The 115764-nt window shown below is 50.0% G+C and overlaps 5 protein-coding genes and 1 long non-coding RNA gene across 33 annotated transcripts; 3 read left to right on the top strand and 3 right to left on the bottom strand.

Moving 5' to 3' along the window:
- Nucleotides 1-10288: 10288 nt before the first annotated feature.
- Nucleotides 10289-14311, bottom strand: PTMS (parathymosin). The gene is made up of 5 exons (XM_074810262.1): nt 13700-14311; nt 12901-12972; nt 12068-12149; nt 11856-11920; nt 10289-11262 (listed from the first exon to the last, which is right to left on the bottom strand). The coding sequence occupies exons 1-5, from the start codon at nt 13745-13747 to the stop codon at nt 11212-11214; spliced, it is 318 nt and encodes a 105-aa protein (XP_074666363.1). The 5' UTR covers nt 13748-14311; the 3' UTR covers nt 10289-11211.
- Nucleotides 14312-18613: 4302 nt separating this feature from the next.
- Nucleotides 18614-28353, top strand: MLF2 (myeloid leukemia factor 2). 2 transcript variants are annotated; one of them, XM_074810249.1, is made up of 9 exons: nt 18614-18676; nt 21443-21516; nt 23500-23626; nt 24092-24127; nt 25595-25648; nt 26060-26185; nt 26709-26868; nt 26956-27196; nt 27754-28353. In XM_074810249.1, exons 1-8 carry the CDS (start codon nt 18653-18655, stop codon nt 27132-27134), a joined length of 780 nt encoding a protein of 259 aa, XP_074666350.1. In that variant the 5' UTR covers nt 18614-18652; the 3' UTR covers nt 27135-27196; nt 27754-28353. The 2 variants fall into 2 exon arrangements, with proteins under 2 accessions (XP_074666350.1, XP_074666356.1); XM_074810255.1 differs by lacking the exon at nt 18614-18676 and adding an exon at nt 21050-21199.
- Nucleotides 28354-41527: 13174 nt separating this feature from the next.
- Nucleotides 41528-44771, bottom strand: COPS7A (COP9 signalosome subunit 7A). Its single transcript, XM_074810241.1, has 7 exons — nt 44520-44771; nt 44320-44395; nt 43709-43797; nt 43431-43633; nt 42964-43069; nt 42473-42624; nt 41528-42145 (listed from the first exon to the last, which is right to left on the bottom strand). The coding sequence occupies exons 1-7, from the start codon at nt 44679-44681 to the stop codon at nt 42106-42108; spliced, it is 828 nt and encodes a 275-aa protein (XP_074666342.1). The 5' UTR covers nt 44682-44771; the 3' UTR covers nt 41528-42105.
- Nucleotides 44772-53349: 8578 nt separating this feature from the next.
- On the top strand, nt 53350-65825 carry PIANP (PILR alpha associated neural protein). Its single transcript, XM_074810228.1, has 6 exons — nt 53350-53511; nt 59861-59929; nt 60079-60644; nt 60819-60900; nt 61155-61382; nt 61536-65825. Exons 2-6 carry the CDS (start codon nt 59913-59915, stop codon nt 61555-61557), a joined length of 915 nt encoding a protein of 304 aa, XP_074666329.1. The 5' UTR covers nt 53350-53511; nt 59861-59912; the 3' UTR covers nt 61558-65825.
- Nucleotides 64585-67144, bottom strand: LOC141917143 (uncharacterized). The gene is made up of 3 exons (XR_012621257.1): nt 67041-67144; nt 65986-66198; nt 64585-64673 (listed from the first exon to the last, which is right to left on the bottom strand). It is a non-coding gene; the product is annotated as an uncharacterized LOC141917143 (long non-coding RNA).
- An 18247-nt stretch (nt 67145-85391) lies between these two features.
- ZNF384 (zinc finger protein 384) lies at nt 85392-114483 on the top strand. Of its 27 annotated transcripts, none has more exons than XM_074810042.1 (13): nt 85800-85836; nt 86626-86674; nt 87365-87518; nt 87604-87793; nt 90476-90542; nt 90696-90936; nt 91271-91601; nt 96472-96552; nt 103677-103901; nt 104553-104735; nt 105566-105644; nt 106863-107021; nt 107180-114483. In XM_074810042.1, the coding sequence occupies exons 4-13, from the start codon at nt 87741-87743 to the stop codon at nt 107453-107455; spliced, it is 1695 nt and encodes a 564-aa protein (XP_074666143.1). In that variant the 5' UTR covers nt 85800-85836; nt 86626-86674; nt 87365-87518; nt 87604-87740; the 3' UTR covers nt 107456-114483. The 27 variants fall into 27 exon arrangements, with proteins under 27 accessions (XP_074666110.1, XP_074666081.1, XP_074666095.1 ...); XM_074810077.1 differs by lacking the exon at nt 85800-85836 and adding an exon at nt 85843-86082 and having other exon boundaries at nt 96475-96552; XM_074810017.1 differs by lacking the exon at nt 85800-85836 and adding an exon at nt 85843-86082.
- Nucleotides 114484-115764: the final 1281 nt, after the last annotated feature.

The following is a 115764-nucleotide window of genomic DNA, read 5'->3' as shown; positions in this document are numbered from 1 at the left end:
GAGAGGCAGCAGGAGAGATGAAAGGGAAGACGGGATTGCCCCTTTCTGCAACACTATGCATTTGTGATGGATTAGTATCATTGTGTGACAGACTACAATTCAGAGTGTGGTGGCAGCTGAGCTGTTTTTTAAATTTTCTCTCCATTTGGCACCTCATGGCAGGTAGCAGCCTGCATCGTTTTGTAAGATAGCTTCTACTGCCCCACTAAGTAAAAATGCAAAACCAAACCAACCTACTTGTTAGTCACAGCATCACAGGAAGGTTCATGTGGGAAGGGTGACTCTCAAACTAGACTGGGTTGCTCAGGGCCTGACCCAGGCAAATTCTGAACACCTCCAACTGTGGAGATTCTTCAGCCTCTCTGAAAACCTGTTCCACCGTTGAAACACCCTCACAGGAGAGACTTTTCCTTGTGTCCCATTTGTTGCAACCTGTGTGCCTTGCCTTGTACCCTTTCTCTGTGCCCCTGTGAGAGGGGGGATCTTCTCTCTAACCCACTTTGGGCAGTAGCAGGCAGCAGTTAGCTGCCCCCTCTTCTTCAGGCTGAACAAATGCCCCGTCATGCGTCATGTCCTCCACCCCACAACCATCTTACGGATTCCTGCTGGACTTGCTCCAGTGTGTCAACATCCCACAGTATTGCAGATGTGGCTTTTCATGTGCCATGAAGATGGGATTAATCACTGCTCACTGTGTTCTTGCTAATGAAGCCTGACATTTGGCTAGCCTTCAGCACTGCAAAGAGACCCTGCTGGCTCTGGAAGTACTGCCATTCTCACCACACTGAAAGACGACCGGCTATCACAGCACATACAACAGGCTGTGTTGGTGTAAGCGCTGGCTCTTATTTACTCCCAAAGGGGACTGGGACCAAAGAAATGGAACTACACTTCTGTGTAAAGGGGCTTTAAAATTCCCAAGAAAGGGTGAGACCTCCCGTGTCACAATGAGGGCTGGGAGAGATCTGGGTTCCCAAGATGGAGATCCAACAAACTAAATGCTAGCAGGTTCTGCCAGGAGTCAGTCACTCGAGTTCAATTAAGGCCACATGGGCAAAACATGGGTTTAAGCTCAATTTCTTTGGTTTGGTGCCGTTTATAATTTTTCCTGGTTCTAAGAAGTTTCTGTTTGCAGATGTCAGGTCCCGTTCTCCAGGCGGTGAACAGCCACGCTGAGCAGCGCTCTCTCCACTGTAACAGGTTTCTCTGCCAGGTGTTTCTTAGAAAAGCCACAAAAGACCAAAGCACCCTCTCTAGCTGTACAGTGTGTGTGACACCAGAAGATAAAGCAGTTAATGCTTTTGTGTCCTGTGTAAATACTTCAGAGTCTTTGCTGATGACATGAAAGCATCCTAGAAATTCAGACTCTGAATTTCTTCCAGTGCTAGACTACCACATGATTTGTTCAACATCCAACTGCTTTCTGATGTCCATGGCTGTCTTATGCTGCCAAAATGTGGTTAGGAGGGCTTCACAGCTCTGCAGGTGTGTCTGTCTCTCCTGGCATGGTGCACACTTTGTATTTGGCAAGGTTAATGGGAAGCAAATGCCTCCTAAGACCCCTGGTAAAATCACACTTAGAATTAAAACATAAGGTTATATCTTGAGGAACAAAGTATGTGGATCACACTTCCAGAACAGAATACAGTATCCTGGGAAGACAAGACTCCAGGGAGGGAGGTACATGATAACATGCTGTATAAAATGGGATCTCAAAGAGCGAACAGATTGTGTTACCTCTGTTTACAGCACAAGTTACTGGAATGTGTCCATGATTCAAAAGAGGATGTGGAAAAATGGAAAAGGATTTAGAAGAGTGGTACAAAAAAACCTAACTTGGGGCCTGGAGATTTTGCTTTCAAATGTACAGAACTTGAGGTGTTTGATGTGTTTTGCCTAATCCAAAGGAAACAGTGGTGAGCTCAGGCAGCAATTTTTACAGCAAACAAAGGGAAATTCATTTTACGTGTCATAAAGATGGTAAAACTATTGTTAGAGGATGTTGTGGAGACCAGGAGTATAAATTAGTTCAAATAGGGATTGGGTAATTTGTGGAGGATCAATTCCTCACTGGCTTTTCAATATGACAGCCTGGGTATGACTGCCAGCTCAGGATGTCCTTACTCTTGTTTACAGGAAGCTTCTATATGATGCCTTGACTCTCAGTGCCTTTCCTTAGGGATCTTGTATTGGCCATAGCAGAGCACTAGGCTAGGGAGACCATCGGTACAACCATTTTTACATTCACAATCTATCTTTGATATTTTCTCCCCATGAGGAGAAGATGTGAAAAAGAGGCAGGTTCTCTACTCCAGCAGAGTGATAAGGATGACCAGTGGCTCGACACTAAAACCAAAATCTGGCTGGAAATGTGGTACATGTTTTTCACAGCAAGGCTCTGACACAGGAAGAACTCTTGTGGTGGCCTCTTCACCACCTGCCAACTGTTGATGTGAAAAATGGTCGATGGCATGCTCTTGCTCAGCCCTAGGATAGGGGAGCCAAGGCAGCTGATCACCATCATGAGAATAAAACATTGTCTATTCATATTTCCCCAGGCTTTTCCCTCACTCACAGCCCTGACTGGAGGGCTTCCCTAAGAGTGCATGTGGGCCCTTTTTAAGACTTAGGAAAAAAGCCAGCTGGTCTTGCTCTGCAAGGAAACTCCAGCACAGGGCTGGGAAACAGCAGAGAAGCATGGCTGCCGAGCTGAGGCACATAACCCACAGGGAAAAGGAAGGAAAAGAGTTCTGGACTCAAGCTGAGGTGGTGGTGGCATGTGGGTGTGGGGACTTTCCCCAGGGTTTAGCAGGGACCTGCTGTTTTTTCCCTAGCTACAGGTGGTCAGAAGGCTCACTTGTTCCAGACTTGAAGGAGATACAGGGGTTTATCTTTTTTTTCTTTTTTTTTTTTTTTTAATTACTATCATTGTCTTCTGTGTGTTGCTTATAAGGTCAAAATAAAAGTCACTCTGAAAGACTGGTAGCCTCCAAGGTTCTGTGTGCCTCCTGTCTGAACTGTAAGACCAGACCAGCTTGTGCAGAGGAGGAAATAAAGACAAAATGGTCCAGCCATGAGCCAAGGTAAAGTTCAGAAACCTTAATAATGGAAAATGAGGCTACAGGCAAAATACTGGCTCAAAAGTAGTTACTTAAAAGAAAAAAAAAACAAACCACCCAAGACTTACAGCGTTTCCTGCCTTGGTCTGTGAAAAACAAATGTTTGGTGTGAATATAAAAAACAGGGAACTCCTCAAAGTGAAGGGGCATGCTCATTGAAGGGTCGGAAGATCACCTGGAAACCTTCCCAGGTGCTTAAGGGTGGGATTCCACCTTACAGCTGCTCTCATGAGGAAACTGATCCAAGAGACTTTCCCAAGTTTGCCTTCCTGTCTCAATGCCACTGGGAATGCCTCTGGCTTCATACTCACCTCCTCATGCATAATTTGTGATAATATGGCCCTTCATGGGACTGTAAGCCAGACCAATGTAAACATTAGGTTTAAAAGTAGGAGGACAAAAAAAGGTGAGTGTGTAATTAGAATGGGGAATAACTCAAATTACTTCCATGGCAGGTTTCTACAGCAGTTGTTCTAGCACAACTGAGTGGACGAGAAACTGTGCTGAGAAGTGGAAAGGACAGAAAACTTTTAAAATGCCATTGCTGTCATGTAGAATTACATTCTGGATGACTAGCTGATATCTGTAAATGGCTCTGGGAGAAGTGGACTATCCAAGCGATGTCCTAAACCCACTGGCAGATTTTAAGATACTTGGGGCAGTTGGTGTGTTTGCTTGGGGCCTTGTGGACCTGCCAGCTAAACCCAGAAGTTTGTTTCTGCAAGAAAATTCTGCAACTGACAACTCTAAAACAGGTTCTTGAGAAAGTTGCAGTGATCTCAGGTACTGGCGCTGCTGTTGGTTCTTGACAACCAACTGGATTTGTAGACAAGGAGGAAAACGGGCCCTTAACTTCATAAGGGGGAACAGTCAAACTCCAAGACTCTACCTAGGGGATCCAATAAGGGAGGGAATGCTCCTGGGAAAGGGTTCAGAATCAGCTACAGCTGAGAAGACTGTAAGTAAGTGGTGTGAATGTGCCTTTCTAGTGGAGGTCCCCTAGACCTGCCTTGGACTCTCTAGGCAAAGGACCGTTTCTCCTGGAAGCCAAAGAGACACCTGTGTGTGTGCAAATCAACCTGTGGACACCAACCATGACAAATCTGATGTTGATTGACCACACAGGCACTTCTCAGTTCTCCAGGTTTGAGTTAGGCCTCTAATAATGCTGGCGGTGTGATCAGAGCCATTCCTGGTTCCTCTGAGAGACAGCTCACAGCATGCTCCGTGCCCGGCATTTTGGGTACAGACACTCAGATGGAGATTGCTCACAATATTTCAGCCGAGTATTTACAGACATTGTAATTTCGGTTGCCACCAGGGGGCCCTTGAGGCAGGAAAGCTGTGGAGCCTGGCTTAAAGAACTCCAGTAATTCCTCTCCCAGTAATAAATCTGTTTGAGAGGATCGGGAAAAGCAATATAAGGTGCACCCACCAAGCTGAAAGAGGTATCAGTTTGAGCTACATTTGGTTGTGCTGCCTATTCCCCCAGAGAGGTGCTCTTTTTCAGCACAAGCAGAGATCTTGAAAGAAGAGATTGGGGCTTAGCCTTTGTGTTCCAGGTAACGCAGAAGGACTGGGTCCTGATGGAGTCTTCAGCTATGAGAGCACGTACAGCGCTGAGATGTTCTGCTGTATAGCAATTAGAACACCGCAGGTGTCACCACTGTATCCCAGTTCCACAACTGCAGTCCTCCTGCTTGTCCGCAGTCTGCTATCCCATCAGCTATTTGTAAGCTTTTCACCCTTGGTAGTAAAAGCAAAAGCAGCACTGGGGAATACTGGGCCACCTATAGGAATGCTGCCACAGATGGAAGCCCTTAAGTAAGGATTTGATCTGGAAACCCTTTAAAACACAGAGAAACTGAGGTGGAACGAGATCCACTCGCAGCAAGAAACTACAGTCAACACAGCACTGATAGCAGTGCTCTGCAAGAACACTTATTTCTACAGCTGTGAAAAGGGATTCACAGACCCTGAAGAGGTTTGTATTTTCTTTAGTTACGAGCAAAACCTCATGACTCATTTGAATTACAAGGTTGGCTTTCCCAAACTTCTCTACTGAATCTTCTGTGAAATTTACCTTGTGGAAAATGGGCAAATTCCCAGCTCAGATCTGGGCCCGTATCTACCATGCTGGAAGCACAGGAGGTTTGTTGGAGCCATATACGACAGCATGAGCTCTTTTCAAGGCTGGATCTGACATAGGCAAAAAATTAGAAGTACCATTTAAGGAACTGTCCTTCACACAGGAAAACAGCAACTAGCTCTAAGTTGAGATTTCTGGTGGGCTTATGGACAAGCCTAAGAGAGCACTACCTGTGTTCACGCTTGTGGAAGTGCTGTCCAGCAAAGACCCTTTTGTGGAGTCATTTGGATGTGCCACAACAGGAAAGCTGCTGAAGGATGCTTCAGGTAAGGGCCTTTGAAAATTTTCATTACAAATTATGCAGCCTAATAAATGCATCCTAAAATGATGGGCGAATTGCTGTAAGACCTGGGAAAGTCTCTACCTGAGCTGTCAGAGAGGTATTGGCAGACATAGGTAATCATAGAGCTCTGGAAGCTGACTATTTTTGCTACATGTTGCAGTCTTTACTGGTTTTAGGATCTTCCATCCTGGATGCATGGAATCCCAGTAACATTTCGGACTTAAGGACAAGATTCTTCATCGCAGGACATGTGGCCAAACACCCTGCTGACATTATGACACCACTTCATGGATTAAACGATTAAATTGAGAATAAAGCGTCTTGAACCCCACTAGGACATTGGAAAATTTCAGCTAGACTTGTTGAGAGAAAGTGTTTAAGATACACAGTAGAGAATGGGAACAATAAATGTCACTATAAAAAACGCTGGAGATCTGTAGAACGCGCAGCTCCTACAGCCCCTCGATGACAAACAGCATCAGCCAGATATTACCTGCAGCACATACACAGGTCACATGCTCTTCTGTTCTCTTCAGTGGGTGATTTGCAGCAAGTCATACCGTCATCTGCCATAGCCTGCCTGCACAGGTACACCTGACAAGGTGAAGCTGTCTGCTCTGATATCCCAGTCCTCCGAAGCTTAGCTAAGCTTAGATCTACTGTCGTGCACAGATACTTCCAGCTGGGATTCAGGCTTCCTGAACAGCCTGAGATGGGAAAGCATCCTCTTCTGTGTCTGACAGAAAATGCCTCCCACAAGAGCGAAGCTGTACCTGATGGCACCACACTTGTCCCATAAGCCATCTTGTGTGGCTGAGACCCTTGAATACTAACACCTTAGATCTCTCCTCACCCCTGTGACTGTCCGTGTTTTGCTAAACCATAAGAGCTCACCAGGAAACAAACCCCAAACTCACCCACTGATAGCAGCACTCCAGTCCTGTCCATCTGCGGTATGTCCCCAGTCTGAGCCCACACATGTAAACACAGACTTCTTCCCTGAGAAAACACACAGACTGGATCAGCCATGAGCGTGTCTGACTTTGACTCCACTCTTGAAATAAGGGAGAGAGGTGGGAGGGAAAAGTACATGGGCTTCTTAAGGATCTGGGAAGGCAAGTTGTTTCAGTTTCCCATATGGCATATGGGAAGTGGCTGCGCAATGCGTCTCCTAACCAGGGGGCCTAAAGAAGCCCCTCATCTCAGAGGAAGGGGTGGAGGAGAGAGGTAATTCATCTTCACTTTTTTTTTAAAGCTAATACGACAGGGTGATTGTGGACTTTCCTGAATCAAGAAGGGTTTTCCTCCCAGACCAGCAGTGGCTGGAGGGCTCCCTTTTTCCAGGTCTGAAGGAGGGTTCACAATTTTGCCAGTGTGATGGTTTTGATTATGCTGGTCTTGTTTCATTTATTGGCTTAAAACTGGTGTGAAAGACCAAAGAGGCTTGGCAGAGGGGATCATTTGCCTAAGGGGGGAAATGAGGAGGTGACAGCTGTAAGACGCAGAGAACATTCATTCCTGGGCTCAACAGTTCAAACTATCTTCAGACTCAGCTCAAACTTTCCATGGCAGGCCTCTATTTTTTCAAGTATTGCAGAAAGATGTAGATGGGAAGGGACCTCTGGAGATCTCTAACCCAACCCCCTTGGTTGCAGCAGAGCTGACTCCAAAGCTAGGTCAGGTCGCTCTGCTTAGCCAGAAGCGTTAACTGGTTTTATTTAATTAACATGGAGTTCAGCTGCCTCCTCTCGTGCTTGCTGCTCGCAGCTCACCACTGCAGCCAGAGCTGTCCTCCTCAGGAGGCTGTGCCTGCACTGGCACCCAACAAGGAACAGCTCGCACCCCACCAGCGCTGCCCTGGCAGACTCTGCACCCCCCACAACAGCCACGGCCTTCAGGCGGAGAGCTTGCCACCCTAGCGGGTCCGGATGCCAGCCGTCCGGTGACCCCCGCCAAGGAGCAAGGGGTCACTCGCTCTTCCAAGCTAGGACAGGGACGCAGCTAAGACCTAGTAGGCTTCTTCTACCTCTTCGCTGCACCGGTGTCTGCATTTGCTTTTCTAAATCACACAAAAGGGCCCTTGGAAGCAGAAATTGTCAGTCTAGAGGGAAGTCTAGCAGAGCGTGCGAGAGCATGACTGCACCACCTCCACAATTCTCTCAAAGCAAGCAGCCCCGGAGGAGGATGAGAGAGAAGGAAATCTCCGGTGCCGCTTGGCTGGCAGGACCAGAGCTGCTAGAAGCTTGGCGAGGGTGCCATCAGAAGCATGGAAGGGACAGTTGAGGGAGTTCTGCCCCCAGCTGATGAAGGTCACAGATGGTCACAGGAATCAAATTAGATGAGTGAAGAATTAGCACAGAGCCAAGAAAGGTGTATAAGGCCCCCTGTCATTACTTCTGAGGAATCACTGGTGAAGATGGACTTTATTCTTACCTTGATGACACCAGCATGACATGATTGATCTCACTGTAGAAGAAGAATTAGACTGAATGACAAAAAGCATCTTCAAGTTTGGATGGAAGTCAAGCACACTGGCAGGCTTGAGATGAAGTGCAGTGCAGAACGCTGTATCCTCCACTTTTTCTGGAAAACTATGCAACTTCTTGCTGTGATCACCTTGTCAGCTAAAATACCACCAGATACAGCATGGATCTTTGCAGATATAACGAAAGGGAAGAAACTGTGCAATTTCACATTATGTTATCTGTAGCCCTCACCTCAAGTCCCGCAGGTCACCAAGATGAAAAAACACCAAAGCAGATATTCTTCCACCTATTCTCCTTCTGTAACGATATCTTCTAACTATCCATAGACGATGACAAAGGTGTTCAAAAAAACTGAATAAGATGGAAGAACTAGTAGAAGCTGTGGAGTCAAGGGGTCCATAAAGACATGAGGAACCTGTCTGGCAGCCCTTTGTCACTTCCCTCTGTCCGACAGTGTTTCCCTCAGAGGAAATGAGGGATGGCTGCTCACCATTGCTAGTACTGGCCTAACAACGAGGTGCTGCCTCACTTCCTTCTGGGTGACTGGCTGGATAGAGCCAGAAGCACTGGTGTTGCATCCACATAGAAAGCAGAGATGGAGTTCTCTCTCCACAACTTCTCATTGGCAAGTACATTCTTCAATACTCATAGTGAGGCACTGCTGCCGTGGTGGGGAAGAAGCATGAAAGCTGTAATCAGCCTCTGCAGAGATTGTATCATCCACTGATCCATCTTAGTACCGAACAGTAAAAGGTGACTGGTCAGCAGAAAGTTCGGGGGAGTCCTGAGGACTTGCTCCAATGTGAAAGCATCTTGAACAGAGACTAGAATCCATAATTTTTCAAAATGGAGCAACAGTAGGAAACCAAAAGCGCAAAAGCGCAGCCAGACGGTACATGAGGGTTGGAGCAGCACACTGATCCCAAGGCAGGCGGGAGCAGGGAGGAGCGTTGCAAAGACAACCCCAGGCAGCAGCTACCTGCTTTAGAAGTGCTGTTCATGGGGGGAAGGCACCCTAACCAGCTGTGGCTCCTGCTGCTGAGGGAGCTCTGCGGGGTGGGACGGGGCTGCAATGAACGCAGCCGAGGCTGATCCTGGGCAGCAGAGAGAGGCCATGGTGGCAACGGCCGTGCTGCAAAGGCCCCTGAAGGCAGAGCCCAGCACAGGGCTCCAGCTGGAGACCGGGATGTCCCGGGACCAGAGGGGCTTGTTTGAACCAGCCCCATCCCTGCCGGAGGAGAAGGGCCCAAATCCCCTCCCTGACACCGAGCTGGGAAGGAGTGAAGGGGCCGGGGCCGGAGCACCAGGGCTGTGGTGGCCCTTGGGCTCAGATGGGTCCAGACCCAGCAGAGGCTCCACCACCTCATGGGTGGAGGAGCTCCATGGGTGCTGGGGGAGCAGTGCACCCACACGCTGCAGCGCAGAGATCCCACTGGGCAAGCACAGCCCCCCAGAGACGTTCGTAGGTGGGAAGGGGCTTGACAGCAGCTGTGCCCTTCGCACCACGATTGTGTCCCCCCACGCCCCAGGGCCAGGCCAGCACCCAAACACAGACATTTGGAGAAAATGACAGCTGACGCTTTGCCCCTCTGGAGACAAGCAACTGTTTGCACTCCCGGTATCTGATCTGTTGCTGCAGTTGGACAAGCACAAAGCCACTGATGCTCAGACAAAAGTTGGTATTATTTACAGCTCCTGGTCTCAGCAGCTCATTGCGCGATTGCCAAAGTACAAGTTTAAAAAGGAAGAGTTGCTAGCAGCAGCTTTAAAGGTCTACAGATAAAAAGACAAATGCTTGACAGATCTCTCCCAGGCAGCTGGTGGGACAAAGAACTGAAACTCTTGCCTCTGAAAACACTCCCCTGTTGCTGCGCCTGGCGCTGGGCGAGTCAAGCCTGAAGCTGGCCAGGGCAGGGAGGCCGTAGGGCAGCGTGGGGTCAGAGCAGCCCGTGGCCACGTCCAGCAGCTGCACTGAGGCCCGGTTGTGGTTTCAAGAGCTTCACGATAGCCCTGGAGCTTTATCTCACGTCTGTGCCGTGCCCTCGCTGTAACGGCCTGGCAGAGGGAGGGAGCAGGGCCCCAGCACGCCGGCTGGGAGCCGTTTGGGTGACTAACACGGGCCTCTTGCCTAACTTAGTCCCGCTGTGTACCGGCTGCTGCTCCGGCCACCCCATCTTTCCACAAGCCACCTCCTACCCATCCAATCAGCACGTAACCCAGGATGTACAGACACAACTATCCACACAAGCTGTTTGAAATATTTTTAAACACTTTTATTTACAGTGCTAGTTGAAAACAATATATATATTTATATCTATCATCCTCGTGATGTCTGTGCCATAGAAAATGCTGTGGCTATATTGCCTTTAATTTACAAAAAATGGTCACAAGAAAATCTGGAGGGAAAAAATGGCAATCAAAGTTTGGTCCCCAATTGTTTCTCTCTTGATTTGTTTTAAAAAAGCCTCCAAATTAAAAAAATAGGCAGTTCAGATGAAATTCATATATAAAACCAACCCTTATCTTCTGAAAAATTCATGAGGGCCAGCTTGTGGTCATGTAAACTTGAAAAAAAAAAAAGAGCTTAAAATAAATTCTGTCTCCATGTGTGGTTTAATGGAACCATTATTTGCTTGTAATATTCTTTGTCTCTCAGGGTTCGGTGGGAAAGCAGATGAGAGGAGGCCTAGGACTGGAAAACGCACCATGAGATCTGTGCCCACAGCCTCCCAGGCTCAGGGCGGACATCTGACAGCGGGTCTGGGGAGAAGAAGCTGTCAAGAATCTCAGTCATACTAGTGACAAAAAAAAAAAAAGAGGGCAAGTGAGAAGGAAAGGAGAGGTGCTTGCCACGTGAGGAGCCTGGCACAAGGGCCCCGCAAGGTTATGTAGGGGGCCCCAGGAAACGATGAGATTCTTGAGGGAAGAGGATCATTTTTAGGTAGGGCACAGCTGAAGGGATGTGGGGGACTGGAATAATTTCAGCTGGGGAATGACACAGATGGGCTAGGTCTTCGGGTGAGAAGGAAACCGCTGTCTTCCCTGTTTGAGAGCATTTCTAATCTTTCCTCATCTGAGACTGTGTGAAGCCAGAGGCTAATGGACAGTGCAAGCACAGGCTGGAATGGAGGAGGAGAAGAGATGGACGGAACAGAGGAGATGGGAGGGGAGGACTCAAGCTGAAGACCCATTTTCTGTCTTCTGTCTCTTTGGATCCACTTCATCCTACATAGGACACAGAGAGGAAAAAAAGGGAGTTGCCATCAGTCACCGCACGGAGGCACATCATTTCTCCACAGAATTCTTCCTGCTGCTCTTTCCTCCACGTGGAAACGTTTGTCCCGCCCTAAAACCACTCCTCTTTAAAGGATCTTTGAGCGTCCTGCACAACCGTTCTGTTGACAGTCACAGTTAAGACGTGAACAGCTCCATTTGGAGAGACACCCGTGCTGTTATTTTGGGGAGGTATAAGCCCAGGCTCACATCGCTTCAGACAGACCCCGAGATCCACCCGTACAAGCCCATCTTCTGGCCTGAAGCCCAGAAGCTGCAGGTGTTGGAGGGGTCATCACTCAGCACAATCGCAAGCACCTTGACTCTCAAGCGCACTGTGACTGCTAGTGGAAGGACCAGGATCCTACAAGGAGTCCACGGGGGTTTATTATCCCACATCAGATTTGTTTACCCATCTGCTGCTGAAGCCGTGAGACCCAAGGACAATTTGAGACACTCCTCAGCAGCATCCACATGGATCTGCTCAGCACACAGCAGGTAACCTGGTTCCTTCTCGCTGCCATTACTCTCACACTGTCACTCACCTCTTCCTCCTCTGCAGATCGTTTTTCTGCATGACCATCCTGCTCTTGCCCATTCTCGTCTCCTTCTAAGCACATGCAAGAGAGGAAATCACGGGTTAACTGAAGTAGCATTTAAGGGAATGTAATCTCACAGTCAGAGAAGGAATTTCCCTCCATGATCTTTTCCTCTGCACACTGATCCCTCCCATCCTCCCTATACCAACTACTCCTACCTTCATCCTCATCACCACCTTCTTCTTCATCCACATCATCAGGATTTTCTTCCTCATCCTCTTCTGCTCCATTTTCCTCATCCTGAATGAAACAAAGTGGTCAGAGCAGAAATTGGTGTCAGGATGACATTTCCACACGCTCTTTGCTGCAAGTGCAAGAACAATCTTCACAGCTCCAGTCACTTCAGACTCCAGCCTCAGACGTGCATCGAGCGAGTGACCTTGGCACTGTTACTCGGACACCACTATTCCCACGTCCCAGCTGAAACCCTCCTCCCAGCCAGCCCTTCTTGATAAAACCAATCCTTCCAGTCCCTCCCCACTGATATGAACCTCCTTGACTTCCACGAGCTTACATCCCAACAAGCTGCTGCCATCCCAACTATCAGAACACCTCTCTGGTTGCAGGCTAATGACTTCGCCTACGCTCGCAGTTACATCTGCTTCCAGATCCCTTCTGACCTTCATCGATCTGCACATTTCCTCACTGTTCCTCCCCCCACCTTTTTCAACTTATACTCCTTATGCACCTCAGGATACTTCAGTGGGCACAGGACCACGTCTCCTGTGCCATCTTAACTCCTACTTGCTCTTGTCTCCATTCCCTTCTTTCATCTTTTACCTTCCCACTGGGCCACGCTGACTATGCTAAGTCCTTCAAGGCTCATTCTCCACAATTATCCTATAGCTCACTCTTCATTTGCCCCTCTCCCTGCCCTCTTTCTTAATCTCACATATTCTCTTCATATTCATTACCCACAGCAAGCCAGGCCAACCACCTCTTAAAAAACCCTCCCCGACGCCACTAAATCTGCCTGTCAGAAGGGCCTCACCTCTACAATCTCCTTCTTCTTTTCTTTGTGGACTGCTTTCTCCTCAAGTTTTTCCTTCTTTTCTTTCATTTCCTATACGAGAGATGAAAAAAACCCCAAACATTCCAGTGGTCAGTGGCAAGAAATAAAAAGATGAGGATGCTTAAACAAAGAGGGTTTTAGAGGAAACGGAGAATAACAGTGAGGAGACAACACGTATTAGGCATTAAATCTGCCCGCTCTGACAACGAAAAAGCAGCGAAAACGCGTCAGAGCTACTTCCAGACCACACACACATGTGGAAACCAGAAATACGGAAGAGTTTAATGGTTTGGTTTTTGTTGGTTTTTTTTCTAAACGAACCGTGTCCGTAGGATCGAGGCGTTTCCGGCCCTCGCCTCCCCCCCCCCGTCACCCGAGGGCCCGCGCTTTGTGTCCACACAACTTTTCTGCTCCCCCCCCCCACCCCCCGTGCCGTTAAACCGTTTCCTTAACGGCGCCGCCGCCTCCCGCCCTGAGGGGAGACCCGCCGGCGCGAAGCGCCCCCCCCCCCCGCCCCCCCCGACCAGCGCGCGCGCCGCCCGGCCAATGGGGGGGCGGGGGCGGGGCGGGGGGCGCGAGGGCCCTCGCGCCCCCCGCCCCGCCCCCGCCCCCCCATTGGCCGGGCGGCGCGAGGGGCCCGCGCGCGCCCCCCGCCGGGCGGGCCCCGGGGTGAGCGAACAGGGCCGGTGTGTTCCCCCCCCCCCCCCCCCCCCCCGCCATTCCCCTCCGGTCGGGAGCGGGCCCGTTTGCGAGGAGGAAGGGGGGGGCGGTGTCTCACCTTAGCGCTGAGCTCCGCCGGCGCCTCCTCGACGCGTTTTTCCGACATTCTGGCCCGGGTAGCGAAGGGAAGAGGCCGGTGGGAGCCGTGTGAGGGAGCCCCGCGGGGAGAGGAGGAGGAGGAGAGGGGGGAAGGAGGTCAGCGGCGGGAGCGCAAAGTCCCAGCGGTGCGGAGGCGGCGGGTTCCCGGCCCGGGGGCCAAAGTACCAGGGTCTCCCGCGGTGGGGGGATACGCCGAGGAAAGGGGATTTATACACCGCCCGGTGACGAGGGAAGGAGGGACCTGGGGAGGGAGGGGAGAGGGACGGGAGGCGGAGGAGGGAGGGAGGGAGGGGAGAGGGACGGGCCGCGCCGCGGGGAGCGCGGCCGCCAGAACAATGTGCGGCTCAGCAAGGACCAGCGGCCGCCCGGCAGAGGGGGCACAACCGCAGCCCCCCCCCCCCCCCCCCCCGCCAAGGCGCCGCTCTCCTCCTCCGGAGCCGCCCGGCCCGTCGAGGCCAGGCGGGGGCGCGAAGCACGAAAGCCCCGCTCCGCTCTTCCCGCCGAGCCGCTGGGGGCTGCGACACCAGGGGGGAGCCGAACCCTCTGTCCGCCGGGTCGGGGCGTGGGGAGGGGCGGAGGGGGGGGAAGCGGCCGGTACTTTTTGGCCGCCCCTCCGGGAGGACCCGAGGGTGGGCGAGGAGCGGGGCCGTGTGGGAGGGCAGGGCTGGCGACAGCCGGGCTCACGCGGCCTCCTGCCTGGAATTTTCCACTCCAGCTGCCCGCCCGCCTTCCGTCCCTCCCTCCCGCTGGAAGCGCTCCCGGCGGCGGGGCTCCTCCTTCCCGCCCCTCCCCTCCGCTGGGCCCCTGCGCGGGAACCTGCGGGTGGGGGCGGGGCGGGAGCGAGGCTCCTTTTCCCGCGCTCTGTCCGCGGCGGAGGGAGGGGGCGTGGCCCGGCCGGCGCGCGCCAGCTCGGCAGTTAGCGGGGGGGTGGTGGGGGGATTAGCGACCGCATCCCTCTTCCCCATATAAGGAGGGACTAAGGGGTGGGCTCCTGATTGGGCCATTCAAATGAGCCGTCTGCCTGGCAACAGGTTTCCCATTGGCTGCCGGGGGTAGGTTCGCTGTTGGGGTACGGTTGCTGCAGTGAGGGGGGCGGGGCCGCTCGGCACGTGGGGCGGTGGGACGGCGCGCGAGGGACAGAGGGCGCGGGGCGGCTCCAGCGCCCTCCCCGGGGCGGCCTGTGAGGAGAGGGGCCTGTTCTGAAGCAGCGCGGGCGTTGTGTGGCGCTTAAACCGGAGGGAGGGGGAGCCCCTCGGTGTCCGCACGCTGCATGCTACCCACGGTAGCGCGGCGGGTGTTAGGGCCGCCCCCCGCCCCGGGAGCTCCCCGCCCCTGGTGCCCCGCTGCCGTTGTTGGCCAGGGGCAGCCCCCAGCTGCCAGCCCGGCGGCGGGGCGAGGCGGGGCGAGCGGCGGCTGGAGCGGGCAGCATGCGGTGTGCAACACTGTCCCCTGCTGTCTGCCGCAGCGCCCGGCCCGCCGGCCGGGGAAAACGGGCCCGTTCCTGTTCTCCCCGCCGGCAGCGGAGGCGGCGGCGGTGCCTCCAGGCAGGGGGCGGCCCACTGGGGACGGTCGCCACCCAGCTCCGTCTCCTTTCCAGCAAAAGTCCGTTCTGCGGGATGGCAGGTTGTGTCTTGCAGCTGCGGGGATTTGTTGCTAACTTAAACACATGTTCCTGTAGCTACGCTTCAGACCGTCGTTTAGCAGCTTGAGCAGACCAGGATGACTAAATCTCCTTTACCTTCCCCAGAAGATTGATATTGCCCCACTCTTAGTCACAGGCACACAAAAAAATTTGCATACATTTGCAAGCCTACGTACAAAAAACTAAGCACGCACATGAGTGCGTATGGATGTACACGTGCAAACAGCCGTTCTCACAGGTACAAGGCAAGGTTATTAATCCATCTGGTTGGAAAAATGTATTTAGGCACACAAGTCCTTGGCCTTCTGATGTAAACTCAGCCTCAGTGCAAAGCCACAATTTAGAACAGGTGCTCTGTGTTTAATGGAATGTGTTTCAGTTTGAGCATTTAATAGAAAAAGTGATTGTGGAGCAGGGAGGGCGGTAAGTGTGTATCTCCTGAAGGAAAGTATGAAAGAGATTGGATAAATTGTAATCTATGTGATAGGGAGGTAGGAGGCCCCCACCTTGTCATCTCATCTCCTCCACAGCTACAGCTGCTTCTCTCATGATCTGACTAATCTACCTTCTTCCTAGCTACACACCTGGTGCCTGCCCCAAAGAAATTGTCAGGTAACCCAAACAGATCTAGACTAGTTCCAAAATAACAAATCATGAAAATGCATGCACTAACTTTTTTATTTTTTTCTTCTCTTTCACAAAGCTCCTCTGGCCAGCTTCTTAGGTCTAGCTGCTATCAGCATTCAAGCCCTGGCTTGGTTCAAGTACCTCTCTTTCATCCCTCTTTTCTGCAAGAAGAAACTCTTAATTTCTGGAGCTACACCCAAAAATAGGAATCAAAAAAAAATCGAGAAAATGGCCAGATGTTGTTCCTCTCTGCTCTGCTTGTCAGATGTGTGGCTCTGCTGTTCTCCTCACCAATCCAGGTTTTTTATCCTTCACACTCTCAACTACTGAAAATGCAAAATTACACCAACATGCATCCCTTGGCAGAGACATTTTCCCATTAATGCACAAGCAGGCCTTGACATGACATCCTAGAGGGGAGAAAGCAAGGCTTATACTCAGTGATGTCACACTGCCCAAGCGCCTTGTTGACACAGCACACCCACAGACGCCAACAAACACCTGTTTGTGTAAGGGAAGCGTGTTCCCCGTGACCCCTTCCTTCCTTCCACCCCGCACTTGCAGTGTGCAGCCTCACATTTTCCCTTCTATGCCCTCCACTGTATCCTCTCTGCAATTTTTCCTCACCTGTTGCTTCTCAACTTTTGCTTCCTACCTGTATTCTTCGCGGCATTCTTCCCGTGGCCCTCTCCCTGGCTTCTCTTTGAGACATCCTTTACACCCTGTACAAAATTCATCTCGCACCCCCCTCTTTGTTTTCCCTGCGTCCCATTTTGCCCTCTAAGCCTGTATCAACCATGTTTTTCCCCTTAAATCCCATGAGAAACTTCTTTGTGCCTTGTGACATGCCCATTTCTGCATCCCAACTTTTTGCCCTCCAGATCCTGATGGTGAGATTCCCTTGGCTTCTAGTGTGCAGCTGCTTTGCTCAAGCCCCGAGGGCATCCCTTAACTGTCTCACCTAACTCTTCCCTGGGTCTTCTCCTCTCTCTCATTCGTGCCGCTCTGCCTTTCACCTGCCAGCTCGGTTTGCAGCTTTTCCCTGCTCCCCTTCCATCTGTGTTTTTCCCTTTGTTGCAAATGCAAGTATACTCATTGTGCGATCTGCAGATGCAAGTCCCTTTTCAGTATGTTCTGTAATCTTTGCCTCAAGTTGCTTTGCCAACCTGGCAGAATATATTCCATCCTTTTCGGAGTCTTATGTCCTTAGACAAAATGAGGGAGGTGCAGAAGTTCCACGCTCTATCATTGGTGGGGAACACAGACACTGTGCCTGCCTGTCTGCAGCCTGGACGAAAATATGAACGTAATTTTCTCCGTACAAGAAGTTACAATTTTTGTGCTGTGCCCTGTTTGTGCTTTGTGTTTATTCAGGTGTGTGCATGTGTTTAGATGCAGTACGGTGATGATATTTTCTCTCTGTTACATGCATTTACTTTTGTGAGTATAGAAAGAATGCTACTTTTCTACCGAGGAATGTGTTAAGCTTGCGTGTGTGTGTCTTTATACGTGAGCATATGCATCTGGGCTTTCACGCGTGGTATGTTATTTTTCTGCTTCTAGCATATGCAGGGTGCATGCACCTAAAAGCAAATATTTATGCATTTTGGTTTAATACCTTGTTGTCGGGGGGACACACACATGACTTTTTTGTTCATCTTGAAGGCTGAAGTAACTGAGCCATTTTCTGAGCAAAAGCAAAACAATACTGGGTATTATTTCAAGAATTTTGTTTTGTGAACTAGCTCATAAGTGGTTCCAAAGCTCTTCCAAACTGTTTGCGGAACAGCAAAAGAGCAGAAGGTTGTGCATTTGCATTAACTTTTCTTAGATTTACATAAATTCAGACAGAGAGCGTACCTGTCCTCGCACTTACAGTGAAACTAGCAAAAACTCAGTGTGCAGAGGGAATGTGTTTGAATGCATTTACTTATTTAATCCACACCGTTCATCTTTCTGTCCTGCATCCGTTCAAAATCCAGGCAGATAATCAGTTTTGTTCTTCTTTCAGGCTGCTGGACCCTGAAGTCAAGAGGAAATACCCAAGAATTCAACCACTGGCCAACTTTGCATTGGGAAGTGGCTTCCTCAGAGGCAACACATTTAAAGAAGGACTGCGGAGGGCTGGGAAGCAGGGTAGGTAACACGACTAGGGGAAGCAAGAGGAGTGAAAGGGAGTGACGAGGGGTGACACAGCCTGTCAGGAGACTAGAAAGGGGAGGGAGGTTTTCAGCTGTGATTTTTGTGAACCTCTCTCTGCTAACACAGCACAGATGAAGGTCGTGGTTCTCACTCACAGTGTGACAGACACATTCTTAACATGAGCGAAATATTCTGAAAGTAATTGCTGCCGTGCACCACAAACTATAGCCACCACAGGCTGGCTCTAGCATCCCAAACACAAATTGTCACGTTTGGGGATCAAATCAGAGCTGTCCCTCTCTCAGGGTGCCCTTCATCTGAGGTCAGAGTTAGTTGTTGGCTGAGGATTACGCAAGAGGCATCGATGAAGGGAACCAATGAGGAAATGGCTGTGGGTAGCTCTGACTTCTGATAACGAGGATTTCTTTGTATTACAGGTGTCCACAGGGGCCCTGGAACGTTTGGACACATTGAGAAGCAGTTTCTGCCTTCCTGGCCAAAATGATCGGTCCCTGGAAGCAGCAGGTAACAAGGCATGATTTTTCAGCGTACTGTTTGTTTACCTTCAGCACGTGATACTCGGTTTGCTTTCAGAATGTTCCACCGTGGCTGCCCCTTTGGCTGACGGCGGCTAAGGGCAATGGGGATGGTGGGGGGAGGCTGCCTGGCAGCAGCCAGCGGTAGGCAGGAGAAGGAACGGCTGGAAGTGCCATTCATCCCTCTTCCATTTTGCCCTTCACTCACCTCCTGCTGAGCTCCTTCATCCTCCCCTTTCCCCCATCCTCCACTACCTCCAGCACAACCTGGGCAGCTTAAAAAAAAAAAGAAATGGAGAGACATAAAAAAAAAGAAACGGAAATGGAGAGACATAGTTAATGGGTTTTGTTCATGACAAAACCAGAAGCAGCCTAAACAGAGAATGTGACAGGAGCGAGATGGGGAGTCTTGCTTTCTGTTCACACCCCCGTGTGCTTGTCACTCTAACCTAGCAAATGGCCATCCCCTTGGGGCACGTGGGACTTAATGTGGCGAGTACTATACAGAAACCTCTCCTACAAATAGGGCAGTGACACCGCTTCTGCATTCCTCAGAACTATGGCTTGTCCATGTTCTGGAAAAAGGTTGCATTTCCGATTGCTCCTTCCAGGGTTTCACCCAGCATTTGCCACCAGCACAATCTTTTGCAAGCTAGATTCCCTTGAGATTTGCTGAACTGGTAATTCCATTGGTCATGTAGTCTTTGGTAACGTGGGTTCGCCAAGGGTAAGGACTGCCTGTGAGGCTACGAAATATCCAGTAAGACTCACAGCCTCAGCCCCCAGTCTTCATAAACTCAGCCCTTTGGGTCACAGGCCACTTGCAGAGCAGCAGCATTAGGGACAAGAAAAGGATCTGCAAAGCAATATTTGTTCCAAACTCCGTTCTGGTCCTTCCCTATCTCTGTGTTTGGAAGGCAGCGATGCCTGACTCGGTATTTGGAAAGAACTGAGGAAGTCCTGCCATCTCTAGGGCATTCCAGGAGCGGGAGGATCACTGGTATCTGGGGCACAGCAGGTCATTTTAACCCAGATCCAGGGAAAAAAAAAAAAAAAATATATGCTTACATTCTTGCCCAAGAAGCTCTTCACCTGCCTTTGAATCCCACCACTTGAGGTCAACTCCACACAGTAATCAAACACCAGAAGAGCCTCAGAGCAAAAGGAAAACACGCGGGACAGGAAAGTCTCCCAGACTGGAGGCGTCTGAAGGATGATTCAGGGTTGCACAAGCAGTGGCAGAGAGGCTGAGGCAGCATTAGCAGAAGCTCAGTATGAACTTCTGTACTCGCAGATCAGCTCTGAGCTGGGGCGGGAGCGTTTGAGCAGCTCGCCTAAGAGCACTGCCCGAGAGGTTTGTCACTGCCCGTAGGACGTGTCTCCACCTCGCGACCCTGCACCACTGTGCTACCCCCAGCTTCCACGGTGCGGACGTTAGTTTCGGCCTCTGCAGAATGCACTTACTGGATAGAACGGGGGACACCCGAAGAGTCTTCTGCATCCGCATGCACCTCCAGGGAGAGGTCTTCTATTCTTTCCGGACACCAAGCGGTTTTGAGACCTGCCGTGGCACCGAGTATTGCCGAGTCCCCTATGCGTTCCACCACGTAAAGCGTGCTACCAGGTCATTCTCCTCCGTCAGACTCCAAAATCCAAGGACATGGCTCCTGCCATGACCCAGGAGTTTAATTTCTCAACCGCATCTTGCACCCTGCTGTTTCCAGTCCTCTGGCACGGCTGTAGCCTGGCTCCCGCACACAGCCAGCCAAAACGCTGCTAAGGAAGCGCACCCTGCTCTCAGGCGGGAAGGAGTCAGTCCGCTCCGTTCTTTTTCTTCCAGTGGAGCCGGCGGTAGCTGAAGGCAACCAGCACCCTCGGGGAGGGTGACAGCGGCTGTCACCCACTGATGCGTGGAGGTCCCCGCCGCGGCTGTCGGTGTACCGAGTACCCGCGCTCTGGCCGTGGTTCAGTGGCGGCCCGCAGCCGCCTCACAAACTCCCCTCCCCGCTTCTCCTCGGCTCTCCGTGCTGCGCGGGACGCCCGGCCCATCGCCCCCAGTGCCCGCGCTCCCTCTCGCTGTCATCATTCGAGCGCTCGCCTCCCCCCCGCCCCCCGGGGCATGCCAGCCGCCGCTCCCTCCCGGACCCACCGCTCGGTCTCCCGGCCCGATCAGGCGGGCTGGGGAAGCCGCCGCCCCGGTGCTCGGCCTGCGTCCCCGTCCCCCCCCACCCAGCCCTCAGGCGCGGGGCCTCCTCCTGCGGAGCGGGGCGCGGACCGCCAGGGGGCGCTCTGTCCCCTCCGTGCGTGGGGCGGGGCTCTTGGCCACGCCCCCTCCCGCGGGCGCGCATGCGCGGGGCGAGCGGCTGGGGCGGGCGGGGCGTCCAGGGGCGAGCGCGGTCCCGGGCCGCCATGGGAGCGGAGGCGTGAGCGGCCCCGCAGGCGTCCTGCTGCCGCGGAACGGGGGGGGAGAAGGGCTGCGCCCACCGCTCCGCACCCACCGGCGCGCCGGCAGGCAGGGGAAGGGGCGCGGCGCGACGGGCCTGGGGGCGGGGCCTGGGTTTGGGCCTGGGCCTGGGCCGGGAGGGCCGCCGGGTAGGGAGGGGGGGGTCGCGGCCTAAGGGCGCCGCGGGGGGAGCGCTGCCATCGCCTGCCCGGGATGGGGGCGATGCAGGAGGCGCGGGAGGGGCCGGTTCCGCTGTTGTCTCCTCCCCGCCCTCCACCTCGGCTGTGCTCACTCCCCCCCTCCCCTCCGCAGAGGCCGCCCCCGTCCGAGGGAAGCATGTTCCGGCTGATGAGGGATGGCGAGCCGGAGGACCCCATGTTTGCCATGTGAGTCGAGCTGGGCACCCTCCGCGGGGAGGGGGGCAGCGCAGCAGGAAAGGGGGGGCTGCGGCACAGATCGACCTCGCGGGGCTGGGAGGGGAGGGGGCAGGTGTGTGCTACCCCTCCGAAAGGCGGGCAAGGGGCCTCCGGGGCTGCGGGAAATACCGCAGCGCAGCAGCTGTCGGGAGGAAAATACAAACATTCTCTTCAGGGGCAGCACAGGGAATAACCTGGTTCGCGCTGGTCTGATTTCTGTAATAGTAGAGCACGGTCTTGGAGGGAAGCATCATTAAATAAAGTAGGCCAAAAGGTATTGCAACTGTCTGAGGAAGAGAGAGCTAGAATACCTAATCTTTATGTAAGGATTTTTTTTTTCTTCTGCAAAGCAGGATTTCGGTTCAGATAGATAAAATCTACTGTTCCGTCCAGTGTTTGTTGCAGTTGTGAGCAGGAAGTCATTAACAGAGCTGGGGAAGACTGCTAAAGCAGTTGTCAAGTTGTAAGGAACTAAGTAAAGAGAAGACAACAAGTAGTTTTGAAATACAAATCTTAAAATCTAACAAAGGTCCCAAGAACTCTTCCTGGGATTCCTTTTACTGAATGTTTTTGGTTTTGTCCACAGTCCAGAAATTGGATGCTATTGATAAATTTTGGCAGTGAAACTAAGTTGGCAGTCCTTGCCAAAACAGATAAGGAATAGGCTGTAATACAGTAAGAATTTGATTATGTTAAGCATGGCACTACCAGAAATGTGGTGCAATTAATTTATGTAGATTAATAAAGTCCATTTTTTGCTTATGAAATTGATAATAAGCAAGAATTTTATCATCGGGAAACAAATTAGCAGCAGAGGAGACCTTGATGTCCCAGTTAGTCACAGAATGACTGTGTGTTCTCATTGATGTGGCAGGTATGAGTCTGGCTTTTATTATGGGAAGCATTTCCAGTAGAGACGGAAAAGTATTGGTTTGTAGTAGGTGCTTTTGTGATCTCAGGAATACTCTATGCTGTTGAGGTTATTCATGCTCAAGAGGGATAAGTGCAGGCTATAAGACGTGCAGAGAAGTGCTATGGTATTTCCCAGATTTTTTTTACTGTGGTCGCTGTGTTCTGTGACCATTTCTCCTTATTCTCCTTATTCTCTCCCTGCTCCACCAGCATGTGTGAATGCGTACAGCCCTCAAAGTGGAGGCTGCAAAAGAAGGAAAGGAAGGAAAACCAGTTAGGGACCCCAGTTATTGTTCCCTTTCCCTCTCAAGTCTGCAAGAGCTGTATGTGGTCTCAGCCTCTTGACAAGTGAACATGTAACGTTGTAGGAAAACAGCAGAGGGATGTCACACAGTGACAGGCCGTGCAGTCTATTCTGGAGGCTTCAGTCCTGTGTTTGAGTGCGTTTGCGCGTGTGTATGTGAAGGGGTGAGAGGAGAATATCTAGGATTGCCTGCTCTCTGGTCCCATTAAGTGTAGTCCTCTCTCTGCAGCCAGGAGGGTCTTCATGCGCCTCCCTGCAAAATGAATAACGGCTCATCTACAAAGGTTTGATTGTTTCACAGAGCTGTTAACATAAAACGTTTTGATGGCACAATAGGAAATGAGTATGAAATGATGGTGGTATGTGGACTGCAGATCTGAGAAGTGGCTTTTGTCTGTTAGAGCAGTGAGGTTCTGGAATAGCCTTGGCCATGCTTGCTCCTAAAGTGTTGGTGGGAGCCAAACACCAAACTACTTCTGAACAGACATCAGTTAGTGCCTGAGAGGGATTCTGCGGTGTAATACCTTCTATTACAAGAAATAAAATGGGATCCAGAGGTCCCGTCCAGGCCCAAGGATCACCATAAGCAACTCCAAGTTCTTGAGATTCTGGATTTTCAGATTGGAGAGGAATGTTCAGTTACGTAAGAGAAATTCAAAGGCAGAATGGGTGGATTCTGTGGGGCTTTGTCTTCTATCATCCCTTCCTCACCATTGTCCTCTCAACCTTTTCGAAAGGGACCCTTTTGCCATCCACCGGCAGCACATGAACCGCGTGCTTTCTGGAAGTTTCGGCTTCGGCCCGCTCCTTGGCATCACTGATGGAACCACACCTGGGGCTCGCCAGGCTGGCCGTAGAATGCAGGTAAAAGAGGGGCTGAGTACAGGATAGGATTTCTTAAACTGCCTTGTTAGCTTTTATCTTCCACTGTTATTGGCTTGGGCACCCCCCTCACCTTCACACGGATGGTGGGTGCAGAATTAATCTCCATCACGGCGTTCTTGTCCTTTTCTTTACTCCATGTGCATTAATATGTTAAACTCGACTGCGTCCTGTGTTGAATGGGAAGAAGGGAAGAAATACATGGTATTTCTCAAGGACATAAATCAGTATAACTGGGAGAAATTTAGGAGCACCACCTTCTGTCTGGTTTGTTATGGGTAATATGGTTTGAACCACCGTGAATCTGTGGGGGACTTTCTTGATCTATTTGTTGGGCCTGAGCGTTCCCAGTTCTGTTTCTGAGAAGGATGAGGGTGTTCTGAGGAGGATCTAGTGTTTGGCTGTTGCGAGGTCATTCTCTGTTCTGTTTTTCTGTTGTCCTGGCAGGCAGGAGCTGTTTCGCCCTTCGGGATGCTCGGCATGGTAAGTTCTCTGTTTTTCAGGGTCATGTTAGGGGCCTTCCAAGTAGTGACTCTATACTGAGATTCATCAGCACTGTGTGCAACCGGTGCTAAAATGTAGCCATCTGTGAGCAAGACCATCTATCCTAATGGTAGTGAGGGTGGGAAGGTGTGAAGAGACCAGACTGAGCTCTAGATTTATAGTAAACAGAATACGGAAGAGGGTATTGAACTGAAACTGCACTGAGTTGCTGTATGACTTCAGGCCTTTCCCTTGTTTCTCCTCTAATGTTTTAATGTAGTGTGTGAGCTGTTTTAGAGGAGAGATTCTAACTCTGTTTATATGGGGAGGTTGTACTTGCATCTTGACCAAAGAAGAGCCCTAAAGCTGTTATAGCACAATATTTCATAGGAATTGGGACAGTTAATATCCGGGAAGAGCAGATAGTCTCTTAACCTCATATGTCTGAAAAGAAGCCGCAGATCTGTTTGGAGGTAATGGAGGAACCGTGACAAACGTGAGGAAAAGACTTGGCCGTCAGTAGGCAGAGGTGATTATTGAGCGTCCTTTGCCAGTGGTGGCAGATGGAAAAGCCAGCAGAATACTTCAGGTGAACAGGACTGGAATGTGAATGGCTGTGTGTATGTGAGAACACTGTGCTTGGAGTGTGCATCATCTACTAAAATAATACAGTGGAAATAGGTTATTCTAGATCCAGCAACTTTAGCTGCCTTGCTCTGCAGCATTGCCTCAGTGAAAGACTTAAGTGTCCTGGAATTGTAGCTCAGAGAAGGATTAATAATACAAACAGGTAAACTTCAAAGGATAATAACGTTGCGTGTGAGTACTGCTCTGCTGGAAACGAGAACAAGAGGCTACTCGAGGAAACACAAAAATCAGCAAGTTTAAACTGACACAGCAATTTTGTTTACATATTGCACAATTAACCTGTGAGACCTGCTGGCCCAGTATATTACTGCAGCCTTTAGGTTTGCAAGATTAAAAAGTCAGGTGTTTGTAGGGAAAATAAGAAAAGTTGTTATTATGTTAGAAAGAATGCAATCAGTGGAAACTTCCTTGTGGTTTGAATTAAGAGTTGACAGTGATGAGGTGAAAACGTCATTTGAGGATGACTTATGGTTAAGATCACTGTTAGTGCGCATCCTGAGATTTCTTCTCTTAGCTTTGCTGAGTGCCCAGACACTCACAAACCCCAGTGCTTCAGGAGTCAGACCTGAAGTAAAGGAACAACCTTTGCTGTATGGAGAGATCTGGAGAGCCAGAACCCCTGGGCAATGCAACCTGAGAGAATGAAGAGAACAGCAACCTCAAATTCTGGATTTTGTCTGCGCTGCTGAAGGAAAGGGGAAAGAATAAGGGTTTTTTCCTTAGGCAGCAGTTTTTTGTCCCTTGCAGACTGTCTGTTGTTCTTTTCTCCTGTATCTTTCCAAACTAACTATTCTTGTGTTCTCTTTTCCTTTTTATCAGGCAGGTGGCTTCATAGATATGTTTGGGATGATGAATGACATGATTGGAAACATGGTAAGAACCTTCCATAAAGCAGTCTGTATCGAGGGGGGTACTGAGGGTGCTCCTGCCCTCCCCTCTAATGTCTCCCATCTTACCGTGCTGCTTTGGTCGGGGCTGTGCTCATGCTGCTGAGGTGGCAGAGGCTGTAAGCCTTGCTTCATGACCAGGATTCAGTGGTAGAGCGCTTTTTCCTGAGGAGTACCCTCTGAGCGCGGGGAGGAGAGATGGATGGGGGTAGACTTGTTTAGCAAGAAAAGAGAATTAATTTCACAGGAAAATGTATTCTCCAGAAAGATGGACCCATGGGGATTATATTCTTGCTATTGTAATTTCTTCCTACTTCGTTGCATAGAGAGAGAATTAACTGCCATCTCTTCTTCCTTCCCATTCCTTCTTTGTACCATTCCCCATTTCTTCTTGCAGGAGCATATGACAAGCGGTGCAAACTGCCAGACGTTTACCTCCTCAACTGTCATCTCCTATTCCAACCTGGGTGATGGGCCTAAAGTCTATCAAGAGACCTCAGAGATGCGTTCGGCACCTGGCGGGGTAAGGAGGAGGCTGCAGTGCGTCTTCTCAGCGCGAGGCTGCTGGTTTTGCTGTGGGTGGATAGGCTTCATTTGGTGGCTCAGCACTGGCCACCCACAGCGCTTCTGCTTCACAGTCAGTCGCCGTTTGAGGAGCGCGTTGTGACTCACTGAACCATGCTGAGGGCCACTGGGAGGGGATAGGACATGCTGGCCAGGGGGGGAATTCATTTTCCCCTCTTCATTATGTTGCATCGGATACCCTGGGAGTGGTGGCAGTGCAATGTGACTGAAATACTGCAGGCAAGAGTCAGAGTGCCTGATCAGAGAATCAGAGGGCAGTGGTGGAGTCCTCATCCCTGGAGGGGTTTAAGAGTCAGGTTGACCCAGCGCTGAGGGATCTGGTTGGAGTTGAGAACGGTCAGTGTAAGGTTCATGGTTGGACTGGAGGAGCTTCAAGGGCTTTTCCAACTGAGATGATTCTGTGATTCTGGGGCTGGGAGAATGAGTTAAAATGTTGATCCTACGCGGGAATTTGCCCTCAGATCCGTGAGACCAGACGGACCGTAAGGGACTCGGACAGTGGCTTGGAACAAATGTCGATTGGACACCACATCAGGGAGCGGGCCCACATCATGCAGCGGTCCCGGAACCATCGCACGGGTGACCAGGAGGAGAGGCAGGACTACATCAACATGGATGAGAGTGAGTACTGCCCGTGTCCTCCTCCCAGCAAACGCCAGGTGCTGCTTCCCCCCTCCTCCCCATCTGAGCTTGTTCTTCCCTACACAGGTGACGCAGCCGCTTTCGACGATGAGTGGAGGCGAGAGACGTCCCGTTTCCGGCCGCAGCGGGGGCTGGATTACCGACGTCACGAAGGCGGCAGCGGCCGTCGGGCTGAAGGGACTCGTCTTGCGATCCAGGGCCCTGAGGATTCTCCTTCCAGACAGTCCCGTCGGTACGACTGGTGAACCCAGAGCAGGCCTGGTGGGGGGTGCAATGTGGACACCCCCAAATCTACCTACACGCTCTTGTAAGTCTTAACAAGTTTTTTCCCTCGTCTTCCACTGCACGGTTGCCTCTTAGCCCCATGATTATCTTCTTACATTGCCCCAGTCTTACATTGTTTTGAAGCGTTGGTTGGAAACGAATTTTCCCACTTAATCTAGTGAGCAGGGGAAGATGTGACTTCTGAGAAAACAGTGTTCTGAATGGGAAGGTGGAAGCCGCTTAAGTTAGCTCTGTTGTCAACAAAAAAGTGTGGTGTCAGCCTTAACTGATGGTTGAAATGGTATGAAATGATGCAGGATCACAATCTGTAGAGTGTTTATACTGTCATTGTATAGAATTTAGAGACCATTTGCTGTCAATCCAGTTTGAAATACAAGTAAGTGCTGGTGTCTGCTCTCCTGTGATTTGAATAGGATTCACTAGGATGCAATCTAGTGCTCAAAAAGGGACTTTTTTCCTTTTTTTTCTTTTTTTTTTTGCTGTCTAGACATCAGGTTTAAACATGTCTTTATCTGTCTTCTGTGCTGCTTTCTCGTCACCACTTACTCTTTTTATGTTCTCCGTTTCCCTTCCTCCCAGGTACAGACAGTGAAACTCCGAAGCCCCTTCAAAGCACCACTTGGACCCTCCTCAAATTTAGTATTAATCTTCCTCCCACTTAAGAATTGAAACAAAGCAACTAATCTTCTGCATTGCTCTTTTTTTGCCCCATTTGGGTGCTGCAGTGGGGCATGGGGAATCTCACTGATGTGCAAGGAACACATTAATTGCCCATTCCCTTTCTGCTCTCCCTTGGTTCTGTTCTTTCTGCCAGTAGTGGTGGGCATGAGGAGCTGCCACCTTGCCTCTTCCATCCTTCCCACTCTTTCTGTGCTGGGTTGGGCTGGTTCTGAAGTTTGTGTTTAGTCCCCTGTGAAAGAAGTGTGAGGGAATTCTGCTAGAACCCCGTGTTGCTCCCCTCACCGGGACAGAGGCTTTGATTCCCCTCCTGCTCCTTGGTGCAACTATGGAGAAGCAGAAGGATGTGTGTGTTAGAGAAGGGAGGAGCAGAACAAAAGCTGGATCAGCCTGTGGGCCCCCGCCCCTGCCCCGACCCCTCTTCAGTCAGCTCCCCCACTTTTTTAATTTGTGAAACTTGTAACTAGATGTTTACTGAATAAAGAAACAAACTGTAAAGAATTGTTGGATCAGTCTTTACCTTCAGCTGACCTAATTGTGCCTGCTGTGGAATTAAGTAAGCTCTTTCAAATCCTTGGGAAACTGAGGGGAAACTCAGAGTTTAAGGCTTTATTTTCTTATAGAAAATAGCCTTATGACCTTCCCATATAGCTACAAAGTGAAATAATGCTCAATATGGAAATTGTGAGAGAAGACCCAAGCACCCACCGTTGGCAGAAACACCCTTGAATTGCTGTAGTTTTCCTGTGCGCTCAAGGGAGATTGGTTGGTCTTTCTCGCTGCCTGGTCATCTGTGCAGCCCTGAATTGGGCCTCTGGGGTTCCTGCACAGCCAGGGAATATTTGCATTATTTTCTTATTATTTCTCTGCCTCTGAGGCTGATGTTACAAATGACCTTTTCTTAACTTCGTCAGTATTAGGTGAAACTTGAGAGGCATAAGGAATACAGGACTAGGGAAGATCTCCTGTGTTCTCGGGCCAGTTTCCTGCTCTGGCACACGCCCTTACGTAACCCTTTTCATCAACTCTTTTGGAACAGAAGGCAGGAAATTGATGCATGACTTACACTTGGAAGTGGCGTGCTGGGATCTTGCCGTGTATCCCCATGTTGTACAGATGGGCACTAACAAAAAAAGGAAGCAGAATCCAGCCCCTGGAAGCTTAGGGCAGCTCTTGCATGTGTTCCACCCTTCAGGGAGGTGCTGGGGAGGGCTGTAGCTGATGGTGTGCTCTCTCCCCACTTCCCCGTGCTGTTTTGTCCCACAGCAAATCCTGGTGGGAGTCCCGGTCTTCAGGTGCTGGTTCCACATCTGGGTGCAGTTGGGAGAGTGAAGGGAGGGACCTTGGTTGAGACAGTGAGGTAAGTGTTGGAGGGGGGTAAGCCAGCTGCCCTGGGAGCAGAGTGAGTATCTGGAGTTACTGTAGTCCAGGCAGGCCCTGAAAAGAGTGAGGAGGAGCTCTGCAGCAAAAAGTGGGGCTTGGGAGGGGTTTAGTGGAAGACAAGTCATGGTGGGCTTGCCAGACTTTGAAAGACAGAACTGGAACAGCAGCGGCCCTCATCTCAGTGGTGTCTTGAGCTGGTGTGAGGTGTGGGACCTGGTGTTTTGGTCCAGTGAAGAACCAACTGAGCTCAGAAAAGGCGCTTACAGTGTTGAGATAGTGGTGGTAACCAGCCACGAAGTCCTGGCCGTGTCTGAGAGAGAGAACAGGGAGATGGGTGTGGTGCTGGTGGGGATTAATTTGGCCCGTTGAGATGTGAGAATCCATTCCTCTTTGGCCATGGAATTCCTAATCTTGATCAAATCCCTCATCCTTTTATCAGGTTTCAGCCTCTGCACCCTGTTGAGTGCCATCCTGCTTACAGACCTTTGTGTGCTCTTCTGCTCTGTGGTGGGGGCTGTGATTTACCCGACTGCTCCAGCCTCGCTAACTGCTGTGCAGTCATTGCCAAGATCTCAGCAAAATCTTCTCCAGGTGTGACAAGGCTCTGGTGCTCTAGGGAAATGGAAAAGTTAGAGGAAGACCTTCTGTTAAGGCTAGGAAAGAGACAGGAGCCCAGGAGAGAGTTTTAGAGATCCCAAACCAAAGGGTAAGCACGGGAGGTGTATTGGGAGGGTCTCCTCTTCACTAGTCCTGAGGCTGACACGGTGCTGTAACCTCTGACTTCAGGGAGCAGGGTTTTATTTTTCCAAAAGAAGGGAACCCCCCCTTGACTCCTCCAGTCCTGGGAGGCTGTTCTTCACCTGCTGCTCAGCGTTCTGCTTGAAGAAGCCTTCTCAGCTGCTCCAGGCTGGCATTGATCCAGGCACGATGGTGCTTTTTGATCAGTGGCTTGAGAGACTCAAGGAGAGAATGCGAAGGCAAGGAGAAAGAGGGCAGGTCTGTACCCCAGTGGGAGTAAGAAGTGCTGCCATCGGTGCCTTTTGCTGAGTGATTGTGAGTTGTGCTTGGGGCTCTCCCTTTCACTGATACCCTGGTTTGGTGAAAATTCACTTACAGATCACTGACGAAGGTTATTAATCCAATGGAAACGCATGCAGAAAATTGTGTGGAGGCAACAAAAAGCTATGTCTGCGCAGCCAGTGATTTACTCCTCTTCCTCTGTCTTTAGACAAGCTGGAAAGCTGCCAGTCAGAGAGGGACCTGGGGGTGTTGATTGACAGCCGGCTGAACAGGAGCCAGCAGTGTGCCCAGGTGGCCAAGAAGGCCAATGGTATCCTGGCTTGTATCAGCAATAGCGTGGCCAGCAGGGACAGGGAAGGGATCTTACCCCTGGACTCGGCACTGGTGAGGCTGCACCTCGATGACTGGGTTCAGTTTTGGGCCCCTCACTACAAAAGGGACATTGAATGACTCGAGCGTGTCCAGAGAAGGGCAACGGAGCTGGTGCAGGGTCTGGAGCACAGGTCTGATGGGGAGCGGCTGAGGGAACTGGGGGGGTTTAGTCTGGAGAAGAGGAGGCTGAGGGGAGACCTCATCACCCTCTACAACTCCCTGAAAGGAGGGTGCAGAGAGGGGGGATGAGTCTCTTGAACCAAGGAACAAGCGATAGGACAAGAGGGAATGGCCTCAAGCTGCGCCAGGGCAGGGTCAGACTGGCTCTTAGGAAGGATTTCTTTCCAGAAGGGGTTGCTGGGCGTTGGAATGGGCTGCCCAGGGCAGGGGTGGAGTCCCCATCCCTGGAGAGGTTTAAGAGTCGGGTTGACCCAGCACTGAGGGATCTGGTGGAGTTGAGAACGGTCAGTGTGAGGTTCGTGGTTGGACTGGAGGAACTTCAAGGTCTTTTCCAACCGAGATGATTCTGTAAGAAGTTCTAAGTTGTTGTAAGCAGGTGCCCGAGTCGCTGCGTGCGGCACTGCTCAAATTGAGCTGCCTGTAAACAAGAACACCCCCGCAATCAGAAAGCCCACCTCTGTTACATCACCCTGACTTCAGCATTTAGACCACAGCTACGTCTGGTTAATTTTTTCCCATTAGTTATATTTCAAGTGAAATGGTTTCCTCTTAAAAGTAGTCCACTTGCTGTATTGGGGCAAAGGGAAGGGCTGGGATGAGTCTCTTATTCTGAGATGTCTGTGACAGCTTTTCCAGCAGGATGGAGGAAGAGAAAGTTGAATGTTCCCAACATGAAAGTCAGGGAGGGAAGGGAAGGTGGGCAGAATGAGGTGGAGAGAGGCTGAAAACTTCGGTAGAAGGATGATATAACCTCAGAGGAGAGTGCAATAGCTACACACAAATAGAATAGAAACTGAAGGCGTTTTGTTTGTTGTATATTCAGTTTTACATATTTGAAAAGTTATCATGAAAATAAGAGCCATTAGAGCTAGTGGGAACTTTGTCCTTAAATGTTTTTGTTGGAGGCCCTGAAGCACTGTGCACCTTTCACTGTACTTTTTTAAAGCATTGTAGAATACTGGCAAAATACAATGAACCCAGGAAAGTTAACCTTGTGCCACTATTTGTAAACAGCAAATGAGACATCCACAGCTGTAAACCGGGTAAACTGACAAGTCAAGATAAGAGATGGAAAATGCATTCAATTTAAAAATAAAAATAGATGTATCAGTTTTTATAAGGCTCTCGATCTCACTTTCTTGAAATTGTTTCTGTCCAACAGCTGTAATATTTTCTGATTAAGTCAGGTTGGGTTGACAAAGGCACTGCAGCAACCTAAAGTTAAAGGTTACACCAGCATGAGGTATCTTACTTAGCCACACAAGACTGTGCTCTGATTTAAAAGAAATAATTAAGACAACAAAAGGGCCGATACTACAAATTTTAGTTCACTGGTAGATTTCAAGTAATGAGGGGGAAAAAGAGACCCCAGAATATGAAATTATTTCTAGTAAGATGCTGTTCTGAAACTAATGCTCATTAGTAACTTGATTAATGATCTGAAAGAAGATATTAAACCAGTGCTGATGAAGCTTTCAGAGGACCCAAGGAACGATGAAAGTGATAAATGATGGAAAAAGATGAGATGTGTAGAGCAGTCTGTAACTATTGGTGTGGTGTTTATTTATCCATGGTATTTCTGACTGCACTGAAAGCAGCAAGACATCCATCTAGGAACATAAGTGTAGTCTGTGCTTTTTTCAAGATGGAGGACAGTTTTCTGGAAACTCTGGAGGGCGTCTGAAAAGAATTTAGAGGAATTAGAGAGCTGGGAGATACCCGACTAAATGAATGGTACTTGTGTAATTCTTCATCTGTGGACATGGGTTACGCTTGCCTGTGTTCACCAAGAAGGCAGGTAGAGTTTCTCCCCTGTATCACAGTAGTGAACCCATTATGTGAAATCTGAGTATACGACACTAAAAAGGACACCAAAGATTGGAAGGACTTGAGAAGGGAGCAACAAGGATGACCTGAAGCCTGGAAATGCTGGCTGGCACCGCGAGATAACGTGAACTCAAGACTCGTGTCTGGGCTCATTCTGCTCGAGCACAGGCTGGTGTTACCTGGGTGGGAATGAGGCTCTGACAGTAGAGGGCTCCTTAACCCAGCAGAAAACCTGCAGCTGCCTGATGATGGAACTGGAAATGAGAGCAGAGCGTAATCCTTAGAGCATACCTGGGTTTTCCAGCTCTCGCTACTCCAAACCTAGATGGGGTATCTCAAGGAGAAGTTGGAGAGTGGGCCCAGGAATGTGGTGAGGTAGTTCCTGGCCATCTGAGGAGCCAAACAATGTGATGATACCTGTCCCTTCAGGCTTTAAAAATCTATGAATCAGAGAGGAAAGAGGGCTGGCATGGTGCTAGACTGCAGGGGAGGGTGTGCAGGGGAAGAAGAGACCTGGTGACTTGTCTGGGACTTCAAAGGACATGGGACCACGGGGTGAGCTGCAGGAAAGGGCACAATGTTTTGGGAAGCAAATGTGCACTTCCGTGGGCCGGGAGTGTAAGATCCCGCAGGCAAATGCCACTCCCGTGGCACCAACCCCAGTGTTGGAGAGCAATTTATGGATTTAAAATAGACCTCAATACAGGGTCTAGGTTAAAATCGCGTGTTTGAGTTTGCAACATTTTTCTACTTTCCAAAACACTCTTAAAAAAATGACTTTTTATTTTTCAGCCATGTCTTAAATGTAACTATCTTTTTCTTCCTGGGAATTTTCTTTTTTAAAGATAATGCTTCAAAAATGTCCCCATGGGGAAACTCTACTTAGGTTATTATTACTTCCGCTATCTCTTCACATGCGGTGGTTTTGGCTGGCTGGATTTATAAATCCTGAGGGCACTTAATACAAAACACAGAGAGGGTGGGGAAAGGATGTACAAAGGAATAGAATAGACACTACCTATCTCCAACTGCTGGTGCCAGAATGATCAGAGGTAAGCTGGAAGTAGAGATACTAGGCTCATGATATCCATCCCGTACTCATAAGAGAAAAGGAGAACAAAGATTGCAAAGAATAAATACATGAGTAAATAAATAAAACCCAGACACATTGCCAAATTGGATGAGGGTATCACACAGGAGGACACAGGTGGCCTCAAAGGTGTCAGTAACAGCAAAGGGATTAATGTTAGTAGGACAAAGTAAAAGGGAAAAGGTAAGTAGAACCTAAAATCAAGACTTTCTTAGCTGTAAACTGGAGCCTCTTTGGTTATAAGCAGCAGAAAAGAAGAAAGACTCAGGATCACCAGTGAATCATATAATAACTGTAAGCACCTACTGAGGCGTTGAGGAGGAGACACACGCAATCGGGGAGGCGTTTTGGGTAGCTATAGGTATGCGTTACTGTTGCTATGCAAGCCACTGATCAGACTTCACCTGTGGAAGAGAACTGGGCTTGTTTCCAGCCAAGAAAGCTTAATTTGAAGTGCAAGTAAGAGCAAGCTTGTAGGATAGCCTACAAGCTACGGAGAGCTCACAATGTGCGAGGGGGCTGGTTTGGTTAGTCAGGCAAAATGAAGTCTGTTGTGGTTTGAGCCCAGAGGCCAACTGAGCACCACGTAGCCATTCATTCCTCCCTTCCTCCCCAGCACTGGGAAGGAGAAAAATTAATCAAAAGGCTCAGGAATTGGGATAAGGACAGGGAGAGGTCACTCACCTATTATGGTCAGAGGCAAAAGACAGGCTCCTTAGGGGAAGAAAAAACCCATCACTTCAAAACATCAACAACAGCAACACTTAACAGGCAGAATGGGACAGTGAGAAGAATTCTGTGTCTTAAAAACACCTCCCCCCACCCCTCCCTTCTTCCTGGGCTCAGGTTTGGTCCCGATATCTCTATGTCCTCCCCCAGTGGCACAGGGGCAGGGGATGGTGGGTGCAGACAGTCCTGCTGCTTCTTCCTCCAGGGTTGGGGGGCAGCACTCTCCTGCATTCCCCCCTGCTCCACTGGGTGTCCCTCCCATGGCAGACAGCCCTCCACAGACTCTCTCCGTTGTGACTCCTCCCCACAGGATGCATCTTCTCGAGATGCTCTGCAGTGGGTCACCTCCACGTGTTGCTCCTCCCAGCGCACAACTGCAACAGTAGGGGCTGCTTCTTCCCGCAGAGTCCTGGGGGTCCCCCACAGGCAAATCTCTGCTCCTCTGGTGACCTCCATGGTGGCAGGGGCATCCCTGCCATCTCACCATGGGATACAGGGGGGGTCCCTGCTCCAATGCACCTCCTTCCCCCCTTACTCTGCCTTCCTTCCACTGACCTCGGTGTTCACACAAGTGTCCATCCCGTAGCTCCTCCACACACATGCCCCCAACTCCCTCTCAGGTTCCCCTTCTTAGATACAGTATTGTGGTGGCCCAGTCATCATCACTAATTGGCCCAGCTTTGGCCAAAGGCAGGTCCAACTTGGAGCCGGGGGATCTTTGAGAAGCTTCTCACAGGGGGTCACCACTGTATCCCCCTCCCCTGCTACCAAAAACTCTACCACACAAACCCAGCACATCTATACTCAAGGGACCTAAACACCAGGGAGGAAGAACAACTTCAGCTAAAGCCACACTGGCACAGGCACAGGAGAATATAAACTAGCTGTGAATCCATTTACCACTACAGGTTCTGGGGCAGCCTGCCAAGGGGACTAGTGGGGACAGAACAATGAACAAGTTTTTGGTTGACTTTTGAGAAGCTTTCGCAAGGGTTTCTGAGACAGTACTGGTAAGAGATCACACTCGGTCACCAGGAGCTTCCTTCTCACTTCTCTTCCCACTAAACAGATCATCCATCTTCCTGCATCCCAAAGCCAGTGCTAAATGCTTCAGAGGCTGATGGAGGGAAACCTGCAGGAGACAGAGCAAAGCCTCCACAGAAACATTTTCTCCTGATCCAAAGGGGCTGGATCTTCACTTGTGCCTTGAAGCAGGAGGGCGTAGAGTTGCTTTTAACGCATGCACAAGTGCTACAGTCATTCTGGATTCTTGTTACCCGTATAAGGGTCATTGCTCTTGGATCCAGCTGACATTTCAGTATCTATTGAATTCATCACAACATGAATATAATTGCACATTGCACAAAGAAGTTTTGCAAATGAACTCCTTTCCCTGGCAGTGGCAGAGCCTGCCACCAGCAGAGGCGGCAGACAAAAATCCAGCCCAGTTCCACACTGCACCAGCAGGGATGCTCCTGGAAAACTGGAGCAGCCCCAAAGAGGAACACCCAAAAGGTGGGTGGCTGAGGAACCAGTAGAGAAAGCAGGTGGTTTCTGAGTATTGCAGCTAAGCAGTGACTAGTACTAGGAAAAGGGACGAAGAGAGTCCTGCAGGGAGGAACACAGACAGACGCCCATGGAGAGGATGGCAGAGAGGGAAAGGGGTCACAGAAGGAAAAGGAGCAGCTATTCCAGGGCGTGAAAAGGAGACAAGAAGGAGAGATCTGAGAGATGCATTTGCGGCCACTGACATGAACTATGGGGTTCTTCTGACTACTCTACCTTGCTCTGCATCGCAGTCCTGCAGAGCCGGGGCCTCATCCCAGGGGTTCTAGTCCAACCGTAGCAAGAGGCAGACGCAACCCTCAGCAGCTGCTGTTGAGCAGGGAGCCTTTGTGAGAAGGTACAGCCCCACGGGACACAGACTGGGACACCGACCGGCCTGTGTCAGTTCACCCACCAGACCAGACTGTCGGGCAGCCCTTCCACGAAAAGCCTTTGGAGGAGAGGTGAGCAGTTGGAGCAGAGGCGAGGCATTCCCGCATGAAGCTTGGGTGGACCATGCTGCCGCATTTTTTTTTTAAAAAAAAATCACTTTCCGGTAGTCCCAGATCTGTCTCTTGAGTTATACAGGATGTGGTGAGATGGGTTATTGTGTTTAATAAAGTCTTTAAGAAAAATAAATATTTTTGCATAATTTATGTACAAAGATTGGTTGATTTCCTTCATTCATAGGTTCAACAACAGATACAACCACAGCTATTATTTTATTCACCAGCTCGCAATGATTAATGCCACCTTGGTAACTGATCTATGAAGAGTCCAAGAGAACATCGGCCTAGTCTTTGTAATAATGCAACTTTGTAAAGGTGCACTTTGTAATAGTGCAACTTTCATGCACACCAGCCCCTCATCAAAAAACCCCCAACGAACCCCTTAAATGTCTCATTTGGGGGTCAGAGGCAAAGGTGGCCTCAGCAACCCCCATAAACAAAATGTTGGCTCCCTTTGAGGGGAGCCCTGCTGAGGACTGTTAAGCACAAAGACCACCTCTACCCCCGAAGGTCCCTCAGCACAAACCCGATGGGGAGGATGGGGAGAACCTCAGACGAGTCCCACAGGGCGCTTGCCCCACTGCTACACTTCTCCCTGCTCACCAGGCACAGACAGGCACTGCAGCAGGCGCTGGGCTGCTGGCAGCATGGTGTCTGACACCCCCACCACCTTCAAGAAGGGGAGCAGCAAGCTCCCCAGAAGAAATTGTGCTTCCAGTAATGCAATTAGAAGAATTACCATCATTAACACCAATTCCTAATGAGAATCCATGGTTACCTCTTGGCACAGGGGAGCTGGAGACGGCTGGCAAAAGTCAGACATCAATACTAGAGCCATTCGGGGCCTGTCCTACCTCCTCCCTTTTCTGAACCCTAATGTGAAAGCCCCACATGTAATACCTAAGAGGGGTTGCAGTGAATCACTGCACAAGAATCGTTACACTTTCCGTGCTGGGGCTGGCAGATCTCCAGCTCCTCAGACTGGGATGAACACTTCTCCATACCCTCTATTCCGGACACCCTAAACCTCACTCCTTTGCCAGGGCTTAGGGTGTCACGTGTCCAGGTATTTCTGTTCTGCTCTACTCAGGGTCTCTTTTCTCAGTCTTTTCTTTGGGAGAAAACAGGGTTAAAACACAAAGACATTTAAAATGAAAATGAAAACTTATAATAATAATGCTCAGTACTTATCTCAGTCTTGCCATCTTCAAAGCGATTTACAAATGTTAACTAATTAATTAATCTTCACATTCTCTCTGACTGAAAATCAGAGTCAAGACTGAAGTGAGCAGGAAAATAGAAAGTGTGGTTTTCGGGGGAAGGGCAAAGGGAAACCCGCTGTTTGCCATCCGGCCAGGCAATCTGCAACATTATTTTCATTCTGCACTGCACACATCTCATTTGTTTTTCAGTCATATCAAAGGTCTGAAGTAATTTTATGAGCTACCTTCTGCTTCCTTTTTCTTAATGGAGGTCTTAAAAGGTGTCCCCTTTGAAAAGTAAATAAAATGGAAGACTTTCAGAGCTGTGAAGATGCCCCTTGATCACATATTTAATTTCAAACTCTTCTGAAATCCCCAACACAACCAGCCTTGAGAGGGGAAAATAAGAAAATAGGAAGGGGAAGCAAGGCCTATGGCTGCACTCGGCAAATGCCGCTACCAGAGAGTTGAGCTGAGCCTTGGAGAGGGGGGCAAGCTGGGTGCCACAGAAACAAGCTATGGCAGAAGGACACAAGCAGACTTGCGCCAGCTGTGCTTTACCAGCTGTGCTTTACCAGCTGTGAGGGCCCGAGCCTGGGACTTCTGCACAGCCTAGAGCTGGTGTGGCGACCACCAGCCCCCCCATGGTGGTTGCTGTCACCCGTGCGTAGGTTTTTGTGCTCACAAGAGCAATGCCAGCGTGCGTACAGAGCTCAGGTGAACTCCGCCTTGCCGTGTGCTGTGCAGGGCACTCACGCAAGTGCATGTGTGACCGGCGTGGAGCTCTCAGTGCTGGTTCAGGGGTGCTTCCAACTCTGCTCCCAGGATCTGCAGCCTGGATTTAAACTGTGGATTCAGGGTGTTTAAAAAGACCTTTTGTGCCTAATAGCCACAGTGCGGTTAAAGAGAGCAAAGCTCGACAGGTCAGAGAGGAGCTGAGACACCTGGGACAAAGAGCTGTTCGGGCTGCTCTTCCTAAGTGCAGCAAGATTGTTTTGGGGCATAAATATCCTCCTTCATTACTGTTCAGCTGTCCCTGGAGGTGTCACCGTTCCAGCCCAGCTCCCGCTGGACCTCAGCTGGCTCTTAGGACAGGTGTTTTGCTTTTTCTGGCTGCTCAGCTCCTTCCCAAGCCTGTTCTCCTCACTCTTCGCATCACACCCAACGGCTTTACAAGCAGCTCCTGTTTCAAAGAGCGTGAGGTGCCAGACATCTGGCAGGTGCTCAGGGCTTGCAAGGTAGCACCCCCCAGATGGCCCCTTGGTCCCAGACTAGCCCTTCGCAGGGAGCAGGAGAATCCGATGCGCACGGACATTGTTGGTTCTCGCAGACAACTGCAAATGCAGCAAGCACGGTGACTTTCCTCACTGAGGGAGACAGATGAAGGCGATGCGATGCAGAGGGAGGAAGGCTTGAGGTAATTTAAACAAAAACTGAAAGCATTGGCACAACCCCTCCCTGCAAGTTATGGAAAACAGGACTCATCAAGTAGACTCCCCATTGCTGCAGATCAGTCACCCCTCTCTAGGTGGGTTGAGACAACCCTGGCTCAGCTGCCCCCTTATGCGCTCCTTCAGCCAGATTTGCACCTCTCGTCTGGACAACTTCATGTCAAACCTCTCCTGCTTGGCACTTCTGTGCCAGACGACTACAGCTAAGGGGCTTGGTGCCTCAGAGCACAGAATGGATGTGCTGGGTTTGTGTAACGGGGTTTTGGGCAGCAGGGGAGGGGGCTATAGTGGTGGTCCCTGTGAGAAGCTTCTCAAAGCTCCCCTGGCTCCAAGTCAGACCCACCTCTGGCCAGGGCCGGGCCAATTAGTGATGGTGGCTGCGCCTCTGTGATAATATATTTAAGAAGAGGAACCTGGGAGGAGGAGGGGGACTTTGAGAGGAGTTGAAAAGAGGACACCTGTGTGAGCACTGAGGTCAGTGGAAGGAAGGCAGATGAAGGGGATGAGGTTTGCTGGAGCAGGGAGCCCCCCTGTATCCCATGGTGAGATGGCAGGGATGCCCCTGCCACCATGGAGGTCACCAGAGGAGCAGAGATTTGCCTGCGGCCTGTGGGGGACCCCCGGGACTCTGTGGGAAGAAGCAGACCCCACTGTTGTAGTTCAGTGCTGGGAGGAGCAACACGTGGAAGTGATCCACAGTGGAGCATCTCGACAAGATGCATCCCGTGGGGAGGAGTCACAGCGGAGAGAGGCTGCGGATGGCTGTCTGCCATGGGAGGGACGCCCCGTGGAGCAGGAGAGTGCTGCCCCCTCCTTGGAGGAAGAAGCAGCAGCACTGACTGCACCGTGCCCCCATCCCCTGCCCTGTGCCACTGGGGGAGGAGGTGGAGATATCGGGAACAAAGCTGGGCCTGGGAAGAAAGGATGGGTGGGGTGGGGTCTTTTAAGACACGATAACGCTTCTCACTGTCCCATTCTGTCTGTTAAGTGCTGATTTTTCTAGTGTTTGAATTAGTGATGTTCTTGTTTTCTTCCCCTAACGAGCCTGTCTTTCACCTGTGACCATTAAATGGGTGAGTGACCTCTCTCTGTCCTTATCTCCATTCCTGAGCCTTTTGATTCATTTTTATCCCTCCCAGCACTGGACAGGAAGAGTGAACGGCTGCGTGGTGCTCAGCTGCCCTCTGAGCTCAAACCACAGTGGGAGGAGAGGTGTGGGGCTGCCCGAGCTCTTGGAGACCTCAGCCAGCGACCGCTCGGCCCATCCCTGCCCCTGGCACAGCCGGCGGGTGTGCCCTGTCCTGAGACCTTACACACAGGCAAGGAAGCCGCTCAGGAGTTTATGAGTTCATGGGTTCAGGTAGCAGGGGTTTCCCACCGAGAACAGTCCAGAATTAGTAAAACAGCAATACTGCACAAACCAGCACTTTGTGTTTAAGATGGCATGGCACCTTGCTAGCACTAAAACAAGCATGGTCTCACCCCCAGCCCCCTTAACCAGGCTGCTCCCACACACACCGCCACAGCTCCTGTTCTCACTTAACCTGCACAGGGAGCCAACCCCGAGGAAAACTCCCCCAGGCCAGTAAATTGAAAAAGCCTCCACACAGACAAAGATCAGGGCTTCCCCTCGTCGGATTAGTTTTTCGATAGTTTGCTCACGCGCAGAAACCCCGGTTCAGAGAATCAAATTTTAGCACCGGCACAAGGGAAGAGGCAGAAGCAAGCGGGGGTGGGAGTCACGGTGCCAATTTACATTTACATCAGCGTACATCACCGCGGAGCAGCAGTGCGACACTCGCATCCGCCTGACTCGGCTTCCAGCCAGTCTCGAGGAAGCATCCTCTGAAGAATCTGATGTCTTTTTTCTGGGCATTTTACAGGAGTCACTTTCATTAACATTTTTTTTGTTGGTTTTTTTTTCCAACCAGACTCCAGCATCCCCCAAGAACAGCTCACGCTGCATCTACCCCCTGAAACCTCATGCAGGTGGGGACTAACTGGTCCCTTCAACTCTCTGTCAGACAAGTCCCCACATCACTTTCCACTTTGTTCGGGATCACAGGGCACGTAATATTGACAAATACAAACTTTTCCCTCAGTCTCTGCCCATTCCTCTGAGACTACCTGAAAAGCACCTCTTTTGAATGTTCCGATGCAAATCAATCACACAAGAAACTCTTTAAGGTTTATGATTAATTTCTGCTTTATGGACTCTCGTCCCAGTAGAGCTACTGTGGCACTACCCTTTGTAAAGGGAAGTTTTTTGAGGATATTCCATGCAGAAATGGGACAGGAGCTCTGACTTACTTCAGAACATCCAGAATCAGTATACAAGACAAAGAGACACCACCACAGGAGCACAAGTTTGTACAGATATGTCCATAGATCTATATTTTTATTGTTTTATATATATTTATAATATATTTATATATTTTTAAAAGAATCCCTTCAAAAACTACCCTCCCACCTAGCAAAACAAAGGTTAAACAATCAGAGATGGCAGCTGCATCCTGGAGCAAAGTATCCCAGGGGTCTCACAGAGCCAAAATGATTGCTGAGCACCAGCGCACTCTTTCCAAGCTTCTGTGGGTGCAAAGGTGACTGACACGGGTTTATGGCTCTTTAAGTTGACCGGTCAAAAGACAGGGAGAGAGAAAGAAAGAGAAAACACACGGCTGTGGCGATGGAGGGCTCGAGTGGTAGGGGAAACAGCAACGCATACAGCCGGAAGCTTAGAGTGTGAAATGCTGCGATGAAGAGGAGGGGGGCACTGCCCGGGAAGTCAGTAAAGAAGATGGGAAAAGAGAAGAGACATGCAGGACAATTAGTTGGCAAGATGGATCTTGGAGAAGAGCTCAGAAGCATCACACTTAGGACCCTTGCTACCCCTCCATCCCCCAAATCTCTTCCTCTCACCCTCCCAGTCGCGAAGGGAGATCCAACTAGTTTGATTTAGACCAAATCTTCGCGCTGCCCCGGAGCCTGCGGAGAGAGGAAAAAGAAAATTAAAAAATCAGAGCAGACATTCAGGCTCATCCCTGACTTCCTTTTCTAAACGCACGCAAAGAAGAGCGGCTCACGTTCTTCGCAAGAGAAGGCTTGTGAACTCTGCTTCAGATCAAGAGTTGCAGAGATCTTCCCCCAGATTAGCAGGAGGTGAGCTCAGCTGGGATTACATCTCTGACATCCCCCGTCCAGGGAGCAAACCCCTGCAGTCAGTAACCTCCCTGCTCCCAAACAGGGCTCCCCTCAGTTCTCCTCCCGAGCACGCACACAGAGCAGCTCTGTTCGCGTGCCCCCACTCCTCACCCTTTGGCTTTGGAAGTTTTCTTGCTCGCCTGGCGCTGGTTGGTGCCAGGGGCCGGCTCCCTGAGCTCTGTTAGGTGCTGTTCCGGGTCTTGGGATGTGGCTGCCGCAGCAGCTGCTGTCGTCACTTTAATGGTCTTCTTCAGGTTTGCCACCTGCAACAGCAGAAAAGCAAGAACCAAGGAATTTCCCAAGGTTGTTTGTTTGTTTTGCATTTTTTAGTTTGTTTAGTTTCATTTTTTTTTAAAGCGAGCCCCAGAGTTAAGAGCTGCAAGCTCAGGTCAAACAAAAGGGCTACCAGCTGTCCAGACCCCTGCCCTGCAGAGGGGTGTTAAGCTGATTAAGGACCCTTCTTCAGGCACAACCCGCTGCAGGGTCTGGCCTAAGGAAAAGGTAATGCCTTAGTTGAGCAAAGTCCATTAACAACCACAGGGAACTGGTTCTCGTTATTTTAAAGGAAGGGACGCTGGCTGCTCCCCCCTCGGCCCACTCACCTCACTCTCTATCTGCTGCTTCAGTGCCAGCTGCTGCTCTTTGTGCTGGTTGGCCCGGCTAACCTGTTCTTCAATGCCCGACAAGACAACCTCGCAGCCCTGGCACCTGGAGAGAAGATGTAGAACTGAACGGGCCAGGGAAATTACACAGCACAGAAAGGAGAGTGAAAGATGACTGAATTCAACTCGAGAGGCCAAAAAAAGACCTACACCAAGTAGGGAAGACACAGGAGCAGCCAGGACTGTGCAAAGGTTGCTGCAGTCTCATCACCCCTCCAGCATCAAACAGGGGAATTTAGAAAATTATTTTTTGGAAAATTACTTTCTGCTGGAGTATGGGAAAGGGGATCAAGTAGGCCACCTCACAGCACTACCCCCCCCCCCAGCAACACACAGAGGATCTGGGGAAGCCACCGGCCACTCCAGCAACCTTTTTTGGGTGTTAGTATTGGGGGCTTCCTCCTCACCACTCCTGCAATGTGCGGGTGATGGTGCTTAGCTCCTCCCTCCGGATGTCCCTCCCAATGCTGTAATCCACCTCCAGGCGCTGGTTCCGCTGATCCAAGCTCCCTCGCAGCACATCAGCATACACAGCCTCAATCACGAGGTCCTCCAGTTGCCGGACGTTCTTCAGCTGTAACTGCTCCAGCAGCACTGAGTAGGGGATGCACTGTGGAAACATGATGGTAACTAGCATGAGGTAATCCCAGTGCAAGGAGAACTCGGGGAAAAATAGGGCCACTACCTTGATCTTGGCAGCCAGAGTGACGACTGACAGGTGCCTCAGTTTGTTCTTCTGAGCCTCTGTCAAGGGAGGGAGGTTTGCTGCTTCAGCTATTGGCAGGGGAAAGAACAGAGTATAAGAATTTATGCCTCATTTTCCATTTCCCAGCCCTGCACAGAAGCATCTGCACACCAGTGCTTCATCTTGCCAAGCCATCCCCATTAATTCTCAGCTCAAAAGACCTTTTCTGAGCAGCCTTTCCTCCCCTCTGCCTCAAGTCATCCTCTCTAGCTGTCCCCTGCCTTATTTATGCAGGTCTGCGCATCCCAGCGGATACCTAAGTCTTTCCCCTCGCCCCTCGAAAATGTCTTTGTCAAGATGTTCTTGGAAATACCCCACGCCGCTGGCAAACGGGAGCATTAGTTACTGCCAGGTACTCCAGCGATCTGGGGCCCAAACCGCAATCAGGTGTAGTGACAGACGCACGGCTCTTGCTGCAAAGGGGGGGCAGTTTGGGTGAGGGTCTCCAACGGCTCGGGGGCTCTGGCATGTTCTCCGCACCGAGGGACCACCATCACCGGGAGGGGAAAGGGCCCCTGGAACCGCGCTGTGCCCCCGGGGCCCGGCCTCACCCAGGTAGTCCGCGTAGGTGCCGTAGGCGAAGATGGTCAGGAGGCGGAAAACGGGGGCGAACTCGCTGTCGGCCAGCTGCGGGGACACAGGGTCAGGCCCCGCCGCCCCCCGGGCCGGGCCGCGGGCAGGGCCCGTCAGGCCTTGCCGCCCGGGGCGGAGCGCGGGGGTCGGGCCGGGCCTAGGGCCGGGCCGGTCTCACCTCCCGGACGGCGGGCATGTCCAGCAGCTCCCCGAAGACGTAGATGCCCGGGGCCTCCAGCACCTGGTGGATGAGGCTGGCGAGGGCGGCGCCGCGGGCCGCCTTGGCCAGCAGCAGGAACTGCTCCTGGCTCTGCCCCGTCACCTTCCCCTCGGCCGCCATGGCGCCGCCGCCGCCGCCGCCGCCGCCCCCCGCGGGGCTCGGGCCCCGCCGCGCTCAGCCCCCACACAGGCCTCGGCCCCGCCGCCGGGCGCCACCCCGCCCCGCCAGAACCGCTCTATGGCAGCGCCGGCGCTAGAGCGGCGCCTTCCGGGTGCTGACGCCACCGGCGCTCCGCCTCCGACTGGGGGAGGCCCCGGCACGGCCCGCCCCCAGCGCTCTCCCATTGGCCGGCCGCGGGGCAGAGCGGCGGGGCGGGGCTTCCGCCAGGGCGCCCCCTACCGGCCGGGCGGAGCGGCCTGTCGTCGCCTCCCGCGGCGGCCCAGCGTCGCCCCGGGGCGCCGCCCGCCTCGGCCGCGGCCTCTCCGGCCTCTCCCGGCCCCGGGGCCGCGCAGGGCCTGACGGGCACAGCCGGTGCCCGCCGCTGCCCCAATCCCTGCGGCTTCCAAGCGGCGGCCGGGTCTGTCCCGGCTGCCTGGGTTGCCAACCCCCCCAGGCTGACAGTGGCCACCGGTTTCTCACCAGCTCCTGGCCGTGCTGGTCACAGGCACCCGCCTGCCGTCATCCGTTTCCCACCACTTTTTTCGTGCCCGGCCCTGCTCACCGCCAGCACCTACTCACTGTTCTGTTCTTCACCACCCGTCTTCTGTCAAAACCCCCCCTGAGCCACCCAGTCGTACTGAAACGTGGCCAACAGGCTGCAGCCGGCGTAACGGTCACGGGTGCCATGTGGATATTTATGGGCCTTCCCATACATTTTGGTGAACATCTACTCTTTATCCGTACAATATTGATGTTAAAACAACCGTTGAGAAAAGAGACACACTACCATACGGCACAGTATTTTTCATATTTCGATGATACAGTCTATAAGTACCGCACCAGAATTAAAAGAGATGCATAGAATACCTTATGTGTGCCTACACATCGCTCATGTCTTTGCTCTGCTTTCACACCATTAAGATCTCACTATTTCAGGCAGTGTTTTGGGGATATCTAAATGTAAAAACCCTTATGTTGCAAAGCACCGTACTTACATATTTAAACTGCGAGTTTCTTAAATCCCTGCATGCATCCCCTCATCTACTGCATTAATTTTTACGGAAAAAATTGCTTTACTATCTGCTGAATCATTAACCATCGCACTTGTCAAGAAATGCATCCCTGGTGCAGGCAGGGTATGGCCATAAAAAGATAGTTTAAACACTCCACAAGGATAGAAATGTTTATGGTATACTTTAAGTATCTCTTCGTGGGCAAATGAGTTAGTGTAATGTGATCAGGAGGCATCAGTGAGGGCACGCTTCCCAGTGCTAGGTGAAAGAGATGGTTTTACAATGATGGGACTAAAAAGTGAGGGTCATTTTGGAAAAAACCTTCATAGCTCTTCTTGTCTTGTATAAATCATGTGGTAGGCGGAGGTGAGTTGTGAGGGGGACTGGGAGGAGCACAGTCAGCAAACACTCATTTCAATAAGCAGCATTACGCTGTTTGGCCAGGAGTTTCTACACTGGCACCAACTTCCTCATGGCTGGGTCCTTTAGAAATCAGGAGTGTTTTTCCGTGGAAGCAAAGGAGGCGACAAATTGATGTGAGCCCAATGTAGTCTGTGCAGGCAACATGGTTTTAGCATGTTAAAATCTTACTGCTGTCTGGGCAAGTTTGCACTCCAGCACATGATTGCCAGCAAGGGAATCAGTCTTTAGCTTGATCAGTTTAGCGTGTATTAAAGGCATTTGACTTGTGCTTTGCCAGACTTCTGTAAGCGTAACATCTTGAAATAAGCATAACATCTTGAAATCTTCATCTAGGTGAAGTCTAAGTTTCTTAAGGTTTTATTTGCCAGTATCAACAACCCTCTTCTGATCACTTGCTTTGACTCCAGTTCTTCTCATGCAGCTGCTGTGGCTGAGTCGTGGAGAAGGCTCCTCTGGGGCACTGTACTGCTCCAAACACAATTTTTGAGCTAGAAAATCCAACCCATGGCTACCTTGGGGAGTTAGGTCATTGTGTCTCCCAGTGAGAGGTTGCTCCAAGCTCATTTGAACAGCCATATGTATTGTCCCTACCGCTTCTCACGGTCCTTTCCGTCCCTGAGGCTCCTTCAGTGCTTGGTCTCCACTCTGAGGCTACTGACATAGGTGAGCAATGTGGACAGCAATGGTCAGTGTGGAAAACCAAACTTCTAACATTAATGGTCATTCCACTAGTGTTAGGTGGACGTCACTCAAAACTAATTCCAGGCAGAAGGAGCAAAACATCTCAGAGTGCCTGGGCCAGGGAGGCAAACAGGCGCCCTAGCAGGAGAAGGTACCCGGACCCTCAGTCCTGTTCTGGGAGAGCACGTTTTCATTTACATGCTCTGATGTTTCCTTAGCTTTGGGATGTCTCGGTCTCATTTGCCTCAAAAATCTGGAGCTGAACAATGAGGCTTCTCAGGTCAGCTTCCACTGGTACATATGTGTGGGCACAGTCAAGCATGTCTCCCAGAAAAGTGCCCCAAACCTCCTGGTTCGGGGCACTGTCAGAAGCTGTCCTGCCCCAGGTCCTTCAGGAATAAGGTGGCAAGGAGCATTTCCTGCACTCGGTTGGGTAAAATGTGACTGAGACACATGTTACCAACAGACACACCTTCAGGACAGACTGAAGATCACGGTGGCCCAGGGAAGCAGGAAAAGGCTATCAATCTGTGTTCTCAGAGCTAGCAAGGTCTGGACTTCTCCATACAGCAGGATTAAAGGAGGGGCAGGGCTTGTAAGGTTGGACCAGAGCTGTGAAGGCAGCTTGCAGGGCAGTGTTAACAAAAAGACTATCTCCTTCCTACTTTTCCCTCTCTGCTTCTGTATTTGGGTCTGATTCACCATAGCCTTACCCCTGCTGTACTCACTTACACCAGCGCAGAGTGCATTCAAATCAGGTTCAGATGTAACCCTGCTGATTTGTAGTGGATTATTACTCTCTTCCCCACCCCCTCGCCAGCTCCTTCCATCTCAGTTTTATCTCTCTATCGATCTGTTTCTCTCACACTCTCTGACACGCTTGCTGCCTTTCATTATTAGTCAGATAAAGCCAGGCAGCCCGAGCATCCTAGCTACATGATGCTCTCTCTGTCCTCCTTCTCCACTCCGACCCCTAGGTCCTATGTCCTGTGTACTGGGTCTCCACGTTTTTGTCTCCTCCTTCTTTGTCCTGCATAGAGCTATAACAAGGGCAAAGACCAGAATGTCTTTTGAGTGAGTAAGATCCTGAGCTCTCCAGATGAGAAGGTCTTCCTAAAATATGCAAGCTCTTGTGAGAGTGCATGGTAACACCCCCACAATTTAGCAAAGTCTTTGCCTCGTCCCTACATCAGGGTGCCGGGTGTTGAGATTGAATTTCAGACTCCTGGAGTCATTAACTCCCATGCTTTCACTTTGTTCACAAAGCAAACGCCTATCTTTATGGTCACAGGGAAACTGTGAAATGTGATTTTCATGTAACCTAAAGAGTCGAAAGTAGGAGGCGAAGAGTGCAGATGAAAGCAAGTCTTTACAACATTTCATAATTTTAAGATAAATCTTGTGACACGGGGAGGTTCTGCATTGTTATTTCTGAATGTTTGGGATCTCTAACCCTTTAACTACCCCAGCATCACCTCTCCCTTCTGATCTTTCTCTGATCTTTCCAGAAAGAAACCTCCATTCTCTTTGTGCTGTAGATCCACCTTCTTTCCTATGCGCTTGCTGTCCCACTTTAAAGCCTGTAGAGCTGTACTGTCTCATTCTAGGTTGTTTCTCTCTTCACCACCGCAGAATCCAGATAACTTGTCAAAACACTTATGATATTTTTTTCCCCAGTCCTTCTCCAAACGTAGCTAGCGTCACATCTTCTGAGATGATTTTTCACAACTGTGTGTAACACAGGCTCCGAGACAAAAACACCGTAAGGACAAAGGAGGCTGGGGTGAATTGCTTGGATACCAACATGATCCAGAAGGCTTTTGACTGTATAACTTGTACTGGGTTAATGCACACAGGGTCCTAAGACCTGTACCTAGTTACAGTTCAAGGCAGCCCAGTATCAGCTGCTTACAGAGGAGTTTAAAAAGAGGGTAACTGCATGGTAGCTCTTCTTCTGATCCGCTCTCCCAGCCCTCAGGATTTTGCAGACCAGGAACTGTCTTCCAGACAGGCCTCCAGCCGTGATTCAAAGACTCCAGAAGAGAGAGGATCTTGCACTTCCCTTGGTAGTTTGTTTCTGTGATTAATCACTCTCCAGTGACTGTCTCTTGTTATTCACTGCCAGAATACCTGGTAGACTTTTCCCCAGGAAGGAAGTGATACTGCAAGCAAGTCATGTCTCGTTCTGCTTTTTGATACATTAAACAGGTTGACCTCTTTAAATTACTGAGATCTCCAGCCTTCGGATCTCCTTTGATTCAAAGTTATTTTTAAAATATGGAGCATGAAATGGTGTAGAGTTTTCCAGCATGGGACTTACCCAGACACAGAGAGAGGTTTAATCATTTCCTCCCTTCTCTCCCCTACTTCTGTCTTTGCATGGCCAGGGATCACTTCAGATCCATTGCTGCAGCCTGGCCCACTGGCCTTCTGTTGGGTTTTCTGCCTCTTACAATCCCTAAATCCTTTTCAGAGCACCTCTGTTCAGAACTGGAAGTTGTTCTCTGTAGATCCAGACATTCTTTCCTGCTCATGGCTGTACAATTTGCTCTTGACTATCTTATAAGAAGTTTTATGAGAATGACCACCTTACCGAGTGTGGTAGGTCATTCTGTGCTGCTCCCATCCTCATTATTTTTAACACTCTAACAATAATTGTGTCCTCAGTAAATTGTGTCAGAATGAGCTATATCTGCTCACCAAGCACTGAATAAAATGGTGAGTCATACCTGACCCAGGACTCATTCCTGGGCATCCACGTAAGAAACGCTGCCACTCAATGGTGGGCTTCCAGGGAGACCTCCTTTGCATTTGCAGGTTGTTAAATGGTGTTAGCCAGCTCACTTAACCTCCTGCTCTGTTAATACTGCACAATGCTGTTTTTTCTGATCAGCATGCCCTGGGATATTAATGCTTCCAGAAGCCTTGATAGATCTAAAGCATCACCTTTTCCAAACAAACCTGTAGTCACATCAAAGACTGACAAGAACAAAACAAGTTTATGCAGCAAGATCGGTTTCCTCCAAATCAGGCTGATTGGCATTAACTGGAGAATCTCATATCAGCTCTTTGTTGCTTTGCCTAGAAACTTTCAGGTCTTCTGTTTGCTCTTTACAAATACTGGCAGGGCATAGCTGTCTTCCAGTCTTCTGGGATGTCTCTGATATTCCAGAGCTTATTAACCAGTTGTTTGGTGAGCCACAGGGCCGAGGAAATTGCATTCTCCACGGATTGTTTCCTATATTTTCTAGACTTCCCACTACCATGCCTTCAACCGGGGTATCTTGATGACACCCTTTCCACAGTCTGCCACATCTGTGAGTCCTTTCCCCTTGGTCTATAACCTGTGTCACTGGGGTCCTCCTCCACCACTCTCTAACATATGCAGCTTTCCCAGTATTTTCTAGTTAATTCTTTTGGCCTGCTGGCTGGACTGCTCCGACCTGTGGTGTTTTGCCTAGCAGCATGGCTATAGGCTGTCTTCCAGCACAGGCACCGATAACATCTCTCTCCCCTGTCAGGCTGCCAGTTTTCATACAACTTATTGGAGCTTATTTACCTTTTAGACTCTTGTATTTTTGTCAAACCCATGGCAACTAACAGCCAGCCAGCCAGCCAAAGTTCTGCAGATAGCAGGGCAACCACATGGGTCTCTCTGCCCTTAGGAAACAATGCTAAAAACAGCAGCAGTGGGTCGCTTGGCCTCAGGACTCCTGGGTGTAAATGATCTGTATGTGATGATTTAAAAGTGACTCTGTCAGACAGAAATCAGAGCCTCATATTCTTCTCAGGTATGGCCAGGCAGGGAGATACTTAACTGACCTCACATGACATATGCTGATCCTGGTCCAAATCCTGGCCAAACAGAGATAACTTCCACCTTCCTTTCCATCACCACACCACCTTCACTTTAACACCCTCAGAGTAATACTTTAAACTTAGCACCACTCTCATTTCCTCTTTCCACAGCTACCCAGCTGCTCCTCCTTCAGTCCACCTGATTCCATCTCTCCCCTCAAATTTCCCTGTAACTTCATGCTTGCTCTCCTCTGAGTCCACCCCATCCTCAGCTGCCACTCTGCTTGTCTAAACCTGTGCTCCAAATCAAACCAGCCATTTCCTTTATATCACATAAGAATGATGTAAGAGTGACATCAGCCCTTGTGCTCACCATTCCCATCACTTCAATGGCTTTCCTGACTCTCCCCCACATCTCTCAGAGTTTCCTTGGTCCCTACAACATCGTCCCCCTTGCTCTCTCGCCTATCTCTGGGTCCTTTTGCTTCCTTTTCTAGTTTTGCTCTTCGGGGGGATTTTCAGTGTTTGCGTCATTTGGATTTTCGCCCTTTAACTGACCTTTCCCCAGTTGAAATTTCTCGTCTGTTTTCTGCTTCCCAATTATACTAAACACATTCGTCAGGATTTGAAAAGGTCAGAAAGAGCCCATGTGGCTGATGTAGCCCCTTCCAGAGCTTTCTACCCTCTGCTAACCCCCAGGTGAGGAGGCAGGAGGGAGGAAGGCCAGAGAGCACGCCAACCTGAACGTTGGCTCATGCTGCACCGCCACGTCCCCGGCCACGTCTGTACAGCTGGTTTCTTGGGATGGGTGTGCGAGGGCTCGCAGATCATTTGTACACGTCCCGGGAGGGCTAGAGCTGAAAAGGCTGGAGAATGTGACAGAAGCCTGGATAACCTCTGACGTAAAGGCCCGTGTACGTGAGGGGGACAAAAGCCGAGGGGCTCAGACATGTGCACGCCTGTCGATACACAATGGCACTGTGTCTCACACAAACCCAGACCGTGACATCTCCCCTGGCAGCACCATCCTCCCACACCTCGACCTCCCAGTGACCGTAAGCCTCAACACAACCGCATCCCCGTGCTGACACGTCCAAACACACACCGATTTTACTCCCAGACATGTGAAAAAACTGTTGACTCTCCCAAACACACTCACAAAAACACACACAAGACTCAAAATGTCCCGAGGTGGGAAAGCTCGGATGGGCCTGGTTCGTTAGCGCAGGAGCTCGTGGGAGGCCTGATGAAGAACATCATCAGGTCCCTCCCGTGTCTGTCCAAAGTTGGCACGACCTGTTCCAGGCATCCTGCTCTGCTCAGGTTTGGTACTGTGTGTCCATTTGTCTTGTGTCCGTTCCTGGTGCGGTGGCAGGTTGCTGTACAGCTCAGTGCTGTCTCTGCTATTTCTTTCTGTTTCTTCCCGGGGTCAGTCACAGTCACAGTCTTTCCTCATCACTTTATGATGAAAAGTTTGATTGTTTCTGAGGATCTGAGGAGATGACTTTCTTGCTTCCTCGTATTTCAGACCCTGGAGTGGAAGCTGTCTTTCTGTCATTGACTTTCTTCTCTTGCCCGTTGGTTGCTCAGCTGCTCCCTTCCGATTTGAACTGCGCTTTCTGTTTGGTACTTGATGGTGGAGGGAGATTTTCCCCGTAAAGCACCCAGCCCCTCAAAGGCACATCAGCTTCTGTCTTTAATTTCGCTGTCACATCCCTGCCATTTCCAGATGCATGCCATCCATCCCCGGCAAAACCGCGCTTGGGGACACGTTCTAACGACCTGGCTGAGCCCTCAGCGGGGAAAAATCCACCTCGGACAGATTCTCCCCCCCATTGCTCCCACAGCACCCGTGTGTCCCACCCGGCCCACGCGTGAGCGGCTCGGCTCTGCCCGTGAAGCAAGACCGGACCCCGCCGCGCTGCGCCCCACCGGGGGGACCCGCCTGCCGCCCCCCCCCCCCCCCCGCCCCGGTACCACCCGGGGATGATGGATGCGGGGATGCGGGGACGGGGGGGGCGGGACCGGCGCGGCGGCGAGGGGCGGCCGGGGGGGGTGGCATCTCCCCGAGGGGACTGCTGCGGGGCGGAGAGGCGGGGGGCAGCGGTGGCGGGGGTGAGCCGGGGGTGTGTGTGGGGGGGTGCGGCCCGGAGGAAGGGGATCCCGGGGGGCCTCCGCCCCCCAAGGACGGACCCGTCCGGGGGTGGCATTCGCCGGAGCGAGCTGGAGCGACGGGTCCCTTGGAGACACCTCTCTCCATGGCAACCTAATCGCTTCCTGTGAAGATCCCGAAATAACCGACGAGACGGGGGAGCGGAGCGGAGCGGAGAGGAGCGGAGCGGGCAGCGGCGGCGGGGAGGCGGCGGGGAGGCGGCGGGGGGGCAGGTCCGGCGGGCGCGGGGCTGCGGGAGCCCAGCGCGGGCGGGCAGGGAGCGGGCAGGGAGCGGGCAGGGAGCCCTCGCACCCGGCCACCGGGGCCAGGGGGCTCCCGGGCCGGGGGGACGCCGAGGCCCCCGCCCGGCTCCCCCCGGGCGCGCCCCCCCCGGGCTGCAGACGGTGCCGGAGGCGCCCGTGCCAGCAGCCATGGGGTTAACGGGAGGCAGCGAGCGAGAGAGACAGAGACAGAGAGAAAGAGGGGCTGGACCAGTCCTCGGCAGCTGTTTATTTCAAGGCATCTCTCGCTCCCTCTCCCTCAGCCAGGGCTCAGCCTCATCAAACCTTCCTCCTCCTCCTCCTCCTCCTCCTCCTCCTCCTCCTCCTCCTCCTCCTCCTCTCCTTCCTTCGTCCTGGCCATGAGAGGCACCGGCAGCAGCAGCCGTGCTCCCCCAGCCCCCTGCTCGGCCGCCCCGGCTGCGCCCCACTCGTCTCCCCGCAAGGTAAGTTCATCCTCTCAGCCCGGACTTGGGGGACGGGGTGGGGATGGGGCTGCAGGGGCGAGGGGCAGGGAGGGGATGCGTGCCCGTCTCCAAGTCATCTCTCCCCGTCTCCTTCCCCGTGTCCTTTCCCCCCCTTTTTCTTTCCCCTCTCCCCATCTGGGTGCTCTGTCTCCTTCTAGCCGGTTGTTTCCTTCCCCCCCCCCCCCCCCTCCCCGCCCCGCCCTTCTCCTCCTCTTTCAGGCTGGGGCAGGGGATGCCCGAGGGGCTGGAAGGGAGGGGGCACAGCCGAGGCACCGCCGCTTCTTGCCCTCCAGCTCTGGGCTCCATCACAGACCTGTTGTGCTGGAGCACTGGAGCCTGCACTGAGGAAGGCGACTTCGGCCAAATTGGCGCAGCTGGAGAAAGGAAACGGAGGGGTCAGTCCCTCCTCCTGCCTGGCCAAGGGGGGCACCATGCAAGAGAGAGCAATTCAGATGTGGGGACTCAGCACCTGAAGCACTCGGATGCCCGGGAACAGTAGGAAACTGGGAGGCAGAAGATTGGCAGACTCATGACATGTATTGCAGGCAGGCACTAGATGGCAGGGGACCGGCATCCTAGAGTGCTGCTTGGAATGGGGCCACACTCACAGTTCCCAAATGCAGGGAGACTTGAGCTCAGAGAACCACTGATGGGCTCCACAGCCCCATTCCCTAGCTACCGAAATGTCCAGATGCCCCATCGCCCTTCCAACCCCGGCTTCTGCCCCAGCCTAGGATTTCCGTACCCAGCCCGTTAAGTTCGCGCCCCGGTACCTGGCACAGGAATTCCCACCGGCAGTCACCGAACGCTGCAGGACCCGCACTGACACAGGGCGAGTGCTGTCAGCCCCTCCGCGGTCCTGCCGGATCCTCCCGGGCACTGCCACCAGCCCTCTCGGCCTCACACTCAGTCGAGCAGCCTGATGTGAGCCACTGCGTTGAGATTGCCAGCCCCCCAATTCAGCCTGCTCTGCAAGCTGTCACCCCTGGCTCCGTGCACAGCAGGAACTCCTTCCCCAGATGGGCTCGGCATCTCCCACCCCAGGGTACCAGCATTCGGATTGACGCTCCCAGCTGCCAAAACTGCTCCAAGCGCAGCAGAATTACCTCCCTGGGGCAGCTGCCCTCCCTTTCCCGGTCCCCACCCAGCTGAATACAGCAGGACATACGTATAACCCCTTTTCTCCAGCTTCCTACTGCTACCAAACCAGTAATGACTGCATCTCTGCCTCTTGGACCATGAACTCCAGGATGTTCATGGCCAGTGAGAAAAATGTAGGTGTGGGGTGCCTGGGGCACCAGGTGGTGCGTGTGTGGGTCTCACTGCCACTGCCTAAACTCGCTCTGCTTGATGCTTGGAGATAGCTGCTAGGTTCTACGGTCCCAGATCACAGTCTCGTATCGGTAGCTGTCACCATAGTCCTTAATGCTGGCCGGGAGTTAAAAAATGACAGCCAACCTAGCATTCTTTCTCTGCGAAGAGGGCTGGGTCCTCGTCGGGTTTGTTTTGATTTTTTCATCACTATTTCGAGTGGGATCGTTGCCGTGGGGGAGCTGGGTGAAGAAAGGATTTGCATGAAGCTTTCGGTGCTGCGGGGTTGCTAATGGCGAGCATTATTTCAGCCGTCAGTAAGTTTCATAATCTTGGCCCAGCTCCTGTGAATGTTCTGCTCCTCAGGGTCATGAGCTTCTTTCCCCTTCTCCCATCCCTCCCCCCTCTCCCCAAACTGGTTGGCAATTTCATTGTTCCAGTGGAATATATCCGTCATGTGAGGTCATCGCTGCATAAGGAGAGGTGATTGATTGCTTAGGTCACTGGGGCCTGTCCCATGCTGGGCTTTGAATGCTGGCTTGGAGACCTTGAACCGGACTCTGTGCTCAAAGGCGAGGCGGTGTGGGGTGCAGAGGGGCACGGTGATGCATTCCCGGCAGCTTGAGTCGCCGAGCAAACAGACTGCTGCATTCTGAACTAGCTGGAGCGCTCTGAGAGCAGACGGCTTCATTCCTAGAGGCACAGTATCACAGCAGTCAAGCCCGAGATGTTACAAAAATACAGATAGATCATCATCTGCCTGCCGAGCCAGACAGAATCGGGTGCAACTCTTTTGCCATCCCCGGATGGAAGGAGACTCTACCCGCTTCTCACTAACGTGGCTTGTGTGTGCTCGGCTTCATCCAATTGCTCTTCAGTCAGAGCTGATCTCGGCTAGGCATCAAGAAAGCTGTGAGATTCTCAGATTTTAAGGCCAGAGGGACCATTTTGATCATCGAGTCTGACCTACAGCAGAGCACAGGCTCTGAATTTCACCAATTTCATTTCCTGCGTCAAGCCCATAACTTCTGATTGAACTGTGTAGCATCTCTTTTAGAAATATGGCCACGCGAAGGCTCCAGGCAGTAGGGAATACACCACCTGCCTAGGTGAATTGTGCTAGTGTGTGACCCTCTTTATTAATAGTATTGTTCCTCATTTGAATTTGTCAAACTTCAGCATTTTGAAACAGGAGGTTACAGATTGCATTTGATGGGAGGGAGCTACAGCGCGGGTATTGCCTGCACACGGCTGGTACCTCGGCTCCTTTATTCCTGTGATGGCTTTTATGTTTGGATAGGATTTATCTTTGGGACCACAGTATGTAAGAGTCCTGGACATGGAGCAGGAGTTATTGGCAGTGAATCCTAGGGCTTCCCCGGGGCGCGGTAGCATCGGAACTCTGGAGCTCAGGGTGTCACATTCAGGGTTTAGTCTGTGCTCCCTGCTCAGAGCAAGAGCGCAGCAGGCTTTGCTCCTAGCCGTTAGTTAGGATGTAAATTCCCAGCCTCCTCGGTGAATCAGGATACATGCTTTGGGACACGACTACCGAGATCTGCTCTCTCACGTCCCAGCAGCGGTGGGGCCGTGCTGCGGGAGACTTACAAAGAGGGAGGAAGCGCAGCTGGGTCCCTGACACTGAGGAACAGCAGCAGGATTCATGCTTCCATCCTGCAAATGCAATGAGAGCAGCTCCTAATAGATTAGCTGCAGGGATCTCTGGTCTGGACCAGTAGTGGGGTCCATATGCAGTAGCAAAGAGCAGTGTAATTCTTACTTGTGGCATTCAAGCACCAAGATTCACAAACTGAGCTCAATGAAGTGCCCTGGGGAAATAGCTTTGTCATTCACACTCTGTCATCTGTGCATCACAGGACTGGAACACTGCGATGAAGGCTCTGTACCTAGAGTGACAATACACAGGTCCATCTTTGGACCCTGGGAGTAGCCCTGTCCGTTTTTATCACAATTAGACTTGGAAATAGATCTGAAAGGAAGAGACATGCCATGTGGTACTGGTGCAGAATTCCAGTCTCTCTGCTCTGGCATGCAAAGGCCTTTTGAATGGTGTAAGGTGTGTGGATACTGGGATTTATACGTCCAGGTAGTAAAAGCGTTGGCATCCTCTCCTCCCCTCTGAAGATCTACCAGTTTATTGAGCATCCACACCCAGAGCTGCACACAGAGCTGAATGAAGGGCATTTGCTACACTTGCCCTCCAGTGCTGCAGGGTCTGTGCCCAGGACATAATCCCCACTGCCGGCTAACTGCAGAGAGCCCCAGACACACTGCTTTGTCCGTAAGCCACAGGGACATCCATGCTCTGTTTTGGACATGAACGCTCCATGCACAGTGGAGTCCAGCCCTCCCTGACTGGCATTTGCACCCAGAACATTCCTTTGCTTTCCTGGCATTCATGCTATGGGAGACACCTCTGTGCTTCTCCCAGCTCCTCCACAACCATGCATGGGAGTACAGGACACACTCTCAGTCTTCGGCCACGATACGATTAGCAAACCAGAATGTGTTGACTGAGACTGACTGACATTGCCTCATTCCTGCACTCACCTGGAGCCACCTTTGGCGTAGGGACTCCAGGAGTCACCTACTCTTCACCGCTGGCAGCAGGACCTGTGCCCCACAGCGTCTCACACGCCATGTCCAGGCTGTCACTTCCACAGCGTTATGTGTAGTGCTGGGGGTCACTCCTTCCCCTCAGCTCCAGTTACAGCCATTACCTGCTCCGTAGGGCTGAGATTCAGACTACCAGCTGCAAAAGTGATTCAGGATTTGGCTCTGTAGGGTTTAGACTTTGGGAATCCATAGTCTGGGGTGCTGTTGCTGGAGCTCACAATCTCAGCCAAGAAATACAGCGAGGTCTCCATTATAAGACATCCCAAGAAGTGAGAAGAACACAGTGAGCTGGGTGACCCAGCACACTGTGCAGCTACACCTAGGAATGTTTCTACTGGTAGAGCCATCTACATTAGGAGGAATGGTAGCAGTTACATGTGTACCCCTAATGTACCATACTCCCCTGTGGACTGGCACTGAGGTCTACCTGCACCTGGAGAGAAGATCTCCACTCCTGGGGTGGCACTGTCCACATCCACATCTCCTGCTGCCTGATGCAGAACAGCCCGCAGCCCCTGAGGACCAGAGCTGGAACTGAGAATGCCGTGCCACAAGCAGAGCAGGCTCTTCTCCCCAGGGAGCTACTGCCCCTTGGTGAGTCCCAGGCATGGCCCCAGGGACTCCAGGCCACCCTGAAACCACTCAGGAGATTTGTGTGCCCTCTAGCCTGGGGACTCACACGGGGACGTCCCCCCAGTCCTTGGAATTCCCTCCCTTTCCAAAGTCCAAAAGAAATTCTGTCACGGATTTGTGTTGCCAGACATGATCTTCCACGGCATCGTGATCATAATCCAGATGGCCAAGATCTCGCCAGCCTCTAGCTTTGGAAGAAACTTGCTCCGTTCTGTTGTCTCTCTGCAGAGCTGCATTTTAATACTAAGTCTCCTCTGAGGCTTAGAGGTTCAGGAGCAAAGTACAAAGAAATGCTGAGAATAGCTCCTCTTTTCTCCTCATCTTCATCTCAGGATCCCTCCAGAGACTGATCTTGCCCCGGAGGGAAGGGCAGGGCACTAGCCGACAATTCCTTTTTTTCTGTGAACTTTGTTTAAATATTTAACAGAAGGAAACTAAAAATATCCCCAGTTAATGCAGCAGGAACTAGACAGCTACTCATTCGTGGATGCCTTTCCTCCCAGCCCCTCTCCTCAGGTATGAGTCCCCTTTCTACAGCAAGCACCGGGCTCTTCCCTCAGCAAGAAGAAGCCTCCCACTCAGGAGGGGCTGCAGTTTTAGTTCAGGGCATGGACTGAGCAGGAAGGGGATGGCAGTTATCCCTTGGGAGTCGGGAGGTGCAACACAGCTGGCTGGGGGCTGGAGGTGCAGGGTTGGCCTCTGCGTTGACTCCCTCGGCCAAGCAGCCCCATTTCTCCATCCTGGCAGCCAGAGAAGGGCATGACTGTGGGTTGCCAGCATTCATGCTTTCCCCTTCACGATGAAGGAGTGAGTTGAATATCCTGAATGATTTTTTTTTTCGGGGTGTGTGTGTGTGCGTGGTCTTTGTTGCGGAGAGGATCCTGGGTCGGGCACATAATAGCTGCCCAGGGAAGGGCTGGCGCTGCGCTGTGCCCAGCCACGAGAAGGGGCAGACAGCATGAAGGACAGCCATGCTACCGCTGGACTGATGCCAGCGGATGGTGTGTGGCCGGTGCAGAAATCCAGCCCTTACTCCATGTTACTGCTGCTTCCTAGTGCTGCTTGGCCATGGGAGGTGGGAGAGAAAGAGAAGGAATAGGGGAGGAAGGGAGGGATGGGACAGCGCAGAGGACACTAGGACAAGGAGCGTGGGAAGGTAATTCCATGTTAGCTAAGAGGAAAGTAATTACTAAATATTTGATAGGCATATTTTTGCACTTAAATTCTTTAGTAAGGCTGGACTTTTCTCGCTGATTCACTCTCTCTCAGTCTTCTTGGTTTATCACTTTCATGCTTCCCCTCTCACTCCCTCACTCTGGCACACAATGAAGAGGCTCTTTTTTAATAAATGGATTACATGCTCTACACTATAAATAAACACAGGAGTTAAGATTCCAACTTGTTCCAGCGATAAGCAAACAAAGATGCCGAATCCCCTTCTCGGCCCTCAGACAAGAGAGTCCCCGGGGAAGCTGCGCATGTGCCTCTGCACGTGTGCTCCAGAGAACGCTCCTTGCTTCTGTGTGCGTATGCTAATGCGTGTGTTTCTGTGCGGTGTTGGGGTTAGGGCGACAATGCACCTCTGTGCAGGAAAGCACGCAGGCATGGGGGGGACATGAGAACTGCAGTAGGTGCACGTGTGGGTGCTGGGGCCAGGAGCTCGCCTGCAGTGGCTCACGCTGCCTCCGGGGAGAGAAAGCGGTTGCTGCTGGGTGAGGGGACACTGACACCTCTCCCTTTTGGTTCCCAGTGAAGAAGATGAGACAGGATCCTCGCTGAGCAAAGACGCTGTTGCATCCGAGATGGAGCCCAGTGCCTGGTAGGTTCACAGCTTCCCACCTTCGTCGGTGACACGGGAAGATGACGGGAGCACAGGTGGCGGGCTGCTCCCGGCTGCTCCGGGCTTGGCCTTTCGGCAGGAGGGACATTTCAGATAAAGCTCTCTTCTTCCTCCCCCCCGCCCTGCAGCAGGATGCCTCCACTCCTCTCCTGCGTCCACTCCCTGCAGCTGTGGCATCTCCTCCTCCTGGTCTCAGCCATCCCTCCTCCTGGAGTCTGGTCTCTTCGCTCTCGGGGCCCAGCAGCTGCTCGGCCTCTTTGCACCCGTCGGAGCCCCTCGGCCCCGCGGCCCATTTGCATCTGGGACAGGACCTCGCTGCCGGAGAGGGATTCTCGCTTCGCCCTGCCACGCCAGCGGGCCCTGGCACCTCGAGGGGGAGAGCTGCGGCATGTCGTGCGGCTGAGGCGCCAGGCAGCGGGGGCCCGCCCTGCCACCCCCTCCGGGTTTGAGGACGGCATGCCCTCCTCCCAGTACCCCTGGGCCATCGTGTGGGGCCCCACGGTGTCCGATGAGGATGGAGGGGACACCAACTCAGCCAACCCAGGCTTCCCACCGCTGGGATACACCTTTGTCTCGCCACACGGGATGGCAACGGCACAGCCCAATTCCCACTCGCTCCTGCACAACGCAGGGCTCAACCTGCGTGAGACCCCAGCCACCCTGCGGCCCTTCTTGTTTGGGCCCCGGGGGGAAGGTAAATCTGCCCTTTGCTCCTTTCACACACACCCTGCCCTTGCCCCATCCCCGCAGGAGCAAGCTCTGTCTGCAAAACTCACGAGGCCCCCAGCGGGAACCTCCCCTTGCACTGCTGCTCTGCGGGGACCGGTGGCTGTGGCCATCACCCCCCCTCTCCCCCTCTGTCTCGCAGGTGTGGACCCCCAGCTGTATGTCACCATCACCATCTCCATCATCATTGTCCTGGTTGCCACTGGGATCATATTCAAATTCTGGTGAGTGGAGTTTGGGCTAATGGAGGCTGTCACCACACTGCTGTCTGCAGGTGGGTGGGCAGGAGGACTGTGGGCTTGGGTGCCATTTGTCCTAGGGGTGTGGATCTGGTGCTGCAGGCCCTTGCGAGCTTGGCATGTGGCCAAACTGGGCTCTAACGCTGAGCATAGAGGGGTCCCACGAACCTCTCTGTCATCAAGGGCTGGGGCTTGTCTGAGGGAGCACTCTTTACCTCCCCCCTTGTTTCTCTCCAAAGCTGGGACCGTAATCAGAAACGTCGGCGTCACTCGGGGCAGCAGAGCGGTGGGAGGCAGCAGGAGAGCCAGCAGCCCCTCACGGACCTCTCCCCCACCACCGTCAGCATCCTGGGGCCCTACGGCGACTCCCTGACCCCCACACCCGAGGTGGAGGAGTCCAGGCAGGGCCAGGAGGGTGTGGAGAAACTGGGGGGCCACGGGAAGAGCACGGCCTTTCAGCTCAACCGGTGAGTGGCCGGTGAGCTGGGGCAGGAGGTTGTGGCTGGGGACAGGGGGACAGGCATGCTGAGGCAGGGCAAAGGCGCCAGTCGGGTGATGGGGATGGTGGGACAGCGTGAGTGCCTGTTGCTAATTAATTTCCAATTCTTTTTTCCCCCCAGAATCCCACTGGTGAACCTGTGACGCTGACGGGAGAAGCAGAGCTGGCTCCCCCCCACCCTCCTGTCACAGCCGGCGAGTGCAGACTCCCGCCACCTCTGCTACCCCAGGATAAAATGACCTCCTTGTGCCACGGCCCGCCACCACCATTATTAACTAACTCCACCAGGATGTGCCTGGGCAAATGGACGAGCTGGGCCTCCTTAGCCTCCTGCTGGGGGAAGGTTGGGGACCCCCCCCCACCCTGCCCACACCGGACAGGGTGATGAGAGAGCAGGATGGTGGGAGGGAAGACAGCTGGTGATGGTGTGAAATCTTGGCCTCCCCAGCCCCTCTCCTAGCACACACGCAGACACATACACACACACACTTGGATCTCTGTGACTCTCTCACCAGTGCATGCCTGACATCGGGGGTAGGCAAGGTGGAAAGGCATACCCCTGTCCCCGTGGGCCCTAACCCCTCTGTGTGTCCCTTCCCATGTCGTGTGCTTTGAAGTGAACGTCTGGAGTTTAGTGGCTGCAGGATTGCCCGCCGGGGCTTGGTCTCCCTTGAGCCACAACTTGGGTGGTGACAGGTTCTTCTGTTCCCGAGGCCTTGGCCCTCCCAGGGGTGCCAAGGGTGGGTGAAGCTTGGGCAGAAGAGGCCCACATAGCACCTGGGCCCCCTCAGCAACCCATTTCCTTGAAGGAAACATTGCCTCCCCCCTAGATGGAAGATATTCACATCTTTCCATTTTCTTTCTGCCTAACACTCCTCTGTTTTTTCTCTTCAGCTTGTATCTTTCTTCATCTCTCCCCAATTTTTTTCTCTCAGTTCCTCCCCCTGCCACTTCTCTTGCCAGTGGAAAAGGTTCCTTTAGCTTTCCAAACATTTTGATCTCTTGGAAGTCTCCTTGCTGTCCCGCTCCACCCCCTCAGTCTCCTTCAACAAGGTTTTTCTGAAGAACATCAGTTTATGGTAATGTTCTTTAGAAAATCTGAAGCGAAGCCCTCTGCCCATCATCATGTTATTTAGCAAGTGTGTTGTACATTGGGATACTGCCGAAGCAACTAAAGCATGTCGTGCAGATATAGCTGGGCACGAGGAATCTGAGTTTTGCTGGGGCTGAGGTAGGGAATTGCTTTCAGACACTCGTGCCACAGGCAATGAGCAGCAGACATGACTCTGTGTGCCTGGGATGACAAAGAGCGATTGGCCTTGGAAACATCTGGAGGGTTGCCATGTACTGCTGGTAGGTCTCTCCTGGAATACAAGGTGACTGGAGACCCACAAAGCAACGCTCACCACGGGCATGAGAGAGGAGGTATCTGGGGTGCCAACCTTTGTGAGTGTATTGCCCCAGCTGGTTGGGGACCAAAACCCCACAGGCGTCAGCACAAACTGGTTGCCTGAGCACGTACTTTGGAGTTGTGGGGGTCTGTAGGGCAGGCAGCCACACTGTCGGTTACTTGTGTGAGCAAGATCAGTGTGTTTCAACCTCTTCCTACGTGTGGACCCATGGGTGTCACTTTGAGGAAGTGTGAAATGGCAAATTTCAGCTTAATGACAATAGTTGCTCTCCCTTGTTTTTTTGTGGACACCTTCAAAGTAATTCACACACCCCACATTGACAGCCGCTGAGCTGAAATCATGGAGATTTAGGTAAGGTTGTCCCTATACCATACAAATACCTTCAGCTGCTGGACTGATGTGGCCGGAGACAGGAAACTCACACACAATTTGAAGGCCCTAATGCACCATACAAGGTCTCTGACAAAAGTCAGGTTGGGAGAAAAGGAAATGGCTCTTTCATCCTTTATCTCTGCAGTAAAATCCTATTCTTTATAGGACAAAGCACAGGGAAATTTGTAAAAGGTCTGGTTCTGCCCATTTACCCAGCTGAACTATTAGGTGATCTGGGGTCCCATCTGACTCACCATGAAGGACATTTAAATGAGAGTGTAAATTGCAATAAGCTTCACAAAAAACAGTAGAGATTTGGAGAAAATGACAGGTCAAATAAAATTACTGGCTTATTAAAAGCACAGAATGGCTGAAAGATGTAGGTGGAAAAGGACTCTGGAGGTCTCTAGTCTAAGCACAGGTTGAGTCTCTGCTTATAGCAGGGGATATTATTGCTTTACCCTAGATCGATTTTTTACCGAGCCTTTTCCTTATTCAGGATCCATTCAAGGCTTTGGTGGACATCGAAGCTGCGGACAGGGCTGTTCTCCCTCATGCTGACACATCAGCGCTGGGGAAGGACATCTGTGCGCAGCCTGCAAGATGCTGCACTGCTTATTGCTGGCAGTTTACAATAAAATGCCTTGAACTGGTTTAAGTAATCTTCCAGACCAGATTAATTAGATTGCTTTTTGATCAATAGTGCTTGTTGAAACAAGGCCAGAGTTTAGACTCTACCACTTCAAGGGCTGTCCTTGGACTTTCCCTTTCCGCACGCTGAGTGGAGAGAAGGTCTGTCAGAAAGTGGCAGGGCACCGCAGGAGGCGTAGTGAAAACATGTTCCGACACCTGATGCAGGGAAGCCCTGCGCTCTGCTGGCCAGGCTTTTGTAAACTCTACAAACACATCAGATCTTGGTGTTCTGGGGTTTTTTTTCCCCCTTTAACGTGTCTCTGTTTTTGTTAAAAGTATCTCCAGGGAACGAAGCCTTTCACAGATGCTGTGGGAATGGGGAAGGTGGGGAATGCAGTAGAGAAAACTCTTACAATGAAGTTTGGATATGCTGAACATCTTTTTCAAGACCACTTTTTCCAGCCAAATATGTTTTTATGACAGTAATTCACTCTCTCATGCAAAACAGGTTAGATATGGGAAACAACTTCATTGTCTGGCCCAAATTTTCATTGCTACATTTTGTCCCTGGAAAAAAACATTCAAAATGCGTGTGGACACACAAGCTTCTTCCAGTCAATAAATAATCTTACTGGATCTGTTTTCTCCATGGCTGGAGCCTTATAAACCGTTTTCCCCTATGCAGACTGGAGCCAGAGCGTGCCTGCAGTCTCTTCCCTGGCCCGGGCTAATATTCTGTGAGATGTTCACATGGATGGGTTGACAGCACCAACCACCAAGCCAGGGCAGAGGCCAGCACCTTCTCAGTCACAGCCCATCAGGTTCCCCTGTCTTCAAGGTGACTGGAGGAGAAAGAGCTGGATTAATTTTTTTCAGTGGAGATTTTACAGAGAGAAAGGTGTGTGGGGAAAACGACTGAAAATGTTCATAGCGTTGGGTTGAGCTGCCCAACATTTCTGTGTAATTAAAAGGAAATGTCTGGGTGCCTGGGTGAGTTGAAGGCACCGTGTCTGTGCTGAGCTCCTGGAGAGATGTGGCTTTGTTAACACAAGGGTGGTCCCTCTGTGAGTGCAGTGGGAAGGAGGGAAGGACTGGGGGAGAACCTCTCCCCTCCGCCCTGTGTTGCTTCAGGGCAGGAACTGGAGTCTCACTCTGTTTACCCAGCAGAGTGGCATGACCACAAGGCTGAATCCTGCTTGGGCTTTCCCATCTGGTCGATTGTGACTGGTAGGCAGGGGAGCAGACCCCCAGCGTGTGCTTCCACAACGCTCCTCTGGTCCAGTTTACAGGGACTCACATCCAGCCAAGCATCCCACCGCTTCAGAGAGGGCTATCTACCTCTTCCTCAATGGCACCTAAGTGCCCTTGCAAATCTGGTCCTTTCATTCCCCACTCCCTTTCCCGATAAGGAAAAATGCTTGGAAAGGAGCTGTTTGTTCACTCCCCTCAAGTTCTCAAACACGATCACCTTCAGACTGCTCTGAATTAAACTATGGCACAACATTAGAGCCAAGTCCTGCAGCACAAAAGCCCTGGGCCAAACTCCAGCTCCCCGACCCCATCCCTGCTGATGTCTCACGGTAGTCCTGGCCCTACCTTGGCAAGACCATAGAGGGGGGCCCCTTCCTTCACCAACTGCTGGCTCTCTACTCCTTTTTTCCAGTTGTTTTCCCTCTCCCACTGTTTGCCCGCTTCCCACTCCTGTCCTGTACCATGGTCTCCCTCCCAGTAATCTCTCCCTTCCTGCTGTTTTCGCTTTCCCCACTCCTCTCTTGTTCTCCTTTTGCCACTTGGTCTCGTTCTGCCGTGGTTCACATCCTCCCCTCTGTCCTCTCTCCTGCTTCCCTGCTCAGTCTCGCTCTTCCCCCTCCCCTGCCCTTGTGCGCTGTGATATATATTTTTGTAGGATTTCTCTTCTCCTTGTGGTGAAATATTCAATTCTTGTGGGATGTTAGTTTCAACATTTTTAAATAAACCTTTGCAAAATACTGAAAGCAGAGCTCTTGCTACTGTGGAGGAGACGGTAATATCAAAGTGGGATGAGAGGGACTTCACCCTGGGCAGATCCCAGTGGGACAGAGGCTCAGACATCTGGCACCCCACAGTCTCTTCTGGGGGGGTAGACAGGGCAATTTGGCCCTGCAGCTGTCTCACCTTGGTCTCCTTGCTGTCCAAAGAGGCCCTTTGACCCTCCTCACACGTTACCACAGGAGGTGTTCCCTGATGGAGAAGGCCTTGCACACCCACTCCTCCACCCAGAGCGGCCGTTTTGCCTCTGGAGCTGCTGCCTCCCAGCCACGCTTTGGGGCCACTTGTCACACGCTGGTTCGTGCTGGGAGCCAGGGTGGCCGGGAGAGGTGAGAGAAGCTGAAGGGAAGGGAGGGAGACTGAGCGATGCAGGCACAGAAGCCTCCCTCACTCTGTTCCCCGCGGCTGCCTCCGCAATTTCTATTTACAGCCCTGCTGCCTCCCCTCCTGGCCACAGTGCCGCTGCCGTTGCTGGTTTCCAGGGCTGCTCTGTAATTAAGCATCCTTGTCTCCTGCAACTCCCCCACTTCGTGAGCCCTGGCGGCGATCGGTGCTGGGGTGGGCACGGAGGGGGTGCTGGGGACCAGCACCAGGCACAGTGGCCACTCTGAAGGGCCACTCCCCAGCAATGGTAGGAGGATTGCTGGCTGCTGTGGACGGTCCTCGGCCCCTGCTCCCTCTGCCCGCTGGCTGCCTGAGTCCTTTGGGCACTGGAGGTCTCCCTGATCCGCTGCTTTACTGTCAGAGGAAGGAGCAGGCTCCCCAGACCAGACCTGACGTCGAACTCCGTTCTGGGGTCTCTGCCCACTGGAAGGATCCAGGACCACCTCCCACCGCGGGGCCAGATCCCTGCACATGGCACCACTGGATCTCAGTGGGCCCAGACCCGCTGGAGAGCAGACACACACCTGCCATGGCTGTCCCAGGGCATGCACATGTGAGAGGCTGACTAGCACCTCTTCTGCCCCTTTGCTGAGCCGTGGGAGGACAGAGTCCCTCACCCCTGTTGCTTTAGGTGGCTGGTCACCTGCCCCCCCGGCTGATCCTCTCCAGTCAAGTGCATACAGCAGCTCTGGGGCTGGGCAGGCTGGAGAGACTTGACTGAGGAGGCGATAGATTCTCACTGTGCTGAAATTACAGACTCACGTACTCATCGGTGCAGTGAAATGTCTTGCACAAACCTCATCTGCTTCCAGCCAGAGCTTCGGCCCTTCCTGCTGACTTCTCTGTCATCAGATGCTTTTTCTCCAGTGCCCTCTCAGCACAGGCTGAGGCTGCAGGCGTTCAGTCAAACATTCCCTTTCTTCACCAGGACTTGTTCTCTGCCTCACAGGAGAAGCTCCATGAGCTGCCCCTTTTTCTTCCGGCTTCCTGAAACACCGACTAGGTCTAGTCCCCTCCCATCACCACTCCCCACTACATCACTGTTGCCTACCTGCCCATGTTGACTTCCCACCCTTCCAGTCTGCTCCCAGTCCTGCTTCCTTCCCCAGCATCTCCCTTCCTTCCAGGTCTCCAGCCTTGCCTCCTTCCCTAGCATCTCCCCAGCATCCTGTTCTCTGACAGGGAGCTAGAATGGGGAGCTGCATGCTGAACGAAGACAACAGAGATAAGAGGAATGTATGTGATCGTTGAAATCAAAGAAGGACACATAAAAACTGTACAACCACATCAAGACACATGAAAATCACCCCAAAAAGTGGTCAAAAACAAGCACGAGGGATTGTTGACCACTGCTGTTTCCTGGGAAAGAGTACTTCAGAAAAACATTATGAAAACATCTCCCAAAGCTGGGATTCCCTCCAGCTGAGCGCCTTCTATAACCTGCAATAAATTATCCCATTATGAAAAAAACCCCAAAACTCAGGCAACTGTCAGCTGGAAGTGCCTGTCAATGCAGGGATTTGGCAGCAAGCTAGAGCGCTTGCTTGCCTCCCCCCTGCTCAAGGAGCTTCTCCAGAGTTGGGGCTGGAAGTTAGGACTCCATCTCTGCCCTCCTTCCTGGGCCTGTCCTCTTGGTTATCGCCACTTTGTGTGCCTTCGCAGCACGCCCTGTGAGAGAGCCAGCCTGACGTTGTGGGCACGAGGGGAGTGGTGGGAAAGCACCTGTGGAGCTGCGGGCATCACCGTGCTCCTCGGGGCTGTTGTGTGGACTGGGCATGGCAGCATGGACGAGCCGAGCTCACTCAAGTGTAAGCCTTGGTGCAGAGGGAACAAACAGTTAGAGGTATCTCCGCACCCTGCCAAAGGGATGTGACTGCGTAGATGGCCATTTAATTAGGAGCGACGGACAACTTCAAACTGTGATGAAGAATCGCCCTGAAACGAGCAACCACTCATTTCAGCGTCATGTAAAGGAGTTGAGTAGTTCCCTTGGTTCATTCCTGCTTTGATCCTCGGAGGCAGAATTGAATCTTTATTGAGGGCTGCTGTGTCTCCGAATGCACATTGCACTCAGTGAATAATAGACCATTCAGTGACGCATTCCACATTGATCCGAAGCCCAGCTTTCCCTGGGAGTGACCAGAATACAAGCAAAACCATCTTCAACTTCAGATCAATCCCCACAAGGGATATGGCAGGGAAACAAATGCCGGTCTCTGCTCCAGGGACCTGTCCTGCATCTCTGTGGCTCCTACTTAGAGCTCCAGTGGCAGGAGAGCAGATGCTGTAGGGCAGCCAGTCTAGTTTGAAGCCCAGACTTTTGTCGACGGCTGGACATACTGCGAGGGTTCAGCAAACAAGCAAGCAAACAAGCCTGGGGTGACTCATTTTCTGAATGTCAGAGGAACATAGTGTGATGTCCACAGTACACACCGGTCAAATCCACATTACAGCCTGGCCTGGCTGAAGAGATGGTTGGTTTTGCAGCTAGTTTGCCTAAGGAAGGATGCTTGGACAGGCATCATGATTCCCTCGGGTCCCATTCGAGCCTTGGTAAAGTAAGCCAGAAAGTAGGAGCTTTTTGAACCCTTCCTAAATCAAGGGGCCATCAGTGGTGGGTGTCCTCTGCTAGTGTCGGGAATCAATCTAGATTCCAGGCTAGTGCACTCTGAATGCACACAGCTTTGGTTGAATGTGTTCATTAACAACACAGGAGTGCAATTGTTAAACACACCTACAGTGGAGGCTTGTGCCAGCCTCATTGTGTTGATTCAGACCCATTTGGCGACACCAGGATAAGTTATTTAAGCCTGAAATGGTTTCTCTAAAATGTCTTTTTCTGCTTTGCCAACTCCTTTCTTGTGTGACATATTGCATGTGAGTGAACATCACAGAAATGAGGTCCGAGGCTCGGCTTAGCGTTACCCTGCATTGGCTGTATATGCAGCAGGAGTTGTAAGAGGTGGCAGAGGTTTCCCTTATTCCAAGCATCAGGGCACAACTGAAGACCAAAAAAGTCCTGGATAAATGGGGGTTTCTTTAGCTACTCGTGCTGGCCAGCTTAGTTGTAGCTAACACAGTGCAGTAATTCTGAGTGCAGCAAATGAGGAAGAGACAGATTTTCCCCTGGTACCTGCAAGTTAGAGGAGGGTTAGGACGAAATGGTGACTAAGCATAACACTGCCTCTTCCAGGGTTTTGGTGACAGTTCTTTGCTGATGCTCAGGCAGTCCTGCGGCGAGAAACAAATTGCCTAACTAAAATACAAGGAGCTGAAGCTGTCGAGCACAGGCCTTAAAGAAGAGAGTTATGAGGGAGCAGGAACATGAGGAAGGACAGGAGAAGGCAGGGTGAGGAGAGAGTGGACAGAACCAGAAATTGTGTTTAGGATTAAAAGATGGGGCACAAAGGGGGCACGAAGGGGAAGTAGTATCAGAGGAAGGGATCAGGATGGCAATTTAGAGCTAGGGGGTTTAAAAGAGCTGGGTAAATGAAGACAAGATGGGTGTGGCAGGGGTCTGGAAGCTCAAGGTTATCACGGTGCTGCTGACGCTGAAGCCTTTGTTTAGCCTGATCCCTGTGTCCCAGCTCTCCTGATCCTTCCAGCTGTTTCAGGAGCAGCAACAAGATTCCCTCCTGCCTGCCTCCTGGGGAAGGAAGGGGAAGCAGATGTGACTGTACATGCTCATGGCTCAGCTCTCAGAGCTCAGCCTCACTGCTGCAGTGCAAACCTAGCCCACATGTCAGAGAGGCAGGATTGTCATAAAATGTAGGTTAGGGGGTAAAAGTCCTTTTTGCAGGTTTAAAAGTCTCAGCCCTCCTGATGTTCACTCCAAAGGATGATGCATTCCCACTTCAGGGATGTTGTTTCCTCTTCTTGCCAGCTTCCTTTTCTAATGTTAATTCTTCAGTCACCATTTTCCAGGAGCTGAGATGGAGGCCACATCATCTGATCTACAGGGGCACCAAGAACTAAGCCACAGGGATTGCACTCTGAACATGCACAGCACTGAGACCACCAAAAATGAGGCCGTCAGGGCCTGCTCCTGGGCTCCCAGAGCCTCCAGCCTTTACCACTAAAGGGCAAGAACACAACCCTGGAGTGGTGCATGGTGAGAAAGGAGTCCCTCAGACTTGGAGATGAATGCACTAGAAAGCCCAGAAAGAATGACACATGAGAAAAATGTTTTGCAAAGATGAAGCCAAGGATGCAAATGTGAACGAGTGAGTAGTGGCATGATGCAGCGAGCACCATCCTCTGCACCAGAAGGGCCTGGTGGAAAAGTAGCGCATGCTCATGTAATGGTAATGTGAATCCAAGCATCCATCAGGATGGTGGTTGATGGAAGGAAGAGGCTGGTGTTTCGCAATTTCTGAGCTGGCTTTGTGTCCTGGGTGGTTGCTGCCATTTGTTTTCTTCTTCTGTGATAATTGTACGTCGTTTCTCTGCACGGTTTGCTGCACAAATGATTTCACATACCTGCCCAAGCTGTGCTTTATTGTATTTTGTTTAAATATGCAAAATTGTATGCAACTCCATGTGACGTCTTATGCAAATTTCTTCTTGTGTTACTGTGCATATTTGAAATTAATTTGAGTATGATCACAACTCTGACTCTGAAGCCATTGTTTAGACTGAGCACTCACCCAGCTCCCCTGATCCTTCCAGTTATCTCAGGAGCAGCAGCCTGAGCCTCCCCCGCCTGCCTCAGCCTTGATCCAGAGGCAACGTGCGCTGGAGGTGATGCGGCTTAGATGAAGGTCACATTCCAGGCCTCTGCTGAGTTTGCCAGTTAGTGCAGTCAGAGAACGAGTATTTATTGGGGAAGCTGGAACACCAAACTCGTGTCCCAGAAGAGTCTGCAGACATGCACTCACGGGGAACGATTTTTAATCCCTGCAGAGCCAGGCTAGACTCTGGACAGTGACATGCCATCCAGTGGTTCAATAGCTCACTAAAATGTCCAAAGGCATCTAGGCTTAGAAAAAAGCACTGGTGTTACAATGTCAGGAATTAAAATTGCTTTCTGGAGGAACTTGTTTCTTAAAGAGCTGCCCTTTATGGCAGTGGATCTGCAGATACAGGCAAATGCTCTACATGCTGGTACCCCATGGTCTTAAAAAGATAAGACTTCATTAAAAACATCTACTAAACACACCAGCCATAACACAGGCAGCAATACAATATCTACACTAATCTCTGAACACATACAAGCCATTTCAGCAACATTCTTCATGCTAATTTTCCCTTTTCTCTTCTGCCTGGTTATGACTCAGCAGCTAGGCTTGAAACCCCAAACCTTCATCACTGAGGAAGATGTAGACGTCACTCCAGCAATGCCTTAATCTTCTATTAAAAAACAGAAAAGAGACAGTCAACCACCGAGTTTGCTGTAACTCCCATTTTATCCGCGTCTCGTATAATCCACTGTGATCTGGCAGTGAAGTGTTTCATGCAAGGATTTCTGCTTTCGGCAGTTGAGTGCAGGCGGGTGCCTAGAAACAAGGATGGCTGGGAGCTGTGTGCCATGTCCCAGGGCTGCTGGTGTCCAGGGCTGTTGGTGTCCAGGGACAGTGGCAGGAGGGAGCGGGGCAGGAGGTGCTCCAAGGCAGATGCTGCTGGTTCACTGTAGCACCCAGCCTGTGGCTGCCCTGGGAGAGCTGCTTGCCATCTTTCCCCTTGACAGCTGCTCCTGGGGCATCCCCTTCTCTCATCCCATTTTGCTGTCCAGTGCCAAGCGGGTCTTATCCAACTGACTTCCAACTCCAGGAAAGGGGTGAAGGGTGGGCCCTGGCCCAGGCTGGGTACTAAACCTTGGTTAACAAAGATGAGCAAAGGCAGTGGAGGAGCTGGCCTCAGAGCCCCTAAATGCCCAGCTCACAAGGGCGCACACTCCCCTGGGCTACCGTGCAGAGGAGCCTTTTTCTGTCAGAAATCCCTTCAGATCTGCAAGACACCCAGCCGTCACCTGAGGCAATCAGTCCTGGGCCTGCCTGTCACATGCTGTCCCCTCCAATTTCCATGCTAGCTCTTTACCCACTGGAGGTGGCCAGGCTGTGTCCTCCCGGGGTAATTACAGCCCTACAGCACTCTCTGCAGTGTCCCCAGGACACCATCCCCGCAGCCCCAAACAGCCAGCATCATTTCCAGGTGAGCCCTGGGCATCCGGCTTGGCCTGTGCTGCTTTAAGAGCAAAGTCGTTAGGAAAATGTCCTGCAATTGCATAAGAAGAGAGGACTGGCAGAGATCTCCTGGCCTGCGGCAGGCAGGCAGCCCCATTGCATACTCTTGTTCAGAGACTTCCAGTCCCCAAACAAATTCAGTCTCCTGGCCTCACTGCTGCTGTTGAAAGGCTGTTCCAGATCCTTGCACTGGCAGGTAGGAAGCTCCTTATAATTTCCAACCTCAGCGTACCCATGGCCCAGCCTGTGATAATTCATTCCTGTGCCAGCATTGTCCTCAGGCTTAAATTCAATGTCAAAACCCTTTGTTAACACAGAGTTAATGTTGCTTGGTGATAGCTCATTCCTTCCCAGAACATTATGTTCATCAAAACGCAAACTTGTGGAAAAACAGGACATTTAGAGTTAAAGTACATGCCCAGGCAACCTTACTTCTGCTCCTTCTGAGCTGGCAGCTGCCAGAGGGACTGCCAGCTCTCCATCTGCATTCACTGCGTCACGTATAAAGCGTTCTGCGATGACTGGTGGGAGCGTTACCTGGGACATGTTGCTGTTGCAGGACTGTGAGCAGTGGAGGGGGTGAGCAAGGAGAGGAGAGCCAGGCCCTTGGGGGCAGGCAGGGGGGTACGCCTGACTCCCATCTCTGCGATGAAAAGCAACGTGTTTCTGTCCATGGGATACCCAGGCACTTTCAGTGCAGCACTTTCAAGGACAGAAGGAGATGATACATGATTAGGACATCCTGAGGTAAAGATTTCACCAGGCACTCCATTCTGCAACAACACTGAAAGGAAAAACTTTCTGGCAGGCATCAGCTCATAAAAACGCAGCCATGTGGCATCAGTGCTCTGGGAAGAACACCACCAGTGTTTACCGAGAGAGCACGCCCTGACCCACTCACTGCAAAAGCACTGGGGTCAGGAAGAGCCATTTCCAGCAGCAAGTTTAGCCAGCCCAGCAGATTCGGCTCTACCACAGCTGGGGAGAACTCGTGCGATTCCTGGCAGCAGCAAGCTGTTTGCCCTTTCGTGCGGTTGCAGTCATGCTGTTTCTACCATGGAGGCTGCCGCGTCTAAGGTGAAGGATGCTAGGAGATTGCCATGAGCTTCAGCCCCATCCTGGGCTCTCCGTATTAAGAGCAGGGAATTCAGGCCAGGACTGCCAGCAGGGCCACGGAGATGCACAGCGGACAAGAGCCAGGGGTGAAAATTTTGGCAGTTTTAATACATGGTGATTGCAGAAGCTTCAAGCACAGAAGCAAAGAATGGCCAGAGGGACTCCCTCTCTACACCCCTCCCCAATTATCCATGCTGCTGCCATTTCCAGCTCACCTTCCTCACTGCATTAAACCATTAGTGCTTTAGAAACTCCTAATGTTTAAAAAGGTTTCTTACAGTCTTTGCTGCTGGGTATGCATTTCAGTGCCTTACAAAGTGCAGCCACAAATCTGGTCCTGCCCTAGACAGGCTGTTCAGCATCCTTCTGTCCAGCCAGGCTTTGTACAAGACTCTTGATCTCCAGCAGTATTGGGGTGTCAAGCAGCATTTCTTCAATTTATCGCCTACTTTCCATAGTTTTTTACGTGTGGATTGTGTGTAGGACCTGCCCTCTGTCTAGAACGGTCCCCTTGCTGACCCAGAAGGGCAGCTGGCCGTGCCTGCCATGCAGATGATGGGAGGTGATCTGGGGGAAGCTCGGGCTGTCAGCTGGCAGGCCTGAATGGCTCCATTCCAGAAAAAGGAGAGAGGGAATGAGCATGGAGTGATTTCTCAGGTGGCAGCTGCTCCCCAGACAGAGCCAAAGGCTTCTGTGACAGATGCTTGCCCTGCCTGCAAGGCTGGAGGAAACAAAGCCTCAGGTGACCGCGGTGCTGAGGGAGTCCTGGAAAACACAAGTGTCCTTGCTAAAATGAGGCCCGGCAATGATGCAAAAGATTTTCTAGGAACTTGTGAGCATCTAGATGAGACTGAGAACTGCCCTGAGGATGTGGAGATCATCATGCCAGCCTGCCTGGGAAGAGGAGCTCAGCCAGCTGAGTGGGAAGGAAGCCCTTGAACCTGCAGAGTGCTACCTGCTGAAGGTCTGGACTCACCTGCCCTAACCCAGGGACTCGCTGCTTCCAATGAGGGATTGGGCAGGAAACCTCTGCCCCTGGGTCCCACATCCCTCTGGGCAGAATACCTGGCAACTTCTGGATTCCCTAAAGCCATATTTAAAGTTATATGTGCTTCCACCTGGAGAAACAGTAAATAATCCAGGAGCTTAGGTTTTGGGTCTATCAAGAGGCCCCAGGAGTAAGTCCACAACTATTGTGTGCTCAGATTGAATAGTAGAAAACTACCAAAAAACCAGACTGCACTGTGGAGTGTGAGGAACATAAAGATGAAGTGTACAAAATGAAAAAAGGACAGCACTCTGTCAAATAGACAGAACACACCTATAGATACAAGGCAGCTGGACCTGCTTGACTCTGAAACAGAAGAACCACATCAGATCCTGATGGGATGCACCCAGAGGTGCCGAGGGAGCTGACAGATGTCATTGTGAGGCCACTCTCAATAATCTTTGATTGATCATAGCACCTGGGAGAAGTACCTGAAGACTGGAGGAAAGCAAACATCACTCCTATCTTCAAAAAGGGAAAGAAGGAGGACCCAGGGACCTACTGGCCAGTCAGCCTCACCTTGATCCCTGGGAAGGTGATGAAACAGCTAATCCTGGAAACCATCTACAGGCACATGGATGACAAGAAAATCATCAGGAATAGTCAGCATGGATTCACCAAGGGGAAGTCATGCTTGACCAACTCGATAACCTTCTATGATTAAATGGCTGGTCTGCTAGACAAGGGGAGAGCTGGGCTATTGCTTACCTCATCTTCAGTAGGGCCCTTGACACTGTCTCCCATAAGATCCTCACAGACAAGCTGTTGATGTATGGGCTGAATAAGCAGACAGTGAGGTGGGGTGAAACCTGGTTGAATGGCTGGGCCCAGAGGTGTAAAGTCTAGTTGGAGGCCAGTACCTGGTATTGACCCCCTGTAACCCAGGTCTAGTCCTGTTCAACATCTTCATTAATGATGTGGATGATGGGGCAGAGTGTACCCTCTACAAGTTTGATGACAACACCAAACTGGGAGGAGTAGCAGATACACCAGAGAGTCATGCTGCCATCCAGAGGGACCTCAACAGAGGAGAAATTCCTGGAGAAATGAGCTGATGGGAACCTCAAGAAGTTCAACAAGGAAAAATGCAGAGTCCTGCACCTGGGGAGGAACAACCCCATGCACCAGTATATGCTGGGGGCCACCCAGCTGGGAAGCAGCTTGGCAGAAAAGAATCTGGGGGTCCTGGTGGACACCAAGTTGAACAGGAGCCAGCAGTTTGCCCTTGCCACAAAGAAGGCAAATGGTATCCTGGGCTGCATTAGACAAAGTATTGCCAGCAGGTCAAGGGAGATGATCCTTCCTCTCTACTCAGCTCTGGTGAGGCCACATCTGGAGTCCTGTGTCCAGTTCTGGGCTCCCCAGTACAAGAGAATCAACATACTGGAGAGAGTCCAATGAAGAGCTGCTAAGATGATTAAGGTACTGGAGCATCTCACCTATGAGGAAAGGCTGAGAGAGCTGGGACTGTTCAGCCTGGAGCAGAGAGGGCTCAGGGGGATCTTATCCATGCCTATAAACATCTGAAGTGAGGGTGCAAAGAGGAGGGAGTCAGACTCTTTTCAGTGGTGCCCAGTGACAGGACCAGAGACTGTGGGCACAAAACTGAAACACAGGAGGCTCCCTCTGAATACTGGAAAACCCTTTTTTACCGTGAGGGTGACCAAGCACTGGCAGAGGTTGCCCAGAGAGGTTGTGTGGTCTCCCTCCTTGGAGATACTCAAAAGCCACCTGGACACAGTCCAGGGCAACTGGCTTGAGCAGGGGGAGGTTGGACCAGACGACTTCCAGAGGTCCCTTCAACCTCAGTCACTCTGTGATTCTGTGAAACCTCTTACTGGGAATGGTGCCTGAAGCGTGCCACCCCCAGCCATGCCTGGGCTTTGTCTCAGACAGTAGCAGTGGTAGCAGGATTGGGCTAAAACTGCACCAGCGGTGTGACAGAATGGGTGGTTGCAGGTCCCCACTCAGCTCTGTGTCCTGGGGCTGTGTACTCTGTAGCACAAATACAGTCACAGCTTCTGGGAGACCACCTTAGGAGATGGCAGGCTGAGGCTGTCCCCAGATGTCCCTTCTTGCAACAAGGGCGGGGTGACTTCCCCATCCCAGATAGAGGTAGAATGAGGGAAGGATGGAGCCGATACATGGAATGCAACAGTATGGCGGGGAAACTGGCTGAAATTTGCTCTGCTTCTCATTGGGAACTATCCCCTCCTGCCATATGGCTGCACGCCTTGCCTGCTGGGGAGAAGAAGTGTCCAGGTATGTGATACGGGTTGAGAAACAGTGGAAAGCTTGCAAGATGTGCTGTGACTAGGTAACACTACTGCTGCTAAGCTTAGCTTTTTGGGAACTTCAGCATGAGGAGGATGATGAAGTAATCCTGGGAGATAAGCTGTCCATGGTACAATGAGAGGAAGCAAGGCAGCTGGTGTGTTTTCCCTGATGATGTTGTAAACAAATCCAAAAAATTACTTCCCTGAACATTATGTTTACCTGAAACTTGGGAGCCCTGCCCAAAGGGATCTGCTCCAGACACTGGGAAAGCTCTGGGATACAATAAAGGGGAAAGAGCTGCTGAAACCTGAAAAGCCACCCAGAGTGACACAGCCGAAGCCTGTTATTCTGAAAACCTCTCAGTGTCTCCGAGTCAGTAATGAATTCCAGCGGGGTTCACGGTGCACAGACTTGATGCATCCCTGATGTTACAGACTGTTAAAACACTTGTTTTCTGTCCTTCCAGGCTTTTGGTGCTTACCCACGGGGCTCCTGGAAGACCCTGTTATCCCCAGAACCCCAACAGCAGACTACTTGTCCAGCACTGCATTTTATCCTGCCTGGATTTGCCTCCTGCCCCTTCAGCTTGCCACAGCCCCAAGCCCCTCTCCCCAGCCCTTTTCTCATCCCTGTCAGGCAGCAGCTGCGTGTATGAACTAGCTTCCGCTCCAATGTGTACTTCAAACCTGAAAAAAACCCTCCAACATAAATTCATCAGGAAGATCACATCAAGCGCATCTAACTCCGCTGTCTGACAGAGTAACTGCCCTCGCGGACTGGAGGGGGGGTGTAGTAGATGTGATATGTCTTGACTTCAAGGCTTTTGGTACAGCGAAAAGCATGAAGCTCTCATAAACAAACTATGGAAAAAACCCACAGTTGGAATTGCCAAAAGGTGCACGCAATTGCCAAAAAGTATATGCAGCTGGTTTGGGGAGATTGCACTGTCAGAGTGGAAAGGCAGTTTCCAACGGGTCCGTGGAAATCGGCAGATTCATTTTCATCACTGAAAGCTTAAGCTGTGTGGTAGGAAGAGCTTTTTAAGTATCAAGCAATAAAATGCTGGACTAGATTGGCCAAGGGAGCCCTGTCACTGGAGGCTGTTGAGAACAGGTTCAACAAATATCTGTCAGGGATGAGTTGTACTTACTTAATCTTGTCACTGGGTCAGGAGGATGAAATAGATGATAGCCCGAGGTCTCGTCCCAATTTCATTTTCCCCAATTAAATTAAATAAACCTCAGAAATCATTGGCAGAAGCAAGCCGCGGCAAGCTGTACTCACTGTGCATCCCCCCCAAGTCAGGCGTTAGATCAGCACTAACCCTGTCTGGGTGTAAACCAGGTTTGGGACCTATCACTTGTCCCCCTGATGCTGAAAAAACAGCACGATGAAACCCTTTCGGCTCTGCTGTCTGCACAGGTGTGTGTGGTACATTTAGTTCCGACAGACTTTTGTGTATTTCTTCAAAGAACCAAGCCTTTTCTGAGACACTGGGTTTTACATTTCCTTCCTCAGAGGGTTTACGGGAGCAGGCATTATGTGGGAGAAACACCAAGCAGTCGCCTGCGTAGAGAACACAAGACTTTGGACTGATCTCTTACCCTTTAAGGAAAAACTCTTTGGGGGATGGAGCAGGCAAATGTGGGCTTGAAGGCCTGTGTTCAGCACCTCTTTTCTTATAATGCTGTGCTTGTCGTGCTAACCTGCTCTGCCTACCAAGGAAGCATGGCAAATTGCAGAGAGGTAAAATCTGTGCAGCCTTAAAAAAAGCCAAACTCTGAAGAGAAAGGGACTGCCTGACTCAATCATGGCCAAGCTCCTTCCCTTCTATAACGGTTGATTTCGCTGGGCACATCCCTGTATATAAAATGGATTTCTAGAGAGAAGTTCACCCATTTCAGCCTTTCGCTAAACTGAAGAAGCCAACCCCTCTCCACGTCTGCTCATGTGGAGAGCAGGGGGAGGCATGGAGACAGACTCTGTTATTCCAGCTCCCCCACACTGCTGCCAGCCCCGAGCCCACTTCCGAATATGGGTGACAAATTGTATGTAGCATCCTAAATAAGATTAACGTAATGATCTCTTTAAGGCTGTTGTCTTTGTGATCACGTCACATCGGAGCTTCATAATCATCTCGTGAATGATGAATGCACCCAGATCTGTCTTTTCTTCTGTCATTTCTAACCAGTGAATCTCTGTGTGTAAAAGACATTCCTGTTAGCAGGAGTGAAGAACAGGACCTCACACTTCTCCGCTCCAGACTGTGAGTAATTCTTCTAAATGCATTTAATCAGCAAACTTCCTTTTCATGCTGCTTTTTTGCTGAGCTAGAGCCATTACTGCAAGCAGAATTATTCCCAAGGCCAGTAACATTCCTCCGTGGTGGCAGTTCCCTTTTGACTCCACACATCATCTGCCTTTCCCCAGCATTTTACCCACCTAAAATTCTCCTACTAATTCCTTTCACCTCACCTTATCTAGCTGCCTTCCAGCCTTTACTGTACCAAATGCCCTACTAAACTCCAGCTAGATTAGATTTACCGATTGCTTTTTTTTCATCCAGGTAAGGGAAAGGAGGTAAAGAAAAGGATCGAGTTAAGGGCACACAGTGCTTTTGTTGATAAACCCATTCTGTGTTTGATTCCATTTTCCACTTACTGCTGTAGCTTTAATTTTGTTTTCTTTCTGTAATTTGTTCTTAACCTTATGCTCTACTGAGACTAGACTAATGGGTTTGCAGCTGCCCAGAGTACTTTGTTTTCTCTCTTTCTGAAATATAGCTCCCTTTTTCCAGCCCTGGCATGCTTACGCTGAATTTGATGGACATGCTGCAAATCTTTGCTCCCAAACCTGCAGCTACCTCAGCCAGTTTTGAAAAAATGCAAATATGGAGGTGAGGTGGTGAGCTCCAGTCTTGCTGTGAAGGAGCTTCTCGAGTTTTGCTTCTGCCTTAATACAATAATTTACTGTTCTCCACCCTTTCTTCTATCCTCTTCTCCCACCTTTTTCAGCATCATCCTTATCAAGAAATGATACGGGACAGCTGCAAAGACCCAGAGGTGCTTTAGCAGCACTGTGGTGAGCACTGAAGGTGGTGTGAGGAATGCATCAGCCAAGCACCCACCACGATGCTCTCCTGTGGACTAAATGCTACAGTTTAGGCTAATGGAGAGATGCGTTTCTCAAAAAGGGGGGACTTGCGAAGTGACTGTGTAACTTCTGAACGAGAACAGAGATCCCCTGAATCTCGTTACAGATTCTCTTAACTGCACGGCAACATGCAGACACCTAAGCCAAGAATGTAAAGGAGTTATTAAAGTTTCTCTGCTTCTGAAGAGGTGAAGGAGGTGTGTGTATGGGGAACTCTTCTATGCTGCAGTATAGCTTTAAGTGGCATTTTGGTGACTGTGCCATTCAGAAGAACATGGATGTCACAGCTTAAGGAGTCACCCCCAAACCAACCAGGTTCTGCTGTTAGGAGATTCATCTGTATTTGGAACAGAACAAGACGGGTCAAGTAGGGCTACAGAGGGTGGCAAGCCAGCTGGAGAAGAAATGCTGATGTGGAAGGGCTTTACAGATGCTAACGCCACTGTCAACATAGATGCATTTCCACAGAGCCAAGCAAACATACTGCCTGTTTGGCTTCCAGCATTATGAAGACTCTGAATATTGGCTCATGGCAGATCAGCAGCACAAAAACACTGACCCACAGTAAAAATCAGGTGGGAAGGAATTGCCAGAAGTCTCTAGTCCAATTGCCTGCTTAAGCAGGAGCAGGATAACTCCAAAGCTACACCAGGTTGCCCAGGGCCTTGCTCACACAACGTCTGAACATCTCCAAGGATGGAGACTCCCCAGCCTTTCTACACACCTGTTTCACTGCTGAACTGCTCTCAAGGGGAAGGAATTTTCCCTTATATATACATACAGAATTTCCCTTGTTGCAGCTTATGTCCATTGTTTCTTGTCCTTTCACTATGTTGCTTTCTCAGAGTCTGGGTGCACCTTCTCTACAACTTTCCTTTAGGCAGGAGCAGACAGCAATTAGATGCCCCCTTGGCCTTCTCTCTTCAACAAACCCAGCTCCCCAGGCCTTCTCCTCGTGCACTGTGTGCTCCAGCCCTCCACTGTGGGACCTTTTGCTGGCCATGCTGCAATTTGTCAACATCCATCTTGTACTGAGGAGCCAGTCCTGGGCGTAATCTTTCAAGTGGGGCCTCACACCTCTCAAATGGATGGGAATAATACTTTTCCTTGATCTGTTGACTCCACTTCTGCTAACGCAGCCTAGGCTGCAGGGATCCTTCATTGCTTGAAGGGCTTACTGCTGAATCATGTTCAAAATGCTTCTTGAGACTTTCTGTGGCAATCTAATAAAATCCATTTTGGTTTAAGCCTGTTGGGGTTATTGCCACAGAGAAGCTATCACCCCACTGGAACAGGTTTTGCCTATGCATGTGTGGTGTGCTTTGGCTGTGACCATGCAAGAGAGATCCCCCTCAAGCACTTCTGGTGTGACTGTGATTTTTGCTCTGTGCTGAACGTCCTCAGGCACACCCCCTTGGGCTGTCTTGATGCATCCAGTGGTACTTTTTCCTCCTTCCAAATTATGGGATTTGTGTTTGTGGCACATTGGCCAGAAGGTTCCATAACTAACTGCCCTTACAACAGCGGCCAAATGAGCTCAGTCTGTAGTTAAGGTTGATCAATCCTGGGTTACCACGTTCCTGCCCAACAGGGACCCCCACATCCCCAACTCCAGAGCAACCTACTTCTTTCAGTGAAAAAGCATTGGATTGTTGTTGCATATACTTCAAATTCCAAAGTGTATTCCAGGTGTGTGGTTTCTGCTCCTTGCCCTTAAGAGAGTAGGTGCCACTATAACACTACGATTCAGGCAGCAAGCATGTGCAGGATAACGTGCACTGTAACTCTCCGTTACCGTGTATTTGTCAAACCTGAAACAACACTAATCGGAGAAGTTACCAAGCAGGGAAAGATGTAGTCTATTTCCATGCAGAGAAAAAAAGCCAGGAATGACGTGCTGAAATGCTCTCTGCTGTGTGCTGCCAGGGGATTTAATCAGCCGATTGCCAAAGAGATGTCAGTTCCCTGAAAGAGTGAGGACAACACGCCTTGCTGAGAAATGTACTCACAAGATTAAAATATCAGCTTCAGGACAAACCTAATATTGTCCCACAAGCAGTTGAAAATTTGGGCAAGAATGAACAGCCTCCGTCCTTAAAATGTGTCACTACATCATCACACCTTCCAAGCCACCTGTCCATCTCTGCCTACTGCTCAGGTACTCCCAGCAAATTCAGGTACCACTAGAGACCACAGACTGAACACATCAGGCCAGGTCTACCAGCACTAGAAGCAGCCAAGCAGGATCCCTTGACACAAAGTACCACCTATATTACTGGAATGGCTGTTGTGAACAGCTGTTAACACACAGCAGACAAAAGGTGTTCAAGCACAGAGCATACAGTGGCACCGTGAGCGGGTGGTCTGTAATCGTTATTGAAGGTCCAGGGGTGGGTGCCTTGTGTTAGAGTGGTGAGGAAGGAGAGAGATGAAATCAGGCGAGCAGGAAAAGAAGGGATGAGCTGAGGTGGGAACGTGACAGTCAGATGTGACTGTGGAGGAGGTAACAAGGATAGGAGATGGAACAGGCAGCCAGCATGGGAGTGTGTGTTTGCCACCCTCTGGGGTCAAAGCTGTGTAGAAGAGCTTGTTACAAAGGTTGTGAGAGAGCAAGTGCCGTGGTAACTTTGGGCTCAGCTGACTTTCTCCACACATCTCCTTTTCTGAACTCGTCAGGAGCTGGTGCCCTCAGCAGGAGGTGGGCACCTGGCTGTGCTAGTTGCATGCTTCTACTCCCGGGAGGGAGGCCCCACTAACCTCCACTTACCACCCGCTCCAGGGCTCTGTTACCTCCTGCAGTTGCTTTTACATTGCTGCTGGCTTATTTTCTTGTTGCACAACTGTAAACCTTTCTCAGTCACCCCCTTTCCAGCTACCAGCTCGGGCTGGCAGTACCACTGGGTGAACCCCATGGCTGGTGCAGCGTGGCAGCCCCTCCTCGCACAGCTCTGAGCCTTGAGATGTCATGCTCTGAACAAGCTGTATAGATGGAGGCTGTACCAAAACTGACTTTTCTAAAGAAATGAGCTGGTCTGGAAGCAGCCACTGGGCCTGGGGGTCTCCACTACATGCATCATGCTACTTGCCCAGAGGTCAGCTCTCAGCCAAGCTTGCCCCTGTGCACAAGTTCACTCCCCTGCTGCCCATACTGCTCTCCTCCCACCCCCAACACCACCAATTATACTCAGATTTTTAACTGCCGCAGCCCTCAATCGAGCCCAGCTGGTAGATGTTATGAAATGCCAGAAGCCCTAAACATGTGTGGGACACGGACGCACCTCACCAGAGAGAAACCTGCAGTGGCGGCCAGGATGCTCTTCTCTGGCATGGAGAAGGAGCAATGGCAGGCAGGATAAGTAAAGAGGGGGCAACAAAGAGCTGGGAAAGAAGGTGAAGAGATCACCTGTACTCTCCAGAGATGCACACCCGTGTTTTTCTGATTTTGCCTCCTCCTAAGGAGATAAGAGAAATCAAGTGTCTGTGACAGATGTTAGTCACGCTGCCTCACGTGCTACTGAAGGGTGCTCAGCAGTGCAGGGCGGGAGGGGGAGCAGAAAACTCTAGGCACAGTAAGAGAAAATTAACCACTTTGACCCACTCCTCAGCTGGCAATTACCACTTTTCCTTATCCAGTATAGGGCGTTTTGACAAGCTCTCCCAGCTACCAAGCCCAGGCCAGCCCTCTTCTTGGAGGAGACTCTTGGTCTTATTTCTTTCTAGGCAGCATGGAGGAGGAGGAGGAGGAGGAGGAGGAGGAGGAGGAGGAGGAGGAGAAGGAGGAGAAGGAGGAGGAGAGAGGAAGGAGGAAAGCTGAGAGGCTACAGGGGCCTCCAGGGCAAAGAAGAGGCAAAAGAGACGTCAGTGCCAGGCCAGAGTTCCTCTTCCAGGGCATAAGATTGAATACATTTGCCGTGTTGCAGAATGAGAAGAGAAATGTCACCTTCAGAGGTGATCTGACAATCACAAAAATAAATTACATAGAGGAGGGAAAAAAAAAAGAACGAGATGAGCATTTGTGAATATTCATGAGCAAGTCAAAACCCCCAAATTAACAAGGAAATTAATTTCCAAACTGATTAGGCTGCCAACTCCTTTTATTTAAATAAATCAACAATTGCCTTCATGTGACTCCTACTGAAAAGCACAGAGCTAATCCTGGCTCCTCCCAGGAGGAAGTTTTGTGCTGCCTGGGATGACCAATACCCCAGCACCTTCTGGGGACAGGCGGGCGCTGCGGCTCCAGCCGCCTGCCTCTCAGCCGCCAGGAGATTTCCCTTTGCCCACTGCTCCGGATGTTGCGGTTTCACGATCGCCCGAGCCAATCTAACCGCTGGCTGCTACAGTCGCGCTCTCCGTGGTCCCACCCTGTTACTCATGCTGGCTCTGAGAAGCTGTTCCAGCATGCCAAGCTGGCAGAAAACTCATTGCAACAGTTAAAAAAAACGATTTCTCCTAAGTTAGAGCACTGAAACGGCTCAGCCAAGTGCCCAGTGAGCAACACCGCAGGTGAGGAAGGTAAAACCTAACCTGACCTGGGAGGTGGGTCCAGTGCCAAACTTAGCCCTGCTACGAGTGGTGGAATGAAGTAGATGATATCTAAAGGTCTCTTTCCACCGAAATTGGAGCATAAGGCAGGGCTGAGCTGCAACAGCCAGCTGGGCTTGGTGGTTTTACGGGGTGTCTCCAATTTGGGGTGGGGGCGATCAGCCAGCCTGGCTTAGTGATCTCGTGCAGTGCCTTCGTGTCTTCTTCTCCAGGAACAGCCTCGTGCCTTCTCCTGCACCATCGCCAAGGCTCAAGGGACCACCTGCTGCTTCGAGCGCAGTAACTCAGTGCACAGCAACACGCCTGGTAGTGCCAGCACACGGGAGACAGGGGGAAACTGCCAGCCAAAACTTAGGTGGGTTGAATCTGTGAAATGGAATTCTCAATGAGCGAGAACAAGGGTGAGTTGCAACCCCCTCTGGGGTCAAGTTGTGAACAGTTATAAATGAAAAAAATTAGTAGCTGGGCATGGTTATATGGAGCCACTGGCTTGTAACTGTGGAATCCAGGAGGGTTACCCTGTTCCCCTCCACGCCTGGCCTCACTCTCCTGTTTTCTGCGGGACTTGTGTGACTGAGATGGTCCAGTTTGCCGACCTGGCAGAAAAGCATCACGCTACAAGTCTTTCCTGTTGAGTTAGCGCGACTAAGGTGTTTGGCCAGGAAAGTCCTAGAGCCAGCACACGGCAAGGGGCTGGCAGGGACTGTCCCAGGTGGTGGCTGCGAGCCGTTGGGTCAACCCATCTGTAACAACCAAGCTGCCCCATCCAGCCCGAGCTGACCCAGCAACCCCCTCCCGCGCTGCCACCAGACGAGGCTCCAGCCGGGCCCCTCTGCTGCTGGGCCGCGGGGTGCACCAGGCCGGCGGGCAGCCGGGCCGAGGCGGAGCCGGTGCTCTCCGAAGGGCCTCGCCGGGACAGGAGGACCGGGCCGGGCGGGCACACCCTGACGTCTGCCCCCCTCAGCCGGGAGCCGCAGCGGGGCCGCCGACACCTGCCCCGCAAGGACGGGATGGCGGCGGGCCGGGAGGCACAGAGGAAGCGGCGGCTGAGTTATTCATGAGCGCTCATGAATATTCATGAGCACGGCTCGCGCTCTCGCTCTCTCTCTCCCGCCGCCCCGCCCCGCTCACGTCACGCCGCCAAGGCCGCCTCGGCCGGAAGCGGGCTGGCGGCCGGGCTCGGGGACGCCGCGCGCCCGCCCCCGCCGGCACAGCCACTTCCGCCCTTCCTCCAGCCCGGGCTCCCCGCGCGCCGGCACCCCCGCACTTCCGGTAAGCGCGCGCCCGCCGCCACCCTCCTCCCCTCCCCGCCGCCGCCGCCCGGTCCCCGCTTCCGGCCCGGCCGCCCCGCAGCGACCCCGCTGAGGGGAAACCTGCCCCGGGCTGGCGGCCGCCGCCGCTCCGCCTCTTTTTCAAGCGAAGCCGCCGATGACGCCGTTCCGCTCCGGTCGGCGCCCCGGAAGAGCTGAGGCGCGCTCCGCCCCCTGACCCGGAAGCGACTCGCCGCTCCTCTTTCCGGTGAGGAGGCCGCTGCCGCCGCTGGAGTCGGGGTCGGGGTCGCCGCTGGGGGGTGGTGCCCGGTAATCTGCCGGGTGGCGGGTGTGGGGGCGAGGGGGCCCGGGGAAGCGGGACTTCCGGGGCCGCCGGCGATCCGGAAGCGGAAACGGAGGAGGGCTGTCTGTCTGTCTGTCCGCTCGCCCGCCCGCCCGCCCGTCCCTCCGTCCCGGTGTCGGGTGCAGAGCGCGCCCGGCGGCTCTGCGGGGGGAACCGCGCTGCGGGCCGGCCCCGCCCCGCGCCGCGGGGGGGCGACCGGGCGGCGCTGCCCGTCCTCGGCCGCCGCCGCCGTGTGCGCGCGGGGCCCCGCGGGGGGAGGTGGGTCCGGCCCCCCCCCCCCCACCCCCTCCCCCATCCCGGCCGGGCCCCGCGGGGAGCGCCCTCCCCCGCCCATGGCCGATCCCCCGGGGGCTGGACGTGGCCGGCGGGTCCGGGGGCCCCGCGTTGCGCCGCCCGCTGTCATGCAGGGCCCCGGGCGGCCCCGTAACCCTGGCGGTTTGTTTGCAGAGACGGCTCTGGAAGGAGGAGAAATGCAAGAGGAGGGAGAGTGAGAGGGGTAAGGAGCTCCCGGAGCTGCGTGAGTGACCCCCGCCCCTCGCCTCGCGGGCTCCCTCCGGGCCGCGCTGCGGGGAATCGGGATGGGGTGGGATGGGCCGCAGGTCCCGGCGCTGGGGGCTCGAAGCCCCTTAAGCTCCAGGGTGCGGGAGAGGGGATTGACCGCCTGGAAGGAGCTGAGGCGCAGGGTACGTCCCCTGCCAGGCACCTGTTCCGACAGAGGCTCAGTCGGTTGGGGTGGAGGCTACACATGTAGCGGAACGGCACCAAAGTTCTTCTAGCTCTGGTATGTGGGTTTGGGATTCAGGACTTTGTCCGGCATGTTTGGGATATTCCTGATGTGCATCCAGATGTGCTTGTTCTAAAGATGTAGTGGCGCTTGAACTTTTTGGTGCTTATGAGCTTTATGGAAGCATTTTTGCATTTGACCTAATGGCCTGCATGGCCTTCAGCATCCTTAGTATTTTGCAGCAATTAAGCCTACAAGCTCCTTGTTATTGAGCAAAAGGTCTGGGGCAGACGTAAAACGACATTGTAAATCACACCCGAGTGTTGTATTCGGGGCCTTTTGTCAACTGAAAACTCTCCACCAAATAGAAAATAAAAGCTAGGTATCTGGAGAATAAAGAAAAACATATTAAAAGTTCAACCTCTAAATACCTGCGTATCCAACCTTGATTGTGCCTTCCAGAAACACAGCCTCTACCTCATCGTGTACTTGCACGTGCTTTTATCTGTCTGTTTATGATTAAAGTGATGACCTGCAAAGAAGTATAAGCCCAGCACGTTAAGTATGTGATTCTGTGAAGTACTCTGAGATCTAAACTCCAGATTCCTTGTCCCTTGTGAGTTCGCTGGTTCACTCGGTTGTTTATTTGGTGTATGTACATTTGTGGTCTGTACATAGAAGGTGTTTTTGGTTTATATCAGGAGGGTACGTTGACATCTGTCTGATACTAGACTGGTGAATAGGAAGAAGGTCCCATCTCTGGCCTGTTTGTGGAAGCTGGGATGATGAAGGCACTACAGTGGGAACGTGCTGTGGTACAGGGTTGAAGCTCCAGCCCATGTCTGGTAGTTATAGAGCAATTGGAAGGGTTACGTGCAGAGTTCTGGTAAAGTAAGTGTAAGCAGTGTTAAAGTGGGGGCTGCGAATAGGGGTGCATGTTTTCAAAATATCCTTTAGCCTGAAAGTGGGGTAGGGGAGGGACAGCTGGGGGTCTTAGGGCAGTACTTTGGTGGAGGAATCTTATCTTTGTTTTCTCCCTTTGGAAGACTGGCTTGCTAGTGAGATTGCATGAAAGCTTCAACTCTTACACCATTTCTCCTTTTCCTCCGTATTCTTATAACTTCATCACACTTCAGCCTTTCAAGCCAAAAGTTTTGAGGCCTGATGTCCGCCCAGGCGTGAAGATTTGTGGATGGGGAGGTGGATTCGAAGAGTTTAATGAAAACAGTGTAGTCATCTCTTGAGAATCAATAAGAGCCTTATTTTGACTTGTGCACTTTGTAAATTGAGCAAACAAAAGTTAGGTGCTCTCTGAAGTTCTGGTGGGGAAATAGATGGAGACAGGCAGCCACTGAGTGCCCTGGCCTGTGCTAGTCTGGATTTTAAGAGTCTGGAAACGGAGTTGCCTTTCATTCCTTTTTAAATAAGAAAGCTGTTGTGAGATTTTTGTTTAAACTGGCATCTTTCTGTTTAATTCCTGAAGTTTGTAGTTGAATCCAAGGGAGTCTTGGACCATGACAAAGTTTATTTGGAAAATGCATCTGATTATTATATGAGACTTCATGTTTTTACGGAATCAGGTTCACTTTGATGTTTTTGATGTGGAAGCTAAGCAAATAAGGGTTTACTTATTTTAAAAACAAACACAAACAAACCAAACCCCAAAAAAAACCCCAAACTTGACGTTCCAAACAAAAAACCCCCTCTTGATTCAGGTGGTGCTCAGTTGCCAAGAACGCGTTATCTCTTCATGTGTGCCCATCCTGTGGAAGAAAAAAGTCATGTAATTAAGCGTTACAAACATAGAGCCTTGCTGTGGGCAGTGTACTTAATAATTAATTTCGCTCAGAAAAGAAAGCAGAGGAAGGAAGGTAAGAGTCTTGCCCCATCAGATTCTGATTGAATCACAGCAATGTAAATCCACAGTAATTCAGTCAGGCAGCTAGCTGTCTGACTGCATGCCACTGATGCAAGGTAAATAATTCATCCTTAAGTGTGTTTATTGGTTGATTTGTAGTGAGTGAGTGAGGCAGGAATACTTGGCTTTGCTGTTGCGTGAGCAATTCATAAAAACAAAATTATCAGGTAATTTGGTTCATTTAAATACTGCTTCTCTACATAGAGGAAAATTATCTTTGCGTTTTGGCTCACACGCAGCAATTCCACATGTATTTATTCTGGAAAGTAAGTGTTTCATGCTACTCGGGGCATGCTCCTCAGCTTATCTGATGATTGAGATAGGCCCTTAAGAAACAATATTTACTTGTTAATTAGACTACTGCCACATCGTAACAAAACTAGGAGTGGGACAATTTGCAGGTAGTTGCATGAGAAACCTACAATGCTTGCTTTGCTGAAGCAGCTTGCTCTGCCAGATGTTCTCTGAACATAGTTTTTATCACATGTATTTTACCTGCCAGTTTTGCTGTAGTTTTTCAGGAATAGGTGTAACTTCTGCTTCAGGAAATAGTATTTTGTTAATGTCTTTAGTTTTGGGGTAGCATTTTCACAAGTGTAATGAAGTTTGTCTGCTAATGGTATTGCACAGAGGAATGCAAGAATTAGAAGGGAAGGGACTTCTTCAGCCAGGTATTCCTAAAGAGATTATGCCTCTGTCTTGAGAGGGCTATCTTTTGGTGTCTAACTGGTCCTCTGACTGCATGGAGTGTTGAGAAAAAGCAGTGGGCTCTTGGCTGGGCACAGAGTCCTACAGAATCTTGTCCCAAAGATGGGAATGAAATGGGCAATAGGGAGCCGTGATGTGATCTCACTTGGAAACAGGGTATCTCAGGAGCAGGGTAGTCAGGTTATTTTCCCACTGCCTAGTCTCATTGGGTGAGAGCGGAGGATCTTGTCTTGGAATATTGAGTGATATTTCCGGGTTTCTTTTGAGGTTTGGGCTGGGGTGGTCAGGGCGGTGGGCAGCAGGAAGTTAGGAGCCTTAAGTTTGACTTCTTGGTCTTCTGTGGCTGTGTGTTATCTTGGGCAAGTCTGTTTCCCTCTCTCTGCCTGTCCTTCTTCCTGTGTAACATAATGCTAATGTCCCCTTGCTGCATCTGGGTCCTTAGTGTTGAGCTGGGGTGGAGGGACAGTCAAGGTCCAAAATTTTCACTGCTTGTGGGGTCAGACTGTCTGTGACAGTGCAAAATGGTTTTCAGCTGTATTTGCCTGGTTGCAGATGCACAGATTTTGTAATTTATGCCACGTACTTGGGTGGATGATAATCGGGGAATTTTGGAGGTGTTCTGGGTTTGCAGTCAGTCCTTTTTTTGCATGGAGGACTGTTGGGCAGAAGGCGCTTGAGATGGACCCAAGCCTGTGGGAATAGCAGCCACCTTTTTCCCCTGAAAATAATTTTTGGATTTGGGCAGATAGCTCAAAAGTGGGGAGAAGTTGCTCGAGTAAGACAGGGGAGATTAAGGAACTGTCACAGTGTTAGACTGAGTCAGTTCCATGTTGGAGTCTCTTTGGGTTTAATGTTCTTTTTGTGTGTGTGTCTGTCTGTCTGTCTGTCTTCCTTCTCCTCCATTCCTCTTCCCTTCCCCCTTCCTCTTCCCCCCTGTGCCCAGCTAGGATGGAAGAATCTCATTTCAACTCCTCCCCGTACTTCTGGCCAGCAGTGCCCACCGTCTCGGGACAGGTAAGATCTTTGTCTTCCAACCTATTACTCTGGTCTTGCTTCCTTTTAGAAGTTCATGCATGATAAGTGTTTCTGTTGCATTCCTTGCTCAGCCAGCTGCTGGGAGAAGCTGTAGCAGGGTATTCTAAAAGCCGTTCTTCCCACCCGGTTTAGATTGAGAACACCATGTTTATTAACAAGATGAAGGAGCAGCTACTGCCCACGGAGAAGGGCTGCAGCCTGGCTCCCCCCCACTACCCTGCCTTGCTGACAGTACCCACCTCTGTGGCCCTACCCACTGGGATCTCCATGGACTCGGACACCAAGCCGGAGCAGCTGACGCCACACAGCCAAGCCCCTGTGACTCAGAACATCACCGTGGTACCAGTGCAGTCTGCTGGGCTCATGACAGCAGGTAGGGAACTCCAAAAACTTCAGCCACCTGCTGGGTTGGGGGGACAGGGCGTCCTGGAGAATCGTTTTCGGGCTGTAGGTAATTCCTAGCCTTCCTGATGGTGTGGACTGCCTTGGCGTGGTTTCACTGTGAATCTCTAGGCACTCCACACATCCACCCTCTTCAGGGAAGTTTGACTTCCAGCAGTGGAGACTGGGAGCGTGTTGGGGAGGGTAAGGTGCTCTTCTGTTTGCATTGTGGGCAAAAGTAGGTGTATAAAGCTTCTGTGGGATAAGGAGGTTGGGCGTAATCAGAGATGTAATAACTGACTTCCTCCATCTTTCGTTGTTTGCAGGTCCTGGTCTGGTGATAACTTCCCCATCAGGTTCCCTGGTGACCACAGCCGCCTCTGCCCAAACCTTTCCCATCTCAGCTCCCATGATTGTCTCTGCGCTCCCCCCTGGCTCCCAGGCAGCCCTCCAGGTGGTTCCTGACCTGTCGAAGAAAGGGACAACCACCCTCTCCGAAGGTGGTGGGGGTGGCGGGGGTGGGGGAGTTGCCCCCAAACCGCCCCGGGGCCGGAAGAAGAAACGATTGCAGGAGTCGGGGCTGCCGGAGATGAGCGACCCCTTTGTGCTGTCAAACGAGGATGATGAGGACCAGCACAAGGATGGCAAGACATACAGGTGGGGAGCGGGGTTAAACCTTGACTGTAACATTGCATGGGGATGGGGGTGTATTTAACCCTTCAGAGGGTCACGTGGGGAAGAAGAGATCTCTGCCTTTTCCCTGTAGAGTCCCTGAGTAGAGAATCTTTCAGCTGCAGAAAGAGTTTTCTCTCTAATCAAGAGTGTTTGCAAGCTGGTGGGTTGACCCAAAACTAAGGATCTCCTTCTTAGTGGACAGCCTTGATTTCCCGAATATACAGATGTTAATGTTACAGGTTAGTTAATGACCAGGATATTATGGAGGCAAAACTGTATCCACAGTGGGTAGTATGGTTGGTGTACAGCAAAATGCAGCGCTAAGAGCCCTCGTGTACCTGGGTGCTCCTGAATTAGGACTCCAGTCTGTCCAGCGTAAAGACTGCAAACTGGAGGCACACAGAGCTGGAAGTGAACTGTGGTGATAGTGTTTGCTCCTGTGTGCGTTGCCCCTTGTGATCTCCTATTTCAACATTCCCAACAAAACATAAAAAAAGGTGTATTTCTGAATTAGGTATAAGGGTGTTTCTGAGCCCTAGGGGTATCGGATGAGAGGAGGGGAAGAGTTCTGAGCCCTGAGGTTGGGTTTCTGAGCTTGGAGGGATGTGGCTTGAGTTTAAAAGCAAGTGGTGAGAAAGGGAGAGATTAGCTAGGAGGAAATACTTAAGCCAGAGGATAAGGAGCATGGGTGTTTTAGAGAAGGTGGGAACTGGACAGAGCAGGCAAGCGCTAGGGAGGAAATGTGGTGGTCTGTCTTAGTTGGTAAGCAGGAGCACGTAGGGGTGATTTAGCAGTAGGTTCTGAGGGACTGACTATGGATTAAGATCGGTAAGAGGCAAAGTAGTAGCCAGGTGGAAACAAATAGAAGATGATCCCTAGATCTTCTCACTTTCCTACTATGTGCCAATGATCCTGTCTCAAACAGTTTCCCTTTTACCATCCTAGACACTCTTTTTCTTTTTGTACAGATTTAGTTATGTTTCTGGAATTAAGTCAATATGAACACACAGACTCAGTGCATCCACCCCAGGCACTGTTTCATTTTTAACTAAGCATTTGTTAAAATGTTTACATTTTTAAATCAATACAGTTAAATGGATACAAAACCAGAGCCTGGATCAGCCTTTTTATTCTCCTACCCAATGTCCCAGTTCTTCCACTTTGAAAATATAATCAGCGTATGGTGAAGAGGGGTGGGAGTGTTAGGTAGCTTGCTATTTGTAATCCCACCATTTATTTTGGGCCTTAGCCACAATTCCACACTACTCAAGCTGCTTACAGTCTGGGTTGCTAATTAGGTTGTTAAATATGTATTTACAGGGGACACAATTGGCAGTGAACACTAGAATTAAAGCTGAACCAAGGCTTTAATTATAGCTCCTTGTTTACTTGTAAGTTTGGAAAAAAATGCCCAAGACCAGGTGGAGTGACTCAGCAGAAACTTTATGAACACGCATAGTCTGTGTAACAGCTCATGAAAAAGACTTTGCAGGGAAAAAAACCGAATGAGTTTATATGTAGGAACATGTAATCAGGAAGATTTCCTGTCTTCACGTTTAGTCCGAGTGCGATGCCTTTGCCTCTTCTTCAGCCCCCATCCCAAGCAGGCCTTCCTCTGAGCAGTGTAAGGTGCAAGATAGCTAAATTGGGATTTACTGAAGACCACCAAAGAGTACTTCTGCCTTCCTTGGGATCACCTCTTTGGCTGATGCTTCCTATGTGCAAGTTTGGAACTAAAAATGATTGTTGAGAAAACAAAGGAAAATGCTATCTTCTCTTGGAGCTGTGGGAGAGAAAACCTTTGTGAAAATCAGTAAAATTGTTTCTCCATAATATGCCTGTGAACAGACTTGCAAGTTAAAAATTTGAGAACTCTTGGGTTCCTTCTGTATTCTAGAGGATGATTTGGGTAGTTGCCGTTACTACAGTATGCAGACATATCCTAGCTAAATTAGGACTGTGGGTGAGGTTCATCTTCTCCTGCTCCGTTCTCAGGCTGGAAGAGGAGTTGCTTGTGGTATTCATATGTCTACATTTGTATGATTTCACTGATTCTTATGATGATGCACTGAGGACAATCTGGTCAGATAGATGCCTGAAAGGAGTTGTACTGTACTGATCGATGTGACGATTTTTTTTTTTTTAAATCTAATTTAAATTTTTTTTAAAAAATTAAAAATACCCAATTCCCAAAGCCTGGTATCATCTTGTCAAATTTAATTATTTTTTGGTTTTAAGTTTCTTTGAGCTCTGTGAGCTCTCTTGTCCTGAGTGCCTGGGCAGGTGGCTAATTGCCATAATTTCTGACTCTTAGTGTGTTTGTGAAGACAGAGTAAGGCCTTGAATGGACAGCATAGCAAAGCAGACTTGGAATGAATTGGAGCACAAAGGTGATAGACTTATTGCAGCTCATCCTATTCTCTACTGAATGTAGAGATTCCTGCTCCAGCTGTTTTGCTGCTGTATCATCTCTAGAAGCAAATTAGTAGTTTGCTGTGAAAATGGTGCCAGAATCTTTGTGACTAGGTTTTTCTTTGTGGGAAGAGGTGTGAGGCTTTTGCTAATGATGGTGTTGCTTGCAGATCTTGGACATTTAGCCTTAGGATTAGTCTGGCATAGTCCTTGGTGCTTTGCTTTGTGCTATTAGAATGCTTGCACCTGCAGGGGACAGCATCTAACCCAGTCCTGTGAAGCATTTTCCTTCATGAGTAATGTCACCTCAGTCTTGTCTGGATTCATTGTCAGCTGGTTGTTAATCTTCCCTGACATCTTTGTAGAATTTACTTTTTCTGTGGAAAATGCAATAGGCATCAAGAGTCTTTCTAGTAAGATGCTGGCAGTGTGAAGCAAGTGGCTTCTTCTCAGTACTTTAAAAGAGGCCGAGGAGGAGAGAGGGAGCATAGGTCCTGGAGACAGTAGTATCGTTTCTTAGTACTGTTTTGGTGCCTGTACCTGTGCGCTTTTAGAAGTTTGTAGTGTGATGTGATCAGTGAGCAAGGCTGATGAAGTGGTGCAGCCTCTCTGGGCAGATCATCTGTTCTCTCTCTACAAACAGTTGCCTAAATAGTTTCTTCTTTGCAAGAGGAAGAGAGCTTTCTATAGGTGTTGCTTGTTTCCAGTATTAAGATTGCAAAGGCTAGGATGAATACCAGTTTTTAGTTTGGAATGGTTTTGCAAGATGTGCTTTGGAGCCTAGGATACCAACAGAAGGGTTGTAGGCTCGAGAAGAGCCTTGCCATCATACTGTAACCAACAAGCTGTCTGTTCCCCAGTGCTAGTTCTGAGTTTCCCTACTTTCATTAGGTTGTGGGAACAGCAAGGCGGGGGTTTGGGAGACAATAAGCAGCTGAGGGACATAGGAAGCTTCTGAGATGAGTCCAGTGTGCAAAAGCGTACAGAAAGCTTAGCAAGAAGCTTAGCAAGAAGCAGAGTTGAGCTGTAGAAGGGGAAGAAGCTGGATGGAGGCCCCCTTTAGTGAGGAAATTAGGTACACAAGGGGAGCCAGTGGTTTGCATGCCGCAGGTGGGTGTGTTCTTAGACATGTCCCATTTTAAGCCTTTTTTTCTGCCCTGTACTGGATTTAGCATTGGTGTTTGGTGAACTTCCCATGGTTTTGAATAGATTTGAAATCCGGTGGCTATGGCTTTTGTAAGCCACATACATCTGTGAAAATATGGTCAAATTTGGCCAAGTTGTAGGCTTGGAAAAAAAATCTTTAAGCATGCTCTGGGATGCTTTACAGTTTGGTAGTTAAAATTTGCAAAGGTTATATCCTCTTCAGTGTTTCTTGAGTCTTCTGTGACTCCAGGCACTGACTAGGCTGTCTGTCTCCACAAAAGAGATACACTCTAACCTCTCAGTTTCTGTATGAGGCTGGACTACAGGTGCAGCTGGACTTGCTGCAGCGATAAGCATCTAGACTATGGCTGAAGGGCCAAGCGTGCTTTTCCTTCAGTCACAACTACTGCTCCTTCTGCTTCAGAAGGGAGTCTTTTGTGCCCAGTGTTGAGAGGAAACTCCCCACTCTGGTGGGTACAAAGGCAAGTTGTGAGAAGAAACTGCTTGGTTCAAATGTAGTAGGGATGAGAATGAGAGATGGGCAGGGCCGGGAGCTGATGGTGTCCGGGAGGTCTAGAAAGAGCAGAGATGGCAATCAGAAAGAAACAGAGAGGAAAAAACAGCCTCCAAAATAGGGAATGTAGCAGAGGGTGTGATGGGAAGCCTATTTGCAAGGGAGAGATGGCACAGAGATAAGCTATGAAGGGCCAAGACTGAGGGAGGAGAAAGAAGGAATCAGATCTGCTAGGGGCTGGAAAATGAGGAGATGCCTAGATTTAGCAGAACTGATGGGGACAAGAGCATGGGATGTGGACCAATAGAAGTGCAGGGAGAGGAGAGAAATGTTAGGTGGTTGAGGGAATGAAATAGGGAAGAGCCACTGCAAGCAGAGGATGAAGAGGCTGGCGTGTGTGGGTAAAGAGCTTGGGCCTGGGTCTTGGTGCGGGAGAGAGGGGACTGCAACAGGCTAGAAGACTGAGGGCAAAGGGGGAATTAAGTTTGAAGTGTCAGGCAGAAAGTTTGGCCACATTCCCTCCAAAGCCTAGAAATATTAAAGCCAGTATTTCTAAATTTTGCCATGTCTCTGATGTCAGCACAAGAATGTGACCTCCTCTGGCAAAGAACCTCACCCCCCTCTAAGGCGAGAAAGAGGTGACAAACTACCGTTGCTGTCATTTATCATCCTAGCTGCAGTGGCAGAGGTCTGTGCAGTGGATCTTAAGATTGCTGATGACCGACATGGGTGTCAGTGTGATGCCACATGTTGGAATTTCTGTTTGCTTTTTTTAACAAGTAGTTCCGTGAGCAGCGGAACTAATGAAGCCTGGTTTCCAGCGGCTCTCTCCTGTGTGGATTCTCTGATGTCTAATCAAGGGTGAGCTTACTAGCCTTTCCCTCAGCAGGGGGCTCCAAGAGGGTCTCTCTTCTTTCCCCAGCTGCATATTTTTATGAAAGTTGTGGTGACTTTAAGATCCTTACCCCTTTTCCAGATTTGGTTGAAATTGGCTTATGAACTCAAAACTCTTAAGGAAGACAGGTGCACATGCATATCCATATATACACACACACTTCGTACACATAAGCTTTGCTTTGTATGTGAACGCTGTGCTTGGAGGTTAGAAAATGTCAGAATTAAGACTGACCACATGCCTTGGGATATGATAAGGTAAAAACTTGCATTATGGTAAGTTCTCTCCCTTCTGCTGAGATGTTGTAACTCTGTGTGTGCGTGTGCACACGCACAGTTCGTCATAGTGCCAAGCAGAAGGAATTAGCAGTAAGGGTTCTGCAGTCATGAGTTTTAATTTTAGTACATGTTACTTGCATGTCAATGGAATGAGTGTGTTTAAGGGAACGAGGGGGGCAGTTACAGTTTCAACTGGGGAGAGAGAACTTTGAAACTATTCTGTTGAAGGTCTTATCTGATCACACCTTAATTTGGCCCTGTTGAGTCAATGCACTTTGATACCATCCTTGATTATGTGATTGTAGTTATTGTGTACATCATGGCCCATTGGAGTCCTGCATGTTTACTCAGAGAACCTGAAAGGAGTGTTTTATTTTAAAAAATAATAATACATTGACATGGGGTTGCAGAATAGGAAAGGATGTTTTGAGGAAGGTATTTGACTGCTAGTCTGAAGAACTGTAGGTTATGCTTGCCTCTGCAACAGATTTGCTATGGTACCCTACAGCCATATGGCCTGCAGATAATCTTGGCTTGACGAGTGTGCAAATACGAGTTAGGTCTAGTCTTCAGTGGATTTGCATTTGCCACAGGCTAAAAATGACCACAGTTATCCTGAAATAATTAACATTTGGTGTTCCCAAAACTGTAATCTCTTCTCAAGTATCATTGAATAGTCCTCTGTTACATGTCAGACTCTGTTTTGCTTTGCAGAAGCATTGCATCTCATAGCTGTAGCGTAGAAATCTATAGGAGCTGTGATTTGAATGTATATAATATGAATTTTCCTTTAAAGGAAACAAAGTGGTCACAGGTATCAGTTTGGCCACTCGGAATTAGCAGGCATGTCTGTCTTAAATGTGTTTCACTCTTCTGTCTTTTGTCACTCCCTTTCCTTAGAAAAAATAAAACAGGGACATTGTGGGAATAGATGAGTGCTTATGGAGCACTGATACTTCTGTGGAAGGTACAACAGATGAGTGATTCTGCTTCATGAGGTTCGAATTGCATGTGGTCGATGAGGCTTGAGGCTGTACATAGAGTGGTGATGAAAAAAACTGAACACTTGCTTGTTAAGTATCTGTCTGTGCAACATAATAAGGATGCAGTTTTGTGGAAACAGTCAATAAGTCTGTATCAGAACGCACCTGCATTGCAGAGCCAAATTATGGTGACGTAGATGACCTTAATTCTGGTGTTTCCAAATTTGCTAATGCTTTCTCATGGGCCTTTTGTAGTCTTTTAATTTTAGCTTTTGCATGTTATCACTATACTAGGAAACACCTTGCTGTGTTTTATTGGTTTGTTGGTCTTCTATGCTAATGGTGATTAAAAAAATGGTAGGCAAGGTCTTAGGCCTGATGTTCAATGATGTGGAGGTCCACGGAAAGTCATGGCTGATAACTTGCAGATAGAAGCAATGCTGGTGGATAGCTAAAAACCCCCCAAACTCAACAGCGAAGGTTTATGTAGTTGTTAAATTGGAACTATTGAAGCAAAATGTATTTTAATACAGCCTAATGGAAGACTTAGCCTTTTGGGTAATACTGCGTGACTCCTCCAGCAGTCAGGGATTGAGGCCTAGGTGTTTGGGCACAGTGGAAAACAGTATCAGACAAAGTGTCCTGTTGGATACTATTGAATGTCTTTGATCTAAAGATAAGGAATATGGGGAAACAGTATCCTGGAAAGCAATGACTGTGAAAAAGACTTTCAGGAATTAAGTGACATCATGTGAGCTCCAAGTGCGAGGCTGTGACAGAAGAGGGTAAAACCCAACTGTTAAAAGCATAAATGCTGGAGTCATTAAAAGAAGACAGGCAACTTGTGAAGCATGCTGAAATACCACAATTCTGGGTCTGGTATTTTTAAGATCATTTGGAAGAATAGACAAAATGCAGGAATGCCCTCAAATCTGAGAACTGGAAGAGTGCTGTATGGTGAGAGCATTTAAAAACTTGCTGCCTTGCCAGGAGAGTATGCCTTACCAAGCCACCGAGTGACTGAAGGACTGTGAAAACAAGTTGACTAAGATCTCTGAGCGTAGCTGATAGATTTGAGAGTATACATGCCGGTAGTGCAAATTGGTAAATGGAAGAGGAGTGTTAACTTTTGAATAGGAATTGATGCTGGGTGTAGAAGTGTGAAAGCAGAGGTACAATTCATATGCTTTCATTTGGCATCTTCATACTTGCTGGCTTTATTTAGGTCTTACCAGAGTTTTTGAGCTGTGTGTCTTGGATGTTAGTTCTGTCTCCTTTCCCTTGCCTCTTACAAAATATTAGCAAGACAATGTTTAACTTCAGGTTTAAAAAAAAAAATCAGGGCATGCAAGGGTTAAATTGGCATTTATCACGAACTGTGCATCCATTATTATGCTCTGCTTGCATTAGTTACTTCATTAACTCTGCATTGCAAAGGCAGTACATTTCTTTCCTTGCTAAATGAACTGCTGAATCTGACAGCCTAAACTTACTCTTACCATCTAGTTTAGCTTCAGACCTTCCTGATTTGATGATTTTTTTTTTAAACTTGTGATCTAACTTGTATTTGTAGCCTAACACAAGGAGCAAGGGCTCAATTAACTTCTAAGACTAATCTCAGTAGATACTAGGAATTTGAATTCTCAAAGCCATGTGAAAGCTTACATAGTTTTCACAACTGTGATACTGATTAATTAAACACTTGATTGAAAAATGCTGTTAATCCACATTAGGCAGATTTTACTATGAGCTGGTATTTCAGATGGTATTTTATCTCATAACAGCATCTGATGAATGAGGCGGAACATTCCATGAAAAGTGGAAAAAAAATGGCCCTGTGTGCCACAGAGTTGTAGTCTAGTTGCTATAAGCATCATTTTGTTTATGACTCATCGTGATGACTTTCATATGGGAGCAGAATTAGAATTGTACATCCACCTTTTACTGGCATTTCATGATTTTTTGAGGGTGCTTCTGTCTAACATGAACATTCTCTGAATGTCTCACTTTATTTCCCTGCAGATTCCCTATAAAAAGAAAGGATTGTAAACATTGGAAAGGGTTACTTCTGATCTCTGGCATATGGCTGGATACTAAATTAACTATTTATATGAACCTCTGTGTTATTAAGAATATGTTCTTCTAGGCTGTCTAAATTTGCAGAGCCATAACAAGCAGCTGTAGGGATGTTGTGTCACACTGTCAATGGGAATGCTGCAGTCATTTCTGTTACTTGCTCTCAGAAAGAATACAATGAAAGTGGTGGTAGTTTAGAAGCACAGTGGGGAGAAAAGATTAAAAATGGATATTAAACAGAGGGGAAAAAAAATCAATTATTTCATATAGCGTTTTGTTCATGCTTAGCAAGGAGCATTCCCAACTTTTCCTCTCCCCAGCCAGGAGAGTTTCACTGAAGTACAATACTGAAACGCTGCCGGTGTCAGATGCAATGTTCTCATTATCCATATAGATTTAACATTTTTTGGATCCATATTTGCCCACTAGAGGGCTGATTGCATCTTCCCCTTTAATATTTGATGTTGTCTGAGGCAGAATGCGAAGCCCTTAATTAAATGGATCATTTGTTCCCTTGAAAATGCCTGATACCACACAATACAAAACTCTCTGAAATGCAGCTTTCTGCTATATTCCAGGGTATTTTTTAACTCCTAAGGCTCATGAATTTGTTAATGCTACATAACATTCTTGCTCTCTCAGGGCTGATGCTAATTAGATGATTGGAAAATGAGCCCTTGCAAGACTTTCTTTTTAAATGTTGTTTGAAAAACAATACTGGAATGTCTATGGCTGCTAAATTCAGACAAGAGGGGTTGGGGGGCGGGGAGGGGGATGTTTTTGCTAACAGTCAGATTTATCTTCCATTTTTATGCAAGTGCCAGAGAGGTTTTAAGATACCTTCTTTACAATTTTATTTCGAAAATGGAAAAGGATGTTCAGTCTGTTTCTCTTCATTAAAGTTTATTTTAGGGAATTTCTGACCTGAAGGCAGATACCTGACAAAGCAAATAACTTCTGTGCATTCTTTCCTTTACTTATGGAAAACAAAGTAGATGGCTTTATGGCACTACAGATTTAATGCATGGGACTACTTAGACTTGATGACATAGTAAAGTTCATGAATTTTTCAGAACAGAATAGGCTGTTTAAAATATATAGTCACGTGTACAGCACAGAAGAGGTTAGAGCCCAGCATTGTATTTAAACTAAAGCAAAACTTTTAGAAAGAAATTTCTCTCAGAAAGGTAGCTGGATTCTCAAAATATTGATTGTAGGAGCCAAGTGATTGAAACCATACTATAGCCTCCGAGCATTGTTCCAAAGATGCATTATTCTCATGATTGGAAAGATCCTATTTCCTCTTGGATTTTTTTAACTTCTACTGTCAATTATTGCTTCTCATTATACCTTTCTTTGCTCATAAAACAAGCCCCTAGTAATTGATATCTTTCTCCCTACACAGATTTATGTGGGTGTTGACCAAGCTATCTTCTAAGCTTTTCTGCAAACCTAGATAGACTGGGCTCAGGGAATCTTTACTGAGAAGCCAATTTTCCACATGCCATCATTCTTTAGGTTTGATGAACTTGTCTGAGTTTCTCAATAATTGTTGGCTACATGGGCTTCAGAATTAGATGTGCTGTTGCAAGAATAGTCGCACCATTCCTGTTTACAAAAATGATACCTGCTATTCCCCTTTGGTTTGGTTAGCCATATTAGCACAGCATCGCACTAGGAGCTCGTTCTCAATTGAATGGTTCCTTATCAGAGGGCTGATATTGTGGAACAGAGTTCAATTGAGAGTAATGGAAGTAAGCATCTGCTGAGAAGGAGCTTGCATTAGCAGGAGACTGGACTTGCCGACTCAGGGGTATTTTTCAGTTCAGTATTCACCTCAAAGTTCTTTCTAGCATTGCTGCTTTCAAGGATGCAATCCTCATCCTGTAAGTATGACTCGATGACTGCAAAATGCATATGCTGTATTGAAGCCTAGCTTTAAACATTTTGGAAAGTCTGGAACAGACTGCACAAATGTTCGGAGGTAGTCGGGTTTATAAACCAAGAGCTACTTTTTTAAAAAGATGATTCTGATGTTCCTTTTTACTCCTCGTATCTCTAATAGACCTAGGGATAAACAGCCAAATTGCTTCTGTTTGTTGATTCCAGAAGGGATTGGTGTGTGTGTGTGAGGGGGGATTTATGTAAGGATGTATTTAGCTTGCATTTTCTGTTAGGGTTTGCAATTAAAGTGGATTAAGAGAAAGATGAAGGTAGGAAACATGGAAACAACTATTAGAGATGATAATGAATGCAAAAGAGCAGTGATGGAGAGGAAAAAGTGTTACAGCAGATGCGTGGTAGAATGCTAGGGAGGCATGGCTTCCAGTTAAAGGGCTTAAAATCAAGCTGTGGCTTGGAAGGGCCTGTGGAGGTTAAGGTAGGTGCTGGATAAATACTGTCTACATTACATATGCTAATCAGACTGCACACTTCATAAAGCTTCTGGCTCCAACATAAATAGTCACAATAATAGATGTCATGAAGTATCCTCCTGGGAGGAAATGGATATGGGGAAGAGCAGGATCAACTCTCTGTGGCTTGTAATACCTGTAGAGACTTGTGTCACTGAGCAGTTTTGTAAACACTTGTAAAATGTGAGGAAATTCCCAGACAAAAACATAAGTCAACCTGATGTGAAGGTTGAATTCCCGTTAGCCAGACTTCTTCTGGGTGGCATTTTTTTCTCTCAAATGTGACCCTGGAAGTTCCAAGTGCAGGTTCAATTTTGTCTTGCTTAATTGAAAAGTCTGCAAATGGAAAAACTAAGTTCAGAGAAACCTTAACTCTGCCCCTTGGTTGGCACACATTTGGAAAAAAAAAAAAAAGTCCAGTAACTTGGATGCAGCTTCTATCTCTCTGTCAAATTATCAACCACAAAAGCTTTTACCATCTTGAATTGTAAAACAGTGCAAGCTTCTCTTAACAGCCTGGTGTCATGATGGAGGAACATTTTTAACAGCAGCATCCATAGCAGATAGATGCCAACTGCTTCTTCCTCTTCAAAGAGTCTGTGTGTTACCAAATACGTTTCTGATCATTATGGGAACAGATGGATCCAAACTCCTAGACAAAACATTTTGCATCACATCAGTAAGGTTGAAATGATGAAAGCCCATTAGACCAATGAAATACCACATTTGATATCCAGAGTACCTTTGTGAGAACCGCTAGGAAAGCAGCACTGTTGTTATTCTCAGCATTTTGTATTCTAAATACTCGAGTGTCTTCTCTGAAAATGGGAGCAGAGTTAAATGGGTTTGGTCATAACTGCTTTTGCAGACTGTGCAGTACATGGAATTAAGTTTTATTATGAAGATGAACCTTAACCTGGGATTTCCAGGTTTTCCAACCTTTTTTTGACTGAAATAAATCATAGATGAACAAAGTGGTTTTTGTCTGGGAATTATTATGCCTGTCCCCTTCAGATTGCTGTTGGAAAACTTCTGAAGCGCTGCCCTGTCTCCCTTTTAAGCCTAATAAATTAACCTCTTTGATTATTCCAAGACCTTTACTTGTCTGGCTGCAAGTTACCATTTGGTCTCTTCAGCCAGTTCCTAGCTTAAGTTTGTCCCCCTGGGGCTGGAGTACTCGCAGCCGAGCACAGTGTCCCCGGGAGAAACCTCCCCAGAACCACCTAGTGAGAAAACGTCCCTTCTTCACTCAGTGTGGAAGACCCCATCCAGTTAGAGTTGATACGTGTTGGGGCTTGCCCCCGTGTGACGCTGTCTCTTCCCCTCGCCCCGGTCCCAGGTGCCGGATGTGTTCGCTGACCTTCTACTCCAAGTCGGAGATGCAGATCCACTCCAAGTCCCATACGGAGACAAAGCCACACAAGTGTCCTCACTGCTCCAAGAGCTTCGCCAACAGCTCCTACCTGGCCCAGCACATTCGCATCCACTCAGGGGCCAAGCCCTACACGTGCAGCTACTGCCAGAAGGCCTTCCGCCAGCTCTCCCACCTGCAGCAGCACACACGGTAAGGGCCAGAGGAGGCTGGGGGCCCTCCGCACTGCATGTTGCCGTCATCCCAGCATGCTGTGAGCACCCTCAGTGGGCGACTGCCTGGGGAGACCTCGCTGTTTTCTGCAGGCTGGTCAGGTCTTGTACACGACAAACCGGCAGCAGCGGTATCCGACACGTGAGACTTGTCGCTTGCTGTGAGGGGCTGGGTGTGCACAGAGGTTAGCGCTGCTCACCCTAAGGGGCATCTGCAATGGAGTGATGTTTTCTGACAGGAGGTAGGGCTGGTTGTGTCAGAGTGAGAGTAGAGTGGGCGTAGGAGGACTGTTCCCTGTCACCCCAGCGTAGTTCTGCCAAACGTCTCAGTCCAGGCTTGCAGCCCCCCTGCTATTTCAGCCGTAGGCTTCCCACACACAGCTCTGCCAATGCCCCTCAGTCCAAACTCTATAGTTCCTCTCTCTGGATCCTCCCCCGGTGCGGACAGACCATGGTCTCTTGAATCCAAGGGGAGCACGGTTTGAGACAGAGTGAGCTCGTGCCGTGTTTGGAGTTCCTCCGTGTAGCAGATAGCGTGGTGCTGTCCCACCCCCTTTGTGCCCTCATTCCATCAGCACTAGCCAGATGGCGGTCATGTCCAACTGCTGCTGCTCCTCCTCCTCTTCGGCAGGATCCACTCCAAGCTCCACACGGCGATTGTCAAGCCGCACAAGTGTCCTCACTGCTCCAAGAGCTTCGCCAACACATCCTACCTGGCCCAGCACCTCCGCATCCACTCGGGGGCCAAGCCCTACACCTGCCGCTACTGCCAGAAGGCCTTCCGCCAGCTCTCCCACCTGCAGCAGCACACACGGTAAGGGCCAGAGGAGGCTGGGGGCCTGGCCCTGGCCCCCCCGCGCTGCCGGCATGCACCTGTGGAGCACGCGCGCCAAGCATGCGGGGGGCGGGCGGGGAACGCGGCCGGCTGCACCCTCGGAAGGAGGTGACCCCAACCAGAGTGGACGGAGTGGAGGCTGCGCAGGAGACACTGACCACGTCAGGGCTGAGGTGGGCACGTGCTGTCCCTGGGGATCCTTGGTCTTGCACCGCGGGGGGCACAGAGAGAGAGAGCGATAGAGAGAGGCATTGGCCGTAGGGGATCCCAGCCTGGCACCATGGGGGTTGGACTGAGCGTGTGGAAGCTTCTCCTGGCATTGCAGGGGGACAGGGACAGATAAAACGCTGTAGGTGATCTCAGCCTGATAATGCGAAGGGAAAAGTGTTGGAGTGCCTATCCTGAGAAGGAACAGAGCTGCTTTCTTGGTACTGCGGAAGCAAGAGAACAGACTCCTCTTGGTCATGTGGGACTCCTGGGTGCGGAGTAGGGAGCCTGGACCTCCAGACCCCTTCCCAACCCATTTCCAGGTGGCCCACGTGCCAAGCTGGCCAGGCATTCACAAGCTCTTGCTCCTCAGTCCTAGTCACTCTCAAATCTGCTTGACTGCCTATCTTGTCTAACTTCTAGCTGGACACAGGAGCTGGGCAGAGCTCTTTCTGTCCAGATAGAACAACATCTGGAGGCAACATCATCCCCCTTCCCTGCTCTCCTGAGTGGCTGTGAGATTTGATCCCAGCATCAGGCCCTGGCAGTCTGTCCTGCCTGCCTGCTCACTGCCTCCCATTTGTGCTCTTCCTCCTCAACAGCATCCACACCGGGGACCGACCCTACAAATGCGCTCACCCTGGGTGTGAAAAGGCTTTCACCCAGCTTTCCAACCTGCAGGTAAGGGGCTGGGCTTGTCCTGCTCACCAGTGAGGGTGGCAAGGGCAGCTGTCAAGGGGGAGGAGAGGCTCCTTGCCTGTGGTGGAGGAGATAGAGAAATTGGGGCAGCTGGGAGGATACTGAAAGAATACAGAAAAGCTGTTGAAGCCCTGGGCAGGGGAGAGATTCCTGGCTTTTGTGGTACTAGTGACCCAAAGAAGTCACATAAACAGTTGCATCTTGTAAACTTGACTTGAAAGCGGTGAGGCCTTGATAAAGGTACTCCCATCTGTTCTGCAGTTTTCTAACTTAGCTGGGGCAAGAGTTTTTGTTTTACAATGAAATGGAGGGCATAAGTATAGGGATTTAGGGAAGCAGAGGTGGTGTGTCCTGTTGCAGTATCCTGGAGGAGGGGAACTGGGGAACTGTCTCTTGAACTGCGGATGTTTAGTCTGGAGAAGAGGAGGCTGAGGGGAGACCTCATCGCCCTCTACAACTGCCTGAAAGGAGGGTGCAGAGAGATGGGGATGAGTCTCTTGAACCAAGGAACAAGGGACAGGACAAGAGGGAATGGCCTCAAGCTGCGCCAGGGCAGGGTTAGACTGGCTCTTAGGAAGTATTTCTTTGCAGAAGGGGTTGTTGGGTGTTGGAATGGGCTGCCCAGGGCAGGGGGGGAGTCCCCATCCCTGGAGGGGTTGAAGAATCGGGTTGACCCAGCGCTGAGGGATCTGGTGGAGTTGGGAACGTCAGTGTGAGGTTAATGGTTGGACTGGAGGATCTTCAAGGTCTTTTCCAACTGAGATGATTCTGTGATTCTGTGAACTGCAGGGTGTGCCAAAAGGCAAAGAGCTGTAAACGTCTGTGAGTAGCTAAAGCAGATCATGCCCTGAAGGGCAGCGACAGATGGGGGGAGAGCAAATATCTAGGGAGGCAGAAGAGGAGAGAAAAGGAAAAGAGTGAGAAAGAGTTGAGTGGAGACTGAGAAGATGGGGGTCATGGGGAGTTAGGAGACTCCGCTTTTCAAATGCCTAGTATGCCTGAGAAAAAAGAGGGCATCTGTGGGGAAGATGTGATGGGCTGGAGCCAGGCACACCTCCCACAGCAGGTGGGGTGGGGGGGCCAAGGGAGCTTGTGGCCTTGCTGGAAGTGGGTGTCAGAGGTAAAGCCTCTTCCAGCACTAATCCTTGCTCCCTTCCCTGCGCTTCCTTTCCCTTCCTCCACCCTGCTACCGCCTCCCAGTCCCACAGACGGCAGCACAACAAAGACAAACCTTTCAAGTGCCACAACTGCCACCGTGCGTACACGGATGCTGCCTCGTTGGAGGTACACCTGGCTACACACACGGTGAAACACGCCAAGGTCTACACCTGCTCCATCTGCAGCCGGGCCTACACTTCGGTGAGTGCTGCCCTGGGGGTTAGCAGAAGCGGACATGCTTCCCAGGGAGTAGCTCTTCCAGATCTTAACAGGAGCAGCCCCCTGAGCTGTCGTGTCCCTCCCCACTGGCTTTGGCTTTTTCGAACGTCTCTCCTCTGACACCGTTCTTCCCGTTGCAGGAGACGTACCTGATGAAGCACATGCGGAAACACAACATCCCTGACCCCCAGCAGCAGGTGGTTCAGGCGCAAGCCCAGGCCTCTCAGCAGCAGCAGCACTTCCAGCCGCAGGGCGGGGGGGCAGCAGGGGGCCCTTCTGGAGACACTAACCAACCCAACCCTCCCCCTCAGTGCTCCTTTGACCTGACTCCTTACAAGACTTCAGAGCATCACAAGGACATCTGCCTCACTGTCAGCACCAGCGCCATCCAAGTGGAGCACCTCTCCAGCTCCTAGAGAGACCTCAACCCAGGGAGCAGAAAGCCTCTTGTGCATAGCCTGCGCCCAGGGGCACCGCTTGTGCAGCGGCCCTCCTCGTGCAACAGTCTCCGGCCTCTCCTCCTGCAACAGCCTCTTCTGGCCGTGTAACCCTGTTCATGGCAGCCCCTTGAACAACAGCCTGTCTCAAGGGGGTGCTCCTTCTGTGCAACAGCCTGCCTGGTAGGAGGATGCTTCCTTGTGCAAGAGCCCCTTTCCTGTGCTGGGATCACTTCCTCATGCAAGAGCCCCTCCTTTCAAACCCAAAGAAAGGCCCCCATTTTGCCTTCTCTCTCACTGTAGGATGCGTATGAAGGGGGGGTGCATGTCGAGACATGCATGGTGGATGGGATGGAGAGATGGTCCTTGTACGTACAGGGGCTCGGACACATGCTTTCAGCAGGCCACAGAAGAATGTGGCAGGGTTCACAGCTGGATGGGGTTCTTTGAGGATTTCCTTGAGTGTCTAAGAGAGAAATATCCATTCCTGTCCCTCCTGCTTGTGAAAGGGAGGAGGGGTCGCTCGTCCTGCCCCAGGGACTGGATGGGAGAAACCTTCTCCCTGGTGGAAGGTGAGACCGGTGAGGGGGGAGAGGTGAGGCATGTTCTCTGGGCTGGACAGGTGCCTACGTTGCCTGAGGGCTGTGGAGTATTGCACTCTTTCTCCTCCCCTGGTGGAGAGCAATAGAGAGGAGTCTGTCTGAACTGGCTGCTGCCTCTCTCTCCCAGCTGTCTGAGCAGCACGATGGCCAAGGCCCTGTAGGAATGTGGGTTCCTGCTCAATGCTCTTCCTGCCCGTTGCGGATGATGTCCTAGCAGCTTGTACTCCTCCTCCTCTCCCTCCTGCTTCCCGCCCCCCCTACCTCCTCAGAAAAGCCTGCAGGCATCAACAACAAACCAAAAAGCAACTGGAGGGAGGGTAAGAGACTGCCAAAATAATCATCACCCTTCTCTCTACTCCCTTTCCCGAAAGGCGGAACGACAGCAGTTCTGACTCTCACATGCCTGTCCTGCCCCCAGTTCCCCAAAGGGAAGGAGGAGGAGGAATAGACCAGTCTTTTCAAGGAGCCGGCAGGAGGCAGGGAAAGGCTAGCTTCTCCTGCTCACCTCCCGGCAGAGTGCTCTCCCAGGATCCCTCTTGCCAAGACGGGCTGGACTCACATGGCAATGGTGGCCTCTTCTGGACCCTGGTCATGGGAGAGAATCCCCAAAAGGTGGACAGTGGAGAGAAGGGGATGAAGATCCCCACAGAGAGACCAATCTAATGAGAAGGGGGAGCCAACAAGAATAAACTGAAGGCCCCTTGAATTTATATATATATATATATATAAATATCTATTCCCCACCCCTGGCCCGCTCTGTCCTTGCTGTAACTGTTTCTATCTCTGTGTTTATAAAACGCATTATCCTGGCGAATTTTTATTTTCAATCTTCGTTTGTTTTTCCCTTTCTCTTCGTCTTCAATTCTCCTTCCCCCCCCCCCTTTTTTTTTATTGGTCCACATGACTGCTAGTCTTGTGTGTCACTTGTTAGTTTCTTTGGATCATGGAGGCTGACTCGGAAGAGAATGAGAAGGCAAGGGAAAAAGCACGTATTGTTGGGATTTAAAATCAATCACCCACCCAAAGCCTATAGAATCCCAGACTTCTGTATGAACAACAAATAGGGGCTTTTTTTTTTTTTTTAACCACCTTGTATAGAAATAAATTGGTGTAAAAGGCTCCTTGAAGGTGCTGCCGTGAGCACCGTGCCCCTGTGACGTGTGTTCCTTCCCCCTGCCCCAGACCACTGCACGAGCATCTTGCCGCTGGGAGTCCTGAGCGGCTGTGCGGGCGGCGCGAGGGTAGCGCATCCCTGCCTCGGGGCAGCCTTGAGATTCACAGAGGGAAAGCGAGGAGCTCTGCCCTCTGTGCTCTACACCTGTGGAGCCTGTGGCAGAAACCTTTTTCTTTGCGTTTAGTCACCACGGTTGGCCACAAACGGTTGGAGTGTTTTGTAGATCCATAGGTTAGGCTAGAAGAAGCTGTCTGGTTTGACTCCTGCATTTCACAGGTGACATTTCACCCATTTGTCCTGTATTTGAGCCCCAGGAACTAATGTGTGTTTGAAATACGTGTTGACAAAATGCATTGGCTTGATTTTGAGGCACTGGGACAGAGAGAATCCCTTCTGTTGGTAGCCTGTTGCAAGGGCTTTTTGTTCTCACTGTTTAAATACTTAAGCCCAATTTCTCCTTTGGATCTGCTTGGCTTTGACTTCCAGTTGCTAGTCTGGATACGTCCATCCTGCCAATTCAGAGAGCCTTAGAGCACAGTGGGGCTTTTTCCCCTGGACTGGTATTTAAACATTGTAATGTCACTTCTCAATCCACTATTTGACAAGCTAAATAGATGGGACCCCTTAAATCTTCCTCTGTAAGGGATTTCCTCCAGCCCGTGAATTATTCTTGTCTTTTCTTTCTACATCTTGTCAAATTTTTCAGTACCTTGTGAAAACGTTCCTTTCGGAATTGAGTGTTCAAGCCCCAGTGCCATGGACAAGGTCCCCCTGCCCTTTGCCTTAAGTCTGCAGAGGATTGCGTTCGCCCTTTTCTCGCAGCATTATACAGGAGCTCACGTTAGCTGCTTGTCTGGTGTGACCCCTAGATCATCATCCGAAGCCTCAGCTTTCCGTGATAGCGTTTCCCCCTTTCTAAAGGTATGGTCTGAGTTCTTATTTCCTAGATACTTAACGTGAGGCTGTATCTAAGTCCAGTTTGTGTGAATGGACCTGGCTTACTGATGCACCAGGTTGCTCGCCGCTTTCCCAGTTTTGTCACCCGCAAACTGTATCAGTTGTTGTTTTTTACTTTCAGATCCAGGTTGAAAATGCTATATTGCATCTGACCTACACTAACTTGAAAAGCATCATTCAGTGCAACTTTTTATTAGCTTCTTTTTGAGACTTGCAGGCTAGGCATTTCTTAATCCTCTTAGTATGTGATCATGTACAGTAAATCTTTTTGACTTATGGTGCTAGGTCAATGCCTTACAAAAAATTTTAAGTATGTTGCACCTATGCAGTCCCCTTTGTTAAACCAAATGTATAATGATGTCATCTAAAAATGAAATTAGTGTTTGGGGTTTTTCTTCTCCTTTTTTCTACAAAACCTGCATTTCATAAAATCTTTGGGATATAGGTGTTATTTTTCATTCACTCATTCTTCATCTCAACAGCTTTTCCATAATTTTGACATTGAGTCATTTCACTTGCCGTTTGGGAATACCTTCATGAATGTCTTAAGGTATTTCTCTAATATCCCAAGTTTAATTAAAATCAGAATCAATGGGCTAGAGAGCTTGTTAGTGAGCTCTTTTAGGACTCCTGTTTCTTTGCTGACTTAAAAATATACATCCCTGGTAGATGTTGTCTAATCTCCTACTTTGATACTAAGGTACTGGATAGAGGTTGCTATTTTCGTATGATTGCCACATCCAGTTTCTTTCTGAATATGGAATTGGAAGTATTTGTTGACTGATTTCCCCTGTTCTGCGTCACTAGCATTTTCGCCATTTTTATCTAGCATGGATCAGTACTATTAGTAAGATTTCTTTGGTTATTTTTTTTATTTAAAGAAAGGAATGAAAGATCCAAAATCCCTTTCCTATTGCCAGTAGTTTTGCTAGCCACAAAGCTTTCCTTAACGGTTTTCTCTATTTTATGTCTAATTTATGTCGGTTGCTGTCTGGCCTTCCTCTTTTCTGTGTGTTATGTTTCAGGTTTGTCTTTTTTAAATTGTTTCTTCCTGCTCACAGACTTTCTCACCGAACCCAGGATGAGCTTTTACCAAAAGTTTTCCTCTTTCTTGGTTGTGGAATTAGGGCTTTTTTGGCCACATAATAAATTTTTCTTACAGAAGAGTTTCATTCACATTTTTCTGCCTTATTTTTTTTTTTCTCATGGACAACTCAGTTTGTAGTTTTGCTCACCTCGGAAATTAGTACAGACTCAGCACAGGTTTATTACTGCTTGTGGCTCTCCTCTGCTTGTCCATATTCCATACGAACAGGACAAAATTGCCAGTTTCACTCAGGTTATTATCTTGTCTTGTATGCATCACCTTGAAGTCTGAAACATGGACTTGTTTTGGGTGCAGTGTCTTGTGTTAAGAAAGCTACAGTTTTAAAAGTTGAAAAGATGTTTTGCTGACTGGTTGAATTCCTCAGGGAATGGCTCACAAGTTAAAATTCCCTGCAGTGGTTTTTCATTTGATGTGTTAAAGGTGCTTGAAATCACCTTTCCTAGCCCCTGGTTTGATGTGTTGTTTTCTAATGTCTGCTATCCTTCCCCTTCTTGGAATCTGCTACCTAGCACGGGGATCCATATGTATTTAAGGCTGTACAATTCCTGTATTGCCAGTTATTTCAAAGGTATTACTGCTTGTGTTTGTGCAGTTTGCTGCTAAACCTATAGCTTTTACTGTTGCCCAGGAAGAAACTAATGATTTTTCACTAAGGGACTTTCTCATTGAGTTTCAGAAATGCCACTTTATTCCAGGCCTCTTTTTTTCTCATCAGTGAGAATTTTACGTCTCTGTTTACCCAGACTCCTGTTGCTGGTGTAGAAATAATTGAAGATATCTTACTCTTATTACCGTTGTCACTTATTTGAGTTTGGATTAGGTCTTCCTCTTTGGATTCCGAAGACTGTTTAATGTACTCAAAAGTGCTTCAGGTGGTTTAAAAAGTATAGTTGCTACCTGTGGGATGCAAAATGTAACATCTATACAAAATCCTTCCTTGCTGAGATGAAGCCTCAGATTCCACAGTCTGCAGCTTTTCAGCTTTGTGCACTCAGGCCAACAATGGCTCAGTTATTTAACTCCCACTCACAAGAGTGGAAGATTCTCTAACAAGATCCTGTGGTCCTTCCTTGTCAGCTCCCTGAATTCTGTGACCCTGCATTTTCTTTGTGATGCCAGTCCATTTGTTTTTGTATGTCTGTACCCAAGAAGACTTCACAATGAGTATGGAGTTCTGTATTAGGTTGCATCTTGTATCTTTGCTGGAAGGTGGTAGCACTTTTTCTTCTTGTCCTTTACTGAATTTGTTGTCTGTTCTTAGCTGGATTTTGCAAATTATTGTTGCTTTAAAAAGAAACATCATGTAGGCTGGAAATCATTTAGAAAAGTCACCCACAAACAGTAACTGAATCTCAGCCGTGACTAATGATAGTATTGCTGGTCTATAATTCAGTTAAATCTTCAAGAAAGATTTAAGATTTTAATAATTTAAAGCCTTATGGTTAATCAACCGTGTCCCTTATTAGAGGTTTTTGTTGGTTATCATTGCCATTAAAACTGCCATTCTATTTTACCACTTTTTTCTTTTTTTAACCATAGGGTCTTGTTATGCCTTTGTTCAGTACATTAAAGTCTTCTGCTCTAGGAAGTCTTTTTTTCTTTTGTAATGAATTACAGACCATGATCAAGTCACTGTATTCATCTTTCCAAACAGCTAAATTAAATTGAGCTGGTTTAGGTGTCTCACAATAAGGCTTGGCTCCATCACGTAGTACTTCTCTTTTGCCTGCCTTTCTTCTTTATGAATGACCAGGCTGTGTCAGTGTTCAGTGAGAAGTCTTGCTACATTAGACCTAGATGGTTATCTTGAGCCACCAAACTTACATTGCCATAAAAGGACATGTAGTTCTTTTAATGAGATCTTTTTCTTTAAATTAAAACAAATAGCATTATGTTTCTTTTCTTAGCTGAGTGCAGCCCCTATCAATTACACTGTGATTCTGCCAAATCAGTGTTAGATTAACTGTCTTACAACAACCTGGATGATCCCATTTACTTTTCAAATACTTTTTAAGTGAAAGTATTTGCTGGTCTTCTGGAACACATTCAGAGCTCCAAAGTTGTTTGGAAAAGAAAGCCCATTGCTTCCATCTGTTTGCCAGGTAATTCTTTTAAAATTATTGATTGTCAGTTTCTAGCTATGCAACTTTTAGGATGTTTTATTTAATGGGTAGAACAAAACATCTTCCTAAATCTCATTGGCAATAGGTAATATTTCATTGCTTCACAGATTTGTCTACATCATCCAACTTTCTTCCTAATATAGAATATAATTATGAGATTCTGCCTGTCTTCTATATTTTTATTGATTATTTTATCATCTTTATATCAACTAAAGGATATATATCATGTTTAGGATTTTCTTCCAATATTTTGCAGGTAATGTACCTGAAAGCTGCCCAAGTTTACTAGTGCAGTTTCAGAACATAGAATGAAATTGCTCTGTACACTTCCTTAACTACAAGATAGGTACCTGTTCAATCGTCATTTCAGGTACAACAGATTACATTTGTGTGCATGGTTTCTTGTTTCTGTATAGTAGAACACCAGAGTACTAGAGAGATGTAGTAACTTGGTCCAACAAACATTTCGATTTCATGTAGTGTCTATGTAATGAATGGGAAAAAAAAAAAACCTGCAAGAAAAGAAATCGTGACACCAAAGAACTAGAGTCTATGCCTAGTTTTGCTACTGAATTAGGGTATGTTTTTGGAACATGGACACAGCTATAATCTGGGGCCTTTGCCATCCTCTTTCATTTGTAAAGCTGATTAACCACCTTGGGGTCAAGTGCTGCAGATCAATTGTTTGATGTTTGTGCGAATGAAGTGTGGGTACATCTAGTCTTTCCCGAAGAGAAAGAATTGCAGAGCAGGGACCTCTGAACTGAGAACATTAAAAGAGAAGAGTTGAATATGTACCTCTACAGCAAAAAGGGAACCAAACAAGGCTCTGAAGTTGTAGGCCTCCTGCTGGGGTGTGTGTAAGGATCCCTCTCAAGCACTGGCCTTCACCTTGTGGTCCTTGGACAACATTTAAGAGGTCTGTAAGGTAACTGAAAAGCTGGAGGCTTAAATTTGGTGTGCAGATGTTTACATTTCCAAGGGAAAATACACAGGCATCTGTAGATCAATAAAGGTTGAGAACCACTACTCTAGACTACTTCAGTAGGCTGTTTAGCTTCCCTTTGTGAGATGCGTAGGCCTTCTGGGCAGTATGCCCGCTCATCAGTCCTTCATCTAACTTGACCGGTTTAACAATAGGATGTATTTGAAGTAGGGAACTCTGGGGGGTGGGGAGGGGGTGTGATAACCCTTGAGGTTAGCATACATGGCTTTGTCACTACAGTAGTTACCTGAGTATCAATATATGAGGCTGGGTGGGGGGGTAGACATAAATAGTCATGTACCTCTAGAGCATATTCCACTTGGGGAGCACCTTCCTGTAAAATCATCTGCACTCATGCTAGGACTTTCACTTGCAGAAGTGTTTAAAAAATACACCTGTCACCAAGTAAGTACCGTGGTAACACTCCATCTGCAGGTGAGGATGCTTCTGGAACCCTGAGCAACTTTTCTAGATTCAGAGCTCAGGAACTAGTTTGTGCTGGATTGGAAGAATTTCTAGTGCCACAAGACCACACAGGTACACAAAACTGCCTCTCCCCTTTGTTTTCCAAATTCACAGTGGCAGTTAATGAAGTTAAAGATACATTTGTACACTTCACAAGTGTCTCCTCTTTTCCCTGTCTTTTGTATCAGCAGTGGCAACAAGTCCACAGGAAGCTTGTCTTTCTATTTCAGTGGTCTAGTATTTTGACATCTCCCTAGCCTTGGCTTAGTGGATAAAATAGGATTCCTGGGTGGTCTCTTAACCAAATTGGCAATGTCTGAGAATGCCTGTTTCTTAACATCAGCTCCATTCATCCTGGTAGCTCCATGCAGGATGTATTTGGGGGATTCAGATACTGTGACAGGGTATAGGGAGCAGATTTTTTTTTTTTTTTAATGTAACAGCCACATCCCCTTAATGCAGGGTGTAAGACAATTTATACAAGGATTTTGAAGTACTTTAAAAACAAAGTGAGGTTTAACAGTAATGTTCAGCTAACTAAAGCCAGCTGCTTCACACGGGAACTGAAAAGAACAAGAAATGTGTTTTGAATAATTTAAAATGTCATAAATAAATGACTATAGGAATAGGACTGGAAAACACTGCATCTTCAGAACACAGAGGATTTCTGAATTAATCAAATTGTTTAACAGCAAGATCGTTGATAGTTCAAACAGCTGCAATTAATTTTTATAACAGCCCCTCAGTCTTGCATTGCAGGCTGCTGGAAGACTTAATCCCAGTATATCCTTCTCCCAGTATATCAATATAAATAAAGGCATGGTGTCTTGGAAGATCTGTGGGAGGAAAGAAGAAACAAGTTGGGTCACTTCTT

The sequence above is a fragment of the Strix aluco genome, chromosome 2 (genome assembly GCF_031877795.1).
Source record: "Strix aluco isolate bStrAlu1 chromosome 2, bStrAlu1.hap1, whole genome shotgun sequence".
Taxonomy (NCBI): Eukaryota; Metazoa; Chordata; class Aves; order Strigiformes; family Strigidae; genus Strix; species Strix aluco.
Note: the sequence above shows the minus strand (reverse complement) of the source record. Positions and strands in the feature narration are given on the sequence as shown.

Bases quoted from the DNA above. Each gene is read 5' to 3' on its own strand.
- PIANP (XM_074810228.1), top strand. The intron at 60,645-60,818 runs GTAAATCTGCCC...TCTGTCTCGCAG, and splicing joins GTTTGGGCCCCGGGGGGAAG to GTGTGGACCCCCAGCTGTAT. The intron at 61,383-61,535 runs GTGAGTGGCCGG...TTTTCCCCCCAG, and splicing joins ACGGCCTTTCAGCTCAACCG to AATCCCACTGGTGAACCTGT.
- COPS7A (XM_074810241.1), bottom strand. From the start codon at position 44,681: ATGGCGGCCGAGGGGAAGGTGACGGGGCAGAGCCAGGAGCAGTTCCTG. The intron at 44,396-44,519 runs GTGAGACCGGCC...GTGTCCCCGCAG, and splicing joins ACATGCCCGCCGTCCGGGAG to CTGGCCGACAGCGAGTTCGC. The intron at 42,625-42,963 runs GTGAGTGGGCCG...CTGCTGTTGCAG, and splicing joins AGCAGCAGATAGAGAGTGAG to GTGGCAAACCTGAAGAAGAC.
- PTMS (XM_074810262.1), bottom strand. From the start codon at position 13,747: ATGTCGGAAAAACGCGTCGAGGAGGCGCCGGCGGAGCTCAGCGCTAAG. The intron at 12,973-13,699 runs GTGAGACACCGC...TCTCTCGTATAG, and splicing joins CGGCGGAGCTCAGCGCTAAG to GAAATGAAAGAAAAGAAGGA. The intron at 11,921-12,067 runs GTAGGAGTAGTT...GCATGTGCTTAG, and splicing joins AGGTGGTGATGAGGATGAAG to AAGGAGACGAGAATGGGCAA.
- MLF2 (XM_074810249.1), top strand. From the start codon at position 18,653: ATGATCGGTCCCTGGAAGCAGCAG. The intron at 21,517-23,499 runs GTGAGTCGAGCT...CCTTTTCGAAAG, and splicing joins GAGGACCCCATGTTTGCCAT to GGACCCTTTTGCCATCCACC. The intron at 23,627-24,091 runs GTAAAAGAGGGG...TTGTCCTGGCAG, and splicing joins AGGCTGGCCGTAGAATGCAG to GCAGGAGCTGTTTCGCCCTT.
- ZNF384 (XM_074809980.1), top strand. From the start codon at position 85,642: ATGAGCACGGCTCGCGCTCTCGCTCTCTCTCTCCCGCCGCCCCGCCCC. The intron at 85,837-86,625 runs GTAAGCGCGCGC...GTTTGTTTGCAG, and splicing joins CCGGCACCCCCGCACTTCCG to AGACGGCTCTGGAAGGAGGA. The intron at 103,902-104,552 runs GTAAGGGCCAGA...CCTCTTCGGCAG, and splicing joins CACCTGCAGCAGCACACACG to GATCCACTCCAAGCTCCACA.